The 144,179-nt window shown below is 42.3% G+C and overlaps 1 long non-coding RNA gene and 1 pseudogene across 1 annotated transcript, besides 5 other annotated features; one reads left to right on the top strand and one right to left on the bottom strand.

Moving 5' to 3' along the window:
- Positions 1-23,802: 23,802 nt before the first annotated feature.
- On the top strand, positions 23,803-100,452 carry LINC01951 (long intergenic non-protein coding RNA 1951). The gene is made up of 3 exons (NR_046113.1): positions 23,803-25,217; positions 43,002-43,085; positions 99,809-100,452. It is a non-coding gene; the product is annotated as a long intergenic non-protein coding RNA 1951 (long non-coding RNA).
- Positions 68,094-68,388: a silencer, noted in NCBI's record as "tiled region #11389; K562 Repressive DNase unmatched - State 12:CtcfO". NCBI's record gives its function as "represses a minimal TATA promoter and a strong SV40 promoter by Sharpr-MPRA in K562 cells {active_cell/tissue: K562}" and the evidence as "EXISTENCE:reporter gene assay evidence [ECO:0000049][PMID:27701403]".
- NIFKP2 (NIFK pseudogene 2) lies at positions 95,535-96,470 on the bottom strand (annotated as a pseudogene).
- Positions 100,829-101,568: an enhancer, noted in NCBI's record as "H3K4me1 hESC enhancer chr5:174344969-174345708 (GRCh37/hg19 assembly coordinates)". NCBI's record gives its function as "activates a minimal SCP1, AML or CMV promoter by ChIP-STARR-seq in naive H9 embryonic stem cells {active_cell/tissue: H9 hESC(naive)}" and the evidence as "EXISTENCE:reporter gene assay evidence [ECO:0000049][PMID:30033119]".
- Positions 101,569-102,308: an enhancer, noted in NCBI's record as "H3K4me1 hESC enhancer chr5:174344229-174344968 (GRCh37/hg19 assembly coordinates)". NCBI's record gives its function as "activates a minimal SCP1, AML or CMV promoter by ChIP-STARR-seq in naive H9 embryonic stem cells {active_cell/tissue: H9 hESC(naive)}" and the evidence as "EXISTENCE:reporter gene assay evidence [ECO:0000049][PMID:30033119]".
- Positions 117,413-117,912: an enhancer, noted in NCBI's record as "H3K27ac-H3K4me1 hESC enhancer chr5:174328625-174329124 (GRCh37/hg19 assembly coordinates)". NCBI's record gives its function as "activates a minimal SCP1, AML or CMV promoter by ChIP-STARR-seq in primed H9 embryonic stem cells {active_cell/tissue: H9 hESC(primed)}" and the evidence as "EXISTENCE:reporter gene assay evidence [ECO:0000049][PMID:30033119]".
- Positions 117,913-118,414: an enhancer, noted in NCBI's record as "H3K27ac-H3K4me1 hESC enhancer chr5:174328123-174328624 (GRCh37/hg19 assembly coordinates)". NCBI's record gives its function as "activates a minimal SCP1, AML or CMV promoter by ChIP-STARR-seq in primed H9 embryonic stem cells {active_cell/tissue: H9 hESC(primed)}" and the evidence as "EXISTENCE:reporter gene assay evidence [ECO:0000049][PMID:30033119]".

Genomic DNA, 144,179 nt, shown 5'->3' with positions numbered 1-144,179 from the left:
GTAAGGTTTTCATATTAGGGAAAGAGTAAAGGTTTTGATTAATTTCTACTTGGATAAGTTAATTATATATGTAGTATTTTTTCAAGTAAACACCAAAGATTAAAAATAGTGTATTACTTCCAAACTTATAGAAAGACCCAAAAATAAGATCAAAAAGGAAGTCATACACAAACAGAACAGGAGGGAAATAGAAATTCCAAAGTAAGAGAGTATAAGACATCCATGGAGCTGTATTTCACAGACTCTAAGAGGAATCAATTCTAAGAAGCATTATTATTTTATCCATCTTTAATAAAGAACAATGAACTGGCATTAAAATTGTTACAATGCTTTCTTAACCCTTGGAATTTTTATAATAATGAAATAACTTTTTCAGATTTTTTAAAATTTATGCATCTCTCTTGTGCAGACAGAAGAAGAACATCACAAGTGAAATAATCACAAGTGAAATCACAAGTGAAATCAACAATGAACTGGCATTAAAATTGTTACAATGCTTCTTAACGCTTGGAATTTTTATAATAATGAAATAACTTTTTCAGATTTTTTAAAATTTATGCATCACTCTTGTGCAGACAGAAGAAGAACATCACAAGTGCAATCAATGGGTTACGACATTTCTAAAACTTTCACATTTGGAATCTACCTTTTCTAAATATTGTCTTTTTTCTGACTCAGAGTTGTAGATGTCTGTGTTTATCCACACAATAACAAACTCTGCTTCACTAAGAGCTTGGATGACACAGAATTTTATAAAAGAGGGCTGTACTTTGCCACAGAGATTTCCTTCAAAGCTGCTAACTACCACTCTGTAGATGTTAATATACATGCTCAGGCAATGAGAGTGTGAACCCCGAATATCTGAGACAGGTCTCAGTTAATTTAGGTTTATTTTGCCAAGGTTGAGGATGCTCACCGTGACACAGACTCAGGAGGTCCTGATGACATGTGCCCAAGGTGGTCAGAGCACAGTTTGGTTTTATCCATTGTATACATTTTAGGGAGTCATGAGACATAAATCAACATATATAAGATGAACTTTGGTTCAGTCTGGAAAGGTGGGACAACTCAAAGCAAAGGTGGGACAACCCAAAGCAAGGAGGGGGCTTCCAGGTCATAGGTAGATAAGAGACAAATGGTTGCATTCTTTCGAGTTTCTGAATAGCCTCTCCAAAGGAGGCAATCAGATGTGCATTTATCTCAGTGAGCAGAGGGGTGACTCTGAAAGAAAGGGAGACAAGTTTGCCCTAAGCAGCTCCCAACTTGACTTTTCCCTTTATCTTAGTGATTTTGGGGCCCCAAGATTTATTTTCTTTTCACAACAGCTACATCATAGCACCATTTGGCCAATAGTGAGTGCATGCTAACTTCAGAGATGTCAAGAGGTCAAAGAGATGGGCTTCTCAAAACCAATGAATGATGATATAGCATTAATTCTATTGAAGGTAAATAGACTAAATCATTCAGACAAAAGACAACAGATTGTTAATTTAAGTACATACATTTTCTTCAAAACCCACAAAATATATCTCTATATTATTTATGAGCTACACATAGTCAATTCTCAATATTCACAGTTGTTGCATACCAGAAAGTCACCATGAGCACTGAATTAGCAAATACTGAACCATTGCTTCCGGGGAAAATTATATCTATTTATATCATCTAATGTAAATTATCATCTTAAATCTTCAAAATTCATCCTGATACAACCTATTTTACTTTTTACAAAAGAGAAAACAAGGTTCAGAAATGTTAAGTGGCTTGCCTGAGGCTGCCCCACTAACAGGTGCTAGAATTGGGATTAAAACCTAATCCAACTGGCCCCAGAGCCAGAACTTGCACTCTACTGCCCCTAGCCCCTACCATCTTCATTTCTCCATCCTCTGGTTATGTCTGTATGAAGCTGCCGAAAACAAGAAGGCCGAGAGTATCGCCTTATTGGACTTCAGCTAGGAGCATGCACATCAAGTGACTCAAATTTTTAGCTGCTTTGAACATGTCCACAAATGGCCATGACAGTGCCACAAGCATTGATTTTGAGGTTACGAATAAGTTTTAGCAAGTAGGTTAATTTGCAAATATGGAATCTACAAATAATGAGGATCAACTGTACTTCTAAGATAAAGGACATAGGAAGGTTGAAAGCAAATGGGTTTATAAACCATATATACTAACCAAAGGAAATCTGCTGTAGGTTTTTATTATGAGCTAAGTAGACTTTAAAGCAAAACGCATTACTAAAGAAGGAAGTCATTTACTACTGATCAAAGATTCATCAATTTATCAAGAAGCCATACCAATTTTAAAATTTGTAAACACATAGTAACACAGCCTTAAAATATATAAAGCAAATATTTATAGACTTAAAAAGTAAAATAGACATATCTGTAGCCACAGGGGGAGATTTTAACAGGCCTTCAAAAAAAAAAAAAGTCTCACTCTGTTCCCCAGGCTGAAGTGCAGTAACATTAGCATAGCTCACTGCAGCCTCAATCTCCCAGTCTCAAGCGATCCTTCCACCTCAGCCTCCCGAGTGGCTGTGACTATAGGCATGTGCTACCCACCATACTCGGCTAATTTTTAAAAGTTTTTGTAGAGAAAAAGTCTCACTGTGTTGCCCAGGGTTGGGCGTCTTTATGTAATGATAGGACAACACAAAAAAATATAGTAAGGTTACAGAAGATTTGAACAGCATATATAGTATTAGGACAATTAGATAAAGAAAGAAGAAAAATTTGCATTGTGAACCAAAACGAATTTCAACCCATTGATTTCACTTATAATGGGATTAAGGCAAAACCATGAAGCCTGTAAAAGAGAATAATCATGATCATTATCATGATCAGATTATGACAATGATTTGGTTTCTGGTTAAGAAATCCATCACTAACTAATCATAAACAGAAATAGAGAAACTAAGCTCCATTAAGCTAAAGACTCCGGATTATTTAAATTCACTGTGTTTTTTTAAAAGAGTGAAAAGAAAAACAATAGAGTGATAGAAAATACATGCGATACAGATGACTAGCAAAGAACAGGTAGCCTGAATATATGAAGAACCGTAAGAGTCCATAAGAAAAAGCCAGAATGCCCAATCAAGGAAATGGGCAAGAGATTTGAACAAGCACTTCGTAAAAGAGAAAAGCCAAATGGCCCAAAATGTATGAAAGCGTGTTTAACCTCACCATTAATCAGAGAAATGCAAATTAAATCCAAGACTCCTGTGAGATTTGCAAAAATTAAACAATTTAACAGTTATCTGTTGGTAGTGTAAAGTTGAGACAATCCCTTTAGAAAACAATATGCATTATCTCATAAAGTTGAGTAAGCAGGAACCCTGGGACCCAGCAATTCCATTCCTAGGTATGTACCCTGAAGAAATGCAGGCTGCATATCCCAGGATAATATACAGGAATATTGATAGCAGCATTACTTATAATTGCATTGTATGTACACTTGAAACAACTCAAATGCCCATGAACAGTGGAATGGATAAATATATTGCAATGGTAGATTTATGCACTGGAATCTATGAAACAACTTTTAAAAATGGCTACAGGCACTCTCAACAGCATACATGCATCCTACAAACATAGCTGAGAAAAGAAAGCAAGATACAAAAGAATACATACAGGGTGATTCTATTTATATAAAGTTTAAACTCAGGGAAATATAAACTTTTATTTTTGAATGTGTTCTCAAGTTATAAAACAATTTTTTAAAAAGCAAGAAAATTATTACCATAAATGTTGAGATCTTGGTTGTTTGTAGAAGAGAAGGAGGAGATGGTGATTGGGAAGAAAACATAAGCGCTCTGTCTTCTATCTTTCTTTAATCTGGGAGTTCATTATGTGTTATTTAATAAGTTTCTTGCTTAATAACTACTTGTTCGGTGCACATTTCAATATTATGCCCTTTTCTCTGTGTTTTATGTTTTTCACTTAGAAAAACAAAGCTTCACAGGTTTTAGGTTTCCCCACTATAACTTCAGGCTACTCTCACTGATGGGATAAGGAAGAGGGGGAATGGCACTGTTTGCACTTCTGTTCTCTTTGTGATGAGACCATCATTCTCCAGTCTGGCAGAAGGAGGAAGATGTCATATGCCCATGAAATTCGGCAGTTATTTCAACCCTGGCCCTAAAACTGGGACACCAATTGCTCCAGGTCTCAGGTACCCTGGGTCTGACCTTTGCAATGGGTTACAAAACTATTCACCCGAGCAGACCATGTCTGGGGCTTCTGCGACTTTTATCCTGTGCCAACCATGCCTGTAGGCTAAAGTGACAGCAAAGGAATTCCCAATGTCCACATTGCATAATGTGACATTATGCACATTGCATCCGTGATGGCTTGAGGAACTTCTACCAGAATGACTGCCCAGATCCCCCAGCTGTAGTTATGCAATTGAGAAAATGATGCAATTGAGAATTAAATCCATGTTTGTCTGGTTTCTAATTTAGGTTCAAGCCAGGGCTGCCTCTGCCTCCTTCACTTTTTGTTCTAATTTGCAATGTAATGAGATTTTAAAGTTAAAAAAAAATTGTTGCCCTTTAAGATGTCAGAAGAGTGCTTATTTAAAATGAATAACTTAAAAATGATTTATTAGCATTATTAAATGTTATTTCCAACTTTAGCTCCCAGCCAGAGCTTTAGATCCACCACATCAGGTCTGCTAATATTTCTCTTGACTCTTTTTTGGTTTTTTTTCTGAACTAAATAAAGGGACATTGCCGAGAACTTTAGTCACACACTTTGCCCCATCCCCCACCATTCAGTTCATTTCTTCTTTCAGATACAGATGAAAATATCCACCTCAAAGGTCTGATTGTTGGGGCCAAATATGAAAAACCATAACCTATTATGAAGACTCTTCCATGGGAGTCAACAGAAACATAATTAATGCTAATTAGGGTAATTTGAAATTTCCACTTTATTCCAGTTCAAAGTCTCTGATATTATGAAATTTTTCAATTTTGTAATGGTCACTTCCCAATATATTATCTTCATTTGCAAAACAGCAAAAAACTAGATTTGGGTTTGCTTCCTAGGTTAGCAAATTGGGGCAGTTTTGCTGTCATCTGGAGTTTTATCTGGTTCAAATCTCTATCTATCGCAGTTATTATGGGAATGAATATCTTCAATCCTCCCAAATTCTGGCATCTGCTTTTTGATGAAACACTGGGAAAGAGCACGGACCCAGGTTTGGAAATGACATCTATTTGACATCTAGTAAGCTCTTACTATAAATGCTGAGGGTAGGAGATAGATTTCCTTGTCCTGCATTCCTTCCTTTGGGGACCTAGTCATCCCCTACTTGAGACTCAGCATGCCCAGCCTAGCCAGCCACTTCAAGGTGGACCCATCCTCTGCCCCACCCTGCATGTCTACACCAGTCACAGTAACTGATTTGCAGACAAGCACATCCATGTAAGGCTGCCGGTAAGTTAAGTGATACACAAGAAAGTTTAAGTCTACGGCTGGGTGCGGTGGTTCACTCCTGTAATCCCAGCACTTTGGGAGGCCAAGGCAGGCAGATGACCTAAGGTCAGGAGTTCGAGACCAGCCTGCCCAACATGGCGAAACCCCATCTCTACTAAAAACACAAAAAATTAGCTGGGCATGGTAGCGGGCACCTGTAATCCCAGCTACTCGGGAGGCTGAGACAGGAGAATCGCTTGAACTTGGGAGGCGGAGGCTGCAGTGAGCTGAGTTCGCACCACTGCACTCCAGCCTGGGTGACAGAGTAAAACTCCATCTCAAAAAGAAAAAAAAAAAAGAGGAACGTTTAAGGCTTCATTCAGCTGATACATACCAGGAAATACCTGAAGATTAGGTCACCCAAGTTGAAGTGTGGTTGGAATTTGATAGAGTAAAAAAAAAAAAAAAAAATGAGGGGTACATATCCTTGTAACCTGGCTCAGATAGCAGTTTTCATCTTTAATCTGTAAAAAGTTGTGTTTGAAGGTTGTTCCTGTTCTGACACCTCTTGCTCAGGTCCGTGGGTGCAGTCCCATCCCTATAACTGTCAGAACTGTATTTCCTAGAACTGTTTGTGCAAGGTGTTTGTCATCTAGTCAAGGTGCAGGGGCAGGGGAAATGGCAAAAAGCGGGGGAGGGAAACAGGAAAGGATTTAACGCAAAGGCAAACTGGGAAGCTCTGCCATGTCTGTTGGTCCTTCTCTAAGGAAAACCAAAGTCTCTGGTGGGATGTACCCTGGATCTCTCAGCAGAGAGATGATGTCTTTATCTGAGAGTGCCGTCCAGGAGGTGCATGGGCCTCTGGGGCCACCTTACACAGTGTGAAGGATCCTGTCTAAGGATGAAGCTGGATTGCAGCAAATGGAGGAGCCAAATGGCAACTGCCCTGACCTCTGGATGCAATGATGCCTGAAGCAAGCGTGCTTCCATTTCCCCTTTATCCGGCCCATGAGCTCACCAACTTAAGCAGTTTGAATGGAAATTTTGTCCATTGAAATAGAGTCTTAATAATAGGCTAGACCTTATTCAATTTGCACCCCTCCCCCCAACAATCAGACCTTTGAGGTGGATATTTTTATCCTCATTTTAAACATGAGAAAATTGTCCATCCAGTTGGTAATTGGTGGGGCCTCAGTCAAAATGAGATTTGACTTCAAATTATGTGTAAGGACCCTAGCTGCTTTCCAAGTTGTTTTTAATTTCTCAATTTAAAAATAGTAACTTGTTTCAGGGCTCAGTGGGAGACAGAAAAACCTAAATTCTAGGAAAGTGATTGAAACTCTCTTCTCCGAGTATAAGGATGTAACATGGTGGCAAGAATGAAGCCTGATTTAGCAGCAGGGCAGGTGGTCGTCCCGGACAGAGACAGAGCCAGAAGTGGGTGGGTGCCTGCCTGAAGCCCAGCCTGCCTCTAGGCTCAATCAATCAGAACGTGACTCAAGGGAACCCGGATTTGCACCTACCAAGAAAGGGAGGGCCTCAGGGAGTTCATGCTGGCAGGTGATGGTGGAAATGGGGCAGGACACAAAGGGCCCCAGTGGACTCCCACTGAGGGCGGTGCAGACTCTGCCTGCACTCACAGGGCCTGGCCGGTAGAGAAAAGAGAACAGGGCATGTATACAGAGAGGAAAGTAATGTGCCAGGAAATGGGGGCTCAGCGCAGCCCAAGAGAGGAACCAAGAAGAGATGATCAGGTCGCTTGTATTGTGTCAGCTTGTGCCAGCCTTCTGATTCCACTTTCCCCTAGGGAAATAATCTAGGCGGAATCTGAATCTTCGAACACCACAGTGGGGAGTCAGAGAGGAGATAAACAGACCAAGACTCGTGCCTGTGCGTTTGGGCATTTTGAGTCCCCCAGACCATCTCCCAAACTCAGGCGGAGAATCTGCCTCCACTGGAGAGAGAACCAGTGATCTTGGCTGATAAAGCTCTGCTTTAGGCCCCTGTGGTCCAAATCAGGAGCGCTTGTTTTCATGTTTCTGTGAGAGAACAGGGGTTATCCTGCCACATAAGGGCCACAGTGCCCTCTCTGACCCCATCAGGATGGACGCCTGCTAATTTTGGCTGTGGCTCAGCTGCACGATCACACCTTCCCCTGCAGCCCACTCCCCACAAGCAGCGAGCGGCCTCAGCTGTGGGTCCCGGGCCCCTTCACACAGTTGAAGCCCCTCAGGATGAAGCTGGAGCGGCGCATGTGAGAATCAGGATTGCTTGGCCCTGCACTGGATGGAGAATGAAGGAGAGAGACTGTGGCCTGAGCTCCGAGTCCCTTGATAGTCTGGACTCGCTGTAACAAAAGCTGATAGTAATAACAATCTCAGTTTGTTCTAATCCATACAGGGGAAGTGCTCTGAAAATTTTCAGGACCAAGAAGTAAGTATTTCAGGCACTTTGCAAAGTGTTTTCAAAATACCACCAACTTTAGTCTTCACAGAAACCCTATGATATGGGGACTTTATCTTCATTTTGCAGGTACAAAAACAGAGGCTCAGAGACATGAAGTCATTTTGCTCAAATTCTCACAAGAAGTAGATGGGATGTACAAAAACTGGTGATGATATACTATTTCCTGGTAAACACTCTCTTTCTATGTGCACCCTGCATCCCATGCCCATAAAAATGCTCTGTATCTCGTGCTACACAAATTCATAATGTCTAGCAGAACTCAGTGAAACATAACTTCAGAAACATTGGTAGATCGCCCCTCACCTTCTGAACTAGTGGTCATAACTCCACTCCTGACTACTCAGGTGACCTTCCAACATCCCTGTGCACACTCTGGGTGACATACAAACTGACCTAAGAAATCCAGAAGATTAGACATAAGTTGGCCCTGTGGTCCATCTAGTCCAGAAAACAGTCTTCATGCAATTACTCCAAAAATTCAGGAGTCCACTGACTATGTAGTTCATCATTCTTCATTTTATGAACATTTGCATTCATTTGCTTAGTAATTCATCCAGTATTCTTTGGGCCAAACCTTCTGCTGAGCTTTTGAAAAGCCAAGATGACTTTGTCGTAGTCCCTATCCTCAAGGAGCTAGGGTTATGGTGAGTAGGAAAGCCAGATTTGAGAAATAATTACAATCCATGCTAAGAAAGGCTGTGCGGGAATTTAAAAGAATGAGACAGAATTACACGACATAAGGGGAAGAAGTTTTGAGGGTGTAGTGTTGAGTAAAAGGGATTTTTATCCATTTTGCTCACTGGTACATTCCCATCTCCTAGAACAGGGATCAGCAAGATAAGGCCCATAGGCCAAATCTGGCCCCAGACCTCCGAGTTTTTAAGTGTGTACAGAGTTATACTAAAAATAAGGAAGTGTATCCCTTGGAGAACATGTGTAGCCAGCAAATTCTAAAATATTTACTATTTGTCCCTTTATCAAAAGTTCATCAAGCCCGGTCCTTGAAATATGCCTGGCATATTTATATTTTAGGTATTCGGTAAATATTATTTGAGTAAGTAAACAAATATGTACTATATGAAAATGTACAAAAAATTATTCTTCTTCCATGTATATGCACATGGTGACTTCATAGAAAAAGACCTGGAAGGATACACTCCAAACTGTCAAGGTCCATTTCTCTGAAGGGTGGAGAAAAAGAGTAGGATGAAGGTCATGATCATATTAATGTAGGCTGTCTATAATATGGAATTATGTTTTATAAGGAGAATAAGTATTCATGGATTACCTGCCCTATTAAAACGTAATACTTTGAAAAATATTCTCCCGTTAAAAAATAAGCTTATTTCAATGGAGAATGAGAGCTGGCCCTCCGCCCAAGTTACTTATCTGCTCTGATCCTGAGCTTTCTCCTTTATAAAATGACAATGAAATAGTACACCTTCATGATGATTAAATGAGATGAGAAGTGGAAAGCACCCAGCATGTAATCATCACTCAATATTTGTTCACCATGGTTATTGGCCTTAAAAGAACATTCTAAGTTCCCTGTCTCAGTTAATGACAAGACCACCCATCTACCCAAGCCAGAGCCCTGGTAAATGCCTGCCCCTTGCTTATTACTCCAAATCTTGCAATTAATCAGCAAGTTCTAAACCTTCTCCCTTCGAGAAATGTGTCATCCAAACATTGCAATGACTTTCTTACTGGTCTCCCTGCTCTGCCATCTTCCCTTTCCAAGCTATTCCTCCCAGTGGACAGAGTGACCATTATGTCCTGCTCACAGGTCAAGACAGCCTCTACTCCTGCACCATAAGGGCCAAATGCTGAATGTAATACTCAAAGTTCTTCCATAATCCACACCCCCACACCAATAGCACCCTAGGCAGGGGCCTTCCTGCTCTTTCAGAAACATGCTCCTTGGCCTCTACACAGCTGTTTAGTCTGTCTGACATACTTTCTCCACTGTTCCTACTTCCCAAATATTGATCTATACTTCAAACACTATCTCCTCTAGAATGTCTTTCTCAACTCTATCCACCCACTTGTTCATGTATCCACTCACCCACCCACCCATCCATCTATCTATTCATTGATTCATCTATATATCCACCCACCCACCCACCCACCCATCCATTCATTCATCTATATATCCACCCATTCATCCATCCATCCATCCATCCATCCATCCATCCATCCATCCATCCACTGACCCATCCATCCACCCATCTACCCATCTATTCCTCCATCCATCTATTCATCTATATATCCACGCATCCACCCATCCATCCAATCACTCACAAACATTCATTGAAGACTTGATATGTCCTAGGAACTTCAAGAAACTCTAGAAATACAGGAGGCATTAACCTGAAAACATGCCCTGCCCTCTAGTGCAGTAGACTAAAAAAATGAAGGGAATATACTCTCCCTGGGGAACATTTTTAAATGTTCATTTCTAGTTAATTTTTATCTTATCTTTTTTCATTTCTACTTTGCATGTGTTTTAAAGTATGAAATACATTAGTACAGTGGTACAAGCATACAGTGTGTAAAGTAAAAAACATACAATAAAGGAAATGCTTTTTTAAAAAAATAATAGCGCTGTATGATCAAAGATATTCCACTAGCACTGGGAGAATACTTGCAGATTCCAGGAAACTGGTCACCCCAGAGCCACAGGCTCTCTGTGTTTCCCTATTAAAGAATGTAGAATGTCTTATGATTACCTGTGTACCACCATGATGAAGAACGTGGACTCTGGAGCCTGTATAGACAGACTGAGGTGGTATTCCAGCTTTGCCACTGACTATCTGGGTGACCAAAGTGCCTAGCCTTTTGGTTTTTAGTTATTCAGTATTTCATATATTAACAAGTTAATATATGAAAAGCCCTTAGAAGAGTATCTCTAGGGCTCAACACTGCTGTTTTCCCCATCAGACTTGCCAGGCTGAGACAACTGTCTTCCCAGGGCTAGCCTAAAGCTCTGTATGTAGTAGATAGGCACATAATGTGTGATGATACAAACTCATAGTGGGGGTGAATTTATGAGATTTTCCTCTCGATGAACAACAAATTCCTCATCAGCAAATGGAAGCTAGCCACATTCAGAAGCAGCTCTCTCGGCTTCAGCCCAGAGACACATATGGTGCAAGAACGCCCATTTCATCCCATCTCAGGTGTTAATTACCAGCTTCTAGCTACCAAAAGCTCTGAAACAACACTAAGGAGAAGACATTACACTATTTTTAGCAATATTTTGACAGCTATATTAATAAACAATAATTTTCTTATCATCTACCAGCTGATCACCACTTGCCACCAAACAGATCAGCCTTCAGTTCAGCAGGGATAAAGGGAGCAGAGATGGGAAACTGTTAGTTTTTTTAAAGTGAAAATTCCAAATAACAGGGCCACTGGCTTTGTAATGGTCTCAGGCATGCCTGCTGCTCATTGCTTTGTGGAAGGCCTACTTCCTTTTCCATTTCAACCTGCAAATCAGTCAAGGTGCACAGGATGGGGAGACAGCGTAAGAACCAGCTGAACCCCTGTTCAGTGAGAACCCCCCTCAGGTTCTCACTCTAGAAAAAAACAGCTGGACTAGAAACACAACCCTTGGAGACAACAGGACCAGGTGGAACATGAGTAACATGACCGGTTATTCTCTCTCTAATTATTACTTATGGGGTCTGTAGTGTACGGATGTGTATCTGCTAATCACAGGCTTCCAGATGAACCCAAGGCAGCCTTTTCACGTTAACAAATGAAGACACTCTTAATTTAATCACCCATTTCTGGGTCAGGGAGCCCCAGCTGCCAAGGCTGTTTGGTGCAGGGCAAACACAGCACCCTCATCACAGGGGCATTTGCAGTGGAGTGAGCCAGGCCTGGATTTGCAAACCTTCCTGAGGGACATCAACCCACCTCCACTCAATGAAATGAACCATCACTTTTCATTGTTTACATATAGTCATTTCATCAATGAGAATGAGAAGGAACTAGGAGGAGAATGAAGGAAGGAAGAAAAGGAGGGAAGAAGGATGGAGGCAGAAAGGGAGGGAGGGATGGAGGAAAAGGGAAAAGGGAGGGAAGAAGGTAGGTGGGAGATCTTTTAGCAATACATCATTTTCCAAAGAACAGAAAAGCAGTGTCCATGGTGTATTTATAACGTGTAATAGATTTTAATTGATTAGTGCCAATGGTGCTTCTAAGACAATTTTTCCAATCTATACAAATGAAACATATTTTCAAAATATATGTTCAGAGCAACCCAGTACTGCCATCAAGAGTTCTGACTTGCTGGTCAGGGAGTTGGGTTGGCATCTTAGACTCACTACTGACTAGCTGTAACAAGTAAATTCACAACTCTGTAATCTCTGAGATAATATTCATACTTAACTCACAGGGTTGTTTGAGGAGTAAATAAAATTAATGCACTTTCTGGGCTTAGTACAGGGCCTGGCACATAGTAGATACATAAAAATTGCTTTAAATAGAAGAGTGTCTATCAAAGGGACCCATTACTGACTGATTGGGACTTTGTGGATTGTGGAGCTGACAAGAGGGTTTTCAAGGGCAACCAGCCCTTTGGGGATGAAGGTCCATTGGGGGTTGCAGCCTCCTGAAAGGGCACAGCTGGGGTGGAAAGGGCATTGAAAACAGCTTCTCTATCAAGGTATCTCTGCCTACATATCATAAAAAGCATTGGAAAGTCACACATCTACCTGTGGTACGCGCACACAAATGAAAGATCCAGAGAAAACCACCACTTGAACTTTTGGGAGCTGCCAAAAAGTTCATTTTGTGCTCATCTCTCCAAATTAAGATGTACTTGGCAAATGACAGCTCTGGCTGTAATAAATTCACTTGCTCACCAGTTAAGGGCTGGGAAGCATTTTTAGGAGGAGGCTAAAACTCAAACACTCCGTCACAATTTCTTTTTCTTTTGATGTACTTCAAGGTTGACACCTTTGTGCGCTGGAGAGATGACTAACTTCCGTCTGATAATTTTTATGTCTCAAATCAGGCGGTCCAAAAGTTTCATCATTTCTATTATGTAAACCATAGACTCAGAGCTGCTAATTAATGTGTAACATGGTCTGGTTTGAAGATTTTCTCTTGTTTTTCTGAATCCTCGGTAGATTTTTAGGTTTATTTTTAATTGACAAATAAGAATTGTATGTATTTATCGTGTACAACAGCATTTGATAGATGTATACATCGTGAAATGGCTAAATCAGTCTATTTAACATATGCATTACCTCATACACTTTTTTGTGGTGAGAACACTTAAAAATCTACTTTCTTAGCTATTTTCAGGCATTCAATATATTGTTATTAACAACATCACCATATTCCACGATAGATCTCTGGTACTTATTCCTCCTGCCTAACTGACATTTTTGTCCTTTGACCAACATCTCCCCAGTCCGCAACCCCACCCCAGCCCCTGGTAACCTCCATTCCACCCTCTGCTTCTGTGAGGTTGGCTTTTATTTTGATTCCACATATAAATGAGATGATGCAGTATTTGTCTTTCTGTGCCTGGCTAATTTCTCTTAACATGATGTCCTCCAGGCTCATCCAGGTGGTCACAAATGACAGGATTTTCTTCATTTTTAATGCTGAATCATATTCCATTATGTCTGTACACATTTTCTTATCCGTCAATGGACACTGACGTTGATTCCTTACCTTGGCTCTTACGAACTTGGGAGTGCAGGCATCTCTTTGACATACTGATTTCCTATCTTTTGAATACATTATTTCCATTTGGGGAAACAAATCCCTAAATACTTGAGGTTCTACGTTCTGTGTCTTTCTGTTAAAGCCCCTTCCTTGTCTTGCCCTGTTTTAGGCTGCCCCAGTTGGTGAGATATTTGGAGCCAGCTCCGGGCTGGACATTGCCCCCAGCCTGGGAAAGCAGAGTGGGGGGCAGTGGGCCTGTAAAGGGAAACTTGGACACTTTGTTCCTAGGGTTTCCAGAAGCCCTCAAATCTCACCTCCCTCTGGTCTAAGAACCAAAAGTGCCTCCCGAGTTCTAAGCAGTTTGTCCAGTGTGAGACACAGCGTTAGGGTCCAGTAGCTCTTCCCCTGCCTTCTTCCCCAGACCACACCTGCCTGACTCCGCTCCTGCTGTCTTCAGGCCCCTTCCTGTGTTCTCAGCCTGGAACCAAGTGTTCATTGACAGGGACCAGCTCATAGGCTGCCTGCTGCTTTTCCTGTTTGGGCTGGGAAGGAGTTATCTTCCCCTCCTCTGGGTTCCGGCTACACTCTATGCATCCCTCCACTTCCAGGGGTTCTTAGCAGGCGCAGCCACGCCTCCCTGATGCAGCCTACCCCATCACAGGGCTCTTTGGGGTTGTCACATGACTGGAATTTAGTGAGTGGGGGGCCATTGTGCTGAACCTCCTTCATCACCCCACAGCACAAGGGCAAAACAGCAGCTTTCTGGGAACACCATCAATGTTTCCTGGGAAAACTGCCTGCGGGGCGAGACTGAGCCCCAGTGGATAGGTGCATAACAAATGATCCTTCAATAAATGAATGAGTGAATGAATGAATGAGGGAGAGAGCATATCACACATCTTGTCACTTTCTACTTGTTATTTAAGGCCATCCTAAAAATTCTCAAAGCTCAGGGCCAATAAAAGCCCGTTTCTGCTGCTGTACTAGAACCTTTCTTTTCACAGGTATCCTGCCTCCTTAAGAACCAGCCCATCACCAATTGCAGGGCCCAGAAGAAATCATGCAGAGCGGGGCACTCACCAGACCCAGCCGCCATGCTCACCCCCATCTCCTCCCCTCTGCTGATGCTGCCTGGGTTCAACAGCTGCCCTTATGCTGGGATCCAGGGCAGGCCAGTCCTGCAGTGGTGCCTACACTTGTCTTTTTGAGCTTTCTGTCCTCTGCCTGGTTTGCTGGCTGGTTTATCACTCAGTCTGCTTCTCTGGAACATGGTTCCTTAGACTGACCTCTCTCTTTTTATGATCTTATTCATTTTTCTACCCCTAATGCGCATGATTTGCTCCCATCAAAAAACTCCAGAAAATCACAGGCTAGTAGTGTCCTGGACTCTGTTTCCTTCCTTTATTATCTTAAAGTACTCAGCTAGGCCCTTCCCACTACTAAACCGTGAGAACTGTGTGGCCCAGTATGTTTCCCTCTTCTCCTTGGCTGCCAGGGAACTCAGAGCTATGTTTTATGCTCAACAGCTTTATTCACTTTAAGCTCCTAGATGGAATCTTTTCCATTACCTTTATTTCTTAGTTCTTATCATTTAACTGAAAACTTTTGTTTTTGTCCCAGGTCCCTCCCATGACACAGGTTATGGGAAACCCAATTCAAGACGAGATTTGGGTGGGGACAGAGTCAAACCGTATTGTTCTGCCCTGGCCCCTCCCAAATCTCATGTCCTCGTGTTTCAAAACACAATCATGCCCTTCCAACAGTCCCCCTAAGTCTTAACTAACTCCAGCATAAATAAATAATAACTCCAGCATAATAAATCTGCTTCATTTATTCTAAGTTGACAAGATCTGGAAAAAAAGTGGGGGTGGCGGGGGAATTCTCCAGTTTGGCTGAGGTCCTTTAAAATTCTATTCTCATCTCATACAACTTCTCCAGGGAAAAGGTACTCTCAGTCTAAGCTTAAATATTTACAGATGTGGCCCCCAGATTGCCTCAGCCCCCCATTTGAGCCTCATTCTCCCAAATCCTTTGTAGCCTGGAAGGCCAGTTTCAGCCTTTTCCCAGTCTCTCTAGCCCTGAACCTGGCTCCGGGCCCTGGTCACCAGTCTCCTCTCCCTTCCACAGCTCACTGCCTGCTGAGGCCCTTCTGGCCTGGAAACTCTCACCCTGAGCCTCGCCCTGAGGGCAGCCCCTAGCTGGGTGGGTTTGGTCTCCTGCATGAAGCCTTGACAAATTCCCAGTCAGGGCTCTCTCCTCCTCTGTGGCCCTGTGGCAATTCCTGTGGTTTTCCCCACTGTGGTTAGCTGTATTTTCCACTGAATAAGAAGAAGAAGTGCTGACATTGATTGTGTCTTCTCTATTTAGAAGGCATTATGCTTTGCATTTTGTACTCATTCCCTTATTTAACCCACCTATAAAGAAGAAGCCATTTTATTCACCATTTTGCAGATGAGAAAACTATGATGCACATACTTTTTATCTGTATCCAGGACATGAATTCCAGGAGATTAAGTAAAGATCCTTTGTGCCTCTCTCAGCATCTGTCACGGGGCCTGGCACAGACGTTTAATATGTAATTTCTGATTGATTGATTAGTTGATAAGCAGAATGAAACTCTCACCCCCCCACCCCCTCCCCGCCCAACAAAGAAAATCAAAACCCCTCTCCAGTGGAGCGAAACCCTGGCAGAGTTTGATTCAGCCTAAGGCCACCCCAGCCTGCAGGACTTGTGTTCTTATGTGACACTGGTCGGAGACATCCTTAGACTGAGGTCAGCCAACGTATAGCTATGTCTCTGAGCTGGTCTGCACAGCTCTGTGGGCCCAGGGGCCAGAGTCATGCTGGGACCCAGCCTCCCTCTAGCATAGGTCTTATCATACTCTCGTGGTCTTCTTTTCCTCTACCTGTTCCCTCGAGGAGACTATGTGCTTTGGTGGATAATCACAGAACAGAAGTCAATAGGGGAGGGAGAAAGGGAGCGAGGGAGGGAGAGGGAGGAGATAGGCAGTTAATTGAGTGAGTTTTAGGGTAGCACATGTATGAGGCTCCAAGACCTTGGTTTTAAAAAGCATCATCATTACTTGATGGGAATAAGGAGCAAGGATCTTGGAGCAAATGAGCATAAGGAACTTTCCAGAAAGGAGACTTAAGAGAGTTAGAGGCAGGCTGGGGGAAGGCAGAGCTGCAGAGGCCAACTTGTGGACCCCACTAATTCTCTGAGGGAAGGGCCATGAACCTCAATTTTTCTTGTGCTCCAGAACTCACTGAGAGTTCTGAGAGACATGCGCATTCTTCACATGGCTGCTTTACCCTCTTCTTGTATTGGGAGTTGATTTTCCCCAGCAAAAAGCACTGCCAGAAGCTGAAAACTTAAAACAAAGGATCTGCACAAAAGAATCATGTACCCCCTCCCTTTCATTTTTTTGGAACAATTTCACCCTCTGTAGTCCTGTATGGTTTCTGCATAAATTACTCTGCAAGACCGTCCTGCCGCAAGCGAGCTTGCCCGACTGCCTTTGCTGGGGCTTCAAAGCTGCCAGTTAAGCTTTAAGCATCTTGAAAACGTATTGTCTGGAATGAAACAACCAATTATGCTTTCAGGTTTTGTGGCATAATATCGCAGAAACCAGCAATTACAGAATCAGAGTGGCATCAAATGGTGTAGAAGGGAGTTAGCACGGATTATTCTTTAAATAGCAGTTACATGAATTCATAATAAATAGGTATTAGGTGTTAAATGTATGATAAGTAATTCTTGACAATGCAATTATCCAAACAGAAGAGGGAAAAGTGGCAAAGTGGCATTGTCAACTTCTTTTGTGCGTAGCGTGCTCAGTGAGACTGAGATGTGGAGTGAATTTGCCTTTGTTCCGGCCTGGAGTGGAAGCAAGAATACAGATGTGGGCACGGAAAGGAATTTGACTGGTTCCAAAGAGATGGCAAGTTTTCAAAAGAGCAAGGCCCTTTCCCATTGGGGCAGAATGTGGCTGACCAGAAAATTCCATGACAACAAGCTCTGCTGATACAGAGCCAGTTGATCAAACACATATTTAGAGAGTGCCTGCTATGATATAATTTGTGTGAATGTACCTAGCCTGGAGCTTGACAAATAGTAGATGTATAAGAAATGTTTGTTAAATTTACCTGGCACTTAGGACCAGGGCTGCTTTGTAAGGTCTCACAGGCTGTGCACTGCACAATTCCAGGGAGCAACATTTATATAGATGATATGTGAGTAGCTTCTTTTGGAGTGATGAGAGGTTGTGACCCTGCTTAGAAGGTACAGTAGAATTTATATCTCTGAGCTTGGTACTTCAGTTTGATTCTCACCACAGAGAATAAAATTTCAGTGCGATGACTTTCAGCAATGTTTTTCAATGAGTAAAATCGAGGGCCAGACTACTTGATGTCAAATCCAAGCTTCCTTTACAAGCTGTGTGTCTTTGGGAAAATTACTTAACCTCTCTGAGCCTGTTTTCCTTGTCATAAAATATGGATAAATAATAGTATCTATTTCAAAGACATATTGATAAAGATTAAATTATATCACATATTAATGAGTTTATGAATAACCTTATAATACTTCTTCCCATTTTTTCCTGGACACTCAGCTAGACTACATTTCTTAGCCCCTGACACTTAGGTGTGGCCATGTGACCGAGTTCAGGCCAGTAGAATGTGAGTAAAAATGACTGCATGACACTTCCCAGCCTGCCCCAGAGGACCCGGAATACAATTCCAAAGCCCTGAGGGGTGGCAGAATGACAAGATGAAAGCTTTGGTCCCTGAAACGTCTTGTGAAGGAAAGCTCCCTCCCAATTAGGCACACGGAGGAAGAAGTAACTTTCTGTTGTATCAAGCCACTGAGATTGTGGTTGATTGGTGACAGCAGTTATCATTACCCTATCTAATGCACACATTCAGAGAACATAGACAACGTGTGTGTTTTAACCATATTACCTTGGGTAAGGTGTGAAGAGGCCAAAGATCAAAGGAGAAAAACCAGAGAGAGTTTTACAGGTTTCTTACTCACAATTCCCTAGGAGGAACACATCTCACCATGCAGCGCTGCTGGGGGAAGCACCAGAGTCGGTCACAAAGCAGGCAAAGAGAGGGGATCTGTGGACAAGTACCTTTACCCTCAGAAAGGAACCCGTGAGGCATGGTAAGTAGGCTCAGAATTGGCTAGTGTGAGCAATTTTCAGTGGGCTTTGGGACAGAGTGGCTGTGCCTGGTTGTCTGGTACCTGGACCGGGGAAGATCAGAGCAGGTGCACATTGTCCTAAAGCCTGTTAAGGGAAGTGGTTGGGGTATGGACATAACCAGTTGTTTAAGAGGGGAAACTGATTGTCTTCCAGCCAGGTCCTCGAAACTGGATCAAGATGACATTGATAAAAACTTTGTTATAGTGTGGTACATTGGGGTCCCCCAGTGAGCCGCACAGCTGGAGGTGAGTGGTGGTGAGTAGTGAAGCCGAGCTCCGCCTCCTGTCAGATCAGTGGCGACATTAGATTCTTACAGGATCTATGTGAACTGCGCATGCAAGAGGTCTAGGTTGTGCGCTGCTCATGAGACTCTAACGATAAATGCAACGCGCTTGAATCATCTCAAAACCATCTTTCTCCCTCAGGTCCGTGGAAAAATTGTCTTCCACGAAGCTGGTCCCTAGTGCCAAAAAGGTTAGGGACTGCTGTGGTACATGATGGGCACTTCTGTGAGTCAGCTGCCACTCAGGGCAGGGAAGGTAGGGATGTTTTGTGTGTGCCAATACTGGAGCTATATATGTTGAGCTTACAACGATAAAATAGCCCTGTTCTGCCAGTCCAGACAAGCAGCAAACTACATGGAAAGGTAACTGGCGCTGCTGAGAGGCGAGTCCTCCAGGTGGGAGGCACCAGAAATTGCTCAGCGATCTGCAGCCTTGCACCATCAGGTAGCTCCGCTGCTTGAGAGACCACATGGATAAGCCACATGGAGGCATCAGACAGAGAGGGAGAGGCCCTGAGATGATACAGGGAAAGACAGAAGCCGTGCTGAGCCCAGGCATCCAGCCGCTCCTGCCCAGGTGCCAGACGTTATCACTCGCCCTGGGAAGCAAGCTGCCATGTTGTGAGTGGCCCATGTGGTGAGGACAGGAAGCCTCCTGTCAGCAGCCATGTGAGTGAGGCTGGGAGTGGATTCTCCAGCACAGTGAAACTTTCAGAAGACTGCGGCTCTGGCTGGCAGCTTCCCTGCAAACTCACAAGCTGGCTCCCCCTAGCTAAGCTGTTCCTGTGTTCTTAGCCCTCAGAAACAGACGATGAATGTTTGTTTTGGTTTGTTTTGTTTTAAAAGAGTGTCGTTCCTGCCTATGGCATGCTCACGGTTAGTTCAGGGCAAGATTGATGAGTGGAGCATGCAAAGAACATAGAGGAGGAACCCATTGCATAGGGGAGGCTCTCCCCTTGTGTGGGGAGAGTCTCAGTGCAGGTGGCACATACACCAGGCCTTGCAGAATAAATGGGAGAGAACACCAAAAAGGAAGCCATGGAAGGGCATTCCAGACAGGAAGAACAGCCTGGGTGGTGGTGCAGAGGCATGGAGGGCATGGCACATTGCAGAGACAGCAAACAGCTCCTGGGGTTAGAGGATAGGGTAGTTCAAAAAGAGGCATCTGCAAAAGGCTTTGTTGAGAAGGAACTTGCGGGTCTTTTGAAAGAGTTTGGTATTTATTTCATGAACAATTGAGGGTCTTTGAGGATCACAGGCAAATATACTTGTGTAATTTTTTTTTTTTTTTTTTTTGCGATGGAGTCTCACCCTGTTGCCCAGGCTGGAATGCAGTGGCGTGATCTCGGCTCACTGCAACCTCTGCCTCTTGGGTTCGAGCAATTCTCCTGCATCAGCCTCCCGAGTAGCTGGGACTACAGGTGCCCACCACCACACCCAGCTAATGTTTTTGTATTTTTAGTAGAGACAGGGTTTCACTGCATCACTCAGGATGGTCTCCATCTCCTGACCTTGTGATCTGACAGCCCCTGCCTCCCAAAGTGCTGGGATTACAGGTGCCTGTAGTCCAGCTACTTGGGAGGCTGAGGCAGGAGAATGGCGTGAACCTGGAAGGCGGAGCTTGCAGTGATCTGAGATCACGCTGCTGCCCTCCAGCCTGGGCGACAGAGCGAGACTCCGTCTCAAAGAAAAAAATGTGATGCATGAATGACTTGAAATGTGCTTGTACATGAGGACCTGCCCTAGCTTGCTCCTCTTAGAAGCCCAAGCCTCCATGTGGGCAAGACCCAACAAGTTAGTTGAGAAATGTAGGGCCTAGTTACCCCTGTTGCACAACTGACATCCAGCAAACTCCCAGAAGCAAAGCCATCTACCTCACTGCAGATGCATCAGTTAGCCCAGTCAAACCTACGGAAGAATCAACCAGCTGAGCCCAGCCTAAGTCACCAACTTGCAAAGTCAGCTAAATCAGTTGATGCAGAATCGGTTGTTGGTTTGGCTACTAAGTTTTGGGGTGATGTGTTTTATAACAAAAGCTAATGAATATACCTCCATACCTCAAACAAAATCCAGAACGTTTACCATGACCTGCAAAGCTCTACATAATCTCTGAGAACCGAAACCATCTAGACACCCACAGCTTCCTGTCTACATTAATGTGACTTTACTTTCCGCCTCTTGATTGGCATAGCTTTACTAATCCAGGAAACTCTAGCCTAAGAAGGTAAAAATTTCCACTTTATTGTTCATTCTACAAACTTCCTGAGAAACCCATCAACTCATTAATAGAAAGCATCAGTTTACACCTGAAAAACCCTTTGAACCCTTTTTTACTTGAAAATTCTCACCTTGCAGTAGCCACCAAACCTAAACTATTACATCATGATTCTTATCCAGTCCTAACTAAGCTCCCTCATTGAAAGATTTGCCTTAAACAAGACTTCAAAAATCTCATGAATATCCCAATTTTGCCCTTCCCCATCTGAGATACAACTAAAACTCTGTTGAGGTGGCATCCTTTCTTATGTGGGTAAGAATAAACTCAGCTTTATCTTATCAACAGGTGGTTTTGGTGATCTTTTTAGGAAGCCACATTCATCTTCATTTCCTGCTACTCACCTCCACCCTGTGTTATTGCTTTCCAGCCATAGCAGCCTCCTTGCTCTTCCCTGAACATGGCAAGCATTTATTGTCTTCAAGAGTTTATGCTTACTGTTTTCACTGTCTGGGATCCACGATCTTTTGTATTTACCTTTTTTACCACTTCCTCTGCTGGGGTCTGAGTTTGAGTACCACCCCCACCTCCAGAGTCCTTTCCTAAGGAATCTCTTATTTCTAAAGCATCAGCATCTTTCACTCTCTATCTTCTTGCTTTATTTTTACTTTTCTTCATAGCACTGAGCTCAACTGAAATTACTATATGCACACACACACACACACACACACACACACACTTGTTTGTCTATTTTTTGTCTTCCTTCCTTTCTGGAAGGTATGCTCCAAGAGGAGGAGAACACTGTCTGTGTTTGGCACCACTATAAGCTCTGTGCTTAGAAGACACAGGTTTGATAAATACTTGCTGAGAGAACATTGGTAAGTGAGTATGAGATGCTGTTGGTGTTTTGTTAGTATTGTTGTTGCTATTTTCAGCATTCTATTCTGTGCTATGCTTTTTCTTTCCAGAACCAAACTTTCATTGGTCTTCCGTTTCACAAATCCTTCTGAGATTCTCTTTTCAGAAATCAACAGTTTTATACCTGCAGCCTCTTCACTGAATCTCTGCCTCATCTACCTCTGTAGGCGAGCCTTGGCTGTCTCCTGAAGGCACCACTTTCCCAGCCGCCCCATGAATGGAACTGCTAGTGCTCCTTTACCCTCATTTCACATGTGGGGAACGAATGGTGCTGGGCATTTTCTCAACCACCTTCCACTTCTGGATTATTTCTCTTCAACCTCACATGAAACTCCTGCTCCTCTGGCCTCACACAGCCCCTTATCCCTCCTCACTGCTGATCCTCAACTTATCTGCCCATCATTCCCCTCCCTCACTAAAGACTCAGCTTCCTGGTTCTCCTTCTTCCTCTCCCTTCCTCTCCCCAAGCCCTGCTGGTATCAAGGTGACCTCGCTATCCATGTGGGCACCCACCCATCAGACACTCTGGTTATATCTCTGATGTCTTCTTTGCCCATGATATTTACCTCTTCTTCTCTTCATTCATTCATTTCCATGATGACTCTCTGGGCTCTGCATAACCTAAAGCCCTTTCACTGAGGAAATATTAAACCTAAGCATGGTACTTTCTTTTATTTTTTAAATGCATTTCTATTCTAAGTTGACATATAATAATTATACATATTTGTGGGGTACATAGTGATGTTTCAATACATAAAATGTACAGTGATCAGATCAGGGTCATTGGCATATCCATCATTTCAAACATTTATCTTTCTTTGGGCAGGCATTGTTCTTTCTGAATACAATCTCTTATCTTTCCAAGACTCTCAGTTCGTTTCTTTCACCACATCTGACCTTCAGCATCAAAGAGGCCCCAAGTCCCACCACTTCTTGACTAGCTCCTCCTCATCCCTCTCTCCTGGTTCTATATCTGTCTCCATCAACTTGGACCTTAAAATTTATGACTTTTACACCCCTCTTACCAATGGTCTCAACTCACTAAACCCACTGTGCCTCTGCCACTTATGCCAGCCATGTTCCAACCTCCCTTCAACCCTGATGTTTGGATTCTTCATGCTCACATCCTGGCTCTTAAAACCTGGGGGAGAAAATCTCACCACCTCGCAGACTGGTGCCACTACAAAGCCAAGGTCTTCAGGCTCACCCAGAGCATCAGTGCTTTCAGAAACTACTCTGTTTCCTGAGTACTCTGTCTCCCACTCTCTAGAACATCTATTTCAAATTTCTCCACACTTCTCAAATCTCCTACTCCACCACCTCCCACTCACTGTAGGCAGATAACCTCATCTCCTACTGCACAGGAAAAAAAAATAGAAAGCTTACATAGGAACTCTTGCAAATTTCTGATACCAGAACCGCCAAGTTAACGCATCTGTATCCATCCTCCCTCCCTCCTGTGACAGTGAAGGGGGACCCCTCCCTTACCTGTGCTCTGGATTTTCTCCTCTCCTATAACTTTTAACTCTCCCTCTCTTATTGATTCTGCAGTATCTGGGTTAAATCTTTAAAGTCTCCCTGATGACAAACAAAATTCCCCTTTAACTCTCCAAACTCCCATGAGCTGTAACCTAGCTTCCCTATGCAGCAAAGTTCTTGAACAAGGTGCTTACCATCCTATCCTCATTCCCTCACCCCTCTCTCCTCCCTGGACCCACTGTGCCCAACATCTGCGCCCTTGTACCTGCAAAGGCTCATCTCACTATGGGGACCAACAACCTCGCTCACAAGTGTTAAACTCCAAGATGCTCCTTTCTGCTTCTGTCCTTGACCTTTCCAGTGTTGACAGTGATGCCTTTGAAATCCTCCTCTCCTTGGCTTCCATAGCAATACGCACTCCTAGAGTTTGTCACCCTCTTTTGCCCCTCCACTTCATTCTTCTTCACAAGGGCCAGCCTTCACGTGTTGAGGTTCTTTGGGATGCTGCCTGGCTGTTCTTCATTGTGGACTTGATGTTTTCCTCTATCCTGTTGTGCACATTCTTACGGCTTCAATACTTTGTCTAAGCTGTTGATTTCAAAGTTGGCATTTCATCCCAGCTCTCTCCTGAGTTTCAGACTGCCTTTTCAAAAGCCTACTGGGCATCTCTATCCAGTGGTCACCCAGGCACATCAACTCATTCCAAACTGGTGACTCTCCAGGTATTTCTATCTCACCCACCCCAAGATGCTCAAGCAGAACACCTGGCATCTCCTTGGGTCATCTTTTCCCCATCTTTATACTTATTCTCCATCTAATCCCATCTACCCATTACATGTTTTTTAAATCCATCCACCTCTTTTCAACCCCACTGCTCATTCCCTACATCATTAACATCTTTCTCGTAGACTCCTTGACCTCCCTCCAAATTCTTGCTGTGGTCTGAAGAATTTTTCTAAAGTGTAAATCTGGCCAAGTCAGTCCCCTGTGTAAGGCTCTTTCATGGTTTCTCGTTGCTTTTAGGATAAGTTCAAGTCCTTATCAAGGATCTTAAGACCTACCTTGCCTGGCCCCAGGTTACCCTCCCCAACCTAACTCATACCACTCCCAAACACATATTCCAAGTTCTGACCATACAGCACTGTTTTCAAATCCTTGAACAAGCCAAGGGTGACTTGCCTCTGGGGCTTTTTCCTGCCATTCTTCTTCCTGGAACACTTTCTCAGAATCCTGTTTCTCCACTAATTCCTATTTGTCTTTCTGATGCTACTCCACAGGTCCCCTCCTCCAGGAAGCCCTCCGTGTTCTCCCAGGCTAGATGAGAGCCCCTCCTCTGTATCCTATATTTCTTGGGCACACAATAATTCTGTACATTTGAAGCTCATTCTACTCTTTCTACTTCCTCTGTCCCAGCACTTAGTACAGGTGATTGTAGCAGCCTCTTTATGGGTCAGAGCCGCCTACAGGACCAGAAGCTTCATGAAGCCAGCACCCCAACTTCCAACACCAGCGTCCGCAATGCCCAACAGAGATCCCAGGTAAACACTTAGCATAGCATATAAATTAAATTACAAGGGGTCAATGATAATGAGTAAATTAGACATCATCAACTTATTCTACTGTTTTCCTTGAGCTCTGCTCACCACAACCAAGAAGGGCTGGAAACTGACAGGTGTACTCAAACTATACTTTGGTTTTCACAGCACTGAAAGTCTAGAGTGGTTTGACCAATTGTTTTATTAAATGGACAAAACGTTGGAGTCATTTTAGACACCCTAAAAATTTGGTGTAATTTTTTTCTCATTTCATATGCATTCTGTGTGTAAAGTAAGAATTTGCCAAATACAGGGAAACAATAGCAAAATGAAATCACCCCACAGTGTCACCATAAAATAGTACTGTTATTACATTTTAATGTGCATTCTCCCAGTATTTTTTTCTATTCACTACTATTCACCTTTTTTTCTTTGGCAAAAATAGGACCTATGGCATACACTATTTTGTAGCCTTTTTTTTTAACTTAACAATGTGAGAATGAACATTTTTCAAAGTCAATAAAGATTATTCTCTTGGTGCATGGATTTAGTGAATGCCCTGTGTTTTGTTTGTTTGTTTGTTTTGTATTTTTAGTAGAGACAGGGTTTCACCGTGTTAGCCAGGATGGTCTCGATCTCCTGACCTCGTGATCCGCCCACCTGTGTTTTATCACGTGGATGTGTCTACTTCATTAAATTCTCAGCCAAAGGAGATAGAACCTTTGAGTTTCCTTGCCCCCTAACTCCCCACCACTCTTTTTTTTTTTTTTTTTTTTTTTTTTGGACAAACCTCTTTATAACTTCAGCTTTGCAAACTTCCATTTTGGTTTCCTTAGACCAAACAGTGGACATTATTAAGGGTTTTGATACATATCCAGAAATTCTGAATCAATTAACTCTCACCAGGAGGTATGGGTGGGTTTATATCACTAAAACTATAAGCATATATTTGTGACTTAGCAAGCCACTTATTATTATTAAAATTATTATTAAAATTTGTGTCTTTTATTATAGGGAGGTAGAACTTCTTAAAATGTATTTATTGGGCACACAATCACTCTGTACCTTTGACTGTTACACTCTCCTCAACCTATTTTTCACACTTAGAGGCATCTGAATTAGCAACGCCCAAACCAACCTCCATCTGAGGAAAGCTCACATGTGCATGTTTTCTATGCATTTCTTCATGCAACATGGAAATGTCAACAGGGTGGCCCAGGGGTCCTTCAAGAATGAAACTCATTCAGCAGAACTGGAGGTCTACCAGGCCCGTTTGAGGCACCAGAGCCATGGCAGTGAACAGAGAGCCAAGGTCCTTGTCCCCCGGATGCCTACATTCCAGTAGGAAACATAATTTAAAAGTCAACAAATAGGATGATTTCAGCAGTAATAAAGAAATGAAGAAGCAAAACGTGGTATAGGAGAGAGTAGTTATGGGTAAGTGTGGAGCACTCAGGTCAGGTCTTTCTGAGAAGGGGACCTTTGGGCTAAGCCTCGAATGTCAAGAGGTATCAGATCTGGGAAAAGTATGTCGCTGGAAAAGAGAATGAAAATTGCACAAATTTGGCACATTTAAGCGTCAGAAAGGAGGCCAGGGTGTCTTAAAAATAGAGAAGGTGGAGAAGGGAAAATCGTAGAAAATTAGGTCTGAGATGTAGGAAGGGACCCGAAAAATTAGGACTTTGGGGGCCATCAAGAAGAATTTTGAATATATAATATATACCAAGCACTTCCAAATTTCTAATTTCATGCTCTTCTCAAAATCCTGGGAGTGGAGTATTGAGTATGACCACTTTATGTAGTTCCTGGCACAGATTAGGCTCTCAGTCAATATTTGTCAAGAGAAAGAATGAAAGAAGAAAAAGATAAAAATAAAAAAGAGTAAACTGAAACACAAGCCCAGAGCTCTCTCCTCTCTGAAACCCCACTGCTGGCTCTGAAGTTGACAGAGTAGTCGCCCAACTATCGAAAGGCATCTTCAGGCTCACTGAAATTGCAAAAGTTTCTTCATTCAAATTGCTATCCTGACAGCAATAATTCTGAGAGAAACAGAAGTCACAGAAAACACAAGATTTGATAGACTCTGAGTTAAATACAGCATAGCACCCCAAAGCATTCATTTGGTTAATGGTGGGTGGAACTATTTGAGCAAAACATTTTGTGCCTACAAGCAACTGCAGGTGCAGGCAGGGAAGCCTGCACGAATCTTTCACCAAATTTGGTCCCGAAAGTTCCCCAGAAGCTGGCACTGGTTCCCTTCCCTTGTAGTTCTTTTAATCCCTGCTTTGATGGCGGAAACATTGTGACAGCTGTGAATTTTTTTTGGCAAATGTATCCACTCAGGCCGATTTCCTGTTTTCTTTCCTCCTCAACAGATACTAGGAAACTTAGCAGACCTGTCTCTGAGTTTATTATTTCAAAGATTTAATAGATGAACACTCTGGTTTATAGAACAGAGACCAGAACTTCAAAAACCTCTATCGATTGTACCATTCATTCATTCGTCCCATTTTTTAGCATAATACACTGGGTTAGAGAGAGAAGATGAATACGATCTTTGCTTTCACAGAACTTACAGCTAATGTACAGGCAGTAATTAAGCTACAAGTGTGATAAAGGCTGTGAATAAAAAACTCAGGACGCTGAGGAAAAATGTAACGGGAGAAGTTAACTTCAGTGTAAAGATCAGAGAAGGCTTCCCCGGGGAAACAGATTTTGAACTGATTTTAAACAATAAATAGAAAATAACTATGGTTACCAGATTAGGATACTAGGAGATGGAGGGCATCCAAACAAAGGGACCTGTGGATCCTGGAGTGAGGAGGACATGCTGAGCTGGAGAAGTGAAAGAAGACCAGAGAGGCTGGAGCTTAGGAAACTAGGGAGAAGGCATAGGAGATAAAGGTCAAGAAAAGGCAGATCATCAGCCTACTGTAGGTCATGTTAGGGAATTGAAAGCTTCATCCAAGGTGCAATGGAATATCGGTTAGCTATCGCTGTATAACAAATCCTCCTCCCCCCACCATCTCAATGGGTTAAAGCAGCAATCAGTTATAAATCACATGTTTATGGATCAGCTAGGAATGACTGAACTAAGTTGTGCTCCCTTGGTCTTGGCTGTGCTCAGTTGAGTTTATCTGTGCTCACTTGATCTTGGCTGTGCTCGGTTGAGTTTATCTGTGCTCAGTTGATTTTGGCTGTGCTTGGTTCATCTTGGCTGTGCTCTCTCATGTGCCTGCAGGTCAGCTGGAGCTCTGCTCTAGGCTGGGTTTGGCTGCAGCATGTTGGCTGGGGAAGCTCTGGCTGGCTGGTCTAATCATCTTAGGACCAATGTACCCAAGCAAGTCCACTTTATGAAGACAGCAGAGGCAGGAATGCCAGGCAGAAGCATGCCAGGCTGCTGTCACTTCCATCTCATTTTATTGGCCAAAGCAAGTCACATGGTCAAGCTTAGCATCAAGAGGCAGGAAAATAGACTGTCACTTTAGTAAGAAGACCCGAGAAGTCACTTGGCAAAGGGTAAGAGTACAGAGAGAGAGAGAGATGAAGAATTGGGGCCATTAATATAATATATTATGCCATACATGAGAAGTCAATGCAAATTTTTAGGCTGGTGATTGACATGTCATCCAAGAAAATTCTCTACAGCACCAAACATCTCTTAGTGGGGCTTGAATACGGCTTTGTGATATATCCTACACTTACCTATCATTCTAAGGTCTGTCCCAGATTCATAGAATCACAGAATCTTCTTAATTCCTCCATTTTATGCTTTTAAAACCATCCTCTCTCCTCCATTACTGGTACTAAATGGTACTTTAGTTTCTATTCCTATCATCTCTTCCCCAGACTATCAAAAGCATCCCAACTAATATCCTTTCAGTATCTCCTCCTCCAACCCACTTCCACATTACCCCCAGAGTGGCTTTTGATCCTATCTCTCCCATAAGATAGGGTTCCCCCTTCTTGACTTGACATGCAGGCTTTTCTTAGAACAGCACCACATTTCCTCTCCATGAGCTCTGTCTCACGTGACCTGTGATCCAGACCTAACTGAGCCTCTCATCTTTCAGCTGTCTTCACTTGGGCATGTTTCTGTGCCCCTGCACACTTTTATTTCCTCCTGCTTTTCTATCTAGAATTTCTCTACCTCTAATTGTCTATCTGGAAAAGTGCTCATCTTTCAAGATCCAACTCAATGGTTACCTTTTGTTTATTATTCCTGCCCATCTTCCAGGGAAGAAGTATTAGCCGCCCTTATTTAGCACTAGCCGTTGTGTATGCAATTATTTGTATCCAATCCTGTCTCCTCTTACATGGTTGGGGATATACATACACTTGGCTGTGTAAGAGAAAAATCACGTATAGGAAGAAATTGAACAATGAGAACACTTGGACTCAGGAAGAGGAATATCACACACTGGGGCCTGTTGTGGGGTGGGGGGAGGGGGGCAGGGATAGCGTTAGGAGATTCACCTAATGTAAATGACGAGTTAATGGGTGCAGCACACCAACATGGCACATGTATACATAGGTAACAAACCTGCACATTGTGCACATGTACCCTAAAACTTAAAGTATAATAAATATATATATATAAAAAGAAAGTTTTAACATGTAATTTTATTTCTACTTATTTTTACAAGTATGCTTTAAAATTTGTATATCTTGTATATGGTTTTTAGTATATTAGTGAAGAAGTACAGGAATATAATTTATGAATAATAAATAGGAATACTTATTGAAGATACAAGCTCAAAAAATGTGTATAGATTGGTATTTGGAAACCACTGTTTTACACTGTTCTCGGTCGACAGGATATTTCATCTTTACCAAACCTATGGCTGAAATTCTCCCAAAAGCAGTGGCAGGGGAATTCCCACAAGGAAGTGCCCCAAACCATCTCAAGATAGCTCTGGTTGGGATTCCAAAGAAAAGAGCACTAAATGCCAGGGTGATTCGCCCAAAGCATTTATTAGGGGAATTTACAGAGTGGGCTGCTGGGTCCTCATGATGGACAGCAAGAGACAGATGTTCTATCTAGGTGTGTCTGCAGTTAGGAGTTGAGGTATGGAGCTTAGATGAAGGTTTGAGGCATTTGGATCAGGCCAGCGCCAGTTTCTTTCAGTGTTTTGGGCAACAATCTAGACATCTCTAACAGTGCCTGGGAATGTTCAAGACCTGAGATGGGATATGAACAGGCAGCTGGCCAGCTCACAAAGTGGTCAAGGCACTCTGTGTCTCTCCATTAGGACACAGGAAGTGGAGGGAACCAGGGAACCCTACATGGGACCTCAATATCAAAACCAAACCTGAACTCATTAAGTTTTAAATGGAAGCCCATAGCTTTAAAGTACAAGGAGACTTTTATTACAATGGGGAGCAAAGCTGTCAGCCAAATAGGCCTTCCTCCTCCCCGCCGAACCTCCTGCTACATACACAGAGGAAAGATTTCATAAAATATTGTAGTTTTCCTGGACTCCTGATAATAAATTAAACACTGGTTCTAGATGGGTCATAAATACATCTCTGCCAACTGTTGTGTATGAATCAAGGGTTTGTATTCCCTAGAACTAACATAAAATCATGCCTGGAGACGAATCCCAGGGAATGATTGACATATGTGCCTCTTGTCCTCATGATCTATCTTAGAGCATTTGTTTACATAGAGAAAGCCCATAGTCTCTACCTCTCTGGTATAAACTCAGCGTGGTTGGGAGGAAGAACCTGGATTTAAGTGATTGGCCATGCAAATAATCCTAATTTAAAAGACTTTCTTCTCATTTCCAGGTCAGTAGGTTGACGTCCTCTTTTATGGTTGCCAGAAACAGAAGTGCTCACTTAAGTGACCTTATCACTAGCACACAATGACTCTTACTACATTTAATAGCAAGAGCTGACTGCCCCAGAAACATAGATTGCTTCTAACAACAACAGTAATGGTTAAGCTTTTCTAGACATACACAGTGTCCTGGGCTCTCTCTTACTTGCATTATCACACTTACTCTGTACAATATCCCTGGCACAGATCCTTTCATTATTCCCACTTTGTAGATCAGAAAACTCAGAGCTTGGATGGCTTGTCCCAGGCTATACAACTAGTCAGTGGCTGAGGAAGAATTAACACCCAAGTGTGTCTCAACCTACCATGAACATTTTTAACCATCTTGCTACACTAGCTCTAAAAATAAATCAATTAATCCACATGAAGGGGCTGATGAAGGATTTTCAGAATTTTTCCCAGCTCTAAAATTCTAAAATAATATGAAAAATGTGAAATGTTATGCAATATATTCTGAAGTCAAAGAACAATGCCTTTGCGTAGCAGTCACGGTTTATGGAGCTTCATGCCTCAGCATCCCATCTAGTGAGCCTGATACCCAAGGTTACCCATATAGATCACATACCCCCAAGACAAACACTGCTGTGTCCCCGCCATCAGACCACTGGAAACCCTTCCAGAAAATAGAGTAATGACATTGGTTACAATGACGATCCAGGGCACATGTGACTTCCTGCTGTTTTCTCCTTGCCAGATGTGGAAACGAATGTCTTAATGCGGGGAAATGTTGGTAATTGCCAAAGATGACTATTGTAGCTTTTTTCAGAAATAAGGACTCATTTTTAGAAAAGAAAAAAATTAAAAAGATTGCATAATGGCTCAGTGGAAATTCACAAGCAGGCAGACAATACACACACACTGGATGCTTCTCTCTGCTGTAGAAAAGAATGAATTTCAGATTAAAGACTAGTTTTATTATGTTCCCAGATGGCAGGCCATCTTTATGGAGTTTAATTTTTTTAACAAATTGTGTATCGAATAAACGTCTCTAGAGAGTCTTTCATGAAAAATAGCAAAGCTAAGAAGTCTTGATGGAGTATTTAATGTAAAGGGAGTGGCATGAGCAAAGGTTATTCATTAGTAGCAGGGAAATGGAAAAATAAGAACTGATGAAGGTCATCGGCATGGGAATAGTTCCCCTCAACTTGCAGGATTCTGCACGAATCTGGGCCCTCTCCTTTCTCTCTGATCCCCCTTTTCTTGGCCACCTCCTGCTCTTGCTTCTCTCTCTTCCACCATGTGCCTCACCCAGGGGCTTCCTGAGATCGATTTGCTGTTCTTACTGCTCTCTGCTCTCCTTTGCAGGGATCCATATCACTGCCCTATTCCAGTTTTTATTGCCATATGAAATATAACCTATATGATTTATGGCATATATAGTTTGCTAGGGCTGCTATAACAAAATATGACAAATTAAGTGACTGAAAGAGCAGAAATTTATTTTCTCACAGTCCTGGAGGTTGGAAGTTCAAGCACAAAGTATCAGTACATTTGGTTTTTTTGAAGGTCTCTTCCTTGGCTTGCAGGTGGCTGTCCTCCGCCTCTGTCTTCACATGGCCTTTTCTCTATGCACCCATGGCCCTGGTGTCTCTTCTTATCAGGACACGAGTCCTATTAGATTGGGGCCCCAATCTATGCTAATTACTTCTTTAAAGACCTAGGCGGTGGAGGAAATGGAGAAGTGGTGGACAAGGAGTCTGAGTTCTGGAGCTTTATTGTCCCCCATAGTGGCTATAATAATCATGGTTAATAATAATACATTGTACACTTGAGAAGGGCTAAGACAGTAGATATTAAATGTTCTCACTGCACAAAATAATAACGATGTGAAGTGATGAATATGTTAATTAGATTGACCTAATCATTTCATGCTATATACATATATCAAAATATCACAGTACATGCAGTAAACATATACTACTTTTATTTGTCAGCTACTCCTTAATGAAGCCTGGGTCAGGGGGGACTTATCTCCAAATAGGTTATGTTCTCAGATACTGAGGGTTGGGGCTTCAGTATATGGATTTTGAGGGAATACAATTCAGCCGGAACATGGCACTGTCCTGCTTACCTGGAACTTCTGTTTTATGCTCTGGCCTCTTAGTTTCTGTCACTGAATATGTTCACATCACCTTATTTAACAAATTTATTCAGTTATTTAACAAGTGATATTTTGAGGAGTCTTTTTGTGGCTGCCATCATTTTAGATGTTGGGGATGCAGTGGTGAAGGAAGCAGATGGAAACCCCTGCCTTCATGAAATTGAATTCTAACAGTAAGAGGCAGACGAAATAATAGGTTTAAATTAAATGCATAATTTGTTAGATGGTAAAACATGCTTAGCAGGGAAGGAGGATAGGGAGGGCTGAGGCAAGAGTGGCAACCATAAAAATGATCATCAGTGAAGGTCTTGCAGAGAAGGTGAACTGATGGTGGCATCTGAATTAAGACTGAAGAAGGCGAGAGAACAAGATTTAGAATTGGGGTTTGAGATCTTTGCAAGAAAGGCAGGAGGGGATTTTTTTTTTAAGTGGGCAGTAGGATGCCTGATAGAAAGCTTAGCTGAGAACTTAATCTGGAGATACTAGTTCTCAAGTACAAGTTTTTACAGCCTCAAGTTCAACATGCCAAAATCTAACCTTGTCACCTGCAGAAACAGCCCAGTTTCTTTCATTCAATGACTCTTTGTGTGCCCAGCACCAAGTACCAGGCCGGGTCCAGGCCAGGTACACACTGTGTGCCTGTCGGATGAACAAGTGAGCCTCTGCTCTGGGCTCTAGGAAAACAAGGATAAATAAGAAAGAGCTCCTCCCTAAAGAAGCAAACACCTTCAGGGCAAAGACAGCATCTTAGACTGGATTCCCCCAGATGCAGTCCCTGAGTAACCAAGGGTTTGGGTGCAAGCCATTTATTTGGGAAGTGAAGAGAAATACTGGTAGGGGTGTGAGGGGGTGAGATAGGAAAGGTAGGCAGCCAATTAAAAACGGCATTATCAAGTCAGCTAGTGCTGTGGCTAACTGGAGCTTTATTAACCCGGGGAAACTCCAGGGGCCATAGAGTCACAGCTCAGAATTACCCAGCCCAAGGGTAGGGGAGTGGAGGCCTTGGCTGAGGCCTAATCCTGGAGGGCACTGGCGTCCTGACCTCCAATAGCAATAGAAAGTCCTCAGGTAGCTGGAAGGTGTGCACTGAGAGGAAAATTGGAGAGTGGGACGTGGGTGTGACACCGATGGTCTTGCACTCAAACCCTTATCTATGGGACTGTATCTGGGGGAATCCAGTCTCAGACCCACAAATGTGTGAAAAAGCAAATACAATGTAATGTGACAAGTTGCTGGCAGGGCTCATCTGCTATGGACCATATTGAGTTAGCCGTGGGACCTAACGTGTAACTTGGCTCAGCCTATATGTAAACAAACATTTGTTACATAAATGGACAAAGTGCTGCAGGAAATACAAAGGAGAGAACACTATTTCCCCAACACTTTTGCCACAGACACTGGCTAGTGCTTTCCCTTTCCCTTCTTTTCCCATGCAGACCACACCGCCCAGCCTCCTTTGCAGATAAATGGGGCCACGGGACTGAGTCCTGGTCAATGGGATGTGTTCAGAAGGGATGTCCCCACTTCCAGACCAGGCCCACTAAACCCTCCCAAGCACAATCCTCATGACTTCTCATCTTCTGGCTGATTGGAGCAATCTCTGAGGCCTAGAGGGGAACGCAGCCAGGAGATAGAAGGACACCCGGTCCCCAAGCTTGCTACTTGGAGGAGAACATTGTCATCAGGAACACTTGTGTTGAGTGCTTGTTGAAAAAGAAGTCAATCTATTTGGTTAGACCACTGAGCTTTAGGAACTGTTTGTTATAGCAGCTAGCCTACCCTCATCCTGTGGGTGCCCTGTATATATGTGTGAATGAATGCTGATGAGAACAGATTGTCCATTTCACTCTACTCAAAGTTGGCAGTGCTAGTAGAAATGCCTGAAGTTGTGCATCCCTGGCAATAGCAGAAGGGAGAGGTGAAATGACATGAATAACCAACTTCATTTCATTCCTAGGGTTGCCCAAGGCCAGCCCTGCTATCAGCCCTATAAGCAGAGCCTGTCTTATTTAAATTCCTCCTGCAGAAGTGTGTGCCTGTTTCCTTTTATCCTATTCCCAATATAAATGGAAAAAATTTTGGCCTCCTGCCTGCATAAAATTACCTCTCATGCACCTGACGGTTATTATTAAGTTACCTCCTTCACCTTTTCTCCCAAGTTCTCCTTTCATTTCGTAAGTCAATATGGAAACTAGCTTTGCAATTTCAGCCCCTTGGAAAATTAAGCAGCTTTGTAAAGAAGCAGCATTGTAGGAAAACCAGCAGCTGAGTCTGAGCCGATATGAAGTGCGCGGTTTCTTCCAGAACCAGCTAGCTGATCTTCCTTGCCTCCCTCTGGAAGAAGGGAGGCTGAGGCAGGCCACAGCCCAGAGATTTTTTTTTTTTTTTCTTTTTTTTTTTTTTTAGACAGAGTCTTGCTCTGTCGCCCAGGCTGGAGTGCAGTGGGCAATCTTGGCTCGCTACAAGCTCCGCCTCCCGGGTTCACGCCATTCTCCTGCCTCAGCCTCCCAAGTAGCTGGGACTACAGGAGCCCGCCACCACACCCAGCTAATTTTTTGTATATTTTTAGTAGAGACAGGGTTTCACTGTGTTAGCCAGGATGGTCTCGATCTCCTGACCTTGTGATCTGCCCGCCTCGGTCTACTAAAATGCTGAGATTACAGGTGTGAGCCACCACGCCCGGCCTAGCCCAGAGATTTCTAAGAGGAAGAATAGAGCTTAGAGAGGGAAGTATTGGGCACCGACTTTGGGCACCACTGCACTTTATACTCTTTTCATCTTACTTGATTCTGGCAACTACTCTGTGAGTAGGTATTATAATGGTCATTTAATAGATATGAAGACTGAGAAACAGACAGATGAAGTCACCTACAAAAAGGCACACAGCTAATATGGGAGTCACAATGGGAACCCAGTTCTCCTTATTTCCGCTATGACATTGTCTTGCTGCCTTGAGCTAGTTGCATACTGTTATGGATTGAGTTGTCCCCACAAAAGATACTAAAGTCCTGACTGTGAGTACCTGTAAATATGAGTACTCTGGAAATAGAGTATTACAGATGATCAAGATGAGGTCATTAAGGTAGACCTTAGTCCAAGGTAACTGGTGTCCTTATAAAAAGTAATTTGAGCCAGGTACAGTGGCTCAGGCCTATAATCCTAGCACTCTGGGAGGCCAAGGCAGGAGGACTGCTTGAGTCCAGGAGTATGAGACCAGCCTGGGCAACACAGGGAGACTCTGTGTATACCAAGAATAAAAAAAAATAGCCGGGCATGGTGGCACATGCCTGTGGTTTCAGCTACTCAGGAGGCTGAAGTGGGAGGATTGCTTGAGCCCTGGGATTTTGAGACTGCAGTGAGCTATGACTGCACCACTGCATGCCAGCCTAGGTGACAGAGCAAGGCCCTGCCTCAAAGAAGAGAGACAGAGAGAGAGAGAGAGAAGAAGGAAGGAAGGAGAAAAAGAAAGAAAGGAGAGAGAGAGAAAGAAAGAAAAAGATAGAAAGAAAAAAAGAAAGAAAGGGAAAGAGAGAAAGAAAGAGAGAGAGAGAGAGAAAGAAAGAGAAGGAGGGAGGGAGGGAGGGATGAATTTGGACAAAGACACACACAGCTAAAAGATGACGTGAAGACACAGGGAGAAGATGGTCATCTACAAGCCAAGGAATGCCTGCAGCTACCAGAAGCTAGGAGGGAGGCTTGGAACACACCCTTGCTCGCAGCTCCCAGAAGGAATCAACCCTGTTAGCAGCTTGATTTTGAATTGCTAACCTCCTGAACAATAAATCAATACATTTTTGTTGTTACAGCCACCCAGGTTGTGGCACTTTGTTATGGCAGATACAGGAAATGAATGCACTTCCCACAGTGGAGTCTCAAGTTTCTCATCTGTGTAGTGGAAAAAGGAACAATATCTCCTTTGGGAAGTTTTAAGGTCTGTTGAATGAAATGATACTGCACCACTTCCAGAAGAGCTCAATAAATAAAAGACGTTATTAGTAACCCTTATTCTGCAGGAAATACTCCCCCTTGGACATTGCAGAAAAAGCTACCACGTTTCTGCTTTGTTTTCTGTTTTTGTTTTCTTCTATCTTCAGGAGAACATTTTCTTACTCTCTGGGGCTGCCTAGTTTTCTATGGAATTTCTTTCATAATGTAGGATTAATGAACAAAATGAAGATAACATTATTTACCTGACAGATTCAGGCGAGAAATAAAACAAAGCATATATGTTAAGGTTTTTAGCAAAATGTCACATTCTGTTCAGCTGTGAAGGAACATGATTATCGGACCCCACATTCTGTGTTTTGCTGATGAAATGTTTATGACACCGTGACCCCAGTGTATGGCCTCAGAGCAGGTGTCACTCCACGAGACAAAGTCCAGCCACCAAAAATTATTTTCAATAGAACCCAAATTCTTTCCTTTGTCTCTCCAGTGCAGTGAAGCCCTCCTTTTCAGTCTTCTGAAGCTCTCCTTTCTAGTCCCACATTCTTTAAAACGAACCTCCTTCTGCCTTTTCCGCTGTTCCTCCCTCTCTCCCTTGCCTCCTTTCGTCCCCATCCACATATGTTTTCCTTTCCCTGTTCCCGTCATGTATAATAGAAGTTAAACAAGCCACCAGGCAAAGGTGGAAGCAGGGAGAATACTCCACCCTCTTTAGCAGCAGGAGGAAGAGGGGGAACACTGAGAACATTGGTGTGTTCATAATTTTTGTTCCATTACAAGGAATAGGTGGCTCTCAAGCTGCAAGGTAGGGCAAGGCTGTTTTGATGAAAGGAACAACGTTAAAAGCACAGTCAGTAAGATCTGAATTTCGATCCCAAATCTGACAGACGCCTACTGGGCATGGCGTTTAACTTCTGGGAACCTCTGCAAAGTGAGGATACAAGTGCACATTTCACAAGATAGGCAGAGGATCAAATGAGATAACAAGTGTAAATCACTCGTGGTATCTCACCATAGTAAACAAGAAAGACTCAGAGGATAGCAATGGAATGCAAATTTTTAGACGACACATGCACCCCCCAACTGCCCACAAGGAAAGAGGGAGTTTCCTTCACTCAATATTAAACAAAAATAAGTAGGCTTTACTCTGATTGAATCAATTTGGGTCACTTGCCCACATCTGGAACAAATACTGTTACTGGGAGGAAGCTTTGCCCTGGTTCCTGCCATCTCTGAGCCATCATTAAGACTGCCTTGGTCCAGTGAGGCTCCAGCCCTGGGGTGGGGGCGTGCTAATAGAGAAGGGGAGGAGCAGTAAACAGAATTCTCCCTACACTTCCCTCTGGTCAGTGAGGTGCCCCGGCCCTCCCTGTTTTCTTTTCATGGAGTGTGAGGAGGAGCACAGTGTTAATTCCAGATCTGAAAGGCTGTTTAGAAAGTTGTTTATCTAATCAGCTATTTACAAGCCAACAACCCAAAGAAACTGTTTCTTTCCCATCCAGATCTGGTAAGTCTTCCAAAGGAAGCTTCTCTGGGTCCCTAGGCCTTTCTCCACAGCTCAACCCTGTTCATGGCAGGCAGAAAACTCCCACCATGAGTGACAATAGAGACTCATATTTATAAACTACTTTGCAATTTGCAAAAGGCTTTCACATCTGCTATCCCACTTCATCAATGAGGGATGCTGGGGACGATGCTGGTTTGTGGATTTCAGAACCATATTGTACTAAGGATGGAAAGAAAGGACTCTGAGGAGGAGGTTCTGTGAGGCCAGGGTGGTTAAGGCTTGCAAGGAGTGTGGGGTTAGATAGTTATAAGGGACATTATAGTTTCTGTCTACCCACCAGCCATGTCTCCTTTTGCAAATGGACCCCATGTCTTCCTTCGGAGTATCCAGTATCCCCTACAGAATATAGCCTTGGGTCTTAGTAGTATTGTTAGCCAAGATGTGCATTCCTGCTGACTCCAAATGACCCCCCACCTATGAAAATCCATCTAGGTTCTCACCCTTTCTGGAATATGAATTTTGGTCAGAAACACAGCCAGAAAAGGGCATTCTGAAAATCCTTGAACTTGGCTCTGAAGGAGCCAGCTTTCCCCCTGAGCTTCCTGAGCTCAGGGGGAAATCAGATTCCATGAATAGGTGCTCGACATTGCACACGTAGTGGGCACTGAGCTAAATGGTCCCTGACTGTCTTCTTATGTTAAATATCAGCCAGGCAGAGATGCATAGTCCCATTAGTGACATGAATGGAAAACAGAATAAATACCTTGAGATATTAAATGACTTAACGACTATCACTCAGCCCATACGTGCAGTTCAACTTCAAGGCCAGGGCTCTCCCCTCACCAACATGACTGCCCTAGGCTTTGCTTTTCTAATACTATCTCCAATTCCTGCCTTCGTCTTACTAATTTCCACCCTCCCTGTGGCTCACAGCCCTCCCCATCCTGAAGGTGGGAACCATTGGTTTTTCATCCTCCACAGAGGAATAGTGTCAGACATACGGATGGAACTTGATCAACACTTCTCAAATAAATAAGCACGTACATACAGAATCAGTTGACTAAATATGTGAAGGGAATTCTGTTAAAAATATTTTAATTGATATCCACATATCATAAAACTCACCATTTGAAAACAGTTCAGTGGGTTTTAGTACATTTACAAGTTTGTGCAACCATTACCACTCTCTAATTCCAGAACATTTTTATTACTGTTGAATAGTAAGAGTTCTTTGTATATGCTGGATGTTAGACTCTTATCAGATACATATGTGCAAATATTTTTGTCCCATTATGTGGGTTGCCTTTTCACCTTGTGGATAGTGTTCTTTGGCACACACAAGTTTTTCATTTTGATGAGGTCCATTCACCCATTTTTGTTGTTGCTGTGTATGCTTTGGTGTTATAGGTAAGAAAACATTGCCTAGTCCAAGGTCACAAGGATTTACACATCTCTTCTAAGAGATGTATAACTGTAGCTCTTACATTTAGGTCTTTGATCCATTTGAGTTAATTTTTATATGGGGTGAAGTAAGAGTCCAACTTCACTCTTTTACATGTAGAAATGAGACTTGTCCCAGCAACATTTGTTGAAAAGACTATTCTTTACTTGTTGAATGGTCTTGGCACTCTGGGTAAACATCAATTGACCATAGATATATTGGCTTATGGCTTATGTCTAGAATCACAGTTCTATTAGGTTGATTTATATGCTTATCCTGTATCAGTTCCATACTGTTTGTAATACTTGAGCTTTGTATCATGTTTTGAAGTAAGAAAAAATTTCATTCTTTTTCAGGAGATTTTTGGCTCTTGCATTTCTACATGAACATTAGAATTATCTTGTTCATTTCTGGAAAAAAATAGTTAGAATTTCACAGGTATTTCATTGAATCTTCGGGTCAACATGGGGGAGTATTGCTATCTGAATAATATTAAGTCTTCCAGTTCATGAGCATGGGTCATCATTGCATTTATTTAGGTTTTCTTTAATTTCTTTCAATGATATTTAGTCATTCAGTAAACAAATCTTGTATTTCCTTTGTTAAATTTATTCCTAAGTATTTTATTTTTTAGTTATTACAAATGGAGTTGTTTTCTTAGTTTCATTATTGATTGTTCATTTCTAGTGTACAGAAATATAATTGATTTTTATACTGCTATTGTATCCTTCAAACTTGTCTATTAGCTCTAATAGTTTTCTATGGATTTTGTACAAATCGATGTAGTTTTACTTTTTCCTTACCAATCTGGATGCTTTTTATTGCTTTTTCTTGCCTGTTTTCCTGGTTAGAACTGCCAGTAAAATGTTGAATAGAAGTGGTGAGAGCACACATCCTTATTTTATTCCTGATCTTAGGAAGAACATTTTTAGTCTTTCACTATTAAATATGATATTAACTGGATTTTTCACAGATGTGTTCATTCATTATCTAATGAGATAATCATGTTGTTTTTGTCCTTTATTCTGTTAATTTGTCGTATTACATTGATTGTTTTTCATAAGTTGTACTAACCTTAAATTCCTGAAATAAATCTCACTCAGGCTAGTCATGGTGGCTCACGCCTATAATTCTAGCACTTTTAGAGGTCGAGGCAGGAGGATTGCTTGAGGCCAGGAGTTCAAGACCAGCGTAAGCAACATAGCAAGACCCCCCTGTCTCTACAAAAAATAAATACAAAATCTCAGTTATAATAGGAATCCTTTTTTGTATATCACAATCATTTTTGTATGCTGCTAGGTGCTGGCATTCAGTTTGCTAGCATTTTATTCAAGATTTTGCATCCGTATTCATAAGGGAGACAGGTCTGTGGTTTTCTTTCTTGTGATGTTTTTGTCCTCTCTTGGTATCAGCGTAATATTGGCCTCATAGAAAGAGGTAGGAAGTATTTCCTCCTTTTTCACACTTTGGAAGGACTGGTGTTAGTTCGTCTTTAAACATTTGGTAGAATTCACCAGTGAAGCCATCTGGTCCTGGACTTTTCTGTCTAGAAAGATTTTATAAAATTACTAACTCAGTCTCTTTAATTGTTATTGTTCTATTCAGATTTTCCATTTTATCTTGAGTCAGTTTTAGCAGTTTCTGTGTTTCTAGGAATGCTCTTATTTCATCTTATTTGTCTAATTTGTTAGCATAGCATTGTTTTTGGTATTATTTTATAATCTTTTTTCTGAGCACCGCTTTTGCTGCATACTATTTTTGTATGCTGTGTTTTCATTTTCGTTCACCTATAAGGGAAAATTTAATCCACTGAAGTTACTTACAAGATTAGATAAATGACTGCACGCCCCAAAGAGCCTAGCTTTTCCTAAACCAGTATTTCTATAACCACTTCTTGTAGAGCAGTTAAGTTTGGTACATTTACACTATAGAAGACAGGCTTATATAAAAGATTGAAGAAAATGTATACGTATTGATTTGGAAAAGTTTCCATAGTAAGATAAATGACAAAAGCAAGTTGTTCAACAGTTATGTAGAGTAAAACCTTGCTCTGGTTTTTGAAGGCTGTGTTATATATATTCTTGTGGAGTCACAGAAATTTCTAAAATGATATATAAAAAATTGACTAATGGTGTCTTTATTGGGAGTGAGAGTAGGTGATGAGAGATTGTACTTTGAAATAGAGTCTCATGAGCAGATATTACTTGTTTTTGTTATATTTTCTAAATAACTTAACCACACAAGTCAGATATAAAAATAGTTTTATTTAAAAAAAAAAAAGCAAAGGGGACAAACAGTGAATTGCCCATCCCAGTACTATTAGAGGCATAAACACAATAGCTAGGTTTGGCGAGAGCCCTTCCAGACACTTTAATAACTTCTGTAATAACGAAAAGAGTTCATAAACAGTAAAGTTATTTTCCCTGTGTTCCTTTCTTGAACTAGCTCATATAACTTCCAGTGTTACATCCCTCCAGCTGTTTCAGCACAATTTCAGTAGACATTTCTTTTTGTAGCAAAAGGAAAAAGGGGTTAACCTATTTCTGAATAGAAACATCCTTGCTAATTTTCGCCTGTTTTTTATAAGAGGATTTAAGAATGTTGCTCTCAGAGCATTTTGATGTGCTTCTCTCACTACGAAAGAGTTGAGAGACTCATCGGCTGACAGGCTCCATTAGAAAGGGTGTAAGGGCCTGGGTAAACATATCAGATTCCCTGTGAAGAAGACTTTGGGTTTATATAAATTGATCTATAAATTGGAGCATAGGACGGGCACCAAAGAACTGCCATTGAATGATATTTGCTGCCATACCAGAAAGCCTTTTAATACAAATATTACTGAACACTTCATACCTACCAAGCACTATTTTAAGTGCTTTACATGCATCAACTTATTTCGTCTTTACAACAACCCCATAAACTGGGCACTATTGTTATCTTTGTTTTTTCAGGTGAGGAAGCTGAACTGACTTTGGTGACATATATTCCCCAAGATCTGACAGCTGATGAGTGACAGAGCACGTATTCAAACCCAGGTCTGTACGGCTCTAGTCTCCTTGTTCTTTCTTAGACATTGCACTAACTACTTCTGGAGAGAATCAGAACGTAGATAAAGGATTGTGAGATTTAGCAAATAAAAATACAGGAAGCCAAGTTAAATTTGAAGTTCAGACAAATAACAAAAATGTAGTATAAATATGTGTCATGCAATATTTGGGACATACTTATACTGAAAAATGCCAATTGTTTATCTGAAATTCAAATTTAATTGAGTGTTCTATATTTTTAAATCTCACACAGACACTAGCCAAATTTCTTGGGGTTGGAGAATAATGTGGGATATTGGGATAAAAATTGGATTTTGTTGGCTGATGTCTACTACTTGCCCTGTTCTCTGCAGTTTTTTTTTTTTTTTTTTTTTGCAAAGAGAATAACACATATAAAGAACAATAGCAAAATGGAAAAAATATTATACTGTTTATTGAAAGTGGAACAGGCATCCTATATTCTCACCATTCTCCCCACCTCCCCACTTCCCTCTTTGAACCAAAAAAAAAAAAAAAAAAAAAATTAAAACAGAGCTTCACATTCTCCCTGAATTGGAGAACAAAGCTCAAGACTGAGGTATAAAGGGCTCCTGCATTCTTCCTGTTTTCAAATCTTGGGACCCTTAATAAGCCACTCTTGCAAGTAGGAGGGAAGTGGGCTTTAGGCCGGGTCAGAGGGAAGAGGGCTGGCTGGGACTGAATGGGTACTGAGCCCCTAATATACCTGTGCCCCACTGGAGAGATGCCAGCTGTCCTAGCCCCAAGAGGCAAGTCTTGCACAGGTGACTTTGACAGAGGGAGGTAGAAAGCAGAATAGCTTTTCTGACACTTGGTGGCCCTGATCCCTCCATTGGCCAACCATATTCCTGTAAAGGTCTTGATATCTGACCAAACTGGCCATTTTTCTTTCTTTGGAGTAGCTGGGGTAAGAAAAGGAAGGTAGATGGGTAGAATAGGGGAAGAATATAGGGTATTGGGTAGAACAGGTGGCATTTCTCTCTGTAAAACTTGCCACATCTTATCTGGTAATAAAGTTAATCTCTTACAACAGCATCATTTTTTACACTTTACAAAATACCTTCACTTTATCCTGTAAATTGGCTATTGATTTGTACTTAAAATAAATTAGTCTCTAATGTGGCAACTTTCCCACCAACACTTTAAAATGCTTGCCTTCTGGAATTAGCACCCTGTTAACCTGACCGTCTCTAAATGTTTTCTATCTTCAAAAATGATAATTGAATACCATTGCCAGCCATAATTATTTAGACAGCACTTTGCACATTAATATCTACTCAATTATCATTCCCTGCAGCTATAATCTTAACCCAAAATAAAGCTTTAAAAGTTGTATTTTCTCTCTCTTTAAAATTGGTTCTTTTTGTTGTTGTTCTTTCCTAATTTTCACCTTTCTTTACTCCAAGTGAATTCTTTAAAATCTGAGAGGGAATTTGGTAAGACCTTCCCCTAGCCTTCATGGAATGGAGTGGTTCATTTCCAAAAGCATGAGTGAAATGGAGATCACTACATATATTAAAGACATATGCACAATGCAGCTTTGAGAATGAGAATTCTTGGAAGGAAGGGGTGAAGGCTTTCCTTCCACCAAGATCAGAACTTGCTCTCTCACCTTGATATGGTTTGACTGTGTCCCCACCCAAATCCTCATCTTGAATTGTAGCTCCCATAATCCCCACATGTTGTGGGAGGGACCCAGTGGAAGGTAATTGAATCACGGAGGCCAGTTGTTCCCATGCTGTTCTCATGATGGTGACTAAGTCTCATGAGATCTGATGGTTTTATAAAGGGCAGCTCCCCTGTACAGGCTCTCTTGCTTGCGACCGTGTAAGATGTGACTTTGCTCCTCCTTTACCTTCTGCCATGATTGTGAGGCCTCCCCAGTCATATGAAACTATGAGTCTATTAAACCTCTTTTTCTTTCTAAATTACACAGTCTCAGGTATGTCTTTATTAGCAGCATGAGAACAGACTAATACACATCTGCTACTCCTATAGTCAGGAAAATAATCACTGATACGCAATAATTAACAGAGGTTGTGGAGCTTGCAAAACACAGAAGGGGCCAGAGGCCTGAGACTTATTAGGAAGAAGTAGCTTGGCCACAGGAGTATGTTGTGGGACAGGAGCAGAGAAAGAGGTGCAAATGATAGAATGAAAATACTTAATTAAAAAGACTGTTAAAAATGAGAACACATGGACGCAGGAAGGGGAACATCACACATCGGGGCCTGTTGTGGGGTGGGGGGAGGGGGAGGGATAGCATTTGGAGATATACCTAATGTTAAATGACAAGTTAATGGGTACAGCACACCAACATGGCACATGTGTACATATGTAACTAACCTGCACATTGTGCACATGTAGCCTAAAACTTAAAGTATAATAATAATGATAATTTTAAAAAAAGACTGTTAAAAAAGGGAGTAGGCAGAGAATGAGAGATCATACAGGGACTTTTCTGTGACGAGTGAGAGAACACGGTAACTGGACCCAAACCTACCTTTTTCAGTTTCCTCCCACCCAACTCTGTAACTGGTGCAGTTTCCTAAACCTTTCATTAAAATTTCATTGTAGGCCGGGCACCGTGGCTCACTCCTGTAATCCCAGCACTTTGGGAGGCTGAGGTGGGTGGATCACCTGAGGTCAGAAGTTCGAGACTAGCCTGGCCAACATGGCAAAACCCTGTCTCTACTAAAAAGACAAAACAAAACAAACACAAAAATTACCCAGGTATGGCAGGGCTTACCTGTAGTCCCAGCTACTCAGGAGGCTGAGGCAGGAGGATTGCTTGAACCCAGGAGGCGGAGGTTGCAGTGAACTGAGGTTGTGCCCCTGCACTCCAGCTTGGGTGATGGAGTGAGACTCTGTTTCAAAAATAAATAAATAAATAAATTTAATTGAAGTTCATTGTAAACAAGGAGTATTTGGTTTGAAGAAGATGGATGAGAAATACTTGCAACCAACCAGAGGCAATCCTTTTCTGTTTGTGTGGAAGCAATATGCCTTAATGTTGGGATGGTCAGGCTGTCTCTTGGGAAACTTATGCAAGAGTTTTCTGTAGGATTGTGGTGCCCAGTACGGTAGTCACTAGCCACGTGCGGCTATTCTTATTCTGCGCTTGAAATGTGCACAACATGGTCCAAAATGTGATGTGCTGTAATTATGTAATACACACTCAATTTTCAAGATTTACCTCAAAGAAAAGAATGTAAAGTATCTCATTAATAATTTTTATATGGATTACATGTTCAAATGTTAATGTTTTTGATATCCTAGGTTAAGTATTGTTAACATTAATTTCACCAGCTTCCTTTAACTTTTAGAAATGTGGCTCCTGGAAAATTTCAAGTTACATGTGTGCTCACATGTGTGGCTTGCTTTAGATTTCGGCTGCACAACACTGCTCCAGGGTATATGCCCAGATGTGAAATTCTTAGGTCATGTTTCATTTTAGTCAAGGTTGCCATAGGTGATAGATGACATACACTCCAATTGTCTTCAATTGAATTGAAGCAGTTCAGTGCAGGAACTATTTACAAGCATGACACAGGGTTGAGAACAACGAACAGGATGGTGAAGCATCCTAGGGTTCAAAGCAGCATGAGCTGTCAGCACCCTAAGACCGGAAGGAACAGTTCCCAGGACGTAGAGTGAGAACTGAGGAAGAGGGCTGTCAGACTGAAGTTGTGGTGGTTAGGAGAAGAACATAGCCACCAGCAAACTGCGCAGGCAAGGGAGCATGGAGCTGGGAGATGAATAAGTTGCCCTCACTCTCCTTCTGCCTTCAGATCTGCAGCCACAGTCAGCCAAATCCAGATATACGCATGAAGGCAGTTTGTGATGCACTGTGTGTGAGTCAGCCTCCCAGGCACAGAACAGTGGGAAGACAAGTGGAGAAGGGGTCCAGAAAGGCAAATGGAAAATAGCCAGCATATAAGGAGTGTACACTATCAACTTTGCTCCACAGTGTCAACTTGTGTTCCAAAGTGGTTGAACCAGTTTTACTGCCATTAGCATGGATAAGAGCACCTGTAGCTACTTAAAGTAGAAAAAAAAAAAAAAAAAAAGCACCTGTAGCTACACGTTGTTATCAGCATTTGGTATTGATTGAAGGCTATTTCTTTTAACTTTTTTCAATTCAGTGGATATAAAATAGCATATAGTTGACATTTCAATTTGCATTTCTCTGATTACTGATGATATTGAGTGCCTTCTCATACACATATTAGGGACCAGATCTTCCTCTTTAATGAAATATCTGTTCATGTCTCTTGCCTATTTTTCAATTGGATGTATTCTCTTTTCCTAATTGATTTGTTAGCATCCTTTACGTATAGCGCACATCAATCCTTTATTATTTATATGTTTCTTTCCATTTGTGGCTTTCGTTTTCACTTTATTGAAGTTTTTCTCAACAGAAGATCTTGGTTTTATTACAATAGGATTTGTTGCTCTTTTTCTTTATAGCTATGCTTTCAGTGTGTTATTTAATAATACTATATTAATTCCGAGGTCATAATGTGTTTTTTTCTAATACAAGTTGAATAGTGATAAATATAAAAACATATGGATAAGCAAGAGATGAAAAGAAAAGTTACCTATGGTCCCATTAACAGAAATAACCACTGGCATAATTTTTCTAAGTTCTAATTTCACATAAAAAATGATGTGGCATCCAAATAAGCCTCATGAAAAATCATCCATAGTTAAAATCACAGCCTTCCTAATAATCTCCTGCTAAAATTTCTAACCCTATAATAGAAATATTATCTATTAAATATTTTCTAGACTCTCTTACTTATGAAAATCTCTTCCTTTTGTTACTTGTTTTTCTTTTTCTCTAGTGGTAACTTAAATTTCCACTGCAAGTATGTCTCATTCTTTAGACAGAAAGAAGAAATGTTTGAGCTAAAGATGAGTCCAATAGAGAGAGTCAAATGTTGAGGTATGGCTTCAAGGAATCAGATAACAAAAGAGTCATCTGGAAAGCACCATATGGAGACACAGGCCAGGCCTTCTGCCCAACTCCCACACAGTTATCCAAAAGTAAGCTTGACATCATCTTGTTTATAGCAAAATGAAATATTTCTTTTTGCTGTTGAAGAAAATCTGTAAAGATCTTGACTACTCTAACTTGATTATGCAAATGTAATTTCACACTTTTTATTTTTTTTTTTTTGAGATGGAGTTTCACTCTTGTTGCCCAGGCTGGAGTGCAATGGTGTGATCTCAGCTCACCACAACCTCCACCTCCTAGGTTCAAGTGATTCTCCTGCCTCAGCCTCCCGAGTAGCTGGGATTACAGACATGTGCCACCATGCCCCGTAGAGACGGGGTTTGACCGTGTTGGTCAGGCTGGTCTCAAACTCCCGACCTCAGGAGATCCGCCTGCTTCGGCCTCCCAAAGTGCTGGGATTACAGGCGTGAGCCACCGCGCCTGCCAATTTCACACTCTTAACTACTGAAGTTGAAATGTGCACAATATGTGCCTCTCAGTGAGGCCGTATTTTATGAAATAGGTGTTTCAGTTATTTATTGCTACATAACAAGTTACTCCAAAATTTAGTGACTGAAAACAATTGTATTACTATCTGTAATAGTTTCTATGAGCCAGGAATTCAGTTAGTGCCCAGGTGAGGAGTCTGGCTCAAGGTCTCCCATACAGTTGCAGGTAGATGTATGAATGGGAATAGTGGATGGCTGAGGCAGCTGAGAGCTGACAGCTGGCATCTGTCTTCCTTCGTGTGTTCCCACGGCTTCCCATGTGTGAGCTAGTTTGGGCTTTTTCACAGCGTGATGATCTCAGGGCGGTTGGACCACTGTTTTATGGTAGTCAAAAGCTTCAAGAGTGAGTGTTCCAGTGACCAAAAGGAAAGTTGTGTGCCTTTAATCCTTCAACACCAGAAGTCATGTAGTTTCATTTCCACAATTAAACAGTTGCAGAAGCCTACATGTTTTCAAGGGGAAGGGACAGAGACTCTACTCCACAAAGAGCTGAGTATAAAAGAAATTGAGGATGTATTTTAAAACTACCAGAGTCTGCCCTCTAACCACAAATGATTTACATTCCTCCCACATGCAAAATACACTTACCTCCTCACAAGGCCCCCTCTCCCCAAGAAGTTTCATTCTGTTACAGCATTGGGCTTGGACTTTAGGTCTAGGATCTCATCATCTATATCAGGTCTGGGTGCAGATGAGGATCCTTAGATATGGTTCTTCTAAATCTAATCAGTGTTCTGCAGAGACAAGTTACTCACCCATAACATGCCAACATATGATGGTGGGACAGGCATAAGATAACCACATTAAGTACTTCCATTCACAAATGGAGCAAAAATGTGCACAGGATCCAGCAACCACACCAGCGCCCTGCCCTGCTGCTGCTGTGAGTGTTAGCACGGGTACCAGCAACACCCCCACCAGTGTTGCTTCCCAGAGTTGTGTGTGCACCCTGGTATGGCTTCTGGCATGTGCGAGTGAGCACAAATCCCACTGTCACCACACTGACGATGTGCTTCAGGTGGAAGCCCCTCATCAGAGTGTTGTGGCCGATGGACTGGGAACACCACAGCTCCTCTAGTGCAGCAGGTTCTTAACCTCATGGGGCCAGAGAACAAAACCAGGGGCCTGGTACAAACCACCCAAAGTTAGAGCACGCAGCCCGGGAGTGCTGGGCTGAGTCTTGGCCTGCTAAAATCTTCCAGAAATGAAGCCAGTTGACTGAACTCACTTTATACCACAATCAAACTCCCAAGGGCATCAGAGAAGATAAGAGAAAAAACTTCATCCAAAGGACAGCAACTTCAAAGACTGAAGGGGCATCATCCTTCAATCTGAAGGATGAGAAAGAATCTGTACAAGAACACTGACAACTCAAAAGGCCAGAGGTGTTTTCTCACCTCCAAACAACCACACTAGTTGCCCAGCAATGGTTCTGAACCAGGCTGAAATGACTGAAATGACAGATATAGAACTCAGAATATGAATGAAAATAAAGATCATTGACATCCAGGAGAAAGTTGAAACCCAATCCAAGGAATCTAAGGAATACAATAAAATAATACAAGAGACAAAAGACAAAATGGCCATTTTAAGAAAGAACCAGACTGATCTGTTAGAGCTGAAAAACTCACTTCAAAAATTTCGTAATGCAATTGAAAGTATTAATAGCAGAACAGAACAAGAACAAGCTGAGGAAGAAATCTCAGAGCTCAAAGGCTGATTCTCCTAAGTAACTCAATCAGACAAAAATAAAAAAGAATAAAGAAGAATAAACAAACCTCCAAAAATTATGGGATTATGTAAAGAGACCAAATCTGTGACTTGGCATCCCTGAAAGACAGGAACAGAAAGCAAGCAACTTAGAAAATACACTGAGGAGATTGTCCAAGAAAATTTCCCCAACCTTGCTAGAGAGGCCAAAATTGAAATTCAGGAAATGCATAGAACCCCTGTGAGATACTATACAAGACAACCACCCCCAAGACACAATCATCAGATTCTCCAAGGTCAAAATGAAAGAAAAAAAATTTTACAGCCAGATAGAGATAAGGGGCGGGTAATCTATAAAGGAAACTCCACTGGGCTAACAGTGGACCTTTTAGCAGAAACCCTACAAGCCAGAAGAGATTGGGGACCTATATTCAACATCCTTAAAGAAAAGAAATCCCAACCAAGAATTTTCATATCCAGCCAAACAAAGCTTCATAAGTGAAGGAGAAAAAAGATCCTTTTTAGACAAGCTAATGCTGAAGGAATTTGTTACCACCAGACCCGCCTTACAAGAGGTCCTGAAGGAAATGCCAAATAAGAAGAGGAAAGACCATTGCTGGATGCTACAAAAACACACTTAAATACATAGACCATTGACACTATAAAGCAACTACACAATCAAGTCTGCATAATAACCAGCTAACAATATGATGACATGATCAAATATGCAAATATCAATATTGACCTTAAATGTAAATGTCCTAAATGCCTCAATTAGAAGGCACAGGGTGGCAAGTTAGATAAAAAATCAAAGCCCAACTATATACTGTCATCAAGAGACCCATCTCACAAGCAATGACACCATAGACTCACAGTCAAGGGATGGAGAAAAATCTACCAAGCAAATGGAAAACAGAAAAAAAGCAGAGGTTGCTATTCTAATTTCAGACAAAACAGGTTTTAACCCAACAATGATTAAAAACAAACAAAAAAAGAAGGACATTACATAATGGTAAAAGGTTCAATTCAACAAGAAGACCTAACTATCTTAATTATATATGCACCCAACACAGGAGAACCTAGATTCATAAAGCAAGTTCTTAAAGACCTGTCAATAGATTTAGATAACCAAACAATACTAGTGGGAGACTTCAACACCCCACTGACATATTAGACAGATCACTGGGGCAGAAAACTAACAAAGTATTCAGGACCTGCACTCGACACTTGACCAAATGGACCTGACAGACATCTACAGAACTCTCCATCCCAAAACAACTGAATATACACTCTTCTCATTGGTACATACTCTAAAATTGACCACACAGTTGGCCATAAAACAATTCTCAGCAAATTCAAAAAATCAAAATCATAGCAACCACATTCTTGGGCTGCAGCACAATAAAAATAGAAATTAACATTGAGAAAATTGCTGAAAACCATACAATTGCATGGAAATTACAACCTGTTCCTGAATGACTTTGGGTAAGTGATAAAATTAAGGCAGAAATCAATAAATTATTTGAAAGTAATGAGAACAAAGCTACAACATAACAATATCTCTGGGACACAGCTAAAGCCATGTTAAGAGGAAAGCTTATAGTGCTAAATGCCTACCTCAAAAAGTTAAAAGGATTTCAAATTAACAACCTAATATCACACCTTTAAAAAAAAAAAAAAAAAAGCAAGAGGAAACCAACCCCAAAGCTAGCAGAAGGCAAGAAATAACTAAAATGAGGACTGAAGTGAATGAAATTGAGATATGAAAAAACATACAGAAAATCAACAATTCTAGGAGTTGATTTTTGAAAGAATAAATAAGATTGATAGACCACCAGCTACACTAATAAAGAAAAAAAGAGAAGACCCAAATAAGCACAATCAGCAATGACAAAAAGGACATTACCACTGACTCCACAGAAATACAAAAAACCCTCAGACACTATTATGAACATCTCCATGCACACAAACTAGAAAACTTAGAAGAAATGAATAAATTCCTGAAAACATGCAACATACCAAGATTGGACCAGGAAGAAATTGAAACCCTGAACAGACCACTAACGAGTTCCAAAATTGAATTAGTAATAATAATAATAAAAAAAAACCTACCAACCAGAAAAAGCCGAGGACCAGAGAGATTCACAGCTGAATTCTACTGGGTGTGTAAAGAATTGCTGGTACCAATTCTTCAGAAACTATTCCAAAAAGTAGAGGAAGAGGGACTGTTTCCTCACTGATTCTATGAGGCCAGCATCATCCAGATATCAAAACCTGGCAGAGACACAACAAAAAAAAACAAAAAAACTTTAAGCCAATATCTTTGATGAATACAGATACAAAAATTCTCAACAAAATACTAGCAAACTGAATCCAGCAGCACATCAAAAAGCTAACTCGTCAAAATCAAGTAGGCTTTATGCCTGGAATGCAAGGTTGGTTTAACAGGTGCAACTCAATAAATGTGATTCATCACGTAAATGGAACTAAAAACAAAAAACATATGATCATCTCAATAGATACAGGAAAAGCTTTTGATAAAATTCAACATACTATTATGTTAAAAACCTTCAACAAACCAGGCATCAGAGGAATATACCTCAAAATAATAAGAGCCATGTATGACAACTCACAGTTAACATCATACCAAATAGGCAAAACCGGGACTCATTTCCTCTGAGAACCAGAAAAAGCAAGGATGCCCACTGTCATCACTCCTATTCAACATAGTAGCAGAAGTCCTAACCAGAAAAATAGGGCAATGGAAAGAAATAAAAGCCACCCAAATAGGAAGAGAGAAAGTCAAACTATGTCTATTTGCAAATGATGTGATTTTATACCTAGAAACCCCATAGTCTATGTCTAAAAGCTCCTTGACCTGATAACCAACTTTGGCAAAGTTTCAGCATACAAAATCAATGTACAAAAATCAGTAGCATTTCTATACACCAACTATTTCAAAGCTGAGAGCCAAAGCAAGAACACAATCCCATTCACAATCACCACAGAGAAAAAATAAAATACCTAGGAATACAGCTAAATAGGAAGGTGAAAGATCTCTACAATGAGAATTACAAAACACTGCTCAAAGAAATGAGGTGACACAAACAGGGATAAACATTCCATGCTCATGGATAGGAAGAATTAATATTGTTAAAACATCCATATTGCCCAAAGCAATTTGCAGATTTAATGCTATTCCTATGAAACTACCAATGACATTTTTCACAGAATTAGAAAATCTATTCTAAAATTTATCTGGAATAAAAAAGAAAAGCTTAAATAGCCAATGCTAGGAAAAAAGAACAAAGTTGGAGGCTTTACATTACCCAACTTGAAATTATACTACAAGGCTACAGTAACCAAAACAGCATGGTACTAGTACAAAAACAGATACATAGACCAATGGGACAGAATAGAGAGTTCAGAGATAAAGTCACATACCTACAACCATCAGATCTTTGGCAAGGTGAACAAAAACAAGCAATGGGGAAAGCATTTTCTATTCAGTGAATGGTTGTGGGATAACCAGCTAGCCAGATGCAAAAGATTGAAACTGGGTCCCTTCATTTCACCATATACAAAAATCAACTTAAGATAGATTAAAGATTTAAATGGAATACCTAAAACTTTAAAACCTCTAGAAGAAAACATAGGAAATATGATTTTGGACATAGGCCCTGGCAAAGATTTTATGACGAAGATGTCAAAAGCAATTGCAAGAAAAATAAAAATTGACAAATGTGATCTAACTAAACTAAAGAGCTTCTTTACAACAAAAGAAACTATCAATAGGGTAAACAGATAACCTACAGAATGGGAGAAAACATTTGTAAACTGTAGCCAATCAAAAAATAACAGATGCTGCTGAGGTTGCAGAGAAGAGACTGCTTATATAGTGCCAGTGGGAATGTAAATTAGTTCAGCCAACATGGAAAGCAGTTTGGTGATTTAAAAAAAAAAAATGTGAAACAGAACTACCATTTGACCAGCAATGCCATTATTGGGTATATATCCAAAGGGATATGAATAATTCTACTATAAAGACACATTCACATGTATGTTCATCACAGCACCATTTATAATAGTGAAGACATGGAATCAATCTAAATTTCCAACAACAGTAGACTGGATAAAAAAGGTGTGGTACATACACACAATGGAATACTACACAGTCATAAAAAAGAAAAAGATCATGCCCTTTAAAGCAACATGGATGGAGCTGGAGGTCATTATTCTAAGCCAACTAACACAGGAACAGGGAACCAAATACTAAACGTTCTCACTTATAAGTCGGAGCTAAATATTGAGTACACATGTACACAAATAAGGGAATAAGAAACACTGGGGCCTACTTGAGGGTGGAGGGTAAGTAGAGGGCGAGGATCAAAAAACTACCTATCAGGTACTATACTTATTGCCTGGGTGATGAAATAATCTGTACACCAAAGTCCAGTGACACACAATTTACCTGTAAAACCTACACATGTATGCTGAACCCAAAATAAATATTTAAAAAAACAAAAAACGCAAAAATGGGGCAAACTGAAATCTGTAGCATTTCTAAATTCCAGCCAGGCACATGTTTCCAGCTTATTGAGTAGGACTCAGTCCTACTCCCTGGGAGTCATTCTCCACTCCTCTTGGCTTTGCCCACTGGGCTCTTTGTTCTACTAAGTTTTCTTTCCTTTTCCATAGGATGTGACTTATGTTTTCAGCCTGCTTCCTACCCTTAAAAGGTTAGGGAGCCAAGTACCTCTTATCTTTTTGTACTGTCTCTGTCCCTTTCATTCCAAGATGATGTAAGTCCTTTAAAAACGTTGTGCGTTTCCTATGTATCAATGTACAAAACCATTCCATTAGATAGATGACACCACACCCACAAATTTCCCCTAGAAATGTGTTTACTGATTTGGGGCTTCCTCTGAGGTAATGGTAGGATAATTTCCCTAAAAATTTTAGAAAGTCTATCTTTTAACAAAAGGGATTTGAAAGTCATCCCCATAAGATCTTTAGAACAGTATTTGTCTACCTGAAGAAGTCTCTAAGACACCACTTAAATTTTTCTGAGATGCTAACAAAGAGTTTCATAGTCATACTCTTAGCTTCATCTTTACTCTCAGACCGCATTTTGCTAACAGCACCCTCTATTTCATCTTTTCCCTGAGGTCTTTTGTTTCAAAATCTACCAAAAATCTGAAGTGCTTATTCTTTGGTTAATCTCTATCCTTTTACATTTTACTACAGGAAGCTAGCAGCCAGATTTAACCTTTGACATACTGCCCAACAGTCTTCCTCACCAAGTTTATTGAATACATTTTCTATCTTCCACATTACCTCAGGGCACAGTGTTGCTGAAGTTTTCACTTCTTTATAACAAAGGTCTGCTTTCCTCCAGCTTCTAACTCTCTCCTTCTCTCATTTAACTCTTCACTGACAGCCTCCTCAAGCCCTGTCAGGCTTCTGCTAAGATTCCCCTTGAGGCTCTTTCAATGTCTCCTTCCCCCACCCAGTCCCAAAGGCAGAACCAAGGCAGCAGCCCACTTCCAGGTAAAAAATTCTGTTCCTATTATCTCTTGATGTGCAATAAATCACCACCAAAACAAGTGGCTTACAACGGCAACAATTATTTTAATTTTTCTCATAGACCCTGTGGGTCAGGAATTAGAAAAAGGTCAGCTGGGCATTTCTGGCTGAGTATCACATGCAGTTATAGTCAGATGGTGATTAGCCTCGGAAAGCAGGGTATGAAGCATGAAGCAGTTGGGGCTGGTTGGATTTCTCTCTCTCTCTCTCTCTCCACTAGTTTCAGGATTTCTCTGTGTGGTCTCTCTCTGTGGGCTAGTTTAGACTTCCTCACACCATGGTGGTCTCATGGTGTTTGGACTGCTTACATAACAGCTAAAATCCTCAAAAATAAATGTTTCAGTGAGCAAGGTGGAGGTTGCATCACCTTCTGTAATCCAGTATCAAAAGTCATATAACTTTTACTATATCCTTTTTTTTTTTTTTTTGAGATGGAGTCTCTCTCTGTCACCCAGGCTAGAGTGCAATGGCGTGATCTCAGCTCACTGCAACCTCCGCCTCCTGGGTTCAAGCGGTTCTCCTGCCTCAGCCTTCTGAGTAGCTGGGATTACAGGCACCCACCACCACACCCCGCTAATTTTTGTATTTTTAGTAGAGACGGGATTTCACCATATTGGTCAGGCTGGTCTCGAAATCCTGACCTCAGGTGATCCTCCCGCCTTGGCCTCCCAAAGTGCTGAGATTACAGGCATGAGCCACCGTGCCCAGCCTTATATTCTGTTGATTGAAGCAGTCATGCAAGCCTTCCCAGTTTCAGGGGAAGGAACACAGACTCTACCACTTTATAGAAGAAATGTCAAAGAATTTGTGGACCTATGTAAAAACTGCCACAAACAAGCATTTGTTGGGTACCTGCTATGGGGGAAGCATCCATAAATGAATCGGGTAAAACCTTCCTCGAGGTGCTGACTCCTCCTTGAGGACCTTAGTTAGGAAGATAAAGAGGTAAAGCAGAACACTGCAATAGAGAAATATAAGTATTTTAAGAGAGGCGTAAAAATGCTGTGGGAAAACAGAGTGGGGAGAAAGTAATACCACAACAAATACAGTTTGGGAGGTATCTTGGAGGAGATAACATTTTAGCTGACCTGTGAAGGGCCAGCAAGAATTCTCCACCCAGGTGGAGACCAAAATTCATTGCAAGATAGAAATAGCGTAGAGGTGTGAAACCCCTTAGTGGTCTTTTTTTCTGGTTGATTGATGATGACGTTTACCAAGATGAGAAATGCAGGAAAAATTGCAATGAGTCTCGCTCAAGACTTGTTGGCATTTTCAGGTTTTCATAAGATATCTGGGGGTGGCAGAGATCAATGGGATCCCTGGGTCCCCCAGCAAACAACCTGTTGGTAGGCTCCCTCTTTATCCTTTTCTTCAACAGTTTCTTAATTGCTCCTGGAGAAGAGTCAATAGCTCCAGGGGGAGGGCCTTCCTCCACTTGAGCTGCCTCAGGTGCTTGCTTCCAGCTGCTCTAGCAGTTGCAGTCCATGTTATGAATGGATACTGTAGAAATATGTCCTTAGTATGACTTCCAAGCTCACCTGAGATGCTCAACCCAGCCTGAGAAACACACATTTTACCCTAGAGTAGCTGGAAATATGTGCCCCAGGGAAACAATAGGTCCAACCTGTGCACTTGACCATCTAATTTACTGCCTTGTCATGACTTGTCCTGTGTCTTGTTAGATCAACTGCTCCAGGGTTTGCAATTGATCTCTAGCGATCTCTTCAAGATCAACTTCTCCAGAGTTTGCAAACTGGTGGCATGCAGGTTGAAACTGGCTTGTAGCAAACGTTTATTTAAAGATGCAATTAGTTGACGACATTAAAAAATCAGGAGATTTTACTTAAAGTGTCTGAATTTCAGCTTCTTTTGAAAAATAACTTTTACCACCAGGCATAAATTTCCATGTGACAATAGTCAACTATTGCTTAGTCGTAACTGTGCCCCCAATTTCTCAGGTATTGGGAAGAATAAGGGGAAACATTCTCATCCCCCACTGCTAAATTAATAAAGATAACTTGGAGGACCATTTGAAAACATATATTTAAATTTGAAATTTACAAGATTTGACCTGGCAATTATATGTCAAAGTAAAGTCAAAGTTATAGAAATACTCAAATGTGAGCCTGAAGTTGATAAGTTAAAATAAGCCAAGCACAGAAGGACAAATACCGCATGATCGCACTCATATGTGGAATCTAAAAAAGTTGATCTCTTAAAAGTAGAAAGTAGAAGAGTAGTTACCAGAGGCTGGGAAGGATAAGGGAAAAAGAAGAATGGATGGAGATTGGTCAACAGACACAAAGTTACAGTTAGATAGGAGGTATAAGTTCTGCTCTTCTATTGCAGAGTGGGGTGACTAGAGTTAACAGTAATGTGTGTATATTTCAAAATAGCTAGAAGAGGGGATTTTGAATGTTCTTACCACAAAGAAATGACAAGTGTTTGAGGTGATGGATATGCTAATTACCCAAATTTGATTGGTATACAATCTATACATATGTAAAAACATCACACTGTACCCTGTAAATATGTGCCGATAAATTATTATGTGCCAATAGAAACAAAATAAAACTTTAAAAAAAACATAACAGCATAGTGCTGGCATAAAAACATGTAATCAGTGGAACAGAACAAAGAGCCTAGAGATAAATCCACACATTTATGGTTAATTTTCAACAAAGGTGCCAAGAACACAATAGACCACATCTTCAATAAATGGTGTTGGGAAAACGGTATGTCCACATTTCAAATAATGAAATTAGGCCCTCCTCTCACACCATATACAAAAATCAACTCAAAATGGAATAAAGACTTAAATATAAGATCTGAAACTGTAAAACTACTAAAAGAAAATATAGGGGAACAGCTCTATGATATTGGCCCGGGCAATAATTTTTTGAATATGAACCTAAAACCATAGGCAACAAAAGCAAAAGTTTACACATGGGACTACATCAAACTAAAAAACTTCTGCCCAGAAAAGGAAACAATTGACAAAGCGAAGAGATGCCTATAGAATGGGAGAAAATATTTGTGAACCATACATCTGATAAGGGGTTAATTTTCAAAATAAATAAGGAGCTCAAACAACTCAATAGGAAGAAAACAAACAACAAAATTTAAAAATGGGCAAATGGCCTGAATAGGCTGGGTGCGGCGGCTCACGCCTGTAATCCCAGCACTTTGGGAGAACAAGGCAGGTGGTTCACGAGGTCAGGAGTTCGAGACCAGCCTGGCCAACATGATGAAATCCCGTCTGCACTAAAGATACAAAAGATTAGCAGGGCATGGTGGTGCAAGCCTGTAATCCCAGCTACTCAGGAGGCTGAGGCATGAGAATCGCTTGAACCCAGGAGGCGGAGGTTGCAGTGAGCCAAGATCACACCATTGCACTCCAGCCTGGGTGACTGGGCGAGACTCCATCTCAAAAAAAAAAAAAAAAAATAGACATTACTCAGAAGAAGATTTACAAATTTCCAACTGGCATATGAAAAAAAAAGCCAATTCTCTAATCATCAGGGAAATGCAAATTAAAACCACAATCATATATCACTTCATATCTGTTACAATGATTATCATAAAAGAGATGAAAGGTAACATCCTGGTGAGGATGTAGGAGAAAGGAAACCCTTGTACGCTATTGGTGGGAATGTAAATTAGTACCCCCATTATGGAAAATAGTGTGGAGGTTCTTCAAAAAATTAAAAATAGAACTACCATATGATCTAGGACCCCTCCCCGCCACCGACTAGTTATATATCTAAAGGACATGGAATTCGTATCTTGAAGAGATGTCTGTACTCTCATGTTCATTGTAGCACTGTTCACAATAGCCAAGATATGGAATCAACCTGTGTCCATCAACAGATAAATGGATGAAGAAATTGTGGTACATACACACAATGGAATATTATTCAGCCTTTAAAAAGAAATAAATCCTGTCATTTGCAGCCACAAGGATGAACCTGGAGGACGTTACATTAAGTGAAATAAGCCAGACACAGAAAGACAAATACTACACGATCTCACTTATTTGTGGAATTTAAAACAGTTGAACTCATAGAAGCGGAGGATAGAATGGTGTTTACCAGGGGCTAGTGGTGGAGGCATGGTGGAGATTGGAGAGATGTTAGTCAAAGAATACAAAATGTCAGTTAGGCAGGAGGAATACATTCAAGAGATCTATTGAATATAGATGCATATACATAGTTTACTATAGTAGCTATATTGAACTACAACATAATACAATGCAATGTATTGTATTCTTGAAAACTGCTGAGTAGATTTTATTTTTTATTAGAAGATTTTAATGTGTTTAGTATCACAAAATTTATTAAAATGTTTCTACAGAATTAACACAAAGAAGTCATTAGTAAATTTCGTACTGGGAAAAATAAATCTGCTTATGGCTACCACAGTGGCAGAAGAAGGTCTGGATATTAAAGAATGTAATATTGTTATGCATTATGGTCTCGTCACCAGTGAAATAGCCATGGTCCAGGTACATTCAAATACCTCTACTTACTATGTTAATTTTTATTTGTGTGTTCCTATTTTAATTGCTTTCTTTTAGTTAAACAGCACGAAACATCCCTTTAGTTTTAAAAACAAAGCCATTTTCCTGTTAAAAGAGCATTTTTTAAATTTTATTTTTTTCTTCTTTTTTTAAATTATACTTTAAGTTCAGGGATACATGTGCAGAACGTGCAGGTTTGTTACATAGGTATACGTGTGCCATGGTGGTTTGCTGCACCTGTCAATCTGTCAACTGCATTAGGTATTTCTCCCAGTGCTACCCCCACCAGCCCCCGCCCCACTACAGGCCCCAGTATGTGATGTTCCCCTCTCTGTGTCCATGCGTTCTCATTGTTCAGCTCCCACTTATGAGGGAGAACATGTGTTTGGTTTTCTGTTCCTGTGTTAGTTTGCTGAGAATGATGGTTTCCAGCTTCATCCATGTCCCCATAGAGAACATGAACTCATTCTTTTTTATGGCTACACAGTATTCCATGGTGTATATGTACCACATTTTCTTTTTCCAGTCTATCATTGATGGACATGATCTCATTCTTTTTTATGGCTGCATAGTATTCCATGGTGTATATGTACCACATTTTCTTTTTCCAGTCTATCACTGATGGACATTTGGGTTGGTTCCAAGTCTTTGCCACTGTGAACAGCACTGCAACAAACATACGTGTGCATGTGTTTTTATAGTAGAATGATTTACAATCCTTTGGGTATATACCCAGTAATGGGATTGCTGGGTCACATGGAGATTTTAAGTGTCCTCACTGCAAAAAATAAAATGTAAGTATGTGAGGTAATGTACATGTTAATTAGCTTTATTTAGCTATTCCATTATGTATACATATTTCAAAACATAAATACTGTACATGATAAATACAAACAATTTTTATTTGTCAATCTTAAAAAATTAAATACTTGGGTTTTGGACAAAAAAATACTTAAATGTGAATACAACATTGGGTTACATTGTGATATTATTTGTAATTAAGAAAAATGAAAACAACCTACACTTCTCTTTTTTTTAAATTTTTTTTGTAAAGTAAGAGCAAGTTTATTAAGAAAGTAAATGAATTGGCCAGGCGCTGTGGCTCACGTCTGTAATCCCAGCACTTTGGGAGGCCGAGGCAAGCGGATCATGAGGTCAGGAGTTCGAGACCAGCCTGACCAACATGGTGAAACCCCATCTCTACTAAAAATACAAAAATTAGCCAGGCGTGGTGGCGCCTGCCTGTAATCCCAGCTACTCGGGAGGCGGAGGCAGGAGAATCACTTGAACCCAGGAGGTGGAGGTTGCAGTGAGCCGAGATTGCGCCATTGCACTCCAGCCTGGGTGACAGAGCAAGACTTCATCAAAAAAAAAAAAAAAAGTCAATGAATTATAAAATGCCTACTCCATAGGCAGAGTAGCCACAACCTACATTTCTATCTACAAGGAACCGGAAAAATCAATTAAGATGTATATGTCAATTCCGTTAAATATTATGTAGCCATGGGGGGAAGAGGAAGGGGGCAGGTGAGGTGGTTGGTATTAACTGACAATTAAAGGTTCCTAAAATCCATTAAACATTTTTAAAAGCAAATCATGGGATAATATGTATAGTATTATCTGATTTGAGCTAAAATAAAAACTGTACTAGCAAACAGTATAGCAAATGGCAAAAAGCAGAGGGCCTTGGGTTTAGACAGCTTGGTGCTGTTGAGCTCCCCAAATATCACTGGACAACCCATTTATAAAGCAAAGTTACATTTATTAGAACCCTATGCAGTAAAGGAGAATCTGTCTTGACAGAGTCTTAGTCATGTCTCAGAGCCCAGAGTCAGAAGCAGCATAGTTACAGGACCCTATAGGGTCTGGGCTCAAATGATCTAAGGCATTTTTCCAAGATAAGATTGACTTGGATTGGGCAGTTTGTAATCCAATCATTCAGGACTGGTGGGCACAGGAAGGCAGGAGTGGTGAAGTGAGGCTTGATGGGTAGACTGTTGTTTGGCAAACACTTTAATGTCTTCAATAAATCGATCCACAGAAATGTCCTGATGAAATAATAAAGTTACTCATTGGTTTACAGTCTCATCCGAGGGGAAAGTTGTTTAGAAGAACAACCAGAGTCATGCTGACATAGGTGGCCCCGATCTTCTCTTCCCTGCAGCAAAGCTCCAACGACACAGATGGACTGGGTTCTCCGTGCAAACCCCAGCTCCACCATTTTCTAGCTGCGTGAATTTGGGCAATTTATTTAAAGTTTCTTTACATGTAAATTATGATCGATGATAGTAGTAGCAACCTTAGAAGGTTGTGGTGAAGATTCAATGATTCCAGTACCGAGGATATAGAAAGCTCTCAGGAGATGTTAACAATTTTGATCACATCTGGATATATATGAATAGGAAAAGGGCTCAAAAAGGGTTTCACAACATTGGCACTATAGCCATTTGGGGTCAGATAATGCTGCATTGTGGGGGCTGTCCTGTGCATTGCAGGATGCTTTGTAGCTTCTCTGGCCTCTACCCACTGGAAGCCCAAAGCACCACCTCACAAAGTTGTGACAATCGAAAGTATCTCTGGGGCTGGCCAGGTGGCTCACACCCATAATCCCAGCACTTTGGGAGGCGGATATGGGAGACCAGGAGTTCAAGACCAGCCTGGGTAACATAGGGAGACCCTGTCTCTACAGAAAAAAGAAAAAAAATTCTCTAGATATTCTCACATATCCTCTCTTATAAGCCACTGGATAAAAAGGCAACCATTGCGTGGGAGCAGAGAGTGATTTTAGAGAGCATCATTGACATGAGCGTAAATAGCTTATCACCCATACTGCATTGCCTTTTATTGCCGGAGTGCTTGTCCTGTCTGCCCAGCTAAATTGTAGGCTACCCACTGGCAGACTCACCTTTGCTTGTTATGCGGGCACCAGTGATGTGTAGAAAATAGGAGCCAGAGAAGTATTTGTTGGGACAGAAGTTCAGTAGGTGCTTCCAGACAGGAAAAAAAGGTTGTGGCAGCCAGACCCATACATGAGTCTTGGTAAAAATAAAGGTTAAACCCATTCACTTCAGAGATGATTTCAATCAGACATTAACATTTGAAGATGCTTCTTAGCCAAAAATGTTCTGCTTTCGGGCCCCAGATGTGCTCCAGAGAGCTCAGAATGACTGCAAATGACTAGAAAAGGCTGTGGGCCAAGGAAACCTGAGTTTCCAACAGAAACCATCTAAAAGAGCTTCCATATGGCAGTTTTGCATTGTTGCTCACCCAATTGTGGCTGTCAGTTTCTATCGGGGCCTGAGAGTGATGTCAAGCAGCCTGTTTCCAAAGGTCCTAACGACCTGGCACCTACTCGCAGGCCTTCCAGCAAAGTAAGCCACATCTAGTTCCTACTATTGCTTTTTGATGGCCTTTAGGTATTTAGAAATGGCACAGTTTTGCTTGAACTGTGGATGGGAAGGGGATCACTGGATCCTTTAAAAATGGCTTGCAGTGGGAGAACTGTTCCAGAGACCAGCATCCACACACTGCAGCCAGAGGGACCTTCCTGAAACATGGTCTGATCTAAAAAGGGTATCAACACATTGTTTAACATGGCATCAAGAAAATAAACCCAGTCCCAGAATTGCTTGCTGTGGAGATAGAGGATTATGTTTGTCCACCGATATCAGCTAACCTAGAATACACTCATAGAGGCAGAAAGGAGAGTGGTTGTTGCCAGGGGGTAGGGAAGGGAGAAATGGGGCATTGTTGCTTAATGGGCACAGTTTCAGTTTTGGAAGATAAGTTCTGGAACTGGGTGGTGGTTATGGTTGTATAACAATGTGAATGTACTTAATGCCACTGAACTGTACACTTAAGAATGATTAAAATGGTAAATTCTATATTATGTATATTTTGACCACAATAAAAAGAAGAAAAAAAAGCAAAGAAATAGATACCTGCTTGTAGAAGATAAGACTGGAAAGCCACTAAAATAGCTTACTTATCAAGACCAGCAGCTCACTCAGCAAGCCTCACTTTATGGCCCTCACTGTGCCCACAAGTGAAAGCTTTTGGGTAATCAACTTTACCTAGCTTTATCCAAGGCTCTGCTTGTGAGACACACCTTTAAAACGCCCAGCTTAGACCCTCAAACTATAAATATCCTCCCTTCCTTTCCCCATTTTGAGATTCTACCAAGATTCTGCCACAATGGTGTTCTTCTTTACTGCAGTAAGTCCAACAAACTTAACTTTGCTGGATCAACAGGATTTTTTTTTCCAGTGATTTTTTGGGGGAGGTTGACAGTTAACAGATAGTGGATTTTTCTGCTTAAAATTATTCTGAGGGAGCTCATCCCTCCGAATGCTGATCACCAATATCTGAGGTTGCCAATGGGCAGCTGATACAGCCTCCAGACGTGTTTTCTTTGGCTTACAAAGTGTATTTTTAAAAAATTGAATTTGCTGCCAAATTTTACATTTGAGTTTTAAGGATGAATTTCTTGCTTCTCTGGAAATTTCAGAACCAAATTCCTTTTGCATCTTTGGCTCAGATGTTTGGGTCAGGTCATTCAATACCTTCTCCTGAGCAAAGCTGAACTGTTGAATCTGTCTGGACTCCTGGTGTGCCCATCATACTGTCAGACGTGGTCATGGGGACACATCCCTCAGAGGCGCTTCTTCTAATAACAAAGGTCTTGCAAGCCAAGCAAGAGGTGGAGGACGTCGCTACTCTGGAGTCAGGTGGAGTCGGCTCAATCTTGCCTCCACCAGTTACCTCTAACATGACCTTAGACAGATCCCTTAGCCTCTATGGGGCTCAATTTCTCATGTATAAAATGGGAATAGCTGTGGCTGATGGAAAGATTTAGTGAGTTACTGTTCATCCTGACATACAGCGAGCGTGCAGCAGGTGGAAGCCATCATGACTATGGTAATTATTTTCACGACTTACATCGAGGCTTTTATGTCTGTGAAATCTTCCTCTTTTTCCATCCATCTTTGAAAGGAAACAGTTTCAGTCCCAGATTCACATCACAAAGTGTGACTCTGAGCTTTGAGGACCCTGTCTGTTACCATGGCAACGTCTCTAACCAAAGGAAAAAGTGGGGAGCAAATACCAGAGCTTGGGAAAAACCTTTATCTTGGGCATCTTTAAACTACTTTTAAAACTGTCAAATTAATTGTTCCAGCATTCTTTACGGAGAGCATTTTTGGATGAGGTCTCTATTAAATGTATACACTGTTAAACACATAGGCACTAAAACATGTTCACTCAATGGGGAATGGTGACGTAGGAGAGAAAATATGGTACTTATGATTCTTTTTTTAAAAAAAATATTGTTATCACAAATTTTTTAACAGAGAGAAAATTACAAAGACAAAAATCAGATAATGTACACCCAGGCACTTACCACCTGGTTTGAGCACATCTTAACACTTACTCGTGTTTGCTTCAGATCTTTTTGCTGTTTATGTTAAAAACAACAACACGTTACAGAAACAGCTGAGCCATCTTGGGCATCCTCCCTGATCTCATGCCTACCCTCCTTCCCCAGAAGAGAACCCCGTCCAGAAATTGGTGCATTGCATTCCCAGGCTTGATTCTGTCCTTTTAAAATATACACATGCGGCCGGGTGCGGTGGCTCATGCCTGTAATTCCAGCATTTTGGGAGGCCGAGGCAGGCAGATCACGTGAGGTAAGGAGTTCGAGACCAGCCTGGTGGCCAACATGGTGAAACCCCATTCTCTACTAAAAATACAAAAATTAGCTGGGTGTGATGGTGCATGCCTATAATCCCAGCTGCTTGGGAGGCTGAGGCACGAGAATGACTTGGACCTGGGAGGCGGAGGTTGAAGTGAGCTGAGATCCTCGTGCCACTGCACTCCAGCCTGGGTGACAGAGCGAGACCCTATCTCAAAACAAACAAGCAAACAAACAAACGCATGCAGCTATAAACAACATGCTGTATTCTCTTGTGTGTGTTTAAACTTCAAATAAATGGCATGCTGTATACTTCCTTGCACTGTTTGCTTTTTACCTTTAATGTTGCTCTAGTTGGATTATTTTAAGTGCTATACAGTAGCCCAGTACTTCAGATTCTTAGTATCCACTACTTTTGACTCACGGCAGAACTGTATCAACCTTCGGGAAAAAATGAGCACATTTTCTCTTTCTAGGGCTCCTCACCTTCTACAATACGAAATCCACATTAAGCCTGGTCCTCCAAGATCCAGTCTGTTTCTCTCTCCACCAACCAGCTGCTGACTGTTTCTCAGGCATGTCATTAACTGAGAATCTTGTCTCCCCAGATAACAAGTATTCATCCCTTAAGACCCACCTGAAAAATCACTTTCTTGGGGAACCACTTCCTTTAGACTAAGTAAGGTCACATTTCCGTGGCTTCTCATAGCACTTTCCACAAGCCCTGGTTATAATTCTTAACTCAGAGCACTGGTATCTGTCTGCCCCCTCACCCATGCACACTCCTCAGAGTTTCTTAAGTGTGGCTTCTTAAACACATCATTGACCTTGGACACACATTATGGCAGGTGCTCAAAAAATGACTGTTGAATTTTAGAAAATCATTGTGCATAGCATTTGGGGGGAAAGAGTGGGTTCTCCAAGTGTAGAGGGGAAAAGAGTATTGAGCCTCCTTTTTCTTAAGCTCGCTGCTGATGGTTGCCCCTGTCTCCTCACCTTCCCATCATCCAAAGGCTGAAGTTGATTCCAGGGCCTGAGGTTTTTCCCTGCTGTGCTTCCAAAAACTCCAAGGGTCCTCCTACCCTTGTGAGCAAGATCCTGTCAGTGATCAACAGCCCCATCTCAGTGTGAGGTTTGGAGATGTGTCCTACCCATCCCTCTGGGGAGTAGGAAGAACTTGTAAAGGATGAGGTCCTTAGAGCACAGTGTGGAATTTATGCAGGGGATGAGGCTGGGGCAGGGGCACGTTCAGATGATGGAGACCCCCAGGTTTTCCACTGAACATAAAATCAAACTCAAATTCCATTCTGTGCCCTGTAAGACCTCACATGACCCAGTCCCTGCCTGGGTTTCTAGCCTCCTCTCCCACTGCTCTCTCCCAACCTGCCAGGCCTACTTTGAGCTCACCAGGCCCCTTTCGTCTTTGGGGCCTTTGTATATTCTCAGTTTAGACACCCACCCCCCCAACCCCCCAACCCACCTCACCTAGTTATACATTCACCAGAAACATCAGGTCCCTGAATGTGGCACACTCTCAAAGGCCTTGATGCCGTCTCTTCACAACCTGTCTCCTAGGTTTCAATTGTCCGTTTAGGTGTCTGATTACAGTTTAATGTCCTTCTCCCCCCATTAGGATGTAAGCTCTTCCATGAGAGAGAAGTTTGGGTCTGTCAGTTCACTGCTGTATCCCTAATGCCTAGCATAGTGCTCAGTACCTAGTGGATGTTCACAAATATTTGGTGGATGAGTGGATGGAAAAAATGGATGGATGGATGGATGGATGGATGGATGGATGGATGGGTGGATGGATGGATGGGTGGGTGCGTGGACAGGTGGAAGGGTGGACAGTGAAAATGCCAGACTTTTACTGAAGGATGAAGCACTAGTTGTAATATGGGGAAATGGTTTTAAAGAGAAAAGTCTCTCTTGCCTTCAAACTTTAAACTCATCAGAAAGCGAGCTTGACTGCAGTCTCTCTGGGTCTAACCAGGGAGATTCTTGTGCCTCTGTTGGTCTGCAGTTGGGTCTTTGGCTTTACAACTCCGCCACCTAGTGGCTAACGTGTGTGCTCTGCAAGGGAAGAGATGAGCCACCTAGCAAGAGTGGTGTCGGGGGATCAAGGGCTTTGAAAGAGTCCTTCTTGCTGCTCCAATCTCCACCACCCAGTCTGCACCAAGGGCCTTTAATCCTCATAGTTATCACATCTTGCTGGAATGCACTTATTAACATGGGAACATGTTCCTTTAAAAAAAGTAAGTGGAGTTTAGGAAATTGTCATCCTCTAAATTACTCATGATTAACCTACGACAATAATTTGAGTGTTGACTTAAGGATTTTTGTATATGGCATCCATTAGTACCCCAAGGGGTACTAAGTGTAAGAGCTGAGCGTGTCACCTTCGAGCCAAAATCGTTTATTATTGGCATGTTCATCTTTTTTTTTTTTTTTTTTTGAGACGGAGTCTTGCTCTATCGCCCAGGCTGGAGTGCAGTGGTTCCATCTCTGCTCACAGCAAGCTCCGCCTCCAGGGTTCGCGCCATTCTCCTGCCTCAGCCTCCAGAGTAGCTGGGACTACAGGCGCCCGCCACCACGCCCGGCTAATTTTTGTATTTTTAGTAGAAACGGGATTTCACAGTGTTAGCCAGGATGGTCTGGATGTCCTGACCTCTTGATCCGCCCGCCTCGGCCTCCCAAAGTGCTGGGATTACAGGCGTGAGCCACCGCGCCCGGCCCATCATTTTTTAAATATGCAAATAGGTTACCCCTGGTTTGTTTGCTAGATAACAAGCTGCATTGCCATGGCCATCTCCTTCCATCTGTCTCACAGCATCTCCTCTCTGCCATCTGGGTAATGAGAAGATAGAGGAATGAGGCAGGCAGACAGAATCGAGGAGTTGGAGAACGATGCAGGATTTAGAATCAAGGAGGCCCAGGTGTGGATTCCAGCACATCACTTCTCTCTCTCTCTCTTTTTTTTTTTATTTTTTTTGAGATGGAGTCTCGCTCTGTCGCCCAGGCTGGAGTGCAGTGGTGTAATCTCAACTCACGGCAACCTCCGCCTCCCGGGTTCAAGAGATTCTCCTGCCTCAGCCTCCCGAGTAGCTGGGATTACAGGCGCCCACCACCACGCCTGGCTAATTTTTGTATTTTTAGTAGAGATGGGGTTTCACCATGTTGGCTAGGATGGTCTTAATCTCTTGACCTCGTGACCCACCTGCCTCGGCCTCCCAAAGTGGTGGGATTACAGGCGTCAGCCACCGCGCCCGGCCACACCATCACTTCTTGTTACCTTAGGCAGATCACTTAACTTTGCTGAGATTAATTTTTTCATCTATAAAATGAGGACCAATAGCATCAGATTTAATGCTGTTGTCATCCCAGTTTTACAGATGAGGAAATGACTCAAAGTAGGGAAGTCATTTCCACATCTGTGGTTGGATAGGAAGAAGGTACCAGAACCAGTGCTCACACTCTGGCCTCACCACTGCCCAAGGTTGAGACCTTTGTGCTCTGTGATGCTGAACAATGAGGGCATCACATGAATAAATGGCTCGTGCCTCACTTTAGAGACAACAAACTCTTCTCACCTGTCTTAATGTTAGCCCCAGCCCCAATCACTGACTCCTGCATCCTCCTGGCCTCCCAGGTGAACCTGGCAGCTCGAGGTTGTTTTAATTTTATCCTATAATTGGCATCAGTTCAATGAGAGGTGAAAGAATCTCTCCCTTTTCCAATTAGGCAAAAAAAAAAAAATCTGCTAAGTACTTTGAGATCTCCAGATGGAAGAACCTCTTGGAATACCACATACATTTCATTAAGAATCCATGCATGAATGCTGGATTCTTTGCCTTATTATAATTTGTTGGCCACACAAAACTAAAGTGAGCAGCTCTATTCTGTGATTTCTCATTCATAAGACCCAGATATTTCGGATCCTATTTATCTTACCTCCATGTCTTCATTCCATTTTCTGCTATTTCTGGCATTCGCCCTGTCTCTTTATTTGAAGTCGCTCATAGTACATTTTAAATCATTTTAATCAGCAATGAAATGTGGGGGTGTACTGTTTTCCAGCCCAGTTGCCCTTTTTGGTAAACATATTAGAATGAAAGTAGAAATAGTGTTCAAATTGATATTATCTGCTCTCCACACACAAGTTATAAACATGCTGTTTCTGGTATACCTTCCAGATAACGTGCTTTCTGCCTGCAGTGGTTCCTGGGCATGCTCACTGACCTGCGCATTCATCTATGCTTTCATCCATTCATCAAATACTTATGAGGGCCTCCTATGCACTTAGCTATGGAACAGATCCTGGGGACCTCGTGGTGAGTAAGACCCAGAGGCAGCACAGAGTAGCATGGCTTTAGAATCAGACAAATGCAGGGTTTTCACCTCGGCTTTAACACTTTCCAGCTGTGTGACCTCAGCAAGTTGCTTAAGGTGTCTGAGGCTCGATTTCCTCATCTGTAGAGTTGAGATTGGTTGCTTACGTTTACGGGTAATCTGCGCCTGATGAATAACTTGACCTGTGTAACTTCAGCACAGCCTCTGTCTTCAAGGAGCTCAGATATAGTGAGGATCACAGGCATGCACTGCATCGAATGCTTTTATGGGGTGAGCATGTACAGAGTACTGTGAGGATGTGAAGTACAAGGCAACTAACTCCACTTGAGGGGCTAGGGAAGGGCTCAAGAGGAGAAGGCGTCATGAGAAAGATAAGCTCACCAGGAAGGGAAGAGAAAATGGCATTGAAAGTAGATGGGACAGCATTCTAAGCAAAGGGACAGAATCATGAAAGCACATGGTATTTCAGAAATAAAATGTGTATTATTATTGCAATGTAGATTTGTGGGAGAAATGGTAGGGAATGAGACTGGGTGAAAGATTAGAATCAAGTAATTAGCCGGGCATGGTGGCACATGCCTGTAATCCCAGCTACTCAGGAGGCTGAGGCACGAGAATTGCTTGAACCCCGGAGGCGGAGGTTGCAGTGAGCTGAGATCGTGCCGGTGTACTCCAGCCTGGGCAACAGAGAGAGACTCTGTCTCAAAAAAAAAAAAAAAATCAAGTAAAAGGGCTTTCAAATCATACAAAGCATGCTGCATTATAGATCAAGGGGTAAAAAGTATCTGGGGCTCTCTCCTCTTGACCCTTACCCCACTCCCAAAACTCTAATGGGAATCCTAATATGAATTATTTTCCCATCAAAGGAGAAAGTCTGGGCATCATTAAGTAGCAAGTTTCTTCTAATTCCAATCAAGAGGTATTAGGTTTCCTATTTGTATCTTGCATATGTCTTCTCCTTTCTCCATATAAGTGTCCTTAATAGACTTTTTGTATTATGTTGTAATTATGTAATATTTCATATGCAGCAATGTCAGACAATAATATCATAAGCTCATACCTACCACCCAGCTTAATCAGATCTTAACATTTTGTCATATTTGCTTCATACTTTTTTAAAGTAAAACATTATAGATTCAGTTATGACCCCCAGTGAACCACATCTAATCCTATACCCTTTCCTGCTTTCCAGGGTCAGTCACTGCTCGTAGTCACTAGTGAGTCACCACTCACTACTGGAGTCTCCCACTCCAGAACTGGGATTTTATCCATTTTGAGATGTGTGTCCCAAGATGCACATCTACTAACTTGTGCAATTAGTATTGCACAATTTACACTATTGTTTTGCATATTTCACACTATAAAATTAAATAAATTCAAGAAGTATAATTCTTTCATTTTTAACAATTTTTTAAAACAGCAACTTTTCTCTGTGTTCTGCTCTTTTAATAAAATTTTCTATCTTCTTCCATTCCTTCTGATAAGTGAGAGACAAGAAATTATGTTTCTATTTTTTTGTGGTAACTTTTCCATTGTTTAATTACACAATTAACTTGTTTTTTTTTTTTTAACAATGTCAACAGTTAATTGATATTTTTATCTTTCTCCTGGCCATAGCAAAGCCTTCTATATTAGCCAGAGTATAATCAGGAGACAGGAGGTATGTAATAATTTGAAAAGAAGACATTTACTATAAAGAAGAATTAACTACTCCTGGGAATTGGAATAAGGAGAGACTGGCTAACAGAAGGTAGAAATCTATAAGGAACGTTTGTGGTGTTCCTTCGGTTTTTTATTAAATTTTATTTTAGGTTCGGGGCACATGTGCAGGTTTGTTATTTGGGTAAACTTGTGTCACAGAGGTTTGTTGTACAGATTATTTTGTCACGTGGGTACTAAGCCCAGTACCCAGTGGTTATTTTTTCTGCTCCTCTCCCTCCTCCCACCCTTCACCCTCAAGGAGGCCCCAATGTCTGTTGTTCCCTTCTTCGTGTCCATGTGTTCTCATTATTTCGCTCCCACTTATAAGTGAGAACATACAGTATTTGGTTTTCTGTTCCTGCATTAGTTTGCTAAGGATAGTGGCCTCCAGCTCCAACCATGTTCCCACAAAACGCATAATCTTGTTCTTTTTAATGGCTGCATAGTATTCCATGGTATGTATGTTCCACATTTTCTTTATTCATTCTATCACTGATGGGCATTTAGGTTGATCCCATGTCTTTGCTATTTGAATAATGCTGCAATGAACATTCGTGTGCATGTATCTTTATGGTAGAATGACTTATGGTCCTCTGGGTATATACCCAGTAATGGGATTGCTGAGTTGAATGGTAGTTCTGCCTTTAGCTGTCTGAGGAATCACCATGCTGCTTTCTGCAATGGTTGAACTAATTTACACTCCTGCCAACAGTGTATGTGTTCTTTTTTCTCCACTACCTCACTAGCATCTGTTTTTTTTTTTTTTTTTTGATAATAATAGCAATTCTGACTGGTGTGAGATGGTATCTTACTGTGGTTTTGATTTGCATTTCTCTAATCATCGGTGATGTAGAGCTTTTTTTCATGTGCTTGTTGGCCGCGCATATGTCTGCTTTTGAAAAGTGTCTGCTTATGTCCTTTGCCCACTTTTTAATGGGGTTGTTTGGGTTTTTATCTTCTAAATTTGTTTAAGTTCCTTATAAATGCTGGATGTTAGACCTTGTAAAGAATATTTGAATCACAGATATAAAGAGCAGCCACCAGCCCTGGGGTACAGGTGGAGCACCCAGAAAAGTAACACACCTGGAAGTGACCCGCCACCCACAGACAGGACCAGGCTTCACTGGAGAGGTGACAGAAAAGGGAGGATCTGCATCTGCAGGGCCTATTGACGATGAATCCCCCGGTGGGATGGTGCACAGAGAACACCCCATACGGGATGCCAGGGAAGCCGCCCACAGGGCTGCCTCTAGAAGCACTTGCTGGAAAAGAGCCCTTTGTTTTTTCAGTGCCCTTCCAGTGTCATCTGCCAATGAAGCTTAATGTCGTGCCAGCTGGCAGAGGAGGATAATTCCAGTATCATAAACAAGACAGGGACAGGTGGATTTGGGAGCTCGGAGGTAATAGATTGATAACTGGCAAAACACTGTGGCAGAGTTTACCAGATACACACATACATACATACACACACATACAAACATGCACACATGACTTCCATATACTCGCATGCACACACACACACACACACACACACACACACAAGCTCACATATACTCACATGCACACACACTTTATTTGGAAGTTTAGTTTTGATTTGGAAATTTAGTTTTACCTTTTTAACATTAAAATGTTAACATTTTAATGTTAAAATGATTTCTGATGTCAATGCTTGATTTGATTTGCCAATATCTTTTGTCAGTGTTAACATTTGTCAACATTGTTCCTTCCATGCCTTCTCTCTGTGTTCACTTCTCTTCCTGCTGAAGTGCACCCTTTAATAATTCATTTAATGCAGGTCTGTAAGGGGCTTATTTTCTATATGTTAGTAATTGTCTTGCTTTGCCCTCCTTTCTGAATTTTAATTAAGTTTAATTTAGAAACAAAGGTTGGATTATTATTCCTCAAAAGTTTACAAATATCGCTTTTACCTTTTTCAAATACATTCTTGCCAATAAGAAGTCAGCCATCAGAAAAATTGCTATTCTTCTATGAGTAGTCTATCTTTTTTCTCCAGCAGCTCTGTAGTTACTTTTTAGCCTTGATATTTTCGAGTTGCATTACAACATGGTTGGATTTGGTTTTGGTTCTTTTTTTCAGGATCCTAAGTGCTCTTTTTCTCTTCTTTTTGTAGAGATGGAGTTTTGCTGTGTTGCCCAGGCTGGTCTTGAACTCCTGAGCTCAAGTAATTCACCTGCCTTGGCCTCCCAAAGTGCTAGGATTATAGGTGGCCAGGGGCCACTGCACCCAGGCCCTGAGTGCTCTTTTGATCTATGGACTCATATCTTCTTTTCTGGAAAGTTCCTGCTCTGGACTCAATTGTGTCTACAAAATTGTATCCCTCAAAATTCATATGCTGAAGTCCTAACCCCCATTGAAGCTATATTTGGAGATAGGACTTTTAGGAGCTAATTGAGGTCAAATGAAGTCATAAGGGCCGGGTCCTAATTTGATGGGTTTGGTGGAGTAATAAGAAGAAGAAGAGAGAGATCTCTGTCTCTCCACTTGCACATCCCGAGGAAAGATTTTTTGAGCACACAGCAAGAAGGTGGCAGAGTCTGCAAGCCAGGAAGAGAGGTCTCACCAGGAATTGAGTTGGCTGGCACCTTGGTCTTGGACTTCTCAGCCTCCTAAACTGTGAGAAAATAAATATCTGTTATTTAAGCCACTTAGTCTATTACATTTTGCTACGACAGTTTGAGCTCAGAGAGTCCCCACTAATTATTTCTCCCAACATCACTCGTCTTCATTCCCTCCACTCTCTCCACTCTTGGAAGGCCAAGTCAGGGTCCCTCCACCCATCCTCCATGTCTTTTTACTGCTTTTTTCCAAATATTTTTTACACTCTGCTTTCTGTGCTGTGTCTTTGTTGCGGTTTTCAGTACCAATTTCCAATTCGAAACACTCTCCAATCAAATGTTTCCTGCCTTATGTTTTATCCCAATGTTTTCCCCAAAATAATGTCTTCTTTTCATAGTTAGATTATTGTTATTTCTTAATTTATTGTACTTTTAGCTCTCTGAATATTCTATACATCCTTATTTTAAAGTCTTCTGCAGAGTTTTGAGTAATCGCTGTTTCCAGATTAAACTCTGATCCCAGTATCAGTTTCGGCGGTTGTCTTTCTGGGCATTAGATCTCTTCATGGGTTTCAGATTTATGGGTTGCAGCCTCCTTTTAAATGGAACTCTTCCCCCTCTTCTTTCTGTTCTCACCTCTCCTTTCCTTTCTTCTGAGTTCTCCTTTCCTGTGAGTTCATACTTCCTTATCTCTGCTAGTTCTGCATTTGTGGCCACTTGAATCTCCAGGACTTCAAAAGGCAGCTTAGAATTCTTCCCCACAACAATACTGATGGAGACCCAGATCTAGCCACAGAGCCTGGGGGAACTGGCTCAGCCTCTGAACCTGTGACTGGTTCCACTGGTTCGTGTGCTTCTCCCTCTGCCTCAAGCTCCCCATGGATCCCACCCAGAGAATAGCGGCAGGGTCTTCAATTCCCATCATCACAAGAGCATGGGGCGACATCCAGGCCCCCCAGCAACAAGCAAGGAGCCTGGCTTTGTCTCATTCTCTGAACAATTGTAGTCACTCTACCGAGCAGGAATTGAATTCTCAGCCATTTCTTCTTGGGCATGGCCTGCACCCCGTCAGCACCACTTACTATTTGAAATTTATGTTCCATTTCTGGCCCATGGAGATGTTTTTAAAAAATAGGTGAGCCATCTAGGTTATATTGTTTTATTTTAATCTTACCTGTTATTGTTATTTACATAATGCAGCATTTCTTAACTTGAGGTCCTAGACTTTCCTAAACCCCAAACATCAGACCTTCAAGAGGTTTGCATAGGAATAATTGATTGTCTGGAACAAGATGCCGCAGATGGATATTTAATTTGGCACACTTTCTGAAGGGCTAGATGGACCTAGAGTCTAGAAAATCGTCATATCCCTTTAACTCTACCCACTTCTGTAAATAGAGTCTAAGCAGATCATCTCAGCTAGGGAAAAAGTCTGATTCAAGGATGTGCCTCAAAGCATTATTTTTAAATGTGGGGTGCGGGGGGGACAACCAAAAGTAGGAGTAAACTCAGAGTGATAGAATAGAATACTGTACAGCCATTTAAAATATTCTTTTTTTTCTTTTTATTTATTTATTTATTTATTTATTTATTTATTTATTTATTTATTTATTATACTTTAAGTTTTAGGGTACATGTGCACAATGTGCAGGTTAGTTACATATGTATACATGTGCCATGCTGGTGTGCTGCACCCACTAACTCATCATCTAGCATTAGGTATATCTCCCAATGCTAACCCTTTAATATTCTTTAAAATAACTTTGTAATAACAGGAATGAGTGTTCATGACATGATGTTAAAGTAAAAAAACTAGAGGCCGGGCGCGGTGGCTCATGCCCGTGATCCCAGCACTTTGGGAGGCTGAGGCAGGCGGATCACAAGATCAGGAGTTCGGGACCAGCCTGGCCAACATGGCAAAACCCCATCTCTACTAAAAATACAAAAAAATTAGCCAGGTGTGGTGGCGGGTGCCTGTGATCCCGGCTACTTGGGAGGCTGAGGCAGGAGAATCGCTTGAACCCAGGAGGGGGGGTTGCAGTGGGCCAAGATTGTGCCACTACACTCCAGTCTGGGGGACAAGAATGAGACTTTGTCTCAAAAAAAAAAGCCAGGAACCACAACTGTGTGCTATGTGTAATATGTAACCAAATACGTATAATAGTGTAAACAGTACACACGTGTATGGAATACTAAGCCTAAATGTTTTTTTCTGTATCTTTGGGGTTGAGGGTAATTTCTGTTTTCTTCTTTATTCTTTTTAGTGTTTTGCATGATTTCTGTACCTGAGCTACTTAGGTTTTGCCATGAGGAAAGCAAAAACAAAGTTTTTTTAAATGATCACAGTTAATACGTGGGAGTCCTGACCATGTACTAGAAGCTGCCTTTGCTGTTTCCATGAACAAGAACTAAAAAGTGGGCTGGCTGAGGGGCTGGATTCCAGACCCTGACGAAGCCCATAGCCTGATTGTTTGGGTCCTGCTGCTCCCAGAAGGATCTCGGGGGTCAGAACTGCTGCTGGCCCTGACTCCCTGGTGTTCTGGTGCCTCTCAGATTCTCTTCTCAGTACTGACCCTCTGACCAAAGCCCTGGCTCCCGCCTGCTTGTTTGACTCTTCTCCTCAGTTTTCCCTTGAACTTGGGAAGAGCACACCAGGTGCCAGACACCAAGCTCAAAGCTGCACAGACCTTTTTTGTCATCCTCAGAACACCCTTATGAAGTATGTATTCAGTTTTACAAGTGGGGAAACTGAAGCCCAGAGAAATTAAAGCAACTGGCCCAAGGCCACAGAAGGGAGAAATGACTGACCTCAGCTCTCTTCAGTCCCCAAGTCCATTTTCCTTCCACCTGGCTCCATGGTTTTCAGTGGTCACAGAACTGAGGTCACTGCATTCTCCAGCCTTTCTTCAGGCAGCCCAGCTGTCTCCGCCCTGGTCAACCCCTGTCCTGTGAGTCCCTCCGCCATCTTCTCATTTGCCATACTCCAGACTCCTCCCATTCCCATCACCTCCCCTTTACTGAGGTCCCCAGGTGTCTTGCATCCCCAGTGAGGGCAGATGATGACTGTGAAGGTGTTTGAGGCATTGTAACTTTCAACAGAATAAAATAGGAATGAGATAGGAAGGTGTGGCAAAGTGACAGTGTTTGTTTTACACAGTTGTTTTAAAGCCCAGGAAAGGGATTCCTAAAGTTGACACAACTTGCTTGATCCACAGAGATCAAATTTCAAGTGATAAAAACGCTGTATGGCTGTGACTTCGAAATTGGGTTCAGAGTTTCAACCTTTTCCCCATCAGCGTGAAAACAAAAGGTACTTTCATCGTGCTGGAGAAGATGTGGGAGAACTTGACATTGGATCAGCACTGTCTGAAAACTCCAGAAGCCTGAGACAGCACACAGAAAGCTCCACGGAAGCACCCCCTGGGAGTTGTGGCAGGGATTCTTGCCCAGCAGGGCTTGCCTGGGGACCACTGAGTGGGAGCGATGGGAGGAACTCAAGCTTCCTGCACTGACCCAGGCAAAATGAAGCCCCCTCTGTTTGTTGGTATTATATCACATAGAAATACTTAATATACACGAGACATGCAAATTTCATTTGAGGGGCTCTGAAGAAAACTCCTGAAGAAGGAGAGTCCCAACGGAGGACAGATTTTCACATGTGGAGGTGTATCCACTGCTGTGTCCAGCTGGCTCATACCAGCTCACAAGAGCAAACTGTATACCACCTCCAGACTCCTCCCATCACTTTCAAGGCATCACTTTCAAGCCCTGTGTTCAGCAACTTCACACGGGTAGCTTGCGGTCAGTCGTGGTGGGGATATTCACACCATGGAAATTGGCAAATGCAATAAAGCAGGACTATTTTTCATCTCAAATGCCCACATCCCCCAAGGTCCTGTCATCTGTCAACTTTGCCTTGTAGACATCTGTAGCTCCCCAAATCCTCGCTAAGCTAATGACTCCCAGATGTACCTATCTCCAACCTAAGCCTCTCTCCTGAGCTCCAGATACAACCTCAGGCTGCCTTTTGGATATCTCTTTTCTAGATAACAGACCCTTCTTCTGATGCCTATCTTGGTGAATGACACTATTTTCTTAATGCCAGATCCCTGGAGTGAACCTGGGCCCCTTTCACTTTATGGATTGTGGTCAGCCATGAGGTCCTGCTGAGTCCACCTCCACAACACCTTTAGCCTCCAGCCCGTTCCCCCATAACTGCCTTGATCCAGTTCCTCCCTGGGTCTCATCTGCTAATTGTGAAAACCTCCTTCTCTCCATCTCCATCCCATTATAAAAATGGTTTAGGGATAAATGGTTACTTTTCTACTCTTAACTTCTCCAGTTGGTCACCATAGCTTTCAGAGCAATGCGCAAGACATACAATATTCAGAGTCCTCCATGATCTGTGCCCTGCCTGCTTCTTCAATGTCACCTCCTTTCAAGGACCACTTACCCACGGGCAGTGACTCAGCAGTGGAAAACAATGCCGTTCCCGGATCTACACTGGTGGGCCAAGCATCTGCATGCTTGCACAGAGCTGTCATGCCCATTGTCCCTCCAGTGGCCTTATGCTCATCGCGCAATATCCAACTCAGGCATCCCTTTCTTGAACCACCCTTTCTCTGAACCACCCTCAAGCCCTCAAGAAAATTCTGCCATGGCTTCTTTTATGCTCCCAATGGCATTGTGGACCCACTATTTGGATGCTCAATTTGGAAGGATCAGACTATTTGGACAGATCTGTCTATGGCTGCCAGGGGCTCTTCAAAGGCTGGGCCATGGTATGCATCTTGGCTTTCCTATTGCACAGCCCAGGACCCAGCACCTGGCCCTCAATGATAGATTGCCCAATGAGGAATGAGTGGATTTCCAAGATCATCCACCTAGTGATTTCCTGTATGTAAAGCCTTGCCCAGGAATTTTTCCACTGAGTATCCTTACTTGTTGTGAGGAGAATGGGGAGCACCCATCCTGAGAACTGGTACATGACAGTCAGCTCCTGCAAGGCACAGTGATTCTACTCCCTAAGAATACTAGCCAGGAGGCTGGGTGTGGTGGCTCACACCTGTAATCCCAGCACTTTGGGAGGCTGAGACGGGTGAATCACTTGAGGTCAGGAGTTCGAGACCAGCTTGGCCAACATGGTGAAACACCGTCTCTACTAAAAATACAAAAATTAGCCAGGCATGGTGATGGGCACCTGTAATCCCAGCTACTCAGGAGGCTGAGGCAGGAGAATCGCTTGAACCAGGAAGTGGAGGTTGCAAAGAGCCAAGATCAAGCCACTGCTCTCCAGCGCAGGTGACAAGAGCAAAACTCCATCTCAAAAAAAAATTAAATTAAAAAAAAAATACTATCCAGGGAAGAGGAGAATTTAAGACTCCTGCAGATAAATGCAAGGGAAAACCCTAAAGATGCTCAAAGCCTTTGCTGTAGCAAATGTGTCACTTCTGACACTTTTTCCCTTTAATCACTGCCTTCAGCTGCTGCTATGTGTGCGAGATATTCATCAAGATGCTTTTCATGAGCCCTCATCAATCAGAAACTGTGCAAGCATAAATATACACACATACATATTTTCGGCAGTACTAATAAATTACGTCCATTACTGAACATATATAATGTGTACAAATATGGTTAAAATACAAAGAAATGGAAGTTCTAATTGATTCGTTGCTCACTGCAACGGGCCATCTCCTGCAGCCCCCGAGTTACAAGTGCCCATTTTGGAAGGCACTGAACTATGATGCCAGGACAGCGAACACACCCAGCTGCTCACAATTAGGAATGGGTGCCATAACTATGTCCCTCAACACCACCCCCAGACGGGACGCGCATTGTGCAGAGCACAGATGTGATTCAGTCCTCGCTGTGTGTCCCTGGGCAAATGGCTTCCCTTTTCTGAGCCCCCGTTTTTCTATCTGCGAAATCTCATAATAATCATTCCCTGGTATAGCCGCCAGGAGAATTGGAATCTTCCTGGCTCTATGTACAGTACAAACAATCACCCACACACACAAGGTGCAAAAAAACCCCGTATCTAGTCCCAGAATATGATGGAGGCGTTTAGAATGATTAATATATGTATGAAAAGTTTATAAAAACATTAAAAAGGGCCTAAGGAACATTTGCTTAAAGCACACCAGTTACCAAATGGCACAAAACTCATGAGAGCAGCACAGCTGCACATGGAGGAAGGAACGAAGAGCTTGTGAAATATGTTTAAAGTAGGGGAATTGTTTATTCAAATTTTTCTCTTTTGCTGTTATATAGTTGTATTTTCTTATTTATTTATTTGAGACAGAGTTTTGCTCTTGTTGCCCAGGCTGGAATGCAGTGGTGTGATCTCGGCTCACCACAACCTCCGCCTCCCAGGTTCAAGCGATTCTCCTACCTCAGCCTCCTGAGTAGCTGGGATTACAAGCGTGCACCACCACACCCGGCTAATTTTGTATTTTTAGTAGAGACAAGGTTCTCCATTTTGGTCAGGCTGGTCTCAAACTCCCAACCTCAGGTGATTGGCCCGCCTCAGCCTCCCAGAGTGCTGGGATGACAGGCGTGAGACACCGCACCCAAACTGTATTTTCTTTTTTAAAGAAACCTCAGAGAAAATCAAGACTCATGGGGAAGGGAATAAAAGTCAAGGGTGACCTGGGCTTTGAGAGTGACTGTTTGTGTTGTGGGATTGTCCCCTGTGGCCTGGGGATACAGAGGGGATGAGGACTGATGAATACTGTGTCTAAGGAACTGCCCGCCTAGTGCAGAGGGTAGAAATGAACACAAAGCTTTCAAGCCGTGCTGAGAGCTGTAAGGGAAATAAACAGGCCATGGAGTGGAGAGTGCAGTAGGGTCAGCTGCAGCTGCATTGTCTCTGGGGAGGTGACATTTGGAGTAAGATCTGAAGGATGCAAGGGAGCCAGCTGTGGAAAACCCAGGGTCAGAGAATTCCAGGCAGAGGAGCCTCAAGTGCCAAGGCCCCAGGCAAGAAGGAGCTGGGCGTGCTTGGGACCACCCCTGTGCACCTCCGCCAGGCATCATACTGCAAGAGGGCCCTGCACATGTTGGGCCATGCTGGCCACATGGACTCCAGGCTAAATTCCTTGCACATTGCCCTTAACCTCTTTAGGGGACAAGAGGACAAGAGCGGCAGAAGCCATCATGGTGATGGTGGTGACCCCACTCTTAGCACTGGGTCCTGCAGGCAGGGGGCCTTGATCAATAGCTGCATTTCTTGCCAGGTGGCTGAGAAACCTCAGGCCAGAACCTATGTGAACATATCAGTGACTTGGTCACTAGTGGCCAAATTAAACAGCTGGGCTTTGGGATGGTAAAGACACTGTAGACTCAGACTTGGAATGCCCTGGAATACCCCAGATGCTCAGCCCCTGACCTCACACAGGCCTTAGCTCCTTTGTGGCCTTGTCAGAGGCTGCCTGACCCCATCCCTTCTCCCTGGCTTTTTTTCCTAGCCCTTCCCAGCACCTGCTGTTTGCCATGCTTACCGGTGCTGGCTGCCTGTCACCTGCAACTGGATTGAGAACTCTATGGGACAGGAATATAGATTTTCCTGCAGTTTTCCCTACTCCTAGAAGAATGTCTGGCCCATTGCAGAACAAATAAAATTTCCAGTTTGCAAAAGCCTCTGTAGCAGTTTTATGCCTCTATGTGATTACTGAAAGAGAACAACAAAAGAAACTTTCATGTGAAGTCAAAAACAGTGTGCATCTACTGAGCAATTTTTTAAAGGAAAAGGGAGTGGAGTGCCCGTCCTATGCCAGCCCCGTGCCTTGTCAAGTCTCACCCTCAGAATGTCTCTGCAATGGGGCATTTCTATCCACATGTGTGCAAGGATATTTCAAAGTTATCAACTGATGTGCTTTCTCTGCGCTCAGTAAAATGTTCCCTCATGCCCTGAGGGCTATGCTGCCCAGTCTCCATCTGACAGCTCTGAGGAAGTACCCCCGCCTTGGGTGGTGGAGGTCACTGTGCAATCAGAGAACCAAAGTCTCACATTTATGTCTTTTAAGCTCAAAGCCAGTGACAAGTATAAAGCAGAAAAATTTTGATGCACACTTGGAAATCAAATTTCTCAGCTGCCCAGACTACAGAAGACATTGCACGGGCTAGAGGCTGGAGGAAGAGGGTAGAGCTGAGCCAGCTGCCAGGACTGGGGCCCCATCTCTCAACAAGTGCGTGGATCCTCACAGGAGCCATTTCAGGGGTGCACAGGGACCAGTCTCCATTTGAGGAAACCAACTCTGCCTATTACGTTTACTGAGGGTTCCCCAGTCTTCTCAGCCCTGTCTGGGGAGGCCCATTCTCTAAGCCCTTCAGGATAAATGGTGGACCCTAAACTGTGGGGAAAAAAGCACAGGAGGGAGAATGCAGAATGAGTTCACGATCTCCTAGAGGTGGAATATTGTTCTTTCGTTTTGCATGGTTTACAGATCAGAAAAACCAGACTCAGAAAAGTTAAATGGCTTGTACAGGTGATACAGCGAGTGATGGAAAAAGACTTAGAACTCAGGTATCTTTGACCCCAAGATTTCTGAGATTTCCACCTCACTCAGCTGCCTGTATCAAGAGGTGGCACAGATCAAATCCATTTCCTACCAATAGAAAGGGGCCGTCATGGCCCTTAGTGATATTTGAAGGGAAGCAGAAATGGAAGATTCACACAGGGATGTGCCGGTGGTTTCCACGTGACCACTAGAGGGCACCAGCGCCACACTGACCCACCCGTCCCGTTCTTCCAGGTGGGAAAGGGCTCCTTCCAACCAGGCTTTGAGAGTGAATGTTTGTGTTATGGGCTTGTCCCCTGCAAGCTGAGAGCTTGCTTTTTCCTGCCTTTATTTCTTTGTTCCAGTTCTAGTTCACTGTCCATCACACAGTAGATGTAAGAATAAGACTTGCTGGCAAAGTTTCAAGTCCCCATGGAGGGGGACACATATTAGACTCAAATCTCTCCAAATTTGATCTGGAACCGCCTCCCTCAGCACTACCTAAGGTGACCCTGGCCATGCAGAGTCTCAGGCCCCCAGCCCCATGGAACCAAAACTGGAGTGGGGCCCAGGAACCTGCATTTATACCAAGTGGGGAGGATTCTGAAGCCAAATAAACTTTGAGAACTGCTGCATTTCAGCACTCAAAGCACACGACACCTAAAGTCAAGTTACTGTAAGGACCCAGGAGAATGTTTGCCCGAAACTGCACAACCGTGTGTGGTGGGGACAGGATTCACCCCCAGGCCTGTGTGGTCCATGAGGCTGGTGGACCCAGGTGGGCTTTATGGGAGGTCTGGTGCCCCTGGGGGGCATACCCGTACACAGCACCCCTTGAAGAATGAGGTCCTCTTATTATATTTTACTGTCAGTTGCCTCAAAGAACCATGACCGCAGGACCCTATGAATTAGGTTTTTGTGAGGGAATTTTCCTTGGCACTTTTCCAGTCAAACTTCCAAGGTCTCTGGGTTAGAAATTAAATTAGGTTCTCTTTGGAATCAGAAACAAAGGCAAATTGGAAACTGTTCAATGACTCCCTTTCACTTAGAAAATTTCCCAGGCCCTTAGTGCTTGGCTGCCCAGTGTTCAGAGATCCCCTTTCTAGAACATTCCAATTAAGCCATTACCATTTCTGCAGTGTTATGAAAGCAGAGGCATGGACCTTGTCATTTACAGAAAAACAGTAGGTAAGTATGTTCTGAGTTTCAGATTTACTCTGAATACTTAGAAGCTAAGGAAAGGGAGAGCCTCAATCATAAAAAAAAATAAAAAAAGAATGAGAGGGGAAGAGAGAGAAGGAAAGAAGAAATGGAGATCCATGAACAAAGGACTGAAGGAGGTGTGGGCGCAACTCTACAGAGTGGGAACCATTTGGAACAAGAGCCCTGCAGAGGGTTGCTGTGGATTCTGGAGCTGTACCTCCAAGCTCTTGGGACACGTGAGCACATGTGACACAGAGAAGGTCACGCCCATGGTTGTTACAGAAACAGGTGGTCTTGAGATGAACACACTGCCATCCCCACAGAGAAACAACCCACACCTGCCCGCCTGCCATCTTGCTCCTGGGCTCTGAACCAGCTCAGAGGGCAAATATAGAAAAGAGAGAAGGGTTGTCTTTGGTATTTTGGGGTGGTTCAGGCATTTTACTGGACTATTTTTTTGCTCATTGTTAGAATGCTTCAAGGAAACAGGATACGTTGAAGAAAGTGGAATGTTCAGGGAGTGGAAAATTCCCTTGAAAACTCGCCAGATATCGAAGGGCAGTCAGAGAGAGGGGGAATCAGATTGGGTTTCATGGAATCTGGTGGGTATAAATTATAGAGATGCAGATTTGAATTCTACAAAATTGAGTTTAACCAAAATTATCAAGCATCTCTATAATCTCCTCTCCAGGGGCTGGGCCCATCCCTGATGACAGGGAGATGGTTTGAAGGGCTATGTTGATAGACCATTTTAATAGTTATGGACTTACTTTAATGATAATGGAAGAATAATATAATTACACTTCTAACCTTTCACTTACAGTGCTGACACAAAGTTTATTTTTCAATAAATTTATATTTCAAATTCATTGATTAAAAGAAACATTTTGTAAGTAATATTCAAAATGGTACATAGTGCAAAAATAGTGAGGGCAGTAGGATATTGATGAAGTTTGGGAAACACTGAGCTACTGGTGTTGATTAGTCAGTATAGGCTGCTGCTATAACAAACAAGTCCCTCATCTCAGTGGTTGTGAGGGTCTGTTACATCAATAGCCTCCAAAAGCCACACCTCCCCATATTGAACTTTCACATAGCCCTCTTTCCTTGAATTAAGCTGGTCCTTTGACTTGCCTTAGCCCATAGAATGCAATGGAAGTGATGCTGTGTCCTTTCTTCCTTAAGAAGTCTTGGCAGCTTCCACTTTTGCACTCTTGGGAGACTCCATAGAAGTCTGGGTATGCTGGTAGAGAGGCCAGTGAAGGGTCCCATGGAGAAACCACAGGGAGGGAGAGAGGTCCTGTAACTACATGAAAAGAGGGAGAAGGCCAGTGTTCCAGTGTCCCAACTGGACCCAGCCCCCAGCCAACCCACCAGCTGATGATTAACCAGCAGCAGCAAGACCAGCAGGGGAACTGCCCAGCTAAGCCCAGCCTACATGCAGAATTGTGTGTGTTTAAAAATGGTTGGTTGAAGCCACTAAGCTTTGATATGGCTTGTTATACAATATAGACATTAATAATTAAAAGGTGTCTTGCTGTGATAAATATAGTATTATGGCATAATAAAGATTGATTTCTCACTCATGGTATACCTCAATATGGGCTAAGTGAAATGTTGCTCTGTTCCATGCAGTCACTCAGGGATTCAGTATCCCTCCACACAGTGGCTCTACCATCTTCTAGGATGGAAGGTGCTCACCCAGATTCTCTACACCTGACCACAGGTCAAAGGAGAGGGACAGTGTAGACAATTGTGTGGGAGGTTTAGGGGCCTAGTCTGAAAATGGCCTGCAATTTGGTGGGATAAGAACTCAATTCCATGGCCTTACCTAACTGCAAGGGGGCTGGGAAATGTAATTGACCCAAATGTGGCCAGGATAAAGAGGAGAAACACAGATTTGGGGAGCCCTCCATCTCTCTACACATGTGATTAGAAGACAAAACAAACGAATGAAAGCCTGTAATATAACTCAATTAGTGTTGTCTAGAGTATGAACAAATGGCTTTAGGGATACTGTCAAAAGAGCAATTATTTTTGCATGGAGCCTAATATGGTTTGAATGTAGATGTCCCTCCAAAATTTACATGTCAGAACTTAATTTTCCAGGTGATGGTATTAAGAGGTAGGGCAAAGTGATTAGGCCATGAGGATTCTGCCCTCATGAATGGGATTCATGTTCTTACACAGAGGCTTCAGAGTGCTGCCTCCCACTTCCACCCTTCCACCACATGAGACAGAGATTTTGTCCCCTCCAGAGGGTAGAACAACAAAGGACCATTGTGGGGATTTTTATTTGTTTGTTTGTTTGTTTTTGAGATAGAGTCTCATTCTGTCACCCAGGCTGGAGTGCAGTGGCATGATCTCAGCTCACTGCAACCTCCGCCTCCTGGGTTCAAGCAATTCTCCTGCCTCAGCCTCCTGAGTAGCTGGGACTACAGGCATGCAAAGCACCATTTTATAAGGAGAGATACCTCACCAGACACCAAATCTGCAGGCACCTTATCTTGGACTCCCCAGTCTCCAGCAGTGTGAGAAATAAATTTCCATTGTACATTAATTGCCCAGTTCTAGGCATTTTGTTATAGCAGCAAAAACAGACTAAGATGGGGCTGACAGTCAGTCAGAAAAATATATGCAGTAGTGGTAGTATTTGACCTGGGCTTTAAAGGGTAAGTAGGAATTTGCCAGTCAGGAAGGGAAGGTGAATCTAGGCAGAGGGTAGGGGGTCATGAAAGAACACAGTATTTGAAGAAAGTAATAAAGAAAACAGAACCACAAAAATGACTAGGGCTAAGTTTGGATGACCTGGTTTGTGCCTCTGAATTGGGCTGCTCCAGAGGGACCCCTGGGTCTTGTAGTTACATAAACCTCTAAGCTTAAGGCATTTTGAGCTGGATTCAGCCATTTGTAAACCAAAGAACCCTGATGAATAACCCTTCCAAATATGACCATGGAATTCTTTATTTCTGAGTAAATAACATCTACCACACTACCCAAGGACAGTCCCCCAAAAGTGTAGTGGAGAACAACTAGATAACATAATTACATCAAGCATTCTTCACAAAATTTTTATTTATATATATATATATAAAACATATAATATGCATGTATTATACATAGTATATATGTAATATACTATATGTATAATGTATGCATATAATATGTGTGTATATAATATATATATTACATATATATGAGTGATATGGGTGCTTTAATTTCAACCTCATCTCAGGATGGAAATTTACAATTAGATGTCAAAGGGACCAGATGAAAAGCTCTAGAAGGTCATTGTGGGGCAATGGATTGGGGTGTTATCGCAGCCCAAAATCAATCCTCAGATTTTCAGGCTTAAAAAAATGTTGTTTTTAATCATTTTACTCAAAGGAGATCTAATCAACAAAACCAATTCTACTAATGCTTGACTTATAACAAAATGCCACTTATAATTAAACAATTGATACCAATTATTCTGACACATTTATCTATTTTCATCTTTATTTTTAAATTTTACTTTATTTTGATTTCCATCTTTTAAGTTCAGGGATACATGTGCAGGATGTGCAGGGTTGTTACATAGGTAAACGTGTGCCATGGTGGTTTGCTGCACCTGTCAAACCATCACCTAGGTATTAAGCCCAGCATGCATTACCTGTTCTTCCTGATCCTCTTCCTCCTTCCACCCCCCCACTATCCAACAGTGTGTGTTTTTCCCTCCCTACTGTGTCCATGTGTTCTCATCATTCAGCTCTGATGTATAAGTGAGAACGTGGGGTATTTGGTTTTCCGTTCCTGCGTTAGTTTGCTGAGGATAATGGCTGCCAGCTCCATCCATGTCCCTGCAAAGGACTTGATCTCATTCCTTTTTTATGGCTGCATAGTATTCCATGGTGTATATGTACCACATTTTCTTAATCCAGTCTATCCCTGATGGGCATTTGGGTTGATTCCATGTCTTTGCTATTGTGACTAGTGCTGCAATGGACACGGCATACACATATCTTTATAATAGATATATTATATTCCTTTGGGTATATACCCAGTAATGGGATTGTGGGCTCAAATGGTATTTCTGCCTCTAGGTCTTTGAGGAATCACCATACTGTCTTCCACAATGGCTGAATTAATTTACGCTTCCACCAACAGTGTAAAAGTGTTCCTTTTTCTCCACAACCTCACCAGCATATGTTATTTTTTTGACTTTTTAATAATAGCCATTCTGATGGCTGTAAGATGGTATTTCTTTTTCTTTTCTTTTTTTTTTCTGTTCTTTTTTTTTTTTTTTTTTTTGAGACAGAGTCTCGCTCTGTCAGCCAGGCTGGAGTGCAGTGGCACTGTGGTCTTGGCTCACTGCAACCCCTGCATCCTGGGTTCAAGCAATTCTCCTGCCTCAGCCTCCTGAGTAGCTGGGATTACAGGCATGTGCCACCACACCTGGCTAATTTTTGTATTTTTAGTAGAAATGGGGTTTCACCATGTTGGAGAGGCTGGTCTCAAACTCCTGACCTCAGGTGATCTGCCCTCCTCGGCCTCCTAAAGTGCTGAGACTACAGGTGTGACCATGTTTCAAACTTCTAGAATTTGCTAAAATAATAATCAATGCGAGTTAGAATGTTTTACAAAACAAATATTTTGTTTGTCAGAAAGAAATATGGCACTTGTAGCCAGAACCACAAAATGTCAGTGCTCTGTCCACTGAAAATCCCACTTCTACATCCTGGTTAACACGGTGAAACCCTGTCTCTACCAAAAATACAAAAAATTAGCCGGGCATGGTGGTGGGTGCCTGTAGTCCCAGCTACTCGGGAGGCTGAGGCAGGAGAATGGCATGAACCCGGGAGGTGGAGCTTGCAGTGCACTCCAGCCTGGGCGACAGAGCGAGACTCCATCAAAAAAAAGAAGGAAGGAAACAAGGAAAGGAGGAAAGAAAGGAAGGAAGGAAGAAAGAAAGGAAGGAAGGAAGGAAGGAAGAAAGAAAAGAAAGAAAGGAAGAAAAGAAAGAGAAAGAAAGAAAGGAAAGAAAGAAAGGAAAGAAAGAAAATCCCACTTCTAGGACGCAATACAAAGATGCAAGCAAGTTAACAGTGTTTAAAAACAAGAGGGGGGTGTGCTGGGCATGGTGGCTCACACCTGTAATTCCAGCACTTTTGGGAGCCGAGGCGGTTGGATCAGCTGAGGTCAGGAGTTCGAGAGCAGCCTGGCAAACATGGTGAAACCCCGTCTCTACTAAAAAAATACAAAAATTAGCTGGGCGTGGTTGTGCACACCTGTAATTCCAGCTACCTGGGAGGCTGAGGCAGGAGAATTGCTTGAACCTGGGACGCAGAGGTTAGGGTGAGATGAGATCTCACCAGCTCACTCCAGCCTGGGTGACAAGAGTGAAACTGCGTATCAAAAAAATGAAACTAAAAAGGTCAACAAAGAAAACTTTTCATACCAAAGTTAAATAGAAAATATCAAACACGACAAAAACCAATGATTGCATTGATTCTGCAATAAAGACTAAACAAATGGCTGGGCGTCGTGGCTCACGCCTGTAATCCTAGCACTTTGGGGGGCCGAGCCAGGTGGGTTGCCTGAGCTCAGAAGTTCGAGACCAGCCTGGGCAACATGATGAAACCCCGTCTCTACTAAAAATACAGAAAATTAGCTGGGCGTGGTGGTGCGTGCCTGTAACTCAGGAGGCTGAGGCAGGAGAACTGCATGAACCCAGGAGGCAGAAGTTGCAGTGACCCTAGATCGCACCATTGCATTCCAGCCTGGGTGACAGAGTGAGACTGTTTCAAAAAAAAAAAAAAAAAAAGAAAGACTACACGAGAAATATAAATATGCCTTAGAATAAGGCACACACACAAAAAAGATATTAAGAAGTGTTGGACCAGGTGTGATGGCTCATGACTGAAATCCCAGCACTTTGGGGAGGCTAAGACAGGTGGATCACTTCAGTCCAGGAGTTTGAGACCAGCCTAGGGCAACATGGCTACCCCATCTCTACTAAAAATACAAAAATTAGCCAGGTGTAGTGGGTCACACCTGTGGTCCCAGCTACTCGGAAGGCTGAAGGGGGAGGATTGCTTCAGCCTGGGAGGTGGAGGCTGCAGTGAACCATGCACTCCAGCCTGGGTGACACAGTGAGACCCTGTCTCAAAAACAAAACAAAAAGTTATTATAAATGCCACGAATTTATATGAAGTTCTTGAAATTCTGAGTTCTGCTAATATTATTTGTGGGATTAAAAATATTCATATTTAAAAGCAACACACCAATAGAGGCAAGCAAACCATGTTTTGCACAAAACAACTATCAATGGTGATGGCACATAGATCTCCCCTTTCAGAACCCTGAGATTCTCAGTGCCCTTACGCTAAGGGCTTCCTGCAGACAAGGTAACTTTCAGAATCACATGGAGGAGATCAGAGCCTGGAAGGAAACTTGAGAATTTTTTATTTCAACCTTGTTCATTCTATACAGAGAGAAAACCGAAATTCAGAGAGTTCTGATTTCTCAAGGCACACTACTAGTCAATAAACACACAGAGCCAGAAGCTAGATCTAACTCAGTGTGCTTTTAAAGCTTTAAAAATTCCTCTCTGCTAGCAAAGCTTACAACCTGACAATAACATAATATATACACACAAATACAGTTATTTCCAAAATAGATTTGGAGGGGGGCAGACCCTGTATTTTCACAATTTATGATTTTTTTTTTTTTTTTTGAGACAGAGTCTCGCTCTGTCGCCCAGGCTGGAGTGCAGTGCCTCGATCTCGGCTCACTGCAAGCTCTGCCTCCCAGGTTCACGCCATTCTCCTGCCTCAGCCTCCCAAGTAGCTGGGACTACAGGTACCCGCCACCACGCCCGGCTATTTTTTTTATATTTTTTAGTAGAGACAGGGTTTCACCATGTTAGCCAGGATGGTCTCGATCTCCTGACCTCGTGATCCACCCGCCTCGGCCTCCCAAAGTGCTGGGATCACAGGCGTGAGCCACCACACCTGGCATCTGTGATTTATTTTTAAGAACTGTAAAATATGTCTCCAGTATTCATAACAGGATGTCATTAACCAATCCCCGTAGTGGGTTGGACGTCTAGGTTGTTTCCAACTACTTGCTTTTATAATTATCCATTATAATGGTGAAAAATTGGAAGCAACCTAAATGTCCAACAATACAGACATTAATTCTCTATAAAGTGACTATCAAATACCGATACAAAAGACATTAAAGATCCAGAAGTGTTGCTAATTGAGCAAAAATACTTTAAAGACCATTTCAGGTCAGATGCAGTGGCTCACATCTGTAATCCCAGCACCTTGAGAGGCTGAGGCGGGCAGATCACTTGAGGCCAGGAGTTTGAGACCAGCCTGGCCAACATAACGAAACCACATATCTACTAAAAATATAAAAATTAGCTGTGCATGGTGGTACATGACCGTAATCCCGGCTATTAGGGTGGCTGATGCATGAGAATTGCTTGAACCCAGGAGGCAGAGGTTGCAGTGAGCCAAGATCATGCCACTGCACTCCAGCCTGGGCAACAGAGTGTGACCCTGTCTCCAAAAAAAAAAAAAAAAAAAGTTAAAGACCATTTTGTCCAGTATAAAGTCTTTCAAAATATATACTCAAGCAGAGAGAAGTTTAGAAATGTCATCAATTATAATTTCAGGAAAGAATTCTAAGATGACTTTTTCTGGTTATCTGCATTTTTTTTTCCTTTTTATTTTTTTGGAAGAGAGTCTTGCTCTGTCACCCAGGCTGGGGTGCAGTGATACGATCAGGGCTCACCGCAGCCTCGACCTCCCAGACTCAAGCGATCCTTCTACCTCGTTCTCCTGAGTAGCTGGGACTACAGGTGCATGCCACCAGGCCTGGCTAATTTTTGTATTCTTGTATTTTTTGTAGAGATGGGGTTTTGCCATGTTGCCCAAGCTGGTCTCAAGCGATCCACCCACCTCGGCCTCCCAGAGTGCTGGGATTACAAGTGTGAGCCATGTGTGCCAGGCCTACGTTTTCTTTTCTATAATGACCATGACCATGGATTTCATGTACCAACATTTTTCTAACAATAATATTTACAAAGCGTACTATGAAAAATGTTCAGAGAAAAAGAAGAATAGAAAATTGTAAAAATCATATATCACTAGTTTTTTTGTTTGTTTTAAGGCAAGGAAGAAACAAAGTAGATTGTTCAGGAAAATAGTTACTTCCACTTTGTATTTTTCTGGGGAACTCATTAGGAACTCTAAAAAGTTCCAGGAGTAGAATCACGGGGTCAAAGTACCCTGGCTTTAACTTCTGGTTCAGAGAATCCTAACTACTGACATTGTCACCAGCAAGGTCTTTGACTACATGAGCAACTCTCACCTTAAAGCATTTCTCATCTGACATCAGCTGCTCGGCTTTCTGCTGACACGTTGACTCCAGGAGGCTACTTGAGTTCTATGTGTTTGGCTGGCCTCCGGTGGCCCCATTATTATTTTCTGCCACGTAAAGGACAGTCACCTGCACACAGATCTCATCACTCATGATATGCTGCAGCTGGAATCAAACAAAGGCACGCTGTTAGTGAACACAGAAAACATTTCTCCATTATACGGTCAACTTTCCTTTGACTGATCCAGTCATTCAACTCAAAAAAGGTTTTGGTTTTTTTTGGCTGGCAATTTTAGAAAATTAATCACACAAACCACGGTATCATTGTCTTGGAGAATAATCAAGCCAAGATTTTCAACCATATCAGTGGTCCATTGTACAGCTTACAAGGCCGGGCGCGGTGGTTCATGCCTGTAATCCCAGCACTTTGGGAGGCCAAGGTGGGTGGATCACGAGGTCAGGAGATCGAGACCATCCTGGCTAACATGGTGAAACCCTGTCTCTACTAAAAATACAAAAATTAGCCAGATGTTGTGGCTGGCGCCTGTAGTCCCAGTTACTCGGGAGGCTGAGACAGGAGACTGGCATGAACCCGGGAGGCAGAGCTTGCAGTGAGCAGAGTTCACGCCACTGCACTCCAGCCTGGGCGACAGAGCAAGACTCTGTCTCAAAAAAAAAAAAAAAAAGAACTCAGGTTAATGTACCGTTTATTTAAAATTCTAAGGATCTTTAAATAATATTTTTATTGCATTTTAAAATCATTTACAATTTGCTTTCACACATATTCTCTCTCTTTTGATCCTCACAACTGCCCTGGGAAGCAGGTTGGGGAGAGAGTTGGGGCCTGTTAGAAGACAAATTTACACAATGCATAAGAGAGCTCACTGTGAGCTGGGGTGAGGAAGGGAGCTTGGAGAATCATGAATGCATGATTGTCTATATTCCCAGCCCAACTACAAAGCCTGAAACTCATTAGGTACTTAAATAGCTGCTGAATTATTGCCTAGGGGTGCTCAGCTGAAGAAGCAGGGTTGGGACTAACAGTCAAGCTCCTGACTCCTAGCCCAATACTTTTCCAAACACACTACCTATTTTTCCGTATCTGATAGAAAGTATAGTGCTTAAGTTGTACATAATGTTAACGCACTTTCAATACAGGCCAATCATGACTGACTGACTATAAGTAGCTTTTGTGACAGTTTTAGGAAACTAATGACTAGAAAGTTGAACCTTTCAGAGTTCCCATTCTCATGTCTATTTCTATTTTGAAATAAAACTCCTTCCAAATGAAACTTTATGCATGAAAATGACAGAGAAGTGAAAAATAGATACAAGAAGAAAGCAAAACGTTAATTTAAATAACAATTTGTCCATTTTACTTTAAAATTGTCATAACCACCAAGCCATTCTATTTTTAGGAAGCTACATTCTTTTTGACACGTTAGGTACTATGATAACTATTTATTCTTAACTTCAAGTCCTAAATGACCAGTATGTGTATTAGTAGATAACTGGACACAGAGCAAGGTCAGAAGGGTGACTGAGTGTGGCAGAAAGGGCAGTATCTCCAGCAACTGCAGATGGATAAGTGACAATGAGTCCAGATAATGGATTCTGATACAACCATTAAAATAATGCTTATGACTACTTGATAACATAGGGAAAAGCTTAAGATACAGTGTTTTAGACAGAAAAAAGGCAAGATGGAAAAAATATATGGGAAGCATGACTTCAATCATGCATACAGATGCTTCCACTTTAAACTTTTTTTTTTTTTTGAGACAGAGTCTTGCTCTGTCAGCCAGGCCGGAGTGCAGTGGCATTGTGATCTCAGCTCACTGCAGCCTCGACTTCCTGGGCTCAAGCAATCCTCTCACCTCAGCCTCCTAAGTAGCTGGGACTACAGGCATGTGCCACCACGCCCAGCTAATTTTTTGTATTTTTAGTAGAGATGGGGTTTTGCCATGTTGCCTAGTCTGGTCTCAAACTCCTGAGCTCAAGTGATGTGTCTGCCTCAGCCTCCCAAAGTTCTGGGATTACAGGCGTGAGCCAACGCCTCTACTTTATACTTTCTTGTTGAAGTAGACTGTATTACTGATTCTCCACCCACACTCTCTTTTTGGATATCCGGCCCCTCCTCAAGTCTTTGGAAAGGGCAGTACTATAAATCGAGGGACAACTAGGGAACTCCCACCCCCACTGCTAGGCAGATCAGATTCTCTATCCTGCTAACTGGAAATGATACAGAGTGTTCGATAGATTTTTTGCAGAGGATCATACGTATGGAAAGATCCAGTAACACTGGGACCAGGGGTACTGCCAGGGCAAGCCAAAGCCTCAGAGGCTGGAGAAGCCTGGACCACCTGCAGAGCAAAGCACAAGTATGGAGCAGAAGTCCAGAGTGAAGGCACACAGGAGAGAAAAATAACCTCCCAGCCCAGTCCTCCCATGCTGTGGTCATATTTTGAGTTCTGTACTTAGATGTCTGTGAGATTGCCTATTGTATTCTTAATACAAATCCCTCTCAAGCCAGCCTAGGATAGGTTAAGATAAATGTAATGACTTGACTTGGCTGGAGTGCCGTGGTGCGATCACGGCTCACTGCTTCCTCAACTTCCTGGGCTCAGGTGATCCTCCCATTTCAGCCTCCCGAGTAGCTGGGTCTACAGGCATGAGCCACCATGCCCAGCTAATTTTTTTGTATTTTTCCTTATCAAAATATTATATTTTTCAGAAGAAATCTTATATATAATACGTTGAAAATCACTGATTGCTTTTCCTTCGTCTTTTTTTCTGTGAATGTATAGGTGTTTGAGTCTCTTGTATTTCTTCTTTTACACAGGATATGGGCTGTTTGAAAACTATTTCATTTTCCTCGTCATCATCATTCATTTCAGACACTCACATTTTCATCTCCCCAAAAATGTTGATGTACAAACCGGTGTGGGGCCCTGGGTATCCACAGTCTTTTCAGGAGTGTCAGGAGTGCCTAAAACCTTTTTCTTCTTAAGTAAAACCTGGCCTTTTGTAGACGTCCGAAAATTTGATTTTGAAGTACTTTCCATTTTCTGTAAAATCAAAGAAGGAAAATCATAATTCTATTTTAAGCTAATTTCTTCTGGAGTAATCTTTCTTTCTTTTTAAATGGCCCCTCCATCCGCAGCTTTTGCGAAATGCCGATTCTGATTATACCGTCTCACTGATGGATATGATGGCTGTTTAAATGGAATATTACGGTCTTTAAAGATTTCTTTCTGTACTTTTTCAGGTGGCATAAAATGACACTCCAACAAACAGGTAGTTGTTCATTGTTTCAGCAACTATCTCGGCAACAGACTCAGACTCAAACTCCACAAATGCATAGCCTTTGCTATTTCCAGTCCTTTTATTTCGGGATAGTCTGAACCTTGTAACGGTGCCACCTTGGGAGAAATAGGAAAGGATCCCGGTTTCGTTAAGTAGGTTAGGTAGGTGGCGCACACAGACTACTCCAGAAGTAAGTTGTTTTTTTCCACAGAGTTGTGCGCTTGCGAACCTGCGCCCCCTCCTTCTGAAACCCGGGATCTTCCTGCGGGTTCAGCAACAGGATTGGCCCAGCCGGGCCGGAAAAGGCCGCCATGCCAAAAGCGGCGACACCAAGTCCACGCTGCGCTCCCGGAAACGCCCCCTTTTTTGTATTTTTAATACAAACAAGGTTTCACCATGTTGCCCAGGCTGGTCTAGATAACTCCTGGACTCAAGCGATCTGCCTGCTCTGGACTTCCAAAGTGCTGGGATTATAGGTGTGAGCCACCGCACCCAGCTTTGACTTTGAAATATGTTGTACATCCAGTCAGCAGTAAACTCTGGGGAACACCAAAGATGAGGAGAAAGAGAGAAGAGCTACCTCCAATTAAAGGAGTTAAGAAGAGATGCTTGAACTTATTTATTTTTTTTAAGACAGTCTTGCTCCGTCGCCCAGGCTGGAGTGCGGTGGCGCCATCTCGGCTCACTGCAAGCTCCGCCTCCCGGGTTCACGCCATTCTCCTGCCTCAGCCTCCCGAGTAGCCAGGATTACAGGCGCCCGCCACCACGCCCGGCTGGCTAATTTTTTGTGTTTTTAGTAGAGACGGGGTTTCAATGTGTGTTGGCCAGGATGGTCTCCATCTCCTGACCTCGTGATCCGCCTGCCTCAGCCTCCCAAAGTGCTAGGATTACAGGCCTGAGCCACCACGCCCGGCCTCAACTTGTGTTTTAAAAAGTCACTGCAGGCTGGGCACAGTGGCTCATGCCTGTAGTCACAGCACTTTGGGAGGCCGAAGTGGGTGAACCTCTTGAGCCTAGAAGTTTGAGACCAGCCTGGGCAACATGGCAAAACCCCATTTGTACAAAAGATACGATGAATTAGCCGGGCACAATGGCACCTGTGGTCCCAGTTACTCGGGAGGCTGAGGTGGGAGGTCGAGGCTGCAGTGAGCTGAGATCCACCACTCCACTCCAGCCTAGGCGACAGAGTGAGACTTTGTCTTTAAAAAGAAAGAAAGAAAAAAAAAATCACTGTTTTGGGGTTTTCTGGATGAAACCTCTGTTTCCATTAAAAAAAAAAAAAGAGGGGAGACAGTATGTATTATTGATTCAAAATCATAACCAGATGCTCAGAGTAAGTAATTGTATCCATTATTTCAAAAACTAACCTCAGGATTATTAAAAGTTAGTTTTATTGGATTTTTTTAAGCTGTGCTGATTCACTCAGGCCTGTCACTTCCAAGCCCACGTTTTACTACATTGTAACCCTATTGGGAAGGAAAACTGCAACTAAGATTATGATCCATCCTGAGATGAAAAGTTTCACACATATACACCACACATACCCCCACCACAGTATGATGGCACAGTGACCCAACCTTAAGCAAAAGGGTACCACTGCTAGCAAACGCATTTTTTTCTTTATTTCTTCTAATTTGTTTTCCTTTATTTCTCTAAAAGCAGCAAATGTATTTAACATTTTATTGAGATTCTCAGCCGCTGCCATTTGGTTTGTATAGAAAATTGTTTACAAAGTAACTTTTTTCCATTTTTGATATTTTAATGAGAATTATGTTCTTCAGTTTTAAAGCCCTGTCCTCTTCCAAAGAAAGATTAATTGCTAACTACCAGGTAATGATTATTTAGGAAAATAACAAAAGCAAAAACAGCTTTTAAACACTTGTGAAATAGGGGTAAGGGTCCAAAGTCAAGACCTTCTGGGCCCAATGGAGGTGCTGGGCTGCCTCGGGACACGATCAGCACTTCCCCATCCACAACATCCTCAACAGCTGGGAGCCCTGCGCGGACCCCGGGAGGCTTCCTGTTCCACAAGCTCCGCTCTCTTTTTCCTCTCTACCCTTGCTATTGGGCCTCCCCTCCAAATCTGCCTAACAAAGGCAGCAGGATCTTTAATACTGTTCAGCTTTGTCAATGGAGACAGGATACTCCAGAAAGTTGAGAGGTTCCCTGGTCCAGCCTGGGGGAGGAAAAAATATGCAATGTAGCATGGATGGTTTCACTTTCTTGTCCACTCAGACACATGCTCATACTTATTAAATGATGTATCAGATGCTTCAAAAGTCCAGACGTGTAGTTGTACAAAAGTTGCTTGTAAAAAAGAAGTTGCAAAATGATAAAAAAATTTCTGCAGCATTTCAGGCTCCTGATGACAAAGCTGGTTCTGATAAGTAGTTATTTTGACAAGCACAGCAGCTTCCGCTATAAGTCCTGTGTTCAGAGGGTTTCATTTAGGCCACAGGAAGTTGGAATCCAGGTTTAAAAGACTCTGCTGATAAAATGTGGTATATACATCAATGGGCTTCTACTCAGTAATGAAAGGAGCAAACTACCAAAACATTTTATATATCATGGACCAACCTCAAAAACATTAGCTAAGTAAAAAAGCCAGACACGAGACCGCATATTGTATAATTCCATTGATTTCAAATGTCCAAGAAAGGCAAATTTATAGAGACAGAAATGGGCTGATTTACCTCAAGAGGCAGGGATTCAAGCTCTCTAGACTACATGTGATATATACATGAGAAAAAAAAAAAAGGAAAAGAAAAGAAATTTAAATATAAATAAATGAAAATAATACTGCTCCCAGATTATAAAGAAAATCACATTCTTTTTATAATAATTTGGAAGATAAAATATACAGAAAAATCTTTGACACTCAAAACATTCTGGTTTGTTGTTTTTTATACTTTTTTATGCATATAAACATTTTTAAAAGTAGAATCACAATTCATAGTCTTTTGTCACTTATGATGTTTTGGGCATATTTCTATGGTGGTAAATATATCCTTGGCATCATCATGATAATAGCTGGATGTATATTAAGTTAATCATTGCCACCCCAGAGGTAAATTTTCTTATATGTACATTTTAATTCACTCAAGCAAGCATTTTTGGACTGAATTCATAGAAGTAGAATTTCTGGAGGAAAATAACATAAAACAATTTTAGGGTTTTTAATAGACATTTTCAAATTATCCTGCAGGAAAATTGGTTCAGTTTATACTCCCACCAACAAGGACAGAGCTCCAGTTTCCCCCTTCCATTTGTCCTCCTTGCTGGTCTTTAAGCAGAAAATCTCACTGTTTTCATTACATTTCTTTGGTTTTAGTACTTTTGAACCTTTTTAATATGCTTATTGGCCATTTTTCTTCTTGTGGGAAGTGCCTGTTTCTCTATTGCCTATTTTCTGACCAAGCTCTAAAGTTACATTTCACTTAATTTTTATCCTGCTGATTGAAAGCATTTTAACTTAGTGATTTTAATGTAAACTGGAGCAGGGCAGACTGTAATTATCTAGATCTTGCTCTGTCACCCAGGCTGGAGTGCAGTGGCATGATCATAGCTACCACTGCCTGGAACTCCTGAGCTCAAGCGATTTTCCTACCTCAGCCTCCCAAGTAGCTAGGACTACAGTGTGTGCCACCATCCCAACTAATTTTTAAATTTTTTTGTAGAGATGTGAATTCGCTATGCTGCCTAGGCTGGTCTTGAACTCCTGACTTCAAGTAATCCTCCCACCTTCGCTTGCCAAAGTGCTGGGATTATAGGCGTGAACTACTGCTCCCAGCTGAGAGCTCACTTTTGTTTGCTAGTGGTGTTCTTAGTATCTTTTCATATTTGAGGTTTTGGTGGTAGTGCTGAAGTATTGTACTCACCATCCAAGGTTTACAGGACTTTTGTTTTACTATGGAACAGATGGAATTGTTTAGTTCTGCATCTTTGCAAATATACAAAATGTGCCTACCAGGACTCTGCTTTATATCCATTGAAAGCAAGAAGTAATACAGTAAAACTTTGCCTGGCTAGAGGCTTTGAAAGAATGGACTATTCTGATTTAATTGTATTAACTTGGAAGTATGAAGGTGAAAAAAATTAAAAACTTAAATTTCCTGTTGAATGCAATTTGAAAATATAGCCATTGATTCCACTTTTATTCTCCAGTAAGTCTGGACATTCTGATATACCTGGTGTTTTATTATAGAACTCCTAGTGTGCCTGAAGATCATTTTCTACAACTTTAAGTGTAAGAGGATGTAAATGGTATTGTATGAGATCAGGCTGGATGAGAACTGATACTTGTAAATACACTTTTTAGACTAAATCTCTGATTGTCACTTGTTTTCTTATTTAACTCATAAAAATAAAACACATTGGGTTGAGGGTGGGAGTAGGAAGGAGACTTATGTCTTTCAATTGCATGTCATTGTTTCATATCAAGACAGAACATACAGTATCCCTGGCTTAGGACCAACAGAAGGAAACACATTTTGCTATCTGCTGTATGCCAGAGGTCCTTGGACACCTGGAAGGATTACTGCAGTACAGATTGCTAAGCCCTACCCCGGAATTTCTGATTCATGAGGTCCAGGGTGGGGCCTGAGAATTTGCACTTATAAAAAATTCTCAGGTACTGCTGATGCTGCTAGTCCAGAGACTACATCTTTGAGTACCACTCTTGTCTACTAACTGTAAATTGTAGAACTCTAGAAAAAAGCTTAGTTTGGTCTGGGATAAGAAGCACACAGGTTATGGAGCAAATCATGAACGATTCAACCCTTGATCCCAGGCTACTTTGGAATTCAGGTAACAAGCAATACACACAGAAGGGGCACAAGTTTTCAGCAACGGTCACCCCTGGATGTGTCAGCTTACCACTACAACAGACTAAGTCACAGATGAAGGGGGCTGGCTTTGGGACTGGGGGAGCCACTGTCAAGTCACAGGACACCTGCCCAGGCAGGCTTGGAAAGGGAGGAGGGATCTGTTTAGAGGTCAAGGGGTGCCTGGGGCTCTCAGGACAGGATGGACTTGCCTGACCCGATCGGCTGGCAGTTGGAGAGAAAGCAGAGAGAAAACACGAGTGAGAAAAGCAAGCAGAGAGCTGGTGAGGCAAGCGCAGAGCAAGGGCGTGCTGTGCCTGCTGCAGCAGCTGTGGGAGGGCCAGCGGGGACAGGGTGCAGGTGCGGGTGTGGCAAGGTTCCTGGAAAAGAGGGGCTGGAAGGGAAAGGGGAGGAAGGTGGAGGGAGGAACCGGAGCCTCACAGGTAGTGTTTGGGGGCTGTGGCCGCCCTCCCCACCCCACACACCCTGGCGTCTCCCACGGCACCCAGGCAGTGCACCCATAGTTCAGACCAATGCTCAGCCCCCTCGGGCTTCCCTCTTCTCTGGTCACCCTGTCTTCCAACCCACTGGCCCAGGGCCACCTCTCACCTTGGGGAGCCCCAAGCAACAGCCACCAGGCCTGATAGAGAAGGAACACTGCTTGAATCAGGATGGTGAAGCCAAAAGGGATAGATGGCTGGAATGAGCGCCAGAGGCCCCTCGGGGGGCTCTGAAAGCCCAGGACCCTCTGAAGGGATCCTGGGGGAGGCAGAGAGGGCAGGCAGCCAGATGCCACTGGCCATAGACTTATAAGTCTAAGAGGGGAGCCTCAGCTGGTTGGGGGGCTGCAGGTTGCACAGGGCAGGCCGGGCCCTTCCTGCTGGGAAAAGCAGAAGAGGGAGAGTCCATGGCAGAGGAGGCAGGCAGGCTGGCTAGGCGGAGCTCAGCTGGGCCAGCAGGCACTGTGGTCCCCTTGGCTGAATAGCATAGGCGACCCCTAGGAGCAACAGGCCAAGGTGCATGAGCCTGCTGGCTGGCGGTAGTGTTTTAGCGGGGGTAGGGACCCCGCCTTGAGTCACATACTTCACACACTAGTACTGTCAGGCTACTGTCAATGTTCACTTAGGGCCCAAGGGCTCTTAAGTCACTTGTGGTGAAAGCTTCCAGGCCTGGGACTCAACTTCAGGGCACTTGGCTCCCCTCTGGCCCAGGGCAGGTCCAGCAATGCTGTCTAAGAGCCAAGGCCTAGAATCAGTGACCACAAGAGCCCATTTGGTGCTGTACCCCATTGTGGCCAAGAGGTACCTAAGCTGCAAGACAAAGTCCCTTTTACCTTTCCCTCTGCTTTTCTCAAGCAGAAGAAGTCTCTCACCACAGCCACCATAGCTGGAATGTGCTGGGTGTCATCTGACACCAGCATGTCTCAGAGTCTTACTCCAGGCCCATAGCATACTACCTGGGTATCACTGTTGGCTATTCAGGGCCCAAGGGCTCTTGAGTCAGTAAGGTGATGAATCCTGCCAGGACTGGGTTCTTTCCTTTAAGGCAGCAGATTCCCTTCTGGCCCAGGGTGTATCTAGAAATGTAATTCAGGAGCTAGGTCCTGGAATATGGGCCTCTCGACTCTGACTGGTGCTCTATCCTACTGTGGCTGAGCTGGTATCCGAGATGTAAGACAAAGTCCTCTTTACTCTTCCCCCTCCTCTCCTCAAGCAAAAGGAAGAAGTCACTTTTGTTGCCGCAAGCTGCACTGCCTGAGGTTGGGGGAGGGGTGGTGCAAGCACTCCCTTGGCTGCCCAGGCTGGTGTCTCACTAGGTCGTGTGCCCCCTGAGTCCACTGGCTCTGAGCCCAGCATGCCATTAGGACTTGCCTAGGAGTTGAAGTCCTTATGGTCTAGACTGCCTTTCAAGTTTATTTCGGGCCCCAGAGCATAATAGGCTGCCAGGCCAAGGATTGTCAAAACACAAGCCTCAAGCCTTCTAACTACGGGGATGGGTGAGCCCCTCCGGGTAGGGCTGGTCTCAATGCTCCCTCCATGGGCAGGTGTCACATGAGCTCCACCTGGTTTTGCTTTCCGCTGTGATAGGGCAGCACTGGGTTCAACGCAAAGTCCCACAGTTGCTGCATTCTCCCTCCCCCAAGTGCGTAGATTCTCTCTGAGCACCACAGCCGCCCCTGCTGGGGGATGGGGGAGGCGCGACATTGCTGTTTCAAGACTGTCCTTCCCACCCTCTTCAGTGCCTCTTTCTGTGATATGAAGTTAAAGCCAGGTGCTGTGAGTCCTCACCTGATTTTTGGTTCTTATGAGGATGGTTTTCTGGTGTAGACAGTTGTCAAATTTGATTTTCCTGCAGGGAGAATGATTGATAGAGACTACCATTTAGCCATCTTGCTCTGCCCCTCCTCCCTCACTTAATTACCTGCTAAGAGCCCTACTTCCAAATACAATCATATAGGGGGTTAGGGCTCCAACATACGAATTTTGGGGAGACACAATTCAGTCTATAGCATTTGGACTTGGGGAGAGGGAGAAAGAGAACCTTCACAGGAAGGTCACAGTGTAAGCAACAGAATGGAGGTGGGAAAGTTCAGCTCATGAATAGAAAAAATTGATCCAATTTGGTGGGCCCACGGGGAGATGTAGTGGTGTGGTGAGAGTTGGGCCACATCAGAAAGAACCTTGAATGCCAGGCTGAGGTTGGAAACATTTCCTTCTCTGTAGAAGGTGCCATGAGGTGGTGGGGAGGGTAACATGATGAAAAGGATATTTGGGAGGATGGATCTGGCATCAGTGATGGGTAGAGGTAAGGAGTGAACAAAGCTGGAGGCCAGAAAACTGGACACATGGTCCAGAGTTGAGGCTTAGTCTGTTCAAAGGCAGTTTCCACACTGCGTTCCAATGTGGATCAAAGCATGCAGCGGGTAGATGACTTGGAAAAACAAAACCATTCTCTTCCCATTACCAAAAGTTTCCCAGCTGAGTTCATCAACAGAGTCCCACAAATCAGATAGTTGACCAGTCCCAAACCCCTGTCCCTAAAGGCTGTGACCCAGAGGGAGCCCTTGTCCAGCTGTAGCCCGGGAACACTGCAGCCTGAACAGGACTGCACCTGTTCCCTCCCAGGAGCCTACTCTCTGTCTGGCCTGGCTTTGACTTCAAATGTCCTCAACTTTGGCTTCAAAATCTGTTGGGTCAGATTCATGAAAGCTCTGGCCTTCTTTGGTTTAGGGATTTTAAAATAGTTTTTTCAAGCAGGCAGTAGATCAACTCTGCTTAATTACCTCTAAGAACTGGCTACAACTCACAGAAAGCTGTTGTGTTCATAGTTACAGTTTGATTGCACAGAAAGGATACAGATTAAAATCAGCCAGGGGAAGAGAGGCATAGGGCTGAATCCAGGAGGGCACCAGGCATAGGGTGTCCATTATCCCCTCCCTATCCAGTCAGAGGGCATTACCCTCCTGGCTTTGCTATGTGCCAATACACATGGAATATTCCCAGCCAGTGAGGCTCCTCTCAAGCCTCAGTATTCAGGGTTTTTACTGGAACTTCATCATAGAGGCATGCTTGATTGTCCACGCAGCTGCTCTCAGCTTCCGGTCTCCAGTCCTTCCAGGGGTGAACTAAAGCCCGGACTCTAAATCACAAAGTCCATTTTCCTGGCCTGGCTAGTCTCCACCCTAAATCTCATTATTAGACAATCCATCATGACCCAAGATCCGCAGGCAAAGATAGTCCTATCAGGTATTACGTGTTGATGGTTACTTCGCAGGAGTCTAGGAGAAAGGCCAGACCTCTTTTTGGTCAAGGTTAATTTTTTTTTTTTTTTTTTTTTTTTTTTTTTTTACTATACAACATGCCATCGTTCTGTTATTTTTTCTGTTTCATCTTCAAAATAACCCTAATTGGTGGGTAAGGATGTTTATTGTTATAAACAAGATCTCAAAAGGGAAGACACTTGTGCAAGGTTGCACAGTCGATCTTTGACTCACGGTACAAGACTCTTTCCACTGTCTGAGAGTTCTGATTCCTGAGAAGACGGAAACAAGGTGTGTATATGTGTGTGTGCACGTGTGTGTTGGTGTGTGTAAATGTTTATCTAATCAGTATGTGTGGATATATGTATATCTCTCTGTGTGTATACATGTGAATGTCTGTGTGTCTATATGCATGTTTGTGTATGTGTGTGTGCATACAGTGGTACACACCTGTAATGCCAGCTACTCAAGAGGCAGATGGGAAGATCACTTGAACCCAGGAGTTTGAGAGAGAGAAAATTTCAATGATCTTTTTCTTGCAGTTAGAAGGAAAAACCTGGGGCTGGGCATAAAGAGACATAAAGCACACCATAAAGAGCCAGGGAAATATCTAATGAAAACCGAGTGACCAAGAACTGATTAGTTCATCTATAAAGAAATATAGCACTTTAGCAGCAGAATAAAACTGGAAGATAATTTCCTCTAGAACGCTGATAATCTTTGTGAGAAAACTATTGGTCACATACGTTAATTGACAAAACTCACAGGGCCTTGTGCAACAGAACTGGAGAGTAAAACCATCTTTTTTAAACTCGCTATGCTACAAGTGGCATTCAACTCTTTCTCAACCGAGATTTCACAAACCTAACTCCAGCTTCCGGATGGTGAGGGAAAGTGTGATGAGATTTTACAATCAATTGTGCCTGTCTCTGAGCCCATCCTCTCCTACTGAAGAGAAGGAAAATGAAGCTAGCGCTTTACAGCCCTGCCTGACAAAAGTCACAAGATAAGCAAATAATTATTATTTAAAGCCAGAGAGTCCTATAATTTATTCATGAATGCCACACATTCTATATTAGGTCTTCCATTTCAATTTACTTGTATTCTTTGAAGCAAATTTATAAGATTCAAATGATTCAGAAAATGCTCCCAAACGAGTAGAAGAAAACACTTTCACCATATGAAGTACCATGCTACACAATATGGTGTGGTGGTGAAGTCTGCAGGCTCTAAAACCAGAAAACACAGGTTCAAGTCCTGGCTCTACCACCTTGGGAAAGTTACATGGTCTCTCTGTGCCTCAATTTCCCATTCTAAAATGTGGGGATGACAAAAATAGTGTCTATTTCACAGAGTTGTTTTGAGGAAAATAATAAATGTAAAGCTCTTTGGACAGCAGTTTGTGCTGTGTACATGTTTGGTATTGTTATTTTAACATTTCAGATTATAAACACCCACCCTGTTATTCAGATGACAAGCATCCCTAAGCTGATAGCATGATAAGGAGCTTTTGGGCTTCTTAATTTCCATCAGCTTTGTGAGGGAAAAAAGAGCACATGAAGAAGAGCAACTGAAGCAGGTGTGAGAAGGAAACTTGGCTTAAGCTCGAGGGTCTTGGTTTTATTGGGCTTCTGTCTTCTAAAACTTTCCTAAGCTTCATTGATAAGAAGATGTTTACTATCGATCTAGCTAAAAAGGACCAATAGACCCCACAAGACACTGAGTTAGAGATAAAAGTAGAAGGGTAATAAATGCAGTATGGAAAACTACACAACCAGAAAAATAATCAACTACCAGTACCCAAAACATGGCTAAATCTCACAGGATTATGTTGAATGAAAGAAGCCAGCCACAAACAAGCAAATACTGAATGACTTTATTTATATGAAGTTCAAAAACAGGCAAAACTAATCCATGGTGACAGAGGTCAGTACTGTAGTTAACTTTGAAGAGGACAGCAACTGAGAAGGGGCAAGAGGGAGCCCTCTGTGGTGATGGAAACATTCTATATCTTGAGCTGAGTGGTAGTTACATGATTGGGCACATATATAAATAGTATGGAGTTGGCCAGACATGGTGGCTTACACCTGTAATCCCAGCACTTTGGGAGGCCGAGGCAGGTGGATCACTTGAGGTCAGGAGTTTGAGAATAGCCTGGCCAACATGGTGAAACCCCATCTCTACTACAATACAAAAATTAGCTGGGCGTGGTGGCGGGCACCTGTAATCCCAGCTACTCGGGAGGCTGAGGCAGGAGAATCGCTTGAACCCAGGAGGCGGAGGCTGCAGTGAGCCAAGATCATGCCACTGCACTCCATCCTGGGTGACAGAGCGAGACTCTGCCTCAAAAAAAAAAAACAAAACAGCATGGAGTTGTAACTTAAGGTATATGCACCTCACTCTACGTAAGATACTGTCTTAGTCCATTTGTGCTGCTAATAACAAAATATCTGAGACTGGGTAATGGGTAAAAAACACAAATGTATTTCTCACAGTTCTGGTGGCTGGGAAGTCCAAGATCAAGGTGCCAGCAGGTTTGTAGTCTAGTGAGGGCTGCTCTCTGCTTCCAAGATGGCACCTTGAATGCTGAGTCCTCCAGAGGTGAGAAACGCTGTGTCCTAACATGGTGGAAAGGACAGAGAAACAAAAGAAGAAAACCAAGCTAGGTAGGTCCCTCAAGTCCTTTCATAAGGTCACTAATCTCACTCATGAGGGGGGTCTTCCCTCACAACTCAATCATCTCCTAAAGACGCCACCTCTTAATACTATCACATTGGGGCTTAAGTTCCAACATGAATTTTGGAGGAGACGCAATCATTCCAACCATAGCAAATATACTTTACTAAAAAGAAAAAAAAAAGGAAAATCTTGTCTCCAAACATAATATTTTAAGAGTTTATATATTTACAGCCCAATATCTGCTTGCTTACATACATATTTGTGACCATGAGTGTCATTCTTAGCTGAGAAAAGTTTCAGAAAATTAATTTTTTTCTCACATTATCTATTAATAACTTATTCAGATAAAACCAAATTTCTAACCTGGATTTTAGGTTGAGACAGAAACCCATAGTCATTTGTTGCAATGTGAGAATGACAGAGAGAGAGAGGTATTAAGAAAGGTATTAACTAGCAGAATCCAACTATAACAATAAATTTAAGGGCACAATTCTTTACTAATGACTCCCCCAGACAAACCGTTACTTGGATAGCAATGAATGAACTAAAAATGGAAGTGAGGAAAGTTTGCGTCCTTTTTGCAATGGATGGATGTTTATGAGACTATTAAGTGAAGAGGGTTCAGAAACAAGGGGCTAAATAGCATGCTAATTTGGGTTTGAATGGAGCAATGGGATGATCTTGGAAATGTAAGCATCCTGCTTAATGGGACTTGTCTACTTGCAATTCAATAAATCAATACACGTAAATTCAAAGAGACAAAAGACAAAGGAGCACTCAGAACAAAATTACAGCAATAGGGCCTGGCGCAGTGACTCACGCCTGTTATCCCAGCACTTCGGGAGGCTGAGGTGGGCGGATCACATGAGGTCAGGGGTTTCTGACCAGCCTGGCCCAAGTGGTGAAACCCCGTCTCTACTAAAAATACAACAATTAGCCAGGCGCGGTGGTGGGTGCCTATAGTACCAGCTACTTGGGAGGCTGGGGCAGGAGAATCACTTGAACCTGGGAGGCGGAGGTTGCGGTGAGCCGACATAGCGCCACTGCACTCCAGCCTGGGCGACAGAGCGAGACCCCATCTCAAAAAAAAAAAAAAAAAAATTTACAGGAATAAATTTAGCAAAGAGGCACCAAAGTTGACATAAGGGCCACTGTTCCACGTCTGACATTTGTAATTCTTGAGTCATGGGGATGGCGAGCCAAGGAACAGAGTCTTCTGACTAGAAGCTAAAACTAGCCTTTGGGGTGGGTTCAGAGGGCCTGTTCCGACTCAATATGTGAAAGCAGATGTTGCCTCGTCGAAAATATCGCGATTGCAAGGGCATTTTCAAAGACAGTGGTGCTCGGGGAGAGAATGCTGTGTGTTTAAAAAGAAAAGCAGATTAAAAGAATGGAAACCAGGAAGAAAAAGTGACAGAGGGTAGGGTGACCATATGTTCTGTTTGCAAGGGACAGCTAAGTTTATGTCTGCTGTCCCGGTACAATTATTTTAGTGCCCCCTTTCACTCTCCAAAGTGTCTGGATTTGGGTGATAAAGCATATGATCACCCTACCAAAGAGAGGAAATTAGCCAGAAGACTCATGTGCCTATTTTAAACGGTGTGAACTGATCCGCAGTCCCGCTCGTGCCGCTGCCCAGCTGAACGGGGTGCACCACCTCTGCCTCGCCATACGCCAGCCCTACCCGGGTCTCCAGGAAGGCTGGAGCGGAACCCTCGGCTCCCGCGCTGCTCTAGTGCCACCTGCAGGTTATGTGGGGGAACTGCTTCTCCTCATCCCGACCCTGGACAGACTTGGCCTTGGCCAAAAGACATTCAGAAGCCTGGGCTGGGGAGTGGGCTGGAGAGTGGGCTGGACCCGACAGTGAAGCCCACGTTACAGAATTAGACTGGCCCAGCTTAAACCAACCTCCTCTTCCTACCCACTCCTGTCCTGTCTCATTTTGTAGACGGGAAACTGAAGCCTAATTCAGATTTTTCATTAGGTAAGATTGTGAAGCATACAGCTGGAGCCTCCCAGGTGCCATTCCCCACATCTCTGTCTTTCCCCTAATACATTAGGATAGTGGGGAAGCAAGAGAGCTTAGGCTTACTATGCTCCTACTGTGTGCTGGGCACAGAGTGGGTGCTTTTCTCTCCAGCCTCCCGACTGATGGGAAATAGGTGATTATAAAACTGGGATACAGGATCAGAGTGGGCTAGTGATGTGCTCACAGTCTCTCAGCTGAAACTGGAACCCAGGGGTCTTTGACTCTAAAGCTAGTGCTCTTTTTGGGTCTGAAGCTTAAGCAATAGCTGCAAAATGCAAAGGGCACCATGAAAATCATTTCTCCAATGATCAATGATCAGTGATGTTGAGCTTCTTTCATATGTTTCTTGGTCACATGTAAGTCTTCTTTTAAGTGTCAGTTCATAACTTTTGCCGGCTTTTTAATAGGTTGTTTGTTTTTCTTGTAAATTTGTTTAAGTTCCTTGTAGATGCTGCGTATTAGACCTTTGTCAGATGCATAGTTTGCAAAAATTTTCTCCCATTCTGCAGGTTGTCTGTCTACTTTGATGATAGTTTCTTTTGCTGTGCAGAAGCACTTCAGTTTAATTAGATCCCATTTGTCAATTTTTGCTTTTGTTGCAATTGCTTTTGGCGTCTTCATCATGAAATCTTTGCGCATGCCTATGTCCCTAATGGTATCGCCTAGGTTTTCTTCCAGGGCTTTTATAGTTTTGAGTTTTACATTTAAGTCTTTAATCCATCTTGAGTTGATCTTTGTATATGCTATAAAGAAGGGGTCCAGTTTTAATTTTTTGCATATGGCTAGGCAGTTCTTCCAGCACCATTTACTAAACAGGAAATCCTGTCCTCTATTGCTTGTTTTTGTCAGGTTTGTTAAAGATCAGGTGGTTGCAGGTGTGTAGTCTTATTTCTGGCTTCTCTATTCTTTTCCATTGGTCTATGTGTCTGTTCTTATACCAGTACCAAGCTGTCTAGATTACTGTAGCTTTGCAGTGTAGTTTGAAGTCAGGTAGCGTGATGCCTCCAACTTTATGCTTTTGGCTTAGAACTGTCTTGGCTATTTGGGGATTTTTTTGTTGTCGTTCCATATGAATTTTAAAATAGTTTTTTTCTAATTCTGTGATGAATGGCAATGGTAGTTTAATGGGGATAGCATTAAATCTATAAATTGCTTTGGGCAGTATGGCCATTTTAATGATATTGGTTCTTCCTATCCATGAACATGAAATGTTTTTCTATTTGTTTGTGTCATCTCGGATTTATTTAAGTAGTGGGTTGTAGCTCTCCTTAAAGGAATACTTTACTTCCCTTGTTTACTGTATTCCTAGGTATTTTATTATTTTTGTGGCAATTGTGAATGGGAGTTCATTCATAATTTGACTCTCAGTTTGCCTGTTGTTGGTGTATAGCAATGCTAGCAATTTTTGCACATTGATTTTGTGTCCTGATACTTTGCTGAAGTTGCTTATCAACTTAAGAAGTTTTTGGGTGAGTCAATGGGGTTTTCTAGATATAGGATTATGTCATCTGCAGACAAAAATAGTTTGACTTTTTCTTTTCCTATTTGAATACACTTTATTTCTTTATCTTGCATGTGTTGTCCTGGCCAGAACATTCAATACTATGTTGAACAGCAATGGTGAGAGAGAGCATCTTTGTCTTGTGCTGGTTTTCAAGGGGAATGCTTCCAGTTTTTGCCCATTCAGTATGATACTTGCTGTGGGTTTCTCATATATGGCTCTTATTATTTTGAGGTATGTTCCTTCAATACCTAGTTTATTGAGAGTTTTTAACATGAAGGAATGTTTAATTTTATAGAAGGCCTTTTCTGCATCTATTGAGATAATCATGTTGTTTTTGTTTTTAGTTCTGTTTATGTAATGAATCACATTTATTGATTTGCATATGTTGAACCAAGCTTGTATCCCAGGAATGAAGCTGATTTAATTGTGGTGGATAAGCTTTTCGATGTGTTGCTTTTGGTTTGCTGGTATTTTGTTAAGGATTCTTGCATCAGTGTTCATCAAGGATATTGTTCTGAAGTTTTCTTTTTTTTGCTGTATCTCTGGCAGGTTTTAGTATCAGGATGATGTTAACCTCATAGAATGAGTTAGGGAGGAGTCCCTCCTTTTTAATTGTTTAGAATAGTTTTCCTGGAAATGGTACCAGCCCCTCTCTGTACCTTTGGTAGAATTCAGCTGTGAATCCATCTGGTCCTGGGCCTTTTTTTCAGTGGGTAGGCTATTTATTACTGTCTCAATTTCAGAGCTCATTATTGGTCTATTCATGGATTCAATTTCTTCCTGGTTCAGTCTTGGGAGGGTGTATATGTCCAGAAATTTATCCATTTCTTTTATATTTTCTAGTTTATGTGCATAGAGGTATTAATAGTGTTCTCTGATGGTTGTTTCTATTTCTGTGGAGTGAGTGGTGATATCTCTCTTAACATTTCTGATTGTGTTTATTTGAATCTTCTCTCTTTTCTTCTTTACTAGCCTAGCTAGCAGTCTATTTTATTAATTTTTTTAAAAAACCAGCTGCTGGATTCATTGATTTTTGAAGAGTAATTTTATGTCTTATCTCCTTCCGTTCAGCTCTCATCTTGGTTATTTCTTGTCTTCTGCTAGCTTTGGGGTTTATTTTCTCTTGCTTCTCTAGTTCTTTTAGGTGTGATGTTAGGTTGTTAACTTGAGAAATTTCTAGCTTTCTGATGTGGGCATTTAGTACTATACATTTTCGTCTTAGCACTGCTTTAGCTGTGTCTCAGAGATTCTAGTATGTTCTATCTTTGTTCTCATTAGTTGCAAAGAACTTTTTGATTTCTGTCTTAATTTCATTATTTACCCAAGAGTCTCTGGGAGCCTGTTGTTCAATTTCCATGTAGTTGTGTGGTTTTGAGTGAATGTCTTAATCTTGAGTTTTAATTTGATTGTGCCATTGTCTGAGAGACTTATAATTTTAGTTTTTTGCATTTGCTGAGGAGTGTTTTACTTTCGATTATGTGATCAATTTTAGAGTAAGTTCCATGTGGTGATGAGAAGAATATATATTCTGTTCTTTTTGGGTGGAGAGTTGTGTAGATATCTATCAGGTCACTTGATCCAGAGCTGAGTTCAGATCCTGAATATCTTTGTTAATTTTCTGTCTTGATGATCTAATATTGTCAGTAGAGTGTTAAAGTCTCCCACTATTATTGTGTCAGAGTCTAAGTCTCTTTGAAGGTCTCTACGAACTTGCTTTATGAATCTGGGTGCTCCTGTACTGGGTGCATATATATTACAACTAGTTAACTCTTTTTGTTGAATTGAACCCTTTACCATTATGTAATGTTCTCCTGTGTCTTTTTTTATTTTTGTTGGTTTTGAGTCTGTTTTGTCAGAAACTAGGATTGCAACTTCTGCTATTTTCTGTTTTCCATTTGCTTGGTAAATTTTCCTCCATTCCTTTATTTTGAGCCTATGCATGTCTTTGCATGTGAGATGGGTCTCTTGAAAATAGCATACTAATGGGTCTTGGTTCTTTATCCAGTTTGCCATTCTGTGTCTTTTAATTGGGGCATTTAGCCCATTTACATTTAAGGTTAGTATTTTATGTGTAGATTTGATCCTGTCATCGTGATGCTAGCTGGTTATTTTGCAGGCTTGTTTATGTAGTTGCTTCATAGTGTCACTGGCCTGTGTACTTCAGTGTGTTTTTGTAGTGGCTGGTAATGGTTTTTCCTTTCCATATTTAGTGCTTCCTTCAAGAGTCCTTGCAAGGCAGTTCTAATAGTAACAAATTCCCTCAGCATTTGCTCATCTGAAAAGGATCTTATTTCCCCTTTGCTTATGAAGCTTAGTTTGGCTGGATATGAAATTCTGGGTTGGAAATTATTTTCTTTAAGAGTATTAAATATTGGCTCCCAATCTCTTCTGGCTTGTTAGGGCTTCCACTGATAGATCCACTGTTAGTCTGATGGGCTTCCCTTTGTAGGTGACCTGGCCTTTTTCTCTGGCTGCCCTTAACATTTTTTCTTTCATTTCAACCTTGGAGAATCTGATGATTATGTGGCTTGGGATGATCTTCTCATGGAGTATCTTACTGAGGTTCTCTGCATTTCTTGAATTTGAATATTGGCCTCTCTTACTAGGTTGGGGAAGTTCTCCTGAATGATATCCTGAAGTATGTTTTCAATTTGGTTCCATTCTCTCTCTCTCTTTCAGGTACCCCAATCAGTTGTAGATTCAGTCTCTTTACATTATCCCATATTCCTCAGAGGTTTTGTTCATTCCTTTTCAGTCTTTTTTTCTCTATTCTTGTGTGCCTGTCTTAATTCAGAAAGCCAGTCTTCAAGCTCTGAGATTCTTTCCTCTGCTTGGTCTATTCTGCTATTAATATTTGTGATTGCATTGTGAAGTTTTTATAGTGTGTTTTTCAGCTCTAACAGGTCGACTGTGTTCCTCTCTAAACTGTTATTTTGGTTTTCAGCTCCTGTATTGTTTTATCTAATTCTTAGTTTCTTTGCATTGGGCTACAACATGCTCCTTTAGCTCAGCAAAATTCATTATTATCCACATTCTGAAGCCAACTTCTGTCATTTCAGCCATCTCAGCCTCAGCCCAGTTCTGAGACCTTGCTGGAGAGACACTGCTGTCATTTGGAGGAAAAGGGGCACTCTGGATTTTTGAGTTTTCAGCATGTTTGCATTGATTCCCATCTTTGTGGGCTTATCTACCTTCGTTCTTTGAGATTACTGACCTTTGGATGGGGATTTTGTGGTTTTGTTGTTGCTGTTGTTTTCTGCTTGTTTGTTCTTCTTTTAGTAGTCTGGCCACTCTCCCTAGGGCTGCTGCAGCTTGCTGAGGATCTGCTCCAGATCCTAGCTGCCTTGCTTCTTCCTGTACCTGGAGGTATCATGCATGAATGCTGCAAAGCAGCAAAGATGGCAGCCTGCCCCTTCTTCTAGAAGCTCCATGCCATTGGTGTACTGACTTATTGCTGGCCTGAACACACTTGTATGAGATGGCTGGGGACCCTGGTTGGGAAGTCTCACTGCGTCGAGAGGAATGGGATCAGGGACCCACTTGAATTAGCAGTATGGCTACTTTTTGGCAGAGAAGCTGTGCTGTATTGGGGATCCCTTCAGTCCCCAATCAGTTTGGGCTCCCCAAGGCCCACAGGCTAGACTGGCTGAGAAGCCCCACCAAGGTTGCTCCCTCACCTGCCCCTCAGGCACTCATCCCAGGAGTAATTAGAGCTCTATCGGCCCTGTAGAGCATGGGCAGGGTGGCCATAGGCCCTGGCTGGGAGGACCCAGATGGGAGGACCCGCCCCAGGAGGAGAAGTAGATCAGCGTCCTGCTTTAAAAAGCAGTCTGCCACACCTCCCCAAAACAGTCGCCTCTGCCCCTGCTGGCTTGGAGTCTCCAGAGCCCACAGTCTGGAACAGCCGAGTCATCCAATCAACCCAGGTGGTGGCCCTCTCCTCTCCCAGAGAGAGAGCAGAGCTCTGTCCCTAATAAGTGTGGGCAGAAGCAGCTGGAGGTCCTGCCCGGGAGGTCCTGCCCAGTGAGGAGAAATGGATCAGGGGCTCTGCTTAAAGAAGCAGTCTGGTCACAATCTGGGAAAGCCACTGTGATGCACTGCTGGGGGGACCCTTCCTCCTCCAGACTGTTTGGACTCTCCAAAGCCCACAGGCTGGAACAGCTGAGTCAACCTAGCAGTAGAAATGGTGCCTGCCCCTCCCCAGAGGGGCTCCGGCCCATCTCAGGCAGGCTTCACCCTGTTGCCATTGGCTGGGTGGAATTCCAAGTCAGTAGGTCTTATCTTGTGAGGTGCCATGGAAGGAGGACCCACAGAATGACATTGCTTGGCTTTCTGGATTCCACCCTCTTCCTAGGGGTTTGTGTGGACCTCCTGCCCTGCCTGAGTTGCAAACACGTTTGTTAGGGATCCTGGGGCCAGAGTATGTAAAGCTCCTCGGTCTCTGTGTATGCCCAAGCAGCTGCTCTGCCAAGACTCTACACAGCTCTGTGTGTTGGCCCCAAGACCCTGGTGGCATGGGCTCATGAGGGGATCTCCTGATCCATGGGTTGCAAAGATTCATGGGAAAAGCATGGTTTCCTGGGGTCACACATTCATTCACCACTTCCCTTGGCTGGGGTGGGGGTTTCCTTGGCTCCATATGGCTTCCAGGTGGGCCATCACCCATGGGTTGTTCTTCATGAGTTGAGTTGTTTCCCTGATCAGTCCCAATGTGACTACCTGAATATTTCAGTTGATGGTGCTGTATTCACTTGCCCCTTTTGTTTCTCTTTGTGAGTGCCACGGACTGCAGCTGCTTCTCAATCTTATTTTTTAATTGACATATAACAGATGTATGTATTTTCATCTCCACCAAATCTTTACTACTGGTCCCCTCCATTAGTGTCCTTGGTTAGTTACTTTATTACCTGTGCCTTGGAGTCAAAGCATTTCCATTTCCGAACCTCTGTTTTCTCAACTGTCAGATGGGTCTTGTAGCAGACACCAGAGCAGACACCACCTCAGTGCCTGCTGAAGCTCTGCTCTTCCAAGGGTGCCCTCTCCTGGCCACAGATGACTAGATGGGATGTGGCCACCTGATCTTTGATGAGCCTATCAGATTCTCTGATTAATCTTGAAACTAGGAGATACAAAATCTCCAGTGAGATTAGTAAGCCTGCAGCTGCCAGCCTGGGGCTTGAGGTCTGTTTTATCCATGTGCAATCTGGAAAGTTGGCAGTGGAAACTCATTTTCAGAGACAGGCTGGAGGAGAGAGCAGATTTGCAGGGAGGACATATAGCCCAGGGATAGAGAGAAAGAAGGGTGTGGCCCAGTGACTCTCCACTTCCCATGAGACAAAACCCAATTTCCTGCTTTTATTTTCCATGACACTCCCTCATAACCTACTGAGACACCACCTTTCCTTAGCTAATTTAAATAGGTGACTATTTTTTGCAAAACATATCAGTCTTGGCTGGAACAGAGAAAACAGTTTATGAGGTCTTTGCAATTTTTTTTTTTTTTGAGTTCGCTCACTGCAAACTCTACCTCCTGGGTTCATGCCATTCTCCTGCCTCAGTCTCCCGAGTAACTGGGACTACAGGCGCCTGCCACCACGCCCAGCTATTTTTTTGTATTTTTAGTAGAGACGGGGTTTCATCACGTTATCCAGGATGGTCTCGATCTCCTGACCTCGTGATCCGCCCATCTCAGCCTCCCAAAGTGCTGGGATTACAGGTCTTTGCAATAGTATTATATCATAACATAAAAATATGATTGTGAAATAAATTAGAGACAAAAATATTTTATGGAAGTATTGTACAATAAACATTATCCATGAAATGTATTCTTCCTAGTGTGTCCAGAATTGGTGGGTTCTTGGTCTCACTGACTTCAAGAACAAAGCCACAGTCACTCGCGGTGACTGTTACAGTTCTTAAAGGTGGCGTGTGCAGAGTTTGTTCCTTCTGATGTTCGGATGTGTTCAGAGCTTCTTCCTGCTGGTGGGTTCATCGTCTCGCTGGCTTCAGGTGTGAAGCTGCAGACCTTCGCGGTGAGTGTTACAGCTGTTAAGGCAGGGCATCTGGAGTTGTTCATTCCTCCCATCCAGAGTTGTTCATTCCTCCCGGTAGGTTTGTGGTCTTGCTGGCCTCAGGAGAGAAACTGCAGACCTTCGCCGTCAGTGTTACAGCTCATAAAAGCAGTGTGGACCCAAAGCATGAGCAGCAGCAAGATTTACTGCAAAGAGTGAAAGAACTAAACTTCCACACTGTGGAAAGGGACTCAGGATTGCCACTGCTGGTTTGGGCAGCCTGCTTTTATTCCCTTATCTGGCACCACCCACATCCTGCTGATTGGTCCATTTTATAGAGAGCTTATTGGTCTGTTTTACAGAGAGCTGACTGGTCCGTTTTGACAGGGTGCTGATTGGTGAGTTTACAATCCCTGAGCTAGACACAAAAGTTCTCCAAGTCCCCACTAGATTAGCTAGACACAGAGCACTGATTGGTGTATTTACAAACCTGGAGCTAGACACAGGGTGCTGATTGGTGCATTTACAAACCTTGAGCTAGACACAGAGTGCTGATTGGTGTATTTACAATCCCTTAGCTAGACATAAAGGTTCTCCAAGTCCCCACTAGACTCAGGAGCCCAGCTGGCTTCACCCAGTGGATCCTGCACTGAGGCTGCAGGCAGAGCTGCCTGCCAGTCCCACGCCGTGTGCCCACTCTTCTCAGCCCTTGGGCGGTGATGGGACCAGGTGCCATGGAGCAGGGGGAGGTGCTTGTCAGGGAGGCTCAGGCCACGCAGGAGCCCACGGAGGCGGGGGGAGGCTCGGGCATGGCAGGCCGCAGGTCCCGAGCCCTGCCCTGTGGGGAGGCAGCTGAGGCCCGGCAAGAATTCGAGTGCAGCGCTGGTGGGCCAGCACTGCTGGGGGATCCGGCGCACCCTCCGCAGCTGCTGGCCCGGGTGCTAAGCCCCTCACTGCCCAGGGCCAGCGGCGCCGGCTGGCTGCTCCCAGTGCAGGGCCCGCTGAGCCTACAGCCACCCGGAACCCTAGCTGGCTTGCAAGCGCTGCGCAGCCTGGTTCCTGCCCATGCCTCTCCCTCCACACCTCCCCACAGGCTGAGGGAGCTGGCTCCAGCCTCGGCCATCCCAGGAAGGGGCTCCCACAATACAGTGGCAGGCTGAAGGGCTCCTCAAGTGCGGCCAGAGTGGGCGCTGAGGCCAAGGAGGCGGGGAGAGCGAGCGAGGGCTGTGAGGGCTGTGAGGGCTGCCAGCACACTGTCACCTCTCACTAGCACACACTAGGTGCACATACTAGGCTCATTATTGTTCCTGCACAGCCTCCCCCATGCACAAATACTCTTTAGTGTTGTCACTTTACCTAGGATTCGATAGAAAGAGGGAGAAAGAGATTTACCTTGCCTGGCACACAATTGCTAACTTCAAATTTTATTACACATTCCCTTCTAAAAAGAGCCATGCTGTCAAAGAGCATTTTTCCCTTTGCCTGATCCTGAGCAGACCCCAGACTCATGACCTTTTCTCTCCCTCCAGGATTCCCAGCTCTGCTCCAAACTTGCACCTCGAATCCATCCAGGTACTCAGCAGAAAAAGGGCCCTCCTATGGTATAGCTTGGTCCCTGAGACCCTAGCAATGGCTACTGGTGTTGAGGAGGCATTGTGCTGGCTTCCATGACCCAGCATGTCTTCCAGAGAGGGTGAGGCTAGATGCAGCTCTGCCAAAAGGCCTGAAGGACAAGACAGCAGCTTCCATCAAGGACCAGGGACTAATTCAATCTCTTCTTGACAGATGCTTTGTGACACTGATAGGCCTGGCCTCTCTCATGTCTCCCCCCACACTGCCCTCTCTTTCACCTCCTTCGCCTGTCTTAAAGACTCTTGAAGATGTCACATCAGGCAAATGCCGAGTTGTCAGAGAAGGAGGTGGAGCCCTAACGGAACATTAAGACTAGTCAACGAAAACTGACAAAAGGGATGGAGATCTGAGGCCTGTTTTGTGAGGAGATGTATTCTGTCTCCAATAAAGGAAAGAAGTCTAGAAGGAAAGAGGGAGGGGAGAAGCGAAGAGAAATCCTTCTAATGTATCAGATGTGTCCTGACATGTCATACGTCTAGCTCTCCACAAAGCTCCAAGACAAATTACATATGCCTGATGAACAGGAAGTGGGCATGGCTGTGAGTTTTGAAACTAGGGGAAGCTGCCATCCTGCATCACAGTTAAACTAAAATTGTCCCTAAACGACTTTTGGTTGAACATGTTGGTTAAGTTAATTTCATGCTCATAGCCTACAGTTTTATAACACAGAATTCCAAATGATTACTCTATTGGCCCCAGGAACCATGATGCACATAAGCTTTTAATTTGCTCAATATCATTGCAGTTTGTCTTAAATAGATAAATCATCCGTATCCACTGATGACCTTAGATTTCACCATCACCCAAGTTTCAAGTTTGAAATTCTAAAAATACTGCCAAGCTGAAGACATTGGAAGGCTATATGTTGGAACAGGAAATTTACAATAAAAGAAATACAAATTGCCAGCAAACAAAGAAAAACATGTTCACAAAAATTGATAGTTAAGTAAATATAAGTTGAAAGGACAACAAAATATCATTTTTGTGCAGAAAACATTTGATAATCCTTACTTTGGAAAAGATGTGAGGAAATAGGGACCCACTGCTGCTGTAATTTTAAGTTAGTACAACCATTTTCAAACTACCTTGGCTCAATCTATTCAAATTGGAAATGTAGGTACGTTTTGATTCAGGTTTTGTACTGCCATGAATTTTCCTGCTGCTGTACTTGTATATGTTTGAATTCTGTGGAATGGTCAAAATACATGAGCTGGATCTACATAGAGTAACATCAAATGGCTTCAAAAATATAGTGTGCATGAAAAAAAGTCTTTTAAAAAACTGATAGCATAATTAAATTAATATAAATAAAAATTACTCTAAACAGCATTACATGCTTGGAGATATACATATATGGAAATGAAAAAAAGATGGCTAGAAAGTAATTACATCATATACAAGAGAGTGGATGTCTGTGGTGAGAATGATAAGTAAAAAACAATAATATAATCTTTTAAAAAATTAAGGAGAGGTGCCACAAGGATAATAACTATATGGCCTTAATAATTAAGGAGCATGATTGATTCATTCCAATACAGCTGAGGTCTGCAAAAAGAAAAATTAAAAGCAATAACCAAAAAAGCCCCTAATTATTCACATTAAAGTGTAGGCTCAATATGTTAACTGAGGCATTGGTTGTAATAGCAATAAATTAGAAACATTCTAAATGCTCATCAGTATTTATGTTTATTAATTTTAAAGATTAAATAAATTAGCTTACATCTATTCAAAAGTCTATAATGTAGCTTTGACAAACAATGAGATAATAATATATGAGCTAAATGAAATGTTCTTTAAGATGCATAAATTGTTAAAATGGTATGGTAGTACAAGAGAAAAGGCAAACTCAGATAACCTGAGGCATGTATTCCCTTCCTTCTTTCAGTAGCTTAGCAAAGCTACTGACCCAGCAAATTTGTGTTTACTTACTGAAAAAATGGGCTAATTTCAGTCAGTGGGCCAAAGACCCTCCTATGGTACAGCTTGGTCCCTGAGACCTTAACAATGGCTACTGGTGTTGAGCAGGCATCATACTGGCCCATGAACTAGGGTGTCTGCCAAAAGGGTGAGGCTGGATGCAGCTCTGCCAAGAGGCCTGCAGGACAGGACAACAGCTTCCATCAAGGAAGCAAGGCCATTTATTCAACAAGGAAGGTCCCATTGTTTCATGGTCACTTAGATGCTTCCTGCCCTTGTTTCTCTATAAATATGGTAGCATATTTTAGAAATGGGCTTCCTTTCTAAGGCATTCTGAGTCCATGTATGTCTGAATGAACCTATGTGTAATTGGAATCTCAGGAGAAGAGAGAAAAAATAGAGTAAATGTTCGAAAAGATGGCTGAGAATTTTCAAAAAATGATAAAAAGACATCAAACCACATCTTAAGAAACCCAAGCAGGATAAATTTTTCTACCACTCCCCTTCCCCCTAAAAAAAACTCACCTGAACATATCAAATTCAAACTGCTAAAAAACCTTGGCCAGGCACAGTGGCTCACGCCTGTAATCACAGCACTTTGGGAGGTATCGAGGTGGTCAGATCATTTGAGGTTAGGAGTTCAAGACCAACCTGGCCAACATGGTGAAACCCCGTCTCTATTAAAAATACAAAAATTAGCCAGGCACAGTGGTGCATGCCTGTAGTCCCAGCTACTTAGGAGGCTGAGGCAGAAGAATCGCTTGAATCTGAGAGGCAGAGGTTGCAGTGAGCCGAGATAGTGCCATTGCACTCCAGCCTGGGTGACAGAGCGAGACTCTGTCTCTAAAAAGAAAACAAACAAACAAACAACAACAACAACAAAAAGATAAAGAGAAAATCTTAAAGGCAGCAGGTGGTTGAGGAGTGGGACTATGTACAGAGTATCAAAGATAAGACGTATAGCAAACTTTTTCATCAGAAACTTTGCATGCCAGATGACATGACATTTTGAAAGTGACAAAAAAAAAAAAAGGAACTGTCAACCCAGAATTTCATTCCTAGAGAAAATATAAAAGAGAGAAGGCAGTCTGCTTTTTGCCATGATGGAGTAACACAGACAGAATATATGCTCCCATATTAAACAATTAGAAAAACAAGTAAAATATATGAAAAATAGTTTTCAGATATTGGATAACATGTAGCATGAAACAGTGATTCTTGAAGAAAGGAAAACAAACAAGATGAGTGCTGAGCAATTGTGTCAGCGTATTACAGGGAGGCAGGTTCCAGGTTATACAGCTGGGAGAGGGAACTCAAGGAAAGCCTCCAGATTTGCTGAGTTGAGAAGAGAAAGTACGGAGTTGAGGAAGGCCAAGCCTGCAAGATTTTGCATAGCAGACTACTAGAGAGAAGAGTTATGACCGAGAAAAAGTTCTGGAGTTCTACAGAGAGGTCTCTCACTTTTTTAGTTGAGTATTGATCTGTTCATGTGTGAGGAGAAACTAAGACTGGGAAGCAAATCGCCAGAAAGTCACAGGCTGAAAAATTCCCAGATCTTACACATGGCTGGAAGGAGTGCATTTTCCCAGCAGCCAAGGTGAATGTCACTGTAATACAAAAGTTATTCCCTGAAGTCTTCAGGCAAGTATTGCCTTATTTATGGGACTAAACCAGCTAGATTGAAGGCTGCCTTGTACCTGCTGTAAACAAAGCAAGCCTCCAAAGCATGCAACTAATTCCAAGCAACCTAATTAAATATCTGGCAAAGGGCCATACTATGTAAAGGAATAAACAAAATGCACCAGCCAAAAACATAAAATTTACAATATTCAATTAAAAATTACTAAGCATGCAAAGAAGTAGGAAGATATGATGAATTAGCAGGAGAAAACCAGTCAATAGAAAGAAACAGAGATAACACACATTATCTAATTAGCAGGCAAGGACATTAAAACAGCCATTCTAAATACCTAGCATATGTTCAAGATGACAAAGAATGAAATAAACATAATGAAAAAAGAACTGGAAAATTTTGAAAAGACCCAAATTGAAATTCTAAAGATGAAAAAATACAATACCTGAACTGAAAAATATACTGAATGAGATTAATATCAGATGATAATTTTGGGAAAAACAGATCAGTAAACAGGTAGACATGGCAATAGATAGTACCCTAGATAAAGAATAGAAAGAAGAAAAAATGAACAGAGGATCAGTGACCTCTAGGATAATATCAAGGAGTTGAACACACACATAAAAGGGTCCCAGGACTTGGGTTGCAGGACAGTGGGGGGAAGGGAGTGGAAAGAAGGACAGAAAAAAATATCTTTAAAGAAATAATGGCCAAAATTTTTCCCAGTTTGAAAACCCACAAATCTAAGAACCTAAAAGAACCCCAAGCAAAATAAATAAATAAAAAATAAAATCATATTGCTGAAAACCAACAACAAATAGAAAATTATTAAAGCAGCCATAACATTATATACAGAATATTATAGACATTGCATACACAAGAACAAAGATAAGAATGATAGCATACTTCTCATCAGAAACTATGCAAGCCCGAAAACAAAGAAGCAACATTTTTACTTATTGAGGGGAAAGAAAAAAGAAAACTATTAACCTAGAACACTACACTCAGAGAAAATATCTTTCAAAATGAATATAAAATCAAGAATTCTTCATACAAACTTTATCAGAATATTTGCTCAATAAGAAATGTTATGGGAAATTCCTCAGAAAAAAGAAAAGTTATATCAAATGGAAATTTAGAATTAAAAACACTAAAGATAATTAAGTATGTCAGTAAATATTTTTTCTTATTTTTTAACCTCTTTAAAATATAATTGCTTAAAACAAAATGAATAACAATTTATTATATGATTTATAACACATTGGAAATAACACAAAACATAAAGCACAGCATGAAATGATATTGAAGTGTGCGTTGTAAGTATGATCTTAACACAACACATGAAATGGTATAATGTTATTTGAAGGCAGGTTGGGATATGTTTAAGACATATATTATATGTCTTAGAACAATCACTTTAAAAAGTAATACAAAGAGGAAGTCTAATAATCCAACAGGGAGAAAAAATGGAATTTTACATATATATGTGTATATATGTAAATAAGTGTATGTGTGTGTGTATATATATACACACATATATATTTAATATATACACATATATAATACACTTATATACACACATATACACACATATATACATATATATATTTGTTTATGTATGTTAAGTCCACTAATCCAAAAGAAGACTAAAAAAGAAAAAAAAAGAAATGTTTTAATGGATTTAACAATTTTCAGAATAGCAAGAGAGTAGATTTAAACCAAACATTTCAATAATTACATTGATTATAAGTGGCCTACATAGGGAGTCCTATATAGGAACCCTATATAGGAACCAGGCCACAGAGCAGGAGGTGAGTGGCAGGTAAGCGAGCATTACCACCTGAGCGCCACCTCCTGTCAGATCAGCCACAGCATTAGCATCTCAAAGGTGCACGAACCCTTTTGTGAACTACACAGGCAGGGGATCTAGGTTGTGCGCACCTTCTTAGAATCTAATTAATGCCTGCACCTTCTTAGAATCTAATTAATGCCTGATGATCTGAGGTGCAACAGTTTTATCCTGAAACCATCCCTTGCCCCTTCCCATCTGTGAAAAAAAATGTCTTCCATAAAACCAGTTCCTGGTGCAAAAAGACTGGGGACTGTTAGCCTATATAATGTGATTAAAAGCCAAACTTCATCAGATTTGATTAACTATTAAGACACAATTATATGCTGTTTGCAAGAAACATACTGTTTTCAGAAATATGGATTTTATGTTTTCAACTTCTAATTCAGGTTCAGGAGCTATGTGTGAAGGTTTGTCACATGGGTAAATTGCATGTCACTGGGTTGTGGTGTACAAAGGATTGTGTCACCCAGGTGAAAAGCATAGTACCCGATGAGTAGTTTTTCAACCCTCATCCTCTTCCCACCCTCCACCCTCAAGCATCTACTGTTTACCGTTTTGTGTTCCTGTGTACTCAGTGTTTAGGTCCTACTTATAAGTGAGCACATGCAGTATTTGGTTTCTTATGTGAATTTGCTTAAAATAATGGCCTCCAGCTTCATCCATGTTGCTGCGAAACCCATGATTTGGGGATTTTTTTTTTCATCTTTTTTCTGGCCATGCAGTATTCCATGGTATATATGTACCACATTTTCTTTTCTTTTTTTTTTTTTTGAGATGGAGTTGCACTCTGTTGCCCAGTCTGGAGTGCAGTGGCATGATCTCCACTCTCTGCAAGCTCCGCCTCCTGGGTTCATGCCATTCTCCTGCCTCAGCCTCTTGAGTAGCTGGGACTACAGGCACCCGCCACCACACTCGGCTAATTTTTTTGTATTTTTAGTAGAGATGGGGTTTCACCATGTTAGCCAGGATGGTCTTGATCTCTTGACCTCGTGATCCACCCACTTTGGCCTCCCAAAGTGCTGGGATTACAGGCATGAGCCACCGTGCCCAGCCCACATTTTCTATATTCAGTCCACTGTTGATAGGCATCTAGGTTGATTCTATGTCTTTACTATTATAAATAGTGCTGCAAGGAACACATAACTACATGTCTTTTTGGTAGAATGTTTGTATTTCTTTGAGCGTACACCCAGCAGTGGAATTGCTGGATCAAATAGTAGCTCTGTTTTAAGTTATTTGAGAAATTTAAGTTTTAACTAAGGTTATAACTTAACCATGGGCACGTAAGGTATCTCAAAGAGATGGTAGGCAGTTTTCTTTTTTTTTTTTTTTTTTTTTTTTTTTTTACAAGATTTAGAATCTCTCCAAGGTAGTTTAAAGAAAGGAAAATTCAAGACAGGAAATTAGAAGCTATTCATGGGTGGAGGAGAGGGGAGTCTTAATAAATGGCAAAGTTACACAAATAACAAAACAGAAAGGAATCATTCCTGAAACCAGAAATTGAGCCCGTGCTGCCATTGCCAAAAGACAGAGCCTTAGCTACTGAGTTACAGCACTGAGCAGTTTCTATTACTCTTCCCAGAAGTCTAGAGCAGCCAATTTCAAGCTTGCAGAGGCTTTTAACTGCTCAAGATAATTTTTGGGGCTAACTATGACATGAACCCCAAAATTCCTGTCCTCTGGATGGCGGAGACCAAGAGAAAGTATCTCCACATGGTCACAAGGTTAAGCTCTTAAGGATACAAAACAAGACAGGGAAATTTTATCTGGTATTGGTTTCAGGGACCCGTAGCAAACTTGGTAACTGACCAGCTGCCAGGCTTAAAATGCGAGCTTATAGGAGCCGTAAACCCACGTTCTATCCAGTGATACCTCTCTTTCCATTATAGAGTGACACAGAAAGACAAATTCTTAGCACAAATTGCACCAGATATGCTACATTCTAAGGCTAGTCTCACAAATCCTCTTTTTTTCTATTAATCAAACTTTTGCAGAGGAGACAAACAGTGACGTTTAACATTCCCCCTACCCTCACCCTCCACCACACATACACACACAGAGAGAGAGAGAGAGGGAGAGAGACCAGAAGCTTGACTAGTAAGAATTTCTTAGGCCAGGCACGGTGGCTCATGCCTGTAATCCCAGCACTTTGGGAGGCCTAGGTGCGTGGATCAGTTTGAGACCAGCCTGACCAACACGGAGAAACCCTGTCTCTACTAAAAATACAAAATTAGCTGGGTGTGGTGGCACATGCCTGTAATCCCAGCTACTCGGGAGGCTGAGGCAGGAGAATCACTTGAACCCAGGAGGCGGAGGTTGGGGTGAGCCGAGATTGTGCCATTGCACTCCAGCCTGGGCAACAAGAGGGAAACTCCATCTTAAAAAAAAATAAATAAATAAGAATTTCTTACCCTTTATGCTGGCATACCAGGTTTCCGGGTCCCCTTTACAGTTTCCAGAAGAATGGAGCAGCTTTTGATGACCCTGCTCACTGTTCCATAACTGTGGGGGTCAAGCCACTTTACAAAAGAAAGTCACTCTGTTATGTTTTATGGAACCATAGGCAAAAGATTCTCAATTTTGCAAGATGCTGCTCAACAGGTTGCGTGTGGAACCAAATTAACGTTTTCCATCCCAGCTGAAGCAAAATACACATAACAAAACAGACACTAGTCACCTCGTTCAGCACCGAATATTGACCTGGCAAGGCTCAGACTTTCTCCTATTGGTCCCTGTTGTCTTTGATCCACTCCTGGTGGGGAGGGATGACCTCTGAATGGTAATTCAGTGGGTGGTCTCTGGGCAAGACGAAGAGCGAGTTACCCCGAGTCAGGCCTGTTGAGCTTCTCCAGGACTCACCAAATGTGACCAGATAAATAAGGAGGGTTCTCTGAGTTAGGCCTGCTGGACTTCCATCAGCAATTCTTTCAGAAATTGCCTCCACATATACAAACACACATAAAAACAAGACAGACAGAAGGTCTTCCAAGTCAAGATCCCTAACCAAGAACTCCAAGAGTATCCCTTCCAAGCTACCCACCTATTCTCTGAATGAGAGAAATCTCCTTCAAATCTTCCTGACTGAGGAGACATCTCCCAAAACAAAACTCTTCCTAATAATTAGGGAGAGCTGACCAAGAACCCAGAAGGAGCCAAACTGAGACAGACATCCCACAGTGGGGCTACGGAAGAACTCAGGCCCCAGAATAAGACAAACCAATCAGGAGAAGGAAGGAGGCATTGGCAGCACCTACAATACTCACCAAACCAAACACTATATAATGGAGCTAAAGCTATGGACACTCCATGACTGGGCTACACACAGAGACCCTGTGATATGCCTATAGTTATATCTCCCCAGGACTATTTCCTTATTGCAATTAAATCCATGCACATTGGCTCAGCAGTGCCCCACCAGTAGAGAGAGTACCAGAGTTAGCCCCTCATCCAACAGAACTAAGCAGCCACTTGGGCTGGTCTTTGGATCTGTTGTGGGAGGGGGCTACTGAACCATGGGGCAGGTAGCCACAAGGGCAATCCCAGACGAGCCCCCAAATTTGTAAACACCCAATGGGTTCACTTTGCCCACTGCCTAGACAGAGCCAGTTTATCAAGACAGGGAAATTGCAATGGAGAAAGAGTAATTTACACAAAGCCAGCTGTGAGGGAGACTGGAGTTTTATTGTTACTCAAGTCAATCTCCTACTCTGTTGATAGTTTATTTTTCTGTGCTGAAGCTCTTTAGTTTAATTAGGTCCCACTTGTCAATTTTTTTTTTTTTTTTGGTTGCAATTGCTATTGAGGACTTAGTCATAAATTCTTTCCCAAGGCAAATGTCCTGAATGGTGTTTTTTAAGTTTTTATCTAGGATTGTTGTAGTTTGTAGTCTTACACTTAAATCTTTAATCCATCTGAGTTAGTTCTTATAAATGGTGAAAATAATGGGTTCAGTTTCAATCTTCTGCATATGGTTAGCCAGTTATCTCTCTTTTGGCTATTGTGAATAATGCTGTTATGAACATCGTTGTACAAATATCTGTTTTCAATTCTTTCTGAGTATATAACCAGAAGTGGAATTGTTAGATCATATGTTAATTCTATTCTTTAATTTTTTGAGGAAACTTTATATCCTTTTCATAGCAGCTGTACTATTTTACAATCCTAACGGCAATGCACAAGGGCTCCAATTTTTTTGTATCCTCACTAACATTTATTTTCTTTTCTTAAAAAATAGTCTTTTGAATGGATATAAAGGTATCTTATTGTGGTTTTCATTTGCATTTCCCTAATAGTAACCTTGAACATCACCTCATGAGTTTATCGGTCATTTGTCTCCAGCTTTCATAAGGTTAGTTATGATACCATAATAATGGTTTCAATAAATAGCTAGTTAAAACTATTTATTGAATAGGGAGTCCTTTTCCCATTTCTTGTTATTGTCGACTTTGTTGAAAATCAGATGGCTTTATGTCTGGGTTCCCTAACCTGAAGAAACATACTTTAAATATACACACACACACACATAGCTTAAAAGCAAAGGATCAGGGGCTCTGCTTAAAGAAGCAGTCTGGTCACAATCTGTCAAAACCACTGTGGTGTCCTGCTTGGGGGACCCTTCCTCCTCCAGACTATTTGGACTCCTCAATCTGAAGAAGGATATCTACAAAAAAAAAAAAAAAAAAAAAAAAAAACAAAACAAAACAAAAAAACCCTACAACTAACATCATATTTAATGATGAAAAACTGAATGTTTCCCTTTCTAAGATCAGAATAAGAGAAGGATGTCCACTCTTACTGCTACTATTTAACATTGGCCTGGAAGTTCTAGCTAATGCATTCAGGTAAGAAAAAAAAAATAAAAGGCATACAGATTGGAAAGGAAGAGCTGTTTATTTTGCACCATGATTATTTATATAGAAAATCCCATGGATTCTATTTTTTAAAGCAACTAGAAATAACAAGAGTTCCTCAAGATCACAGGCTACCAGGTTGACATACAAAAACCTATTGTATCTTTATATAATAACAATGAAAAAATAAAATTTGGCATTTAAAAAGGTCACCTAAATAACATTTAAAATATGAAATGCTTAGGTATAAATTTAATTAAATATGTGTAATATCTACACAATGAAAACTACAAAATATTGTCTTGTTCCTTGCCTGGCTGTTTCTACCTGCTAGGACATAAGTTTCATAAGAGCTGGGACTTGATCTTTCTTATTTACTGATGTAACCCCTCCTTGACTATTCTGGTACAGGGACATAGCCCATGCTCAGTAAATAAATACTTGTTGAAAGGAACGTAGAAAGGAAGGGAACAAAAACAAGCAATGGGGAAAGGATTCCTATTCAATAAATGGTGCTGGGATAACTGGCTAGCCATATGCAGAAGACTGAAACTGGACCCCTTCCTTACACCGTATACAAAAATTAATTCAAGATGGATTACAGACTTAAATTTAAAACTGAAAACTATGAAAACTTTGGAAGACAACCTAGGCAATACCATGCAGGACAGAGGCATGAACAAAGACTTCATGATAAAGACGCCAAAAGCAATTGCAACAAAAGCAAAAATTGACAAATGAGACTTAATCAAACTAAACAGCTCTGAACAGCAAAAGAAACTATCAACAGAGTAAACAGACAACCTACAGAATGGGGGAAAAATTTTGCAAACTACGCATCCAACAACAGTCTAATATCCAGCATCTATGAGGAACTTATATTTACAAGAATAAAACAAACAAACAATCCATTAACAAGTGGGCAAAGGACATGAATGGGCACTTTTCAAAAGAAGACATACATGCAGCCAACAATCCTATGAAAAGAAGCTCAACGTCATTATCATTAGAGAAATGCAAATCAAAACCACAATGAGATACCATCTAACACCAGTCATCAGAACGGCTGCTATTAAAAAGTCAAAAACTAACAGATTCTGGTGAGGCTGTGGAGAAAAAGGAATGCTTTTACACTGTGGAAGTGTAAGTTAGTTCAACCCTCATAGAAAACGGTGTGGCAATTCCTCAAAGACCTAAAGACAGAAATACCATTCGACCCAGCGATCCCATTACTAGGTATATGCCCAAAGGAATGTAAATTATTCTGTTACAAAGACGCATGCACGCATATGTTCATTGCAGCACTATTCACAATAGCAAAGACATGGAATCAACATAAATGCCCATCGGTGATGGACTGGATAATACGAATGTAGTACATATACACCATGGAATACTATGCAGCCATAAAAAGGAACAAGATCATGTCCTTTGTATGGAGCTGGAGGCCATTATCCTTAGCAAACTAACACAAGAAGAGAAAACCAAATACCACATGTTCTCCCTTATAAGTAGGAGCTAAATCATTTATGAGAACACAAGGACACATGGGGTGGGTGTCCTCGGAGAGCGGAGGGTGGGAGGAGGAAGAGGATCAGGAAAAATAACTAATGGGTACTAGGCTTAATACCTGGGTGATGAAATAATCTGTACAAAAAACCCCCATGACACAAGTTTAACTATGTAGCAAATCTGCACATGTACCCCTGAACTTAAAATAAAAGTTAAAAAAAGAATAAATGAGCATATATATAACATACACTTATTTTTATATATAAATATTTATATATGCTCATATTATAAAATATTATAATATAAATATATTATGCTTATATTATATATTAACATTATTATATTAAAATATAACAATATTTATATATTTTATATATATGCTCATATTAGCCTGAACTACAATTTCATATCCTACTCCAATATGAAGGAAGTCAGAGCAATCCTTCCAGGGAGAAGCAGAAGGTTTGAAAGTCAGAGGAAAGAAAAATGACCAACTTCTCCAAAGTAAGAGAAGGCTGGTCAGAACACCTGCCCAGGGAGGGAGTGGGCCGCCCCAAAGAAACCACCTTCTCACCAGCTTATCCAGGTAGGAAGGGAAGACAGATGCTCTAGAAGTGAGAAAACTAGAGAAAGATGGTTGGTTTATAATTTCCCAGAGGATAGAAAGGAAACTATGCACTTTTTCTCTCAAGTATTTCATTCTGACTTTTAAGACTCAATAGTCAAACACTCAGAAAATCTGTTCAACGCTAGTGTTTCTTAGGGGAATATTTGCCCGACAAAAAAGCCATCTGGTCACCTGAAACCCAAAACCCAAACTCTTCATCACCCTTCCTCACATTGTGGCAAACACCGTTGTTGTTGTTTTTGTTGACTGTCATTCACCTTCATAATTGTAGAATTTGGGCAATGTCTTAGAGTTAGTAAATGCTAATAGCTACTGAAGAAATGAATGAATTAGTAAAGAATAAACAAGTACACATTATACAATTTGTGGACAACTAACCCCCCCCCAAAAAAAAATAATAGAAGGTGACCCTAATCACTTGCGTTTACAGATTTCTGCTCCTCGGCACACAGTGTTAGTGAAATTTATCAGCTAATATTTCAGAATAACCATTTGTTGCATGTTATAGTCAATTAAAATTCTCTTTCCCATGACCTCCGTTTGTAATTAGCATGGAAAATGGGTTTTAGCTGCTTGCTGGAGTGCACTTTTACTACCGTGTTCTCTCTCTGTCAAGTGACAAAGAGCTGACCTTCATTTAATGGTTGGATGTCTGCTGTAGGCTGCTTCTGCTGCAATCACTGCAAGCAATTGACTAAATTCTTTGCCTGGATTGGGTCAAATCCTGAAGATGCCATTTAGTCCAGTGAAGGGACAAAGTTTTGTCCCTTCACTCATGCTGCCTCCAGCTTACTTAAAACACCACTTTCTGAACCTATGTTAGTTGATAAACATAATAACTGGAGTCAAGGCCCAGGGAAGTCATTGTTAAGATGTCAAGCTAGAGAGATGAACAGAGAAGCAGAGGCAGCAGGAGCCAGGCCAGAGCAGAGCAGGTGGCTCTGACATAGAAGTCAGCCACTGGCTTGCATCAAGACATAGGGAGCCTGCCCAAGATCTAGATAAGAGGCTTCCACTACCGTGTGCCAAGAGGAAGGGTAAAGCTTACACAGTAGATTCATATTTGTGAATATTTGAGTCAAATAAATAAAAAGATGCAACAAAGAAGTGACTTAAATTGTTACAAGCCTTTTGATCTCTCTATAAAGACAGTCCTAGAGTGAAGGGGCAACTGGCAACAGTGATTATATCTTCAAAGGGTCAGGGCATGCTAGTTACCTAGGGACTTGGTTTTATGCAAGAAATCCTTAATGAAAATGGATGACTAAAACACTAACTCAGCAAGCAAATAGCTCAGAATCCATATTGGCAAATGCCACTTCATTTAGAAAGGAGAGGCTATTGATCAAATATGCCTTTTCATCTCAGAAACCAAATTTTATAGCCTAAGAATGTCTCTTTCTCCTAAGAATGTCTTTTTCTTCCAATTAGTTTGAATAGTATGATTACAAGGGCCCCTTCATGCCCAATCTAAAATATCCCTATCCCACCACTTTGCTACACCAAAGCTTTCCTACCACAATATATGGCTTTAGCTTTCATTTTTTGCCCCCTTTTGTAGGCAAATTTCCAGAAAGACATAATGCTTTAAACTCATCACAATTCTTTTTTTTTTCTTTTTTTTAATTATTATACTTTAAGTTTTAGGGTACTTGTGCACAACGTACAGGTTTGTTACATATATATACATGTGCCATGTTGGTGTGCTGTACCCATTAACTCGTCATTTAGCATTAGGTATATCTCCTAATGCTATCCCTCCCCCTCCCCCCACCCCACAACAGTCCCCGGTGTGTGATGTTCCCCTTCCTGTGTCCATGTGTTCTCATTGTTCAATTCCCACCTATGAGTGAGAACATGTGGTGTTTGGTTTTTTGTCCTTGCGATAGTTTGCTGAGAATGATGGTTTCCGGCTTCATCCATGTCCCTACAAAGGACATGAACTCATCATTTTTTATGGCTGCATAGTATTCCATGGTATATATGTGCCACATTTTCTTAATCCAGTCTATCATTGTTGGACATTTGGGTTGGTTCCAAGTCTTTGCTATTGTGAATAGTGCCGCAATAAACATATGTGTGCATGTGTCTTTATAGCAGTATGATTTATAATCCTTTGGGTATATACCCAGTAATGGGATGGCTGGGTCAAATGGTATTTCTAGTTCTAGATCCCTGAGGAATCGCCACACCGACTTCCACAATGGTTGAACTAGTTTACAGTCCCACCAACAGTGTAAAAGTGATCCTATTTCTCCACATCCTCTCTAGCACCTGTTGCTTCCTAACTTTTCAATGATTGCCGTTCTAACTAGTGTGAAATGGTATCTCATTGTGGTTTTGATTTGCATTTCTCTGATGGCCAGTGATGATGAGCATTTTTTCATGTGTTTTTTGGCTGCATAAATGTCTTCCTTTGAAAAGTGTTTGTTCATATCCTTCGCCCACTTTTTGATGGGGTTGTTTGTTTTTTATGTAAATTTGAGTTCATTGTAGATTCTGGATATTAGCCCTTTGTCAGATGAGTAGGTTGCAAAACTTTTCTCCCATTCTGGAGGTTGCCTGTTCACTCTGATGGTGGTTTCTTTTGCTGTGCAGAAGCTCTTTAGTTTAATTAGATCCCATTTGTCAATTTTGGCTTTTGTTGCCATTGCTTTTGGTGTTTTAGACATGAAGTCCTTGCCCATGCCTATGTCCTGAATGGTATTGCCTAGGTTTTCTTCTAGGGTTTTTATGGTTTTAGGTCTAACATGTATGTGTTTAATCCATCCTGAATTAATTTTTGTATAAGGTGTAAGGAAGGGATCCAGTTTCAGCTTTCTACATATGGCTAGCCAGTTTTCCCAGCACCATTTATTAAATAGGGAATCCTTTCCCCATTTCTTTTTTTTGTCAGGTTTGTCAAAGATCAGATAGTTGTAGATATGCAGCATGATTTCTGGGGGTTCTGTTCTGTTCCATTGGTCTATATCTCTGTTTTGGTACCAGTACCATGCTGTTTTGGTTACTGTAGCCTTGTAGTATCGTTTGAAGTCAGGTAGTGTGATGCCTCCAGCTTTGTTCTTTTGGCTTAGGATTGACTTGGCAATGCAGGCTCTTTTTTGGTTCCATATGAACTTTAAAGTAGTTTTTTCCAATTCTGTGAAGAAAGTTATTGGTAGCTTAAACTCATCATAATTCTTAACCAGCATCCTGACGTAATAACAGAGTACTGACGTCTGGACAACCATTTACAGTCTTCAAAACATTTCCACATTCATCACTGCATTTTACCTTCACCATAACAATTAAGGTTATTGCAATAAATTATGTTGGGAAAACTGGAAATCCACATGCAGAAGAATGAAATTATCTCACATCATTATACTGCTCATCTCAATAGACACAGAGAAAGCATTAGACAAAATTTAATATTTTTTCATAATAAAAACTCAACAAATTAGATATAAAAGGGATACGTGTCAAAACAGTAAAGGCTATATATGACAAGCTCACAGTTATCATTAAAAACTTTTCCTCCAAGATCAGGAAAAAGACAAGGATGCCCACTCTCATGATATTTTTTTATAGTACTGAATGTTGTAGCCAGAAGAATTACACAAGAAAAAGAAATAAAAGGCATCCAGATTAGAAGCAAAATTGTTTCTGTTTGCAGATGACATAATCATATATAGAAAACCCTAAAGATTTGCCAAAAGGCTATTATAACTAACAAACAAATTTGGTAAACTTGCAGATACAAAATAAACCTACAAAAATCAGTAGCACTTCTGTACACTAACAAACAATGAACTATTTGGAAAAGAAATTTTAAAAGCAGTCACACCTACAATAGCATCAAAAAAATACATAGGAATAAATTTAACCAATGATGTAAAAGATCTATACACTGAAAACTATAAAACACCAATGGAAGAAATTTAGGACACAAATAAGTAAAAATATATTTTATATTCATGGATTAAAGAATTATTATTGTAAAAATGTCCTCACTACCCAAAGCAATCTACAGAATGAACACAGTCTCTATCAAAATTCCAAAGGCACTTTTGCAGAAGTAAAAACAAACAATCCCAAAATGTATATGGAATCACAAAGGACCCTGAACAGCCAAAGCAACCTTGAGCAAGAAAAACAAAGCTGTAAGCATCACACTACCTGCCTTCAAAATATCCTACAAAGCTATAGTAATCAAAACAATATGGCACTAGCACAGAAATATATATATTGGTGTATATACATATATGTGTGCATATATATATATATACACACACCAATGGAATAAAATAGAATATAAAATGGAATATATATTTGGTGTGAGATTATATATACATACACACACACACACACACACACACACACACATATATATATATACCAATGGTATAAAATAGAGAGCCCAGAAATAAATCCACTTATTTATGGTCAGTTGATCATCAACAAAGGTGCCAGAAACACATAATGGGGAAAGGACAGTCTCTTCAAAAAATAGTACTGAGAAAAACTGGATATCCACATGCAGAAGAGTGAAATTGGACCTTTATGTCACACCATATACAAAATCAACTCAAAGTGTATTAAAGACTTAATTATAAGACTTGACACTGTAAAACTACTACAAGAAAACACAGGGAAAAGCTTCCTGATACCAGGCTGGGCAATAATTTTCTCAGCTAGGACACCAAAAACACAGGCTACAAAAGCAAAAATGTACAAATGGGATTTATCAAACTAAAGAGTCTTCGCACAGCAAAGGAAACAATCAACAAAGTGACAAGATAATCTACGGAATGGGCGAAAATATTTGTGAACCACACATCTGATAAGGGGTGAATATCCAAAATACAGAAGGAACTCAATAGCAAGAAAACAAATAGATTAAAGAATGGGCAAAAGAGCTTAATACACACTTCTCAAAAGAAGACAAACAAATGGCCAAGAGATACATGAAAAAATGCCCAACATCACTAAAATCAGAGAAATGCAAATCCAAACCACAATAGATATCATTCCACACCTGTTAGATGGGCTGTTTTCAAAAAGAAAAGATAACAAGTGTTGGTGAAAAGGTAGAGAAAGTGACACTTCCATGCTGTTAGTGGGATGTAAATCAGCACAGCCATCGTGAAAAATAGTACGGAGGTTTCCCAAAAAGTAAAACTAGAACTACCATATGATCTGGCAATCAATCCTACCTCTGGGTATATATTCAAAGGAAATAAAATCAGTATCTCAAAGAGGTATCTTCATTCCCATGTTCACTGCAGCATTATTCATAATAGTCAAGACGTGAAATCAAACCATATTTCCATCAGCCGATGAATGAATAAAGAAAATGCAGTATTTGTATACAAAGGAATACTATTCAGCCTTTAAAAAGAAGGAAACACTGTCATCTGTGACATGGGTGAACCTAGAGGACTTTATGCAAAGTGAAATAAACAAGGCACAGAAAGACAAATACTGCATGATCTCCCTCTCAGAATCTGAAAAAAAGTCTAACTCACAGAAGCAGAGAATACAAAGGTGGTTGCCAGTGTGTGGGAGTGGCAATAGGGAGATGTCAGTCAAAGGATACAAAGTTTCAGTTCTGCAGGATGAATAAGTTCTGGAAAGCTAATGTATAGCATGGTGACTATATTAGCAATACTATCTTTTGTACTTGAAATTTGCTAAAAGAGTAGATGTTCAATGTTCTCACCACAAAACAACAATAACTGTGTGAGGTTAATTTGCTTGATTGTGGTAATCAATTCACAATGCATACCTACATCAAAAGATTAGGTTGTACATCTTAAATACATACAATTTTTACTTGTCAGTTATACTTCAATGAAGCTGGAAAAAAAAGGAAAAAAAACCACTACAACTTTCATCATTGCATTTGATCTTCACCACAAAAACAGTCTATTATGGTTTGTATGCAGGTACTTTTTGTAACATTATGCCTGGTCTTAACAATAACTCCTCCAGGGAGGTGCTGTTGCTATTCCCACTTGAACAAGACTCAGCAATAGGACCCTTGCTCGAGATGACACAGTGGGTGCTGGGCAGGGTAGAAATGCAGGCTCAGGCCAGGCCATCAACAGAGGCCCTATCTTTTTCCCTGTCCCTACCACTGTTCCTTAAACTGGGGTTCTGAACCCCAAGGGATCCACAGGCACCTTTGGAAGAGCCCAGGATGCCTACAAGAAGTTTAAATTTTCATTTTGTTCACTATCTTCGTAATGTTAACATAAGCCCCTGAGCTTTCTTGAGGTCACTGGGGTGACCACCAGCAGGTGGAACACACCTGTGTAGTTTTGGTGCCTATCCTTGCCGTAGGGTGTATGATGGGTTGACGCCGAGGGATTCTATGGTACTGTGAGACAACGTAGCTAACATAAGAAGCCATACATGCTCAGTTCTGCCTGCCAGCAAAATGTCACAAGCCCCCAACTGTTTGACGACATGCAGCTCTCCAGAACGATGCTCTGAAAACAAAACAGGGGAGAACACATGACCCCAATATCTCTTCCCTGGGTCACCGTATGCCTGAAAAGATGAATGACCCTAGTGTGTCCAGAATTGGTGGGTTCTTGGTCTCACTGACTTCAAGAATGAAGCCAAGGACCCTCGCGGTGAGTGTTACAGTTCTTAAAGGCGGCATATCTGGAGTTTGTTCCTCTGATGTTCAGATGTGTTCGGAGTTTCTTCCTTCTGGTGGATTCACGGTCTCTCTGGCTCAGGAATGAAGCTGCAGACCTTCGCGGTCAGTGTTACAGCTCTTAAGGCGTTGCATCTGGAGTTGCTGGTTCCTCCCCGTGGGTTCATGGTCTCACTGGCTTCAGGAGTGAAGCTGCAGACTTTCGCAGTGAGTGTTACGGCTCATAAAGGCAGTGTACACCCAAAGACTGAGCAATAGCAACATTTATCGCAAAGAGCAAAACAAGAAAGCTTCCACAGTGTGGAAGGAGACCCGAGCTGCTCCAGCAGCCTGCTTTTATTCTCTTATCTGGCCCCACCCACATCCTGCTGATTGGTCCATTTTAAAGAGAGCTGATTGGTCTGTTTTACAGAGAGCTGATTGGTCCATTTTGACAGGGTGCTGATTGGTGCATTTACAATCCCTGAGCTAGACACAAAAGTTCTCCACTTCCCCACTTCCCTACTAGATTAGCTAGATACAGAGTGTCCATTGGTGTATTTACAAACCCTGGGCTAGTCACAGAGTGTTGATTGGTGCATTTACAAACCTTGAGCTAGATACAGAGTGCCGATTGGTGCATTCACAATCCCTTAGCTAGACATAAAGATTCTCCAAGCCCCCACCAGATTAACTAGATACAGAGTGCCAATTGGTGTATTTACAAACCTTGAGCTAGATACAGAGTGCCGATTGGTGTATTTACAATCCCCTAGCTAGACATAAAGGTTCTCCAAGTCCCCACTAGACTCAGGAGCCCAGCTGGCTTCACCCAGTGAATCCCGCACCTGGGCTCAGGTGGAGCTGCCTGCCAGTCCCGCGCCATGCGCCCGCACTCCTCAGCCCTTGAGCGATCGATGGGACCGGGCACCATGGAGCAGGGGGAGGCACTTGTCGGGGAGACTTGGGCCACGCAGGAGCCCACGGTGGCAGCTAGGGGGAGACTCAGGCATGGCGGGGTGCAGGTCCTGAGCCCTGCCCCACAGGGAGGCGCTAAGGCCCAGCGAGAAATCGAGCACAGTGCTGGTGGGCCAGCACTGCTGGGGGACCCGGCACACCCTCTGCAGCTGCTGGCCCGGGTGCTAAGCCCCTCACTGCCCGGGGCCGGCGGCACCGGCCGGCAGCTCTGAGTGCGGGCCCGCCAAGCCCATGCCCACCCAGAACACTAGCTGGCCCACAAGCACCGTGCACAGCTCCAGCCCCAGTTCCCACCCATGCCTCTCCCTCCACACCTCCCTGCAAGCCGAGGGAGCCGGCTCCGGCCTCGGCCAGCCCAGAGAAGGGCTCCCACAGTGCGGCAGCGGGCTGAAGGGCTCCTCAAGTACAGCCAGAATGGGCGCCGAGGCCGAGGAGGCACCGAGAGCGAGCGAGGGCTGCGAGGGCTGCCAGCACGCTGTCACCTCTCACTAGTCCTTGCCTTTTTCTTCATATAACAACTGGCAGGGCTAGTGATTATGCTGTCATTATCAATAACCAGATGTGCTTTTATTTTTATTTATTTTTTTTTTTTTGAGATGGAGTCTCACTCTGTCACCCAGGCTGGAGTGCAGTGGCACGATCTCTGCTCACTGCAACGTCCGCCTCCTGGGTTCAAGCAATTCTTCTGCCTCAGCCTTCCTAGTAGCTGGGACTACAGCTGCCCACCACCACGCCTGGCTAATTTTTTGTATTTTTAGTAGAGACAGGGTTTCACTGTGTTGGCCAGGCTGGTCTCCATCTCCTGACCTTGTGATCCTCCTGCCTCGGCCTCCCAACAGATGTGTTCTTATACTCAACCTTGGTGGGACTCTGCTTTAATGTAACCTATGAGCAAGTGTGATGTGGTTTTGTATGCACTGAACATCCACAGCCCATCTATAAACTAGAAGCTAAAACACTACGCTAGGGCAGTCTAACAGAACCTCTCAGAAAGACTTTCCCTGGGCTGCAGTCTTCAGTAAGACTTCTCAGTAAAACTAACTTCGATTCTTTAACAGCTTAATTTTTTCTTTAGTCAACAGTACAAAGGTAGATATTGCATCTCAGACATATGTTTGTGACATGAGAGCACCAAATGAAGTCACAGCCTCCTCTATGAATGGAATCACAGCGATGTGAAGAGAGGGAGTGGTGTGAGAGCTGAGACACCGCATGGCTCCCATGGCCCAGATTCCCATAGCCCAAAAAACCATGAGCCACTGCACTCAGAGCCTTGGGTGCTCCCACCCCGGGCATTGATATAATTGCATCAAAACAGCAGCGTTTGTCATGTTAAAGGATACTAGTTAATTTAATCTGTATCTGGCTTTATGGCTTTATTTGTATTGTATGGCAATTTCTAGTTTTAGAAATCCATAATACTATAAGCATAAAATGATCTTGTTGCTCATTTCACTGACTAATAAAAATGATTTAATTGGCACGGGTGTGGTGGCTCACACCTGTAATCCCAGCACTTCAGGAGGCCAAGGCGGGTAGATCACAAGGTCAGGAGTTCGAGAACAGTCTGGCCAACATAATGAAACCCCGTCTCTACTAAAAATACAAAAAATTAGCTGGGCGCGATGGTGGGCACCTGTAATCCCAGCTACTCAGGAGGCTGAGACAGGAGAATCACTTCAACCCGGCAGGCGGAGGTTGCAGTGAGCCGAGATAGTGCCATTGCACTCCAGCCCAGGTGACAGTGTGAGACTCAGTCTCAAAAAAAAAAAAAAAAAAAAAAAAAAAAGATTTAATTGGATACCTGGAGGTTATTCAACCTCTTCCCTCTAAAAGCTGTTCAAATGTTGTTTGAGCTTGAGAAGGTACATTAAACCTGCTGTCCCCAACATTCATGGAAGATGGAACAATGGGTATCATTATCTACCCTTGTCTTGCTAACGAAGGAGTTGGAGTTCCACACAGAAGAACTTGCTCAATATCATTCCTCTCATCTGTGTTCGAACCAGAACTGGAGTCCCAAGTCTTCTAGGGTGGTAGAGGGAAGTCTAGAGAAAAGGTTGCAAACTGGTGGTCCACAGGCAGACTTTAGTCTTCTCCTGCAAAGTATTAAAAAGTTGAGATAGTTCACATTCAAAAATCCCGATTTTTCAGCTTCTCTTGAAAAATTAGATCTGATGACAATGGCCCACATTCCTACATGACAATCAATGGTCAGGGTTTGGAGCTTCTTCTCTGCATCAGGGGGGCCCAGACCTACTCCAGGGGCTCTCAAATCTCCTGGGCTTCTGCTTCAATGCAAAGTCTGATTGAGCAGGGTTAGGGTGGGACCAGAGTTTCTAACAGGCTCCCAGGTGGTATGAATACTCCTGGTCCAGACATCTGACTCTGATATCTTCTGCCTCCATCTTTCACTTTAAGGACCCCTCTGATTACATTGGGCGCATTTGGATAATCCAGGACAATCTCCTTGTTTTAAAGTCAGATGACTAGCAACCTTAATTCCCTTTTGCCATGTCACCAAACATATTCACAAATTCTGAGGATTATGTCCTGGGCATCTTTGGTGAGCCATTGTTCTGCCTACTACATTCAGTAAATAAGCATTATTATCGCTATTCAAATTAAGTTAATTTCACCTTTCTAAGCTGCCCAAAGCCTTGGTCAGATAGGCAAGGTCATTAAAATCTGGTTCCTGTAGTACTCAGTAATGTCAGCTCAGGTCCTTATTTGTTTTTCTCAGTAAAACCAACAGTAGCCAGCTGTTATCTTGTGGCTTTATATAGACAGGCTGATGACAGGGAACCTGCTTGGCCCTGAAAATTTCTACAAAGCCAGTGATCACCCACTCAAAGCCAATACCAGCTCAGGGGAGCTCAGAGAGTTGAGAAGGTTAAGAATCAACATCTAATTTTAAAATCAGATGGCCAGGCATTGTGGCTTATTCTTGTAATCCCAACACTTTGGGAGGCCAAAGTGGGCAGTGGGCAGACCACATAAGCCCAGGAATTTGAGACCAGCATGCGCAACATGGTGAAACCCTATCTTTACCAGAAAAAAATTATATATTATATAAAACTGGGTGTGGTGGCACACACCTGTAGTCCCAGCTAATTTGGAGGCTGAAGTGGGAGGATTGCTTGAGCCCGGGAGTTTGAGGCTGCAGTGGGCTATAATTTCGCCACTGCACTCCAGCTTGCAAGACAGAGCAAGATCCTCTCTTAAAATAATAATAAATCAGGGCGGGCTCAGTGGCTCATGCCTGTAATCCCAGCACTTTGGGAGGCTGAGGTGGGCAGATCATGAGGTCAGGAGATCGAGACCGTCTTGGTTAACACGGTGAAACCCCGTCTCTACTAAAACTACAAAATAAAAATAGCTGGGCGTGGTGGCGGGTGCCTGTAGTCCCAGCTACTCTGGAGGCTGAGGCAGGAGAATGGCGTGAACCCGGGAGGGGGAGGTTGCAGTGAGCCGAGATCGTGCCACTGCACTCTAGCCTGGGTGACAAAGCGAGACTCCGTCTCAAAAAAAAAAAAAAAAAAATAATAATAATAATAAATCAGAGCTTAAGCATGACACGCCAGAGCAATGAGAAAATGCTCATTTTTCTGGTGTGTTATGCTTAAGCTCTGATTTATTATTATTATTTATAGAAGTGAGGTGCCTCCCACACCCACTGCGGAGCGGGACCACCGCAGGGACCTCCTGACTGTCCTCACCTACTCCCTTGGAAGAGAGGGAAGAGGCAAGTCTTCAGGCCAACGTGGGTTTGTACATAGGCTCCTTCACTCACAGGCTGTGTGACCTGGGGAGAAGGATTAACTCCCCTGGGCTTCCCTTTCCCCATCTGTAGGATGGGTGTGGTTACCTGAACTTTGCAAGGCTGTTGGAAGGACTTGTGATAGCATGTGGCACAGGGCAGATGCTCAGGGCTCCTGAGCAGTGACATTGCATCTCATCCTCGGTTCCCCTGCAGCCTGATACATCCCAGCAAGAGTCATCTTCTGCTTCTGTGCTTCTGGTTTTCGCTTCTCCATCCCTTTGCCCACAACCTGTTTCTTGCCCTCTGCAGCTTGAATGATCTCTAAGGCATTTAACATTAGTCCCAAATTATTTTTTTAAAATCTTTTTGCTTCCACTAATAATGAATGAATGCTTTCACTGTGTAAAATATTCTAGTAATACAGAAATAAGTTTATAGAAAGTAAAATATGCAAGTCCCTCTTAACTCTCACTCACTGCCCCAAACAACCTCTGCCAATAGTTTGGTGTATATTCATCTGCCCTTTTGTATTCATTTGCATATATGTACATGCACATATACACATATATAATGTCTCATATAAATATAGTACTGTGCATTGAGGTCCAATTAGCCTAGGTAGGGCACTTATCTCTCCTGCACATCTGTGCCCCTGCTGAGCCCCTGAAATTCCTGTGCCCCCTTCCTGTAGGCCTTTACTCTCTAGAAAGGACTGGATCAGATTCCATGGGCTTCAAGCTGCCTTCCCACCTGCCTGCTTCCTCTTCTGAATTCCAAGGACAGTTATTCAGTGAAATATACATTTCTCCATGGATAGATGTAAAGCCCTGTATGCGGTCAACACGTGTATGCTTCCCTGTAGCCCCCTTGCAAGGTCTAGAACTGACCTGGGCATGTTGTAGACAGTTCACAAATAAATAGCAAGCATCGTGCTAATGTTTACCAAGAAAAACTAACATTTATTGAGCACTTATCATGTGTTAGACACTGTTCTAAGAACTTTTACTTAAGAGTCACACAACTAGCAAGTGGGTGAGCCAGGATTCAGAGCCATTCCCCTTGACTTAGAGGTGCTTGCTTTTACTTACCATGTTGTACTGGCTGTGGGTCTGTTGTGGGTGGATCCCATTCAAGCCAGATCACACCTATGCCAGAGACCCCGGTGCTGCTAGTTTCATCTGTTCCTCTCCAGAAGCAGACCCACTCTCCCCAAAAGAAGAGCCCCAGCCACTGGCTTCATTCCCAGTTTCAGCATGGACTTCCCACCCCAGCCCCCGTGACCTCATCGTCTTCCTCCTGCATGGTCTTGATCCCTGGCTTCCCAGCCTCAGTGTCTCAGTCATGCATTAGACTCACACCTGAATTCTGCTCCCTCCACTCCAGCTTTCCTCCCACCCTAGGCCTCAGCCTCATCGTCCTGAGCCTCTGAAAGCTCAGGAAAGGCACAGCACCTGATTGTCTTAGTCATGAATCATCAGTTCAACCCAGGTCCTGCTGACGGGAGGAAAGGGAGATTTGACACTGAGAAGCAGATACAGGTGCAGGTAGGGCATCTGCTCACAGCCATTAAGGCTGGTCCATTCACAGATGTGAGCACTCTGGAAGCTCCACGCAGGAGAGGAAACACAGCGTGAGGCAGGCTGAACGTGACAGTGTGTACTTGTGATGGAAGAATCTCAATGCTCCCATCAAGAATGCTGTCATTCTCACCTCGGGTCCTGCTGACTGGAAGAACCCTGGGTGAGAACAGGGTTTACTCAGCCTCATCAGCCAAGTTACCTAGAAGCAAATTAGCTTTATTAAGCCTTGATATGATGATGATATAAGTATGAGGGGAGTACTGTAAGCGATT

This window comes from Homo sapiens, chromosome 5, assembly GCF_000001405.40.
Source record: "Homo sapiens chromosome 5, GRCh38.p14 Primary Assembly".
Classification (NCBI taxonomy): Eukaryota; Metazoa; Chordata; class Mammalia; order Primates; family Hominidae; genus Homo; species Homo sapiens.
The sequence above is the reverse complement of the archived record's forward strand: the minus strand, read 5'-3'. Positions and strand labels throughout refer to the sequence as shown.